The 144,179-nt window shown below is 40.8% G+C and overlaps 1 protein-coding gene across 1 annotated transcript; it reads left to right on the top strand.

Annotated features, from left to right (window-relative positions):
- Positions 1–32,861: 32,861 nt before the first annotated feature.
- Positions 32,862–93,902, top strand: ajap1 (adherens junctions associated protein 1). Its single transcript, XM_033629535.2, has 6 exons — positions 32,862–33,704; positions 69,323–70,086; positions 89,885–89,972; positions 90,119–90,361; positions 92,316–92,448; positions 93,327–93,902. Exons 1-5 carry the CDS (start codon positions 33,676–33,678, stop codon positions 92,386–92,388), a joined length of 1,197 nt encoding a protein of 398 aa, XP_033485426.2. The 5' UTR covers positions 32,862–33,675; the 3' UTR covers positions 92,389–92,448; positions 93,327–93,902.
- Positions 93,903–144,179: the final 50,277 nt, after the last annotated feature.

Below are 144,179 nucleotides of genomic sequence, written 5' to 3'. Positions count from 1 at the left end.
ATGTATGAAATGTGCAAATGTAATGTAATGGTGGTTTGTGGTAATGTTCAACACAATCATTTTCCTTTGGACACTGGGCTGTAATTTAATGCACTGCAGGAACAAAAACTCCATGCAAATACAGAAACATGGAAAGTTTGACACAACAGGAGTTTCCGGGCAAGACTAATAACTCATAAACTGCATGTACCTTGTGATTTGAAGCCAGCCGTTGCATGTCTCCTGCGGGTTATAAAAGTTTGTAGAGTTTAATTGAACTGATTAATGGTCTGCATTACATCACTTAAATGTTAATGCCTCCTACAAATAATCACATTCCACTGTAAAAGTGCCTTATTTGAATGTTAAGGAACAATAAAAAATGTTTTGGGTGTTTTGTGCTGCATATTGAAATATATTTGTAACTAATCTAGTGAACTGTGTGGACGTCTGTCTGCTGTGTTGACTAATTATGTAAATGACATTTTAGTGCATCAGAAGTTCAGGGAGAGTTGGCAGAGCAGGATGAGATAATTTGAGAAATCATTAATTTTATCAACCATTTGAATTTCATTTAAAGTCTCCAACATGACCCGCTCACTTCCCCATCACTGAGATGAAACATGATTCACTCGTGATGCCAGGATAAATACCCCTGCTTTCAGATCAGTCTCATTTTTGATTGATTTTTGTTTGTCACTTGCCACATTACAGACATTTTCAGCAAAATAATCTACATCTGCTGGCATGAATGCTCAGCTATGTGCAGCACCTATGTGTTACATAAACAGTATTTTATAATCCTGGGAGTTATCATTGTTTGACCATAATTGTGACTGATTTTCCCGAAGAGTAACAGTATCATTTCCAGCAGGTGACATGTTTATTGTCGTTATGTTTCAGAGTGTGACCACAGATTCACATTTCATTCGTAAAGTAGGCATACATGTCTGTGCCATGTCAGTTGACTCTAAATTTAGGTTCAGTGCCACCGTGTAATTTACACAAATGGTACAAGGCGTCATCAATTGAGCATCATGGGGGCTTGAAAAGTCATGTATTTACTCTAATATTTCACTTTTCTGCTGCACTCAATCAACCTGCTCCCAGCGCTGTGGGAGAAAGAGTGAGTGAGGAAATTGAAGGCAAAGGCTGTTATATGTAAGAATCCCCACTCCACACTTCCTGATTTATTTTGTTTGCTCTCCCTCGACTCTTTCCCCTCGCTTACCTCTCCTTTCCCGCTCACTCATTCTCCCTCTCTCAATGTCTTTCTCGCTCTCCCTTCACAATTATCTCTTATAGCCTGTGAGGTGATTAATGGGTTTCATTTGACGTCCTCTCCCACCCTTCGCCGAGCACCAACAAATAAAACCAGGGCCCAACACACAAATTGTCCCTCAGAAGAGCCGTAAAACTGGGGGATATACGGGGGCTGCAAAGACAATGAAGCAGAGAGATCTGGCCTTTGGAAAGAAAAACATTTGCTGAGGAACGGCCTGGAACGATTTCCTCTGTAGCCTCTCTCCCCTGAGAAATCCCCCTACTGCTAATCTACAGTTATTGCTACTGCCGACGGCAGTCTCCAAATTAAAGAAGGGAGGGGGATAAAAAACACTTAGACCTTATCGTCCCTCCACTACTGGTTGTTCTAAACACCTTTCCTTTCCTGTGTTACCGAGAACCCTCGCAGGTGGCGTTTTTTGGCTCGTCATTGGCTTGAAATTTCTGAATGAGAAAAGGTAGAGCTTATGACTCAGAGACAAAGAAGGCTCTCATTTGATTTTTGGTTAATGGTCACTGGAGGGGCATTTCGAAGCTTGTATAGCACCACCTCAGCCAGTTACTGTCTGAGGCCGACAACATCTAAATGTTCACAAAGAGAAGGTTCAAATTTCAAATGTCCGCCCACCAGACGTGCAGACTTGTCCCTCGCAGAGTTTAGTCATACACACTGTGATGTACCTGAAGTCTGCGAGAGCAAGCAGCTTGAGGGGATCGAATGCATTAAAAGGACTTAAGACCTCAATCGTTGCCAGGGATATAGCTGATGCTGAGATCCTGAACCTGTTCCACCACAGAGTATTTGTTTTTTAACTTTTCTGAAAGGAAATTTCCCTCCCTGCATAAATAGACATGAAAAATATATATAACATCAGTTAATGTGCAAAATGAATATGACACATCTGTGTAATATGTCTCTGAAATGCTAGCTTTGTCTGGGGGCTTCCAACTGCATCCCACAATCTTCTTTAGCATCTTGAGCCCATCGTTGTACAGAGACAAGGGTTACTACTCCCCCCAATACAGCACCACCAATTATCACATGACCTAAATTCCTCATAGTAGGTCGCCCGATGACAGCTGAGCTAACTCCATGTGCTCAAAGAGATCAAGACATTCAGTCAAAAGTTCTAGAGAGGCTAGTAAATTAACTTTGAGTTTAGATTCATGACAATGTGTCAGTCGGTCGGACAATGACTCAATTCCTGGAGAAATACATATGAGAAGGAGCGAGCGCACGTAAAGATGCCATGTCGGTGCTGTAGGAATATACAGGACAAAACACAGCTAAATATAAACACTGTCAGAAACCAGTGGAGTGTATCTTTGCCTCTACAGAATCGTTCAGTGCTCTGGGTGTGTGTGCCAAATGAGGAGAGAGAGACAGTGTGTGTGCACCCTGGACAGGCAGATGAGCTGGACATCAGGTTGGCAGCTAACCATGAATGTAGCAATATAACCAGTGGTGTAAGGAAGTTAACGGGCCCCAGTGCATACTATTATGACGGGCCCTTGTGCACACTATTGTGCATGTGCTGTTACGACACAAATAGAGATTTGACATTGGACTACACCAATGTACATCATACCCAACAATCATCATTGCATAGTTTTATAGTTTATTTGTAGATTTATAGCTCGTGTAGACAAAGCATAAAATTCTGTTTTCGATAGCTACTTCAGTGTGAGCTTAAGTATTTCAGAACTGCCAGACCAATGAAACTATTTTAGTGGCATTCACAGAAAATGTCTTATATGTTTTGCGTCATCTGATCGGCCTTCAAACTATTTAGAATGAATATCTGCTGATATTCATCCTTGTCTAGGGGCACTTTATTTATTGTCCCTGCTTGTTTCAAACTCTGGCTGCTGAAAGTAGAGATAGATATTTAATAACATTTTTATAGCAGCAGCCTTCATTATTTAGCAGTGGCACAGCACCGCTACTACATGCATGTAGGGTAAACACTGTTTACGTGACTCAGGCAGAAATCAGAAATAGCGAAATGTTAACTTGCTAACTCACCAATAGCATTATATGAGTTACCATACAGTACCTAAAGTAGCTAATGTTATTTGGAGGATTCAATGGTGGGGTAGCCTGTTATCCTTGATCAAAACAGTCATACTTATGAGCATTGTTGGAACGTTATAACATTACCGTATGCATTAGCTTGGTGACAGTTAGCTTTGGCGTCTGGTCTCGTCTTCTTCCTCTGTTTAATGGCAGGTGGCTACTGGCATTTAAGTTGTATTAGCAGCCCTCTCTTCCAATGTTTGTGTGGTTTAATTATATTGAACATTTAGAAAAGAATAAAATAGAATAGAAAGAACTTTATTCATCCCCGAAGGGAAATTCAGCTGTCCAGCAACTCATAAAAGACAAAAACAACAACCACATTTCCCCTCATCAACAACAACACAGTGGTATTAAAATAGGCATAAAATAAAATAAGTTGAAAAATAAGTGAGTAAATAGAAATTAAATTAAAATAAAATTGCCCGTTCCACGGTCCAGTCCAGTTGTGGCTAATGTGATGTGTGTAAGTGTGTGTGTGTATGAGACTGGATTCAGGAGGTGTTAAACGTTTATTAATCACTTGTTACATTGCTGACTAAAAAATTATGTTGTCATTATTATCTTTATCGTTTTACTGCCTAGCCCTAAGACATCATGGTGTCCAGATGATGTACCCTACTGACTTAAGTGATGCCTTGACTTTTCCTCAAGCGCCACCATGAGGTTCACATTTGCCTTGAGTAAAATGTCTCAACAATTATTAGATGGAATGCCATGAAGTCTGGGACACACATTCATGTCCCCTTCAGGATAATCACTGTGATGATCCTGTCACTTCCTCTTTCGAGCCATCACTAAGTCTAATTTTAACTGGTCCAATCATTTAATTATCTACTTAACATCAGCAGGTTAACTAGCATGTCTTTGTGAGCATCCTAGCATGCTGGCATTAGCATTAAACCAAAGTACAGCTTAACAAAACCACTAGCGTGGTAAAAGCAAACTTTCATGACAGGTTGCAGGAGGTCGGCATGGGGCCACTTTAGGGACTTTATAAACTGTGGATTTGGAAAGCCCATGGCACTCTGGACATCACAGATAGGCACGCCTCAAGTCCATAAATCTGCAAGTGCAGGACAAGTCAGCACATTGGATTTAGCCGAGGAAGCCCCTGTGAATTTGGGGGTAGCAACAACCACCACAGCTGACTCTGATCAAATAACCTACAGTGTATACTGAAATATACTTTATTTCCATGTGAACAGCACAGACAGCCATCACGCCAATTGTAGCCAATTGTAGTAATTTATAGTCAAATTAAATAGATATTTATACAAGCAGCCTTTCTTCTCGAACACATCCAACAGCTTTATTCCAAAGTTTTTTTTCCATAGGAATGCATGACCAGTGTCTTACATAACTGATATAATTTCCAAGCATCTGATCATAACCCTAAGCATTTCTTTTCCTGTACATTGTTAGTCAAAGGTGGACCTTTCCTTCTTGCTCTAGGCCATTTTCAGCAGTCTTATCCATGAGGCATGGTGGGAAATGCCAGCCAATGACATTCAGCTCAGTAAAGGGTACATCAGTCCATCTGCTTTGCAGTTCGCAGCTGTCTGACCACTTACCAAACCCTGTCTGGGCATCATTACCGTATGTTTGCTGTCCTTCCGACAAGTGGACCCTATGTGAGATAAATACAAAGGGAGCCCCGAGGTCATCCAGGAGTGGAAGTACCAGAGAGATAAAGGACAAAACTAATATTACAGTATGCGACGCTCACTGCTACCGAACTACTGTGGTGATGTAAGTGTCCTAGCATGCCATATCCTCATCAGTATATATGCAGCATGACATTTGAATCATAACCAAAGGCTTTTTATAATCCCATGTCTTTTTTCCCTGGGAGGATGATCAAATGCTTTTATCGTGCAAATGGGGCACAGGCAGAGTCACGCAGTCCCTAAAAGTTTACAGATATTCAGTGACCAATTAGTAAATGGTAAAATGTAACCCCCACACCCGGCCTCAGCAGAGGTATTCAGCAGAAGTGGATCTCCAATCAGCAAAGTGCCAGGGCACACCACAGTGTTTTACATTAACAAGGAAACTAAAGCTATGTGTAAGTAAGGGGAGATATAAATCATTCAAATCACCTGTCTTGAAACCTAGGAGGAATTTAACGCCGAGTGTGGAATGGGAAGGTGGTGGCGGCGTGGTGGCAGCAGCAGCAGCAGAGCTGTCTGACTGAGCTTTACAAGCCTCTCAATAAACATATGAATAATTTTGGGAGAGTCGTCAGGAGCCGCCCGCACTCTTGATCTTAAATCGATGCATTGAGGATAAATTAAATGCCACAGAGAGGGGAATGAGTAAGCGGAGAAAGAAGGAGCTGAACTGAGGCAATATTACAAGGTGATTAAAACAGTGTCTCTTTGAATTGCTACGCTGGGAGGCTGGTGAACAACGAGGAGCAGGGGTGTAAAAGAAAAAGGCAGGAGGCTATCTTTTAGCCCTGATTTGTTGAGGAAGCTCTCTTTTTTTTCCTCAGAATGTGCCGATTTCAGCTTTTACATTTTAGTATTTGTAAAGCATCTGGTAAAAAGTGTTCTACATGCTGGTGCGCTCATGCGTCAGCACAATCGTGACTCTAACTGGTTCCTTTGAACATAATACTCAAACACTTTTTAGGCGTTTATCCAAATTTCCCAGCCCCTTGACAAGAGGCAGCACACAGCTTAGTGATAAGTGAAGTGAGAATTAATGTTAAATGGTGCCTTAAAGACAGAGCATACATTGCTTCTATGCTTGTATACTGTATATGCTCGGGCTTAACCATAACATTAAGTGCTGTCATTGTTCTGTCAGGATTCTGATGCTTCATATTGAGAGGAAGTACGTTTGGCTCCTGCTTTACACTGGATTAAACTAATCTGATTTGAGCCTGTGATGAATCTTATTGGATTTGTGCAGCAATGCCATAACCCGCTGAGGCAGGGAAGCACTAAAGAGGAAAATAGGTGTTGAGATGAGGGGCAAGACGAGATCAAACAAATAACACTACCTTAAATGCCCCCCTTGAAATCCAGAATGACTGAATGTGCGTCAAATCTGCATTTACTCATGAGACAGAACGGGGGCATTAGGACAGAAAAAGCAAATTATTATGTTCATACAGCAAAATCCTTTGAATTGCAGATGAAAGCAAGTAAAACCTATTAACTGCCTCATAATACGCTGGTGGCACACAGGCTCTTATCAAAACACACTATTATTCAGCCCCTGGCAGACAATGGTAGTGGTATGGTATGGCCGGATATGTTACAAGGATGATTGCTGCTTTTGCTTCAAGGGTCCTGTTCTTTCCAAATGTCATATTTGCGTAGCTTGAGAAGAGAAAAGAAAAGTTCATAGCCCGAGTGTCTTTAATCCATTGGCTGACATTTTTTTTTATTGCTCAGCAGCGAAGTGATTTACACCATCCTGGTAGTTCAGCCTGAGTAGTAATACCATCAATTTGCCCCAATTCAGTTTCAGTGACAAACCTCTCACACTGGGTAAACCCATTCCCTCTGATCACCAGTAGTTCAGAGTGTGAGGTTGCAGCACAAAGCCCACTGTCCCAAAGTGGCATAACAGCTGGTCTTAAAGTCAATTTACTGTCAGAACCGACACAATCCCAACAACAAGCAGGTACAATATCTGGTACCAATACATGTCCAGAGCTATGAAATCTTGTAATTTTTTGTTATCAGTGAAATGAATTTAGTTAAAGCACCACGGTGGTGCAGTGGTTAGCGTTATCATCTCACAGCAGAAGGGTTTCTGGTTCAAACCCAGAGTGGGGGGTTTAAATCCTGGGGTGGGGGAGCGTGGGTTTTCTCTGGGTACTCCAGCTTCCTCCCACAGTCCAAAGACATGCGTGTTAGGTTAAGTGGTGACTCTAAATTGCCCATAGGTGTGAATGTGAGCGTGAATGATTGTCTGTCTCTATGTGTCATCCCTGTGAGTCTGGTGAACCTGTCCAGGGTGTACCCCACCTCTCACCCAATGCCAGCCCCCCCCCGCGACCCCTAACAGGATAAGTGGTTATGGAAATGAATGACATAAGGGAGCTCTACGCAAAATGCAGAGCATATGACTTGTCTGGACATGGTTCTCAGCTAGCATGAGTTTGAGTGAGCTTTGAGTTTGAACATGCTGCACTTTAGCCAATCACAATGGAGTGGGCGTGGCCGAGATGCGCAGGTGTCCCCAGGAAATGTGTACCTACCAAAACAGCAAGCTCCGCATCCATAGCGACCGCTCCACCCAAAACGCCGTCTCATCAACGTGAAAAAAATATTTTTTTCCAGCGGATGTCTTAGTTACAACATGATTGAGCTAACTGGAGTAGTTTCGTGCCGTATCCGACAACGGGAGGCTTTTAACAGATGACGTCCTGATGTTAGCTTTGCTAACTGTCCCTGTCAGCTGTAGCCACTGCTGCTTTCTAGACATTGTGATTTCCCATAACTGAATAAATACCACACATAGCAACACAAAACTGCTTTGCTAGTTCAATCATGTTGTAACTAAGATATCCGCTGGAAAAAATATTTTATTCATGGACCATTTATTGAGTTATTACCTTATTTTCATACAGTCTATGGTTATTACAGACACCGCTAACGGCTAACGTTAACAGCTAACGGTTAGCCCAGCTAATCTACAATAACCATGTTAATTAGCCTACAAAACACACAGAAATAGTAACGTTTGTTCAATCATTGTGTTTATAGACTTAACAAACATCAGAGATGTCTACACGGTGATATAGTGACGTGAAAAATGTGATATATAGCTAAACTCTGCTGGTTTTCTACCCTAAGTATTTGTAAACAACACGGCGATTCCCTGGGGGCACCGCTGGAAGTGAAGGGCGTGAGTGATCGCCGAGGCCCCTGCACTTCTGTTAGTCGAAAAACTCAGGGCTGTGCCTCCAGAGGTAAAGGAAGAAAAAAATTTTTTTTTCTTTTTTTTACCGATGGATTTCCAGATTGCTTATACAGTGAATCAAACCTTTGTATATAATGAATAAAGTCAATGAATAAAGTGGATTGTTGCTGCATTTGGCCTCATATTTATTCACTACAATATTGCGCTGTAGCAAGGTTCAAATTACTGTTGTGTTGCTGGGTTTATCTTGTACTGGCAGTTTGTAGGGGTATGTCGTGTAGGCTTCAACCGTAATGTGGCTGCAGGTATACATGCCTCGGCCATCGACTAACCATGCTTATTCCATCAACAGTGCTAAACAACAGCAACAGTGCTGACACAGCTAACAGTGTTAACCAGGGGCAAGCCAGAGTGTGAGCTCTATGCTTCTGTGGTAATGCTGCAGACAGAAAATGTCACGTCACCCACCTGGAGAACGTTGTTATGTCACAGACAATGCCAAATATTGTTGCACAATGTGATTGGCAGTGTTACTTTTGTTGCCATGGAGATATCCGTTTTCAGTGCACACAGACTCTGACCTGCATTCTTCCTGCATCTCTGTCCACAGAAGCAGTTGTCCATCAGCAGCAGCTTCTAATGAGGTGAGAGGACAGTGGCTGGCCAAACTGCCTTCACCAGGCTGACTGATAGCAGTCATTATTGGACCAAACTATTTTTCATACCAGCACCACAGGAGGAACTCAACACTGTTTATATTTATTTACTGATTGATTTTATTTCCTAACCCACCGTAACGAGTTAGGGGAATCTTCTGCTCACAGACAGACTGGGAGCTGATCGATCGATGTAGACAAGGTTAATAAGATAAAGACACATATACAGTGTGATATTTGTGTGACTGAAATAGCTGTCTGTGCATATTATGCTTCACGAAATGTGACAGAGGCAGACTCGGACTGTAAAAAAAAATGCAGGGGGTCCCTGGTTACCACGGAGATGACTGAAACATTTTGCCAAATAAAACTGAAAATATCCTGCTGCTTTTTAATTGCTTTAGACCGACACTTATTAAAAGTGTAGAGCGCCCTAATATAAATCAGACTTTACCACAACGAACCACACAGAAGTTTGGATTTCAACACAGACAGAGATAGCAAGATTTTTATTCACTGCTCAGGATGCCATTTTTCCAGTATATGTTACTAGTCCATACCCACTGAGTACAGCATACCATACCATCTTAATCATACCAAAAATTAGAAAAAAACAACATTCAGCCACAGGGGGAGCCACAGTGATCAGTCGCATTTTAGCCAGTTTTAAGCATTTTTCTGTTGTTATAGCGCCACCCAGTTGCCAATTAGAGTTAAATTTCTCCAGTCACCTTGAGGCGTCCTGTTCTACATATCTACCAAGTTTAGTAAAAATCGATATGGCGGTTAGGCCTAGATAAGAAATTAGCTCTTTAGCGCCCCCATTTTGTTTGATGGGGTCAGTAATGGAGGGGTCCCCTCAGATTATGTGTGGTCATATGCCTACAAAGTTGCGTGGTGATGGGTGAAACCCTTGTGATGTTATACACCTTTATGTGATGAGCCACGCCCTCCACAATATTCATTGCCTTATAGAAGCTCAGTTTTAGTAAGTTTTCCAACTTTTGCCAAGAGGGAACTTTAGATATTGGTCCCTAGATTATGTTCACTGAGTTTCATGCAGATCGGTCAAACTTCCTAGGAAGAGATCGATTTGAAGTGTTTTTCAAAAAATTCAAAATGGTGGAAAATGTATATAACCAGAAGTTATGGGTTCTTGAGGCAAATGTGTTCCTCATGAGAAGAGGCATGTCTGTGCAAAGTTTCATGTCTCTATGACATGCAGGTCATGAGATATGCCCATTCAAAGTTTGCAATTTCAGTCGGTTGCTATAGCGCCCCCCTTTGGCCAATTGATGTAATATTGCTTCATTCACATCCTCCCATGACCCTCTACCACTGTGCCAAATTTCACATGGATTGACCAAGTCAGTGAGGAGAAAAACATGGAACAGACACACACACACAGACAGAGTTTTCGTCATTATAAGATAGTGGAGCTGCTATATTAATGTTCTGAATGTTGCATGCCGAACCTTTAAAACTGGAAGTTCAAAGTTCATTCTCGACCTCAGAAACAGCAGCTGGGGAAAGAAACACCACGTTCAATTTACTGGCTGTTCTGGAGCTTTCATTCAAATAATACGATCTTTGACAGCAGTTAGAAATGTCCAATTCCATGATAACTGCTGATGAAGATCATGTGAAATAAAGGAAAGCTCGAGAACAGCTAATAAATGCACCTTCTGTTTAGATTATCTTCAATTTATGATACAAATTTGAACCTCGCTTTAGAAATCTTTTGACTGATACAACTGTAAGTGATGGGTGAGCCAATGGCCATTTAAGTTGTCAGTAGAACGAAGAAACACAAGGAACACTTAGAGAAAAAGGAGGATAACATGTGATTAACGTCCTCATCTGCAAACCAGGGATGCTGGTACAATGTGACTGTTTGTCTACAATGATGCTCAAGTACCTTTTTACATACAAATTATTCCCAGTGGAGCTTTAAAGATCCATTTCTAAGATATGGAACTACCTCCTTCAATAACTTCTTAAAGCTTTAGTAGCTACAAATGTATTTCCCTTAATGTTGGTAATATCTCTCTATAGTCTGGAGCGTTTTCTGTAAGTTAAAGCCAGTCCTTTATCGGCTTTCCTCCCAGAATGCCAACTACTGGCACTCTGTGGTCTGTTCACTTCTGCTCCCTCCCTCCCTCTCCATAGATATCTCATCCTACTTAATACCAAAGCCAACCATGTGTGATATTGGCTGTGCTGGCTTTCCAATGGCCACGATCCATCCACTGCACTCCAGCAGTATTTTGCTTCACCAATAGTCAGGAAACCGTGGTTATTCTGGCTCAAATTTTCTCACAAGAGGACAGCATTATTCTAGCTGACAGGGGGCACAGGAGTGACTTCAAATAAATCAAATTACCCTGCTGGTGATCATGCCCTGTCTCTCAAGATGGAGGTGAGGAGCTTGTCTTCCTGACCGGTGTTCTGCCTCACCAGATTCTCGAGAAATAAAATCAAGATGCTTGTGGATCCTGCTGTACTTTATTAAAGAGGACAGATGTGTCTTTCTAATATCTTTTTAGTCTTTCTCTCAACAAGGAGCAATAAGGAATCTGAGCTCCAGGTAAAGGCTGTTGTTATATTCTTAGAAATGTTTCTCACTCCTCCAGGTAAAATAACAGGATCAATTAAATGAGAGACCCTTCTGTCTGGGCTGAATTCACTCTGGGCAGCCAGATTCCAGCTTGAAACTACTGTGCAGACACTGCCCCTCCCTCCAGGCTTTTATCCATTGTTTCTGTGCAGCAGTGTTGCCATTTGTTACAACAACTTTTTTTTCCTATTCCGCCTAGACACGGGGAAAAATGCGCTGCACATGTGCGACCTGGGAAAATGGAACAAGGTATTTCTCTGCACTTCCGTCAGAGCTATCGACCAATCAATTAGAGCATTCTTTCCTCCGCGACGCAGTTTCTGCTTTTAAAATATGCCCTGTGTATGCCTCTTTTCTATCAGTGTTATGCTTGTTTCCATAGCAATGACTCCCGTGCTCCCACACTCTCTACTTCCAGGTAGGCACTGCCGGGGTGACAATGCTTCACTGAAGAATTTCTCATCATTACAGCTCCTCTGCTCGACTAAAGAGAGATATTCTAGCAGTAAGTCAACTGTCCTTGAGTGTGCTCCAATAAATTTTCATTGATATCTCATTGGAAGGCTCAGGCGTTAACATTCGACATACTAGAGTGGCTTTATACTTATGTCTCTCTGTGTTAAGCGGAACAAAAAAGGGTTACAGAAGAGGAAACAGACTGGGGCGGATTCTTTTACTCTACACGTGATAAATATCAAGGGGAAATGAGAAAGATCTAATCGGGCACAGCATTAGATTTCTATAAATAGTAATGCTATTGTGTCATGATCATGCCTCATTCTTATGTCAAAGATTTTAACATTATGCTTTTTTTTTTTTTGCATCCTCTGAGCTCAGAGAATACGCTGTTAAGCCAGAATTTAGCCCCCACTGCTAACACAAATTGAACATTTCTTCAAGGTCAGCTCCCCCACATTTCACATCACTGCACCCCCCTTCCACCGGCTCTGCTGACGTTGCTCAAATTCTAACTGATTTATCAGGCTGCCTTTGTATGATTCAACAAAATGACAAAATATGAGAGGCAGCGCAGAGCTGGAGCAGGAGAGACGTGCTGCTACATATAACAGCCTCTAAAGCCACGCATTACAACAATAAGCTCTTGATAGGGTTTTTGGCAATGTGCCTCATTTTATTTTGGACAATCATTTTCGTTTATGCATGGCGAACGCTTGCAGCCAGAATGCACAGGGATAAGGGTCTTGCAGAATGTCAATTAGCAAATCGAGCTTGATTTAATGTTCCCTCCGCCATCTAATCATGCAAAACACTCAAGCACTGTGATGATTTATCACGTGCCAATCTTTCCCACTTCCAGCGAGGACCGCACAGTGTGTGAAATGGATCGAGTCACTTTGTTGTTTTCATTTCTTCGCTTATTCCAGGCATATGTCTGTGGCCATCCATAGATGCCAAAGGAAAGAACCCCAGTCTGTTTTCTTTGGAGAGCATATGTGGCTCAAAGACAAAAATGGTTCATCATTGTATACTCAATTTCACAGTCTCCTCAGTCTCAACTTTTCCCTTGCCCTTGTTTGGCTTTTTTAAAAAACCTATTATAATTAGCTTAATTCCCTTTGAGGAGCCACCTTGCTAAAAATTTTGCTTGCATCATCAAATTTGCGACTCGAGGGTGTCAATCTGATCTTGCTTGCCTGCCTCGTTGGCATGTGAATGTGTGTGACTTCACCGCAGCTGTGTGAAAGCACATGAGAGAGCTGAAAGTAGTGTATCAAGTAGACAGTAGTTGTTCCAGACAGACAGAGCAGGTGAACAGGTACATTTTGTAAGTGTGCAATTCCTCTCCTCCTCCTTCAACATTCATCTTCCTGCTATCTGTCAAGACATAAACTGCCAGTTCTCTTTCAGGCATCTCCTCCTGCACCATGAAAATACATTTTGTTTCCTCTTTCCATGCCAAATACTACATGTAAAACTAAGGTGAATGTGAGTTGAAAATCTGCTAGTTGTCTTTGAATTGAGAAGATGTGACATTTCCCTGAAAATAGCCGAACTGTGCTGGCCAACGGCCCAGTGTGCTGACAGGGAGCCTTTGTCTGTTTGTGTGTGAGTGTGTGTGTGTGAGTGTGAGTGTGTGTGTGGGCCTGTATTTAATAAGAGACAGAATAAGTGCATGTCCAGCTTGTTGGGGAGTGTCGAGTATCACAGCTCTGGATGGCAGGAGATCAATGGAGGTGGCTCATCCACACACTCTAACGGCCGCCCTGCTCACACTTTGTTGATCCTTTTATCTCCTCACTCGCAGACCCTGTGAGCAAATAACGTCACAGAAATAATGTCAAGTAAATCATACTCAATGCCTAAATGAACGTAGACAATTGAAAACGATTTGCACATTCAATAACATTTTAAATGACAGTTAAAATTAAGTCAAACATGTCATATTCTGCTCGAAATTTAGTCTGATGTCAACTGAAATTATCATTGCCATCTTTTCTTCATTATGGCCGTGTAGAAAGGACTGCATGGGCCAATTTTTTACAGTAAAGGGCTGCTACAGAAAATTACTATCACAGTTCCTGAATGTTCAAAGTATTGCAAGAGACAAATGAAAAAGAAAAAGATCAAAATTGGTGCATCAAGGGCCAAGATATCCAGACTTTTGGGTTAAGATAAAAAAAAAAAAAAATAAAAATAAACTTGCTTATGCACTTCTCGTTACTCACCTTTCATTCAAGCTCCCAGGAATTGGAACTGCATTCATGTAGTGTCGGAGTAATAGAGTGTGCCAATAAACCTGGAACTCTGTTAGCGCTTTTAGCACTTCCGGTTCACTTGTCTAAAAGTCAATACGTTTTTTGAATGGGATTTCGGTAAAATGCCTCAAATAAGGTCTGTGGTTAACAAAAGCTTAAGCGAGTTTTAGGTTTTGTTCTACGACATAAAACACGTCAGTAAATACCCTACTTCTGAATTTTGAAGCTTTTACGTGTTGTAATTTTTTTTTTTTTTTTTTTTCTCTTCTACTTGTCTGCATTGGTCTTCATAGCTTAGCGCCACAAAAGGGTGTAAGCTTCTTGTGAAGATTGATGCATTGTTAATCTTGCAGTCAAGTATTTTATACCCATAATGCGTGGTTGTTGTAAAAAAGGCGGTTGCTAACAAGTTGCTCAATACGACTACAAACCCTGTCGGGGACATTAAACGTCATCACACCAGAACAGTCGAGAGTGCTGGCAGTCCGCCATTACAGCTTCTTATTTAGCTTAAACAGTCCGATTTCCCCATTATACAATGTTTTTAAAATAAAGCGGCCGAAATCAGTTGAAAGCTTAGTGGCGGTGGCGTCAAGAGTCATGCGACTGTGGAGTAGTCATGTAGTCCGTTAAAGCCTAACATTAGCTTTTTACTTCTGGCGATCGCATTGAAGCTTCAAATGCAGTATGAAAGGTGTTCATATGTGAAGATTATCTCGCTGAACAAAACCTGTAAGTATCATAAACTTGTGTTAGCCACGGAGCTTATTTTCTGACATAATCTAAAACGCAATGTAAAAATCACATTCACTTTCTCTTCCGGGAACCAGCGCGATGCTAAACTTCCAGGTTTTGACGTCAGCCCTGGCACACTCTATTGACCTATGGCTAAGTCCCACCCTCAAACTCAATGAGCCAATCACAGTGCGTATAGCCATTCCCATACACTTAGACATTCTCTGCCTGGACGTTCATTGAAATGCATTACAGAAACTCAGTTTTGTTCGGTTTTATGAGCTTTTTCGGAGATTTGAAGTTTAAAAATGGTCAAACAGTGTGCATGGGGTACATGCAACTCTGACACAAGGTATCCTGAGAGGCTGGGCGACGAGGTGTATTTTTTACACTTTAAACCACATCTCAACCGAGAAAAGTGTCTCCTTTGGATAAAGTTGTGTGGTAACATTAGACCACAACATCAACTCAACGTGAATAAAATTAACAATGATGTTTACATCTGTTTTAAGGTAAGTCAACATCGTGTTTGAGGCAACATATTGTCACTTTGCTGGAAAGAAATATAAAGTTATCTTTAACATCTCTAGCTAATGTTAGCTCAAGTTAGCCTAACGTTAGCTCCTAGCTGCGTTGTTCATCATGTCACCTATTTTGTTCTAGTTTTGTACTTTGGTAATCGTACATCATTGTTAGCTGTTGTCCAAAGGGCTCTAGTTAAGCTAACATTAACTTCTGGAGCTTAGCTTCATTAACTTATCTGTAATCGCAGAGATAACAAAGGTTGGCAAACGTTATGCTGAATGATTCAGTGTAAATACTGTGGCACCAAACTAATGGAGAGACACTCTTGGTAAAGATGGTAAAAAGGCCGTTATCCTTTTCTCATATTCTGAGCCAAAAACCTGAACTTCAGTGGCACTTTAACTTGTTGTCTTTGAGATGCGGTTCACAAGCGTACACTGTGACCTGTAAACTTTGGCTTGTAATTTAAGCTTTTCATCGACCTTCTCAACAATAAAATGATGAATATATCCCTCCAATGCGTAGTTTAGGCCCTTTTGGTTACTTCTCAATGACATCTGATCGTTATGTCCCCAAAAATCATCAATTGCCTCCGGCGAAATGTCGTGTACTGTGACACCTGCCATAGCACTGGTCACTGAATGTTGATAGTTTGTCCGAGTGAGTGGAGGGGGTGAGAGGGTGATGGGTGATGCCCCTCCCATACCGCATTTAATGTTACAAGCATTTCTGTGGAAAGCGAAACTTATCTCTGCGCATTCAGCACCAGTAGCCTGGTCTAAAATCTTACACCAATAATATTTTCAGTAGTTTTGGAGGGAGGGGAGAGATAAAGGAATGTTAAATGTTAAATTCTTTATCTTAAACTATTTTTTTTAAATATATAAGTTATTTTTATTTATTTTATCTTGAAGTGAAGCATTTTTTGTATATTTAGAGGGAAGGGATGAAGGAATGTTAAATGTTAAAATCTTTATCTTAAACCAATTTTAAAAAATAAAAATAAAAAAAGTGTTTTATTGCTTCTTAGAATTGTGTCTAAATTCCAAGATGTCTTCCAAATCTCGGTATTATGATATGACATCAACTATATTAAAGGGCCAGTCAGTGGTTTCTGGCAGCATCTGCTGGTCAACCAGTGTATTGCAACTCTTCCCATAGGGTTTCAATAGGGATTCTGGAACAACATGGCGGCATCCACGAAATTCAACCTGTGCTTCTAGGTATATAAAATGACTCATTCTAAGATTAAGAAGAATGCAGAAAAGATCACTTCTGATGTATTATGCACTATTTTATTATACTTACGAATATTGTATTCTGTTGCCACAGAAAAAACATTATATTTAATGTTATATTAAGAGCATTTTCATTTTTCATTTCAATTTATATTACATACTGTATTGTGCTAGATCCAGTGCCCTTTTCTGTCTTTGAGCCCCTGCCCCTCTATTAGCCTGTGCACGGCCCTGATGTAGAGTGACCTAGATTACTTAGTGTTTAGTTAGTTGGTGTTTTAGCTTCAAACTCTTTCACAATACTTGTTGAGCAACATGAATCTTCACCGGGACAACACATCTTCTTTGTAGGATCTGTGTTATTTCACACTGAGACGTAAAAGCTAATGAACACACCAATGTCACAAGAACAGCTTTCCAACTTGGGAGAGGGGGCCATGGTCACAGATGCTAAAGCAGGCGAGTGACCATCTCCTGCCAAGGCCATATATGTGCTGCATAAGGGCAGTGCCTAATGTGACTGACACAGAAAGCTAGCTTGCTTGCGAATGTTTGCTAGCTTACTAATGAAAATGGCAAAATGTTATTGGTACATGTTCCATTTTCTTATGTTCCATGCCTGTCTCCCAACTCTCTGTCAGCCAGGCAGCATCTTTAATGTGGGGCAGTTTATAGTTTTCATGGCGAATATCATACAATATCAGCTGGTTAAACACGACAACCATCAATATCTCCTCCACACGTACTCCTTTGCTATTGGTTGATGATGCAACTTCATCTTTCAAAGTTCACCAAAATTAAACTCCATGCAAATTTTCTTTGCCGCCAGAAGTGAATGTTTTATTTGCCCCTCTGCTTGCATTGAATGGAAGTGAACGGGAGGTGAATATTCAAATATTGTTTACTTCACTTATGTGTGACCCTCAGACTGTGAGGCAATTTAGATGTAGTGGCGCCTGTCGGTATTAGTGACTCATGACACACTGGAGCATCACAAACAACCCAAAACTACTCTCAGAATTTTATCCATTGGTACAATAAAAAAAAAGTCCCTAAGAGCTGTATCAATAGTTATTCAGTTTATATGTGCTGGCAGGAATTAAACTCCGTCAGCCTGAGTAAGAACTAGTAAGCATGCTGTATAATACCAAAAATGTGGAAGCCAGAGGAAGCCAAAAGAGACCTTTTTCAGCACACAGCATCAAGTTCTCTTAATAAAGCCATGCTTTTGCCAGCCACTTTGTGTCTGGTAAAATCCCACATTCTCCAAACTCCTCAGCACAGTTTGTAACACAAGCTCTCCCTTAAATATTCTTCAGTTTTCTCAAAACTGACAAAACTCCTCCAGAGCCACTGTAGACATTTCCTTTTCAAAGGCTGAGTAGTACTGTACTCCTCATGACTAGAGAATTAATCTTCTCTTATCATCATCAACATTTTATGACAAATCTCTATCTTCTTCCCGTGCCCACTCTTCTGCTTCCTCATCTCTCTCTTTATCTCATCTGTGTGTTTGAGTGTGTTTTCCAGACCCTGCCGTACCACACCTGTCCACTACAGATTCACCTGACTGCACTTGTCATCAGCCAAGTCCCTGCACAGCTGTTCGTCGTTTGCTCGTTAGCTCCTCAGTAGATCCAGACACAGTCTCCCTCATGCACTGGCCTGATTGTGTGTGTTGTGTAACTAATGTTGCACTTGAATTATCCCTGTTTAGCAAATAAGACTTGCTGTCTGACAATCATCCTACACCTTGTTTGCCCCACTGACTCCTTATAATAATCCATATAAGACCAGTAAGTAAAGAGCCTAAACAACCCAGCTTTCTAAAAATGGATATTTTACCCCTTTACAATGAAATGCAATCAGCATATAACACAGGCATTTCTGTGTTAGAGAGGTATTGATTCATCTGAACAGGCTGTAACTTCGTGGTGTTGTAATTGATTGCAGGCTACGACATTGTAGGGTGTATCATATTTGCCCCCTTCCACACACAGTGTATGACATTGTACTCCAGTGGGATGAATCCCATTGACACCTGCCCATGCCACCTGGCTTCATGTTGGCAGTGTCACAAATATGGAAGTTTTAAAATGCTTAAACTAAGGCAAACCAAACAAAGAAACGAAGCTAAGCACGGTACACGTTGTGACGTGTATTTACCCACAGCTCCTCCAATCACAGCTTGGGGGTTGTCTGCAGGGAGCCCTGTCTCACTCACATGTTGTCAAAATCCAACGCTTGAGGCATGACGCATCAGAAATGAACGAAAAAAAGGCTTCTTTAAGGTTGGCGTGATACTTGGCTGATTGCCGTTATAGTTAAACAGCGCAGGGGGTAACATGGCGGGACGAGGACGAAAGTTGAGGTGGCGAAATTCCAAGTGGGGTGGGTGGGAGGAGTAATGGATGGGTCCAACAGCCACTGACTTTCACCTGAGACAGTAGTGTTTGTATCGAAAAAGATTCTAGAGCCGTACCCTGTTTTTTTCTCCTGAACCTAACCGCTCTTTTTGTTGCTTAAACCCAACCGTGTTTTTGTTGCCTAAACCTAACCACATGTTTTTGTAGCTTAAACCCAACCATGTGGGTTTGTTGTTGAAGAAAAAGAAATGTCAATAGAGTGTGCCAGGGCTGACATCAAAACCCACAAGTTTAGCATCGCTCTGGTTCCGGGAAGAGAAAGTGAATGTGATTTTTGCATTGCAGTTTGGATTATGTCAGAAAATAAGCTCTGTGGCTAACACAAGTTTATGATACTTACAGATTTTGTTCAGCGAGATAATATTCACATATGAACACCTTTCATACCGCTAACTTTAGGCTCTAACGGACTACATGACTACTCCACAGTCGCATGGCTCTTGACGTCACAGCCACTAAGCTTTCAACTGATTTCGGCCACTTTATTTTAAAAACATTGTATAATGGGGAAATCAGACTGTTTAAGCTAAATAAGAAGCTGTAATGGCGGACTGCCAGCACTCTCGCCTGTTCGGGGGTGATGACGTTTAATGTCCCCAACAGGGTTTATAGTTGTATTGAGCAACTTGTTAGCAACCGCCATTTTTACGACACGTAAAAGCTTCAAAATTCACAAGTAGGGTATTTACTGATGTGTTTTGTCGTAGAACAAAACCTGAAACTCGCTTCAGCTTTTGTTAACCACAGACCTTATTTGAGGCATTTTACCGAAATCTCATTCAAAAAACGTATTGACTTTTAGACGAGAGAACCGGAAGTGCTAAAAGCGCTAACGGAGTTCCGGGTACACTCTATTTGCGGTGTTGTACCAGCGTAGTGCGTTCATTTTGAAAAAGACTGTATGTAAATGTTAAATTTCTTCTGAAAACGGACATGTATCGCGAAACGAGAGATCTTGACATGGTGTCCCAGAACGTCAACAACCAACGCACTTAGGGTACCTTGCATGTCATATGTGGCCCATGACCAAAACGTCAATATGCGACGAGGTCAGAGTGAGAATGTGTTGCTGCAGGAAACTGTGTCGGTATTAAAGGTTATGGAAGTTTTTATTGGACTCTAATAGTTGTAATCCACCGAAGACAATCCACAAATGGGTACAATGATCCACAAACATCTTCTATCCACAAACATGGATTTCTTTATTTGTGTTGTGTCACATCCACATACCCACAAAAATACAGTGCGATTTGCAAATATGCAATATATATATGCTTTGATTTTAATGTGTCATGAAAAACGATTCATTCAGCTAGGCTCAATAACTCTCCTTTGTTGTAGAATTATGTAAACATAAATGCCCACATAAAAAGGAAATACATTTCACACCAGTCTTGTAATCCACTTTATTTTCTTTATCTCTGTGGTTTGTTTAGTTAAGTTATTTTAAGTCTTCCATACACAAAGGGTCTACTGGTCAGTTATAATGTGGCTCCTGTGTAAAGAAGACATTTGTGGCTTTAAGTGTATTTGATTTGACGGTGTTAACCAAGAGGGAGCTGTTTCTTAAATTGTCTATCTGACAGGACTGTAGAAGCGAGTGAGAATATATGAGTGAATAGGAGCCAAGAGGCATTGCTTAGAGGGAGTATTAGAAGGAAAATATTCAACATGAAGTAGTCTCCCTGACTAGACTGTCAGTAAGCTCCATTTAGTCTCTCTTGCAGAACAGTGAGTGGGCAGTAGACAATGCGGGTAATGCCTCCTGTCAGCTGATGTAAAGGTAGAAGTCCTGCCTTCATGTTTAAGCACTTGAAAGCTGCTTTCATGTCAAATATCCGCATTTACTAATTAGCTAACAGATAACTCACTGGATGAAAAAGTGGAGTAGACAGATCCTTTGTTTGCCCTGCTCAGTTGAATTCCCTCAGTCATGGCTAAGAGCCAGCCCTGATTCCCAAAATTTTCACAAGCTCTTCACTTTGTAGGGCTCAACCCCCTCATTAATAACTAGGAGATGAAGACCTACAGGACAGTATGAGTGTCTCTATAAATACCTCAGCCATCGACCTGATTCATACAGTCACAGCCCAGTGCTGAAGCTGTAATTTATCTAACAACATCTCAACAATTTGAATCCGTTTCTAACACTGTCTCTTTCCAAAACACAGCTTTTTTTGTACAAATGTCATGTGTTGAAAGGAAAAAAATCATGATCCCTAGAAAGTTAGACTGTTCATCGCAGCTGCCACTGAAATGTTCATCCAAATGATGTTGCCATAGTAACACATCAGCTTTCTCAGTCAGATGCTCCACATCTTTTGGTGCATGAGATACAGTGATTATGTCAGATTTCCATGTCATGCTGTATGGTTGCCATGGTAAATATCACAAGTTTAGCTGTGGGTAAATATTGACACTATTATATTAATATAAGTTAGGGTGTATTTTATCTAAACAGGCCTGGCTGCTGCCCTGCTTATCCTCTCCCCCTTAAACACTAAAGGTGTGCAACTCAACACAAATCAATAAGAGGCCATTATTCAGTGTGACACCTCCAACAAAATAATATAGTAAATCAAATTAAATGGAAACCTAGAAAGGTCATCTGTTATACTTGCACCAACTTTCTTTCTTGATGTATTTGTTTTCATCAGCACTTTAGAGAAATTGAGGGGTAAGCATAAATTTCTAAGGAATTATACAAGCCAGCCTCCACCAGAACCACAATAACACACAACAGACCCACAACAAACTTCTAAGCTCGTCTGTTTTAAAGTAGCTGTAAAATAAATCATCTACACAGAATACATTATAGTCAGACTGAATTTGAACTTCTACCCACAATAGGGACCGGTGTGTTACAAACCAAACCTACAGCAAAATTAAAGTGCTACTCTGTAACTTAGGCAAGAATCAAGCAAAAGATTTGCACACTGTTAAGAGCTCCCAGCAATTTCAATTGTTCAACATTTTGAACAGCTATCTTCATCAAGCATTGTTAAATCACCACCACAAAAAGAAAAAGGCAATATAGACCGAATCACAATGTTTGTTTCCCATAACTTTCAAGTAGACACCTAGCCTGGAAATCCAGACTCAAATCTAGAAAGATCTTGAGTCTGGTCCTCACAGATACATCCTTCCTACCCTTAATATGCCACTAACTGAGGCATATTAAATGCCGCCGCACACTATTGATAGCACGTTAGCCAATCAGAGCAAAAACAAGGTGATGTATTCACTGCAGTTAGCCCCATTGGTTTGTCGACCAGTGGGGCTAATTGATATATTATGCTTTTGCTGTATCCCATTGGCAAAACGGCAAAAACGTCCTTCCTGGAAGCGAAGGCTTCTAGGGCAGTCTTCTGTTCCTCTCTCCAGGAAAAAGATAGATGTAGTTTGCTTAGCGTTTCTTCCAAAGCTAAATACAATGGACACGGTCCTTCGGCAGCTGCCATCTTGGCTGTTTACTTTTCGACTCCTACAGCGCAGCGCTGTCTTCATCATGTTACGCCTGCCCAGCTGTCAGATAGACTGATCTGATTGGTCCGATGGTAATTCACCGAGCTCTGCTCGTCGGGGCCAGATCCCTGTGCAGAGCAAATTCGAATAAGCTGGGGGTGGGGCATCTGGATTTCCAGGTTAGTAGACACCCTAACATCATGTATATAAAATGAAACGGTGCTGAGCAAAATTGCCTCCATTGGTTAGTTTTTAGCCACCTTAAAAAAGGCCCATCAATAGAAAAAGTCTATATCATTTTAAGTGTATATCATTTCACTGCTTTACCTTGCCATCAAACGGCGATTTCCAAAAGGGAACTGAAGCCAGTATCTCGAAGCAACCAGACTCAATTGACAAACACAATAATTTTACCTGATAGAACACGCAAGTTGCTGGTCTACTGCTGCCTAGATTGGTTAGTGTGCGAGGTAAAGCGGTGAAAATATTCAGAATACAGTACTTCAACTGATATTGATATTTTTAGGCAACCTTTGCTAAAATCCACAGCAGTAATTTTTTTAGCTTCTGTGCCACTAGATTTGGTCTATCAAGGATGCAAGCAAAGCAACACAGTAGGCTACATTAAATAAGCCCAGCAGAAATGTCAGCTAGCTTGAACCACCATGTTTAACAATAAAAATCACAGTTACAGCTGAAATTGACAACAGAAACAAGTTTGCTAGTTTTACATATTTCCACAATTTAAATCAACTGCCAGAAGTAGTTGTTCGTGTTAGTCTGATCTCATGGTGGTTTGGTCTATATGTATATAGACAGAAACACATTCATGACACAGGTGATTGTCGGCAGGGTTGCGAGGCAATCTACCCTTAAGTTTGACCAATCAGAACAGAGCTGAAGAACACTGTCTAAAGCCCAGTTCAGACCAAAGAGTCACAATGAGATGAGTTGAAATAGACAACTACTCTGCAATGTTCTACAAACCTGCTGGTTCACACCAGTGCAACAAGATGAGACAGTGAATCATCTCTACGCAACAACTTTCTGTACTTCTGTTCCTGCTTTTCAAGCTTATTTTGTGGCTAAATATAATTAGTAGCTTCCTAAAATATGAATGAGGATAGTGATACTGAGATACTGACTACAGTTGCCACAATAATTTAAGAATGAGTGTGTGTGTGAGGGGGCATAAGCACATACAGCGAGCAGCAGCAGTGACCCACCGTCTGATACAGGCACACCATGAGGACGGAAATAGAGGGCTCGGTGGGGATGATGCAGCAGGCGAACACGCTGCCTGCGGTCATTTTGACTTGGCCACCAGACTTGACTACAAGCCTACTTGCTGTACAAATAGATGATGTGCTTTATGTTCTAAAACCAGCCACCAGCGATTTGACCAGTGAAGTTGCAGGTGACACTATCAGCTGGCTTTAGCTGAACTCAGACGGCCAGTTCACACCGCTGCAACTTTTCTCTGCAACGTTCTTAAGCGGTTTCATCTCATTGCAAATCATTGGTCTGAACTAGGCTTAATACCCCCCAAATGGAGGAACCCAGAACAACTGTTTATGTAACTTCTCAAAAAGGAAACAGCACCTTGTCTTTCCTTTTTTTATGTACAAAAAGTTCACATTGTAATTGACTTTACTGAGTCATTTTCCTGAATTGACCTGTGGCTGTTTTACAAGGGTAAATGAAATTCCACAGTTGTAAATGTTTTATTTGATCCAAATATATTTTATCTCCATAATACAACTTTGACTTTAGAAACTTTTTAGGACAGAAACAGAAAATCCGCATGAATAGGATGTTTTTCTCTTTCAACTTGTGGTCTCACACTGCATTTTGAGATTGAACAAAGACAAGAACAACTTTCTGGCGGTGTGAAGAGTTGCTCGCAAAAACACAAAGACTCCCATGATAGTAACCATTTTCTTCGCATTATTTTTGGACTTCAGGGAGAGATATCTGCCAGCCTGTTCTGATTGGCTCTACTTTACCAACCACTAGCATGAACCTCAAACTAACAAATGCCCATATTGCAGCCTTTGCAATATATTTTGTCTGTGCTTGGGATTTTAGTTTTAAATTCCCAATAGCAATGACTTTGAAATCTGGAAGCTTGAGAATAAATTCTCTGAGTCAGTGCTTCATAACTTTTGGCAAGAGACCCATCACAGGAGGAATAATAACTCTGGTGTGTTGCAAGAGGGTTTATGGGATATGCTGTATGTAGTTATTTTGTTTATATTTTTCTAATAATAATTTTCAAACTAATAAAGTCCCACTAATTTAAACCCTTACTAAAACATGAAGCTGCCTTAGATTTCATATACAATTGTATTTGTGTTGATAAGTTTTAAACCAGTTTCCTTTTATATCTATCTACCTCTGCACTTTTAAATATAATTAATTTAACCAACTATATTGTTTAAATGATTGGCTGTCTTGCTTTAAGAGTTAAATGTACAGAAATACAGGCTAACGTGTCCATATTAACAACTGGAGTTCCCCTTTAAAGCTTGAGCACTCTGCAAAGTGATATTATAAATGTGTAACTAAACCATGTATTAATAGGTGGTTAAATGGGTCTCTGCATACATAAACAGTGTAGATTGCTCCTGTGTAATCAAGCAAAGGCAAAACGGAAAAGCTGCCAAAACACTGGATTAAGTGATTTTTATAATGGAAGCATATGGACAGACCTGTGATAGTGCTATCACTCGACAAGAATTAACTCAATTACAATAAAATTTTATATTCTGAGTATGCTCAATTAACCCACTGATGTAGCAGCAGACTGCATAGTCTAGCATGAAATTTGAAAAGCTCCCCGCTTATTCCTACTCATTCTTGGTAAAAAAACAACAACCATACGGTAATATCCAAACAATATAGTAATCCACATGTGAGAATTTACCCACTGACAACATATTAAAATGGATTGTGTTTGATGTACAACATATGTACCTTTTAGGCAAAATCAGTGCTTTCACTCATATTTTAGTCGCATTGATGAAATGTGGTCACTCAGATCAAAATCATATATGTTTAAATTATGATAACATCATGCAGTATGATAGTGCTGCAGCAGCTCAATAACGAGATTAGAAAAATGAGCACTGCTTTGTGAATGTACTGTAATTACATTTTAATCATTTAGACATCTCTTAATGTATCTGTTAATAATGGAGCTGTTGGGTCAAATTTCAATAACATCTTCCAGATGCTCTGCGTTAAGGGTGATGTATGTCTGTAGATAAATGATATGATATACCATTTATGATCAACACAGTCTCCATTTAGGACGTTGTATTTATTATTTGTCTGGTAGTCAGCTAAGAGAATACCCAGTGTAGCTCACTGATCCCTACAGTTATTCCTCTTTTTTATTTTCTTTCTCCTCTGTATCGTCATGGACTTCAGACAGTGTAAGAGTAAAAGTAAAATTAAGTATTGTAATTAAATTTGTATTTATTGAAGTTCCTGTTGCGATTACTGTTATTATTAAATAAATAAATAAATAAATAAATAAATAAATAAATAACAAAACAATTAACTAAATAAATAAGAGGTTGTCTTGTTTTCTCCCCCTGGGCTGTGATCAATATTTTTCTATTAACAATGGATTAAATGACTATGTGTAATGTGATTAATGTCAGTCAAAGTGACAAATCCAAAGACGATTATCACCTGACTGAGATTCCCTCAGTTCTACAGAGCTTTTTAGCCTCTTTTCAATCAGCCTGGATTCATTCCCAGAGCGTATGAAATAAGGCAACTGAGGCAGTGGCCCTTGGTTTCAGATACGGGCAGACAATGCACACTTTAACGACTTTATGAGATGAACCGGGCTGTCAGCCAACTCCAGTGTAAACTTATCCACATCATTATTAGATGTTCAGAGCAACAGACGTAGCATAAAGAGTGAGAAAGTTCAATTAGGGCAGGCAGGAGGGTAGGTGGATGGGTCCAACAAGCACAGGACTTTGACCCAGGAGACTGGTGTTTGTGTCCTGTTTAAAACTAAAAGTCAACATTGAGTTGTTTTGTCACATCAGTAGTTAATCATGTGAGTCGACTGACGTGACTAATGTCAAGCATGACCTCTTCCAAACCCTAACAAAAGCCCTGTTTCCACCAAACACTTTCGGTATGTTACCTTTGGAACCAAAAGTAACCCTTCAGACATGGTACCTAGACCCTAGGTCAGTTTAGTTTGGCATTTTCACTGCAAGCAGTACTCTTTCATGTAGTTCGCTGTACTTCCTCCTTTATCAGTCTGCACCTAATTTATCATCCACAAACTGGGATTGCATGCTGATATTTTCAGAACAAAATAAGACAGGCTGGATTGAGAGTCTCTGTCGATGGGATATTTAAAAATAGTCAGTGAGGATTGGGATGTATGCAGTTCACATAATATGGTCAAAATTAATAGGCCCGTTTCCACTGAAGAAGTGGTACTATCTGGGGGGCAGGAACTACTACAGAAACGTCCTCTCACTCAGCCCTCTCAACAGCCGTGTCTCCACTGAGAGAGTGGAGTAGGAGGAAGGTTCCTGTAAAGTTACCGGGCTCTGGATTTGACGTAATCCTTGCGCGACCATTTTGACCGGTCTGTGAAAATTTTGTTTTTTTCCAGCGGATGTCTTAGTTACAACATGATTGAGCTAACTGGAGTAGTTTCATGTCGTATCCGACAACGGGAGGCTTTTAACAGATGACGTCCTGATGTTAGCTTTGCTGCTGCTGTTAGCTGTCCCTGTCAGCTGATGCTTTCTAGACATCGTGATTTCCCAAAACTGAATAAATACCACACATAGCAACACAAAACTGCTTTGCTAGCTCAATCGTGTTGTAACTAAGATATCCGCTGGAAACAATATTTTTTTATTTTTTTAATTGAGTTATTACAGACACCGCTAACAGCTAACGGTTAGCCCAGCTAATCTACGATAACCATGTTGTTATTTACAAAACGTCACATCCCGCCTTGAGTATATCCACTCAGCACCAAGTAATCCCCAAGCCCCAGCCAGGAGTTTCTCGGGGCCGTTCTGAGTACCTACTCCGAGGCAGGGACTTGTTTATTCCCTGTAAAAGTTCCGGAACTCTGTCCTTGGGGGTGGTTCCTGCGGTGGAGACTCACACCAACGGCCCCGGCCCCGTAAAATTACCCCGAAGTTCCTGCGGTGGAAACGGGCCTAATATCTTTAATCGCTTGAAGATCCACTTGTTACTAAAAGTGTATGTCATCCAGGAAAGACGATAAAAACTAAAGTAATGGTCAAAGTTGTCACAGTGAAACTTAAGGTATGCCGATAGATTCATGTCCTCATCTCATGCATTGACTAACATTACAAGTAAATGTTCCATCTTAGAAGACTGCTGTGTTCACAGCTCCACCTTTTAGTGCAAGATCTGTGTGCTCGGTACCCCAACAGAAGGGGTGACCAAAAATGGGGACGGTACAGAATGGTTCCATTGGTACCATCCACAACTTTTCACAATGGAAATGTAAAAAAGAGTTGAACTGAACTGAACTGTACCATACTGCTCGGTGGAAATGGGGCTAAAGTGGCTTGGTCGCCTAAAGCTATCTGCCAAACCCCTTGTATCTAGATCAAAATATTAGCGATGAGTACATCTTCTTTCAATATAATACATATAATATATTAATAAAATACATTTAGAAATTAAATATAAGACAATATTGCGAAAAAACTATTATCATCTCAACAACAGATGGATGTCACAGTTAACATTTTAGCTTATCATGGCACATGCACATCACATTGATGTTAATTCTGCACTGGAAATAACAGACCGAACTGTCGCTCAGTGAGAACCATGTAAAGTCACTACTGTACATCGACTGTCTGTAACCCCTCGAAGACCACAGCCATAAACCCCCTCTGCAGCATCCAATTCACCCTGCACACTTAAACTGTACCCACAACTGCTGTTCAGAGTGACTCAATCCAGCTTAGCAGATACACAGCAATACTCAAATCCCTCTTCCTTTTAATTCACACTCTCATGGCGGGGTGTTAATGGCTTACACAACAGATGTTTAGTATGCTGCGTTTAGGTCCATGTGAGCTGAAGCCACCCACAGTCTTAGACATGCATGACAACCTGTGACTCCGTCTCTGAGGCAAAATAAGCCTGCTCACACTGTATCACACTTATGTTGCATGCATGAAGACAACAGAAACAAACGTGTGCGTGTGCACGCACAAACATGCAACACGGGAAGACAACATGCAAAACAGTGCGTGTGGGAGAGTGAGTGTGAATATGAAGGGAAGAGACGGAGGAAGTGACAGAGAGAGAGCGTGATGACAGCTTCCATCTGCTGGGGAGCTACTGATGGTTTCCACAGACAGAGGTATTCTCTTGGATCAGTATGTATGTATAAACACTAATGCAGTAATGAGGGTATTTGACAGAAGTGTGCTTTATGGCAACAATTAGTAGGGAAGGAAAGTTGCCTCATTATGTGTGGAGCATTCAATTTCATAAACAGCTGCAATTCATCTGATTGGGAGGAGAGCGTCTCTGTTCATTACTACAATATACGCTGATCAAGGCAATCCTGGAGAGTCTGAGCAAAAGCCAGACAGAGCTACAGATCCACACCTGAGCCAATTTTCGCAGATTCAAAATATTAATCTCTCTAGTGCACATTGAGAATTGCTGCACAAAACAAGTCCAAATACAGCATAAGCAGTTCAGCCCTGTAATGCTTTTTTCCAGGAAAGGCTAGAGCAGTCGCAAAGGCTAAAACAGGTGTGATGGGTTCATCAGTTTGACACTTTGACCCCGAGGTGTACAAGAAAGGCCGCCACATTCTCTATTTTTCTCACGCAAGAGTTGATCTTGTCATAGGTAATATTTTCACCTATCTCCCTGTGCGGTCACATCAGCACATTGATTCTAATGTAACAGGATTTTGCCTACCACTGACATCTTGTAGTACAGGTGTGCAAAAAGCCTCCAGGATGACAGTTTAATGCTGTATTCGTGTCATATGGGAAAGATGGTAGATATATACCCCCCCCCCCCCAACACACACACACACACACACACACACACTAGAGAGTACCTTTCACTTCAGCACTGAGATGGTAAATATTACGTGAAAACACAGTTAACCTCTGCTTAGGGAGTTATGACTACTCTGAAGCTCTACTCTGATGTGATGGATCCTGTCTTGGGAGACTTTCTGAATTCTGACACACATTCATCTATATACACTGTATATATACACTGTACATACAATATGCCCCTTTTCCATCCCACTGCAAATTTAATGGACACAGCTGTTGGCAGGGCATGGTTTTTTTTTAGGATAAGGAGCAGCCTAAATCTGTGCAAAGTAAAGATCTTCAAGGCTTCAAGCAAAATCACAGTCTGCAAATTTTTGTTTTTAAATTTTAAAACCATTTTTTGTCACCCTAATGGTGTTAGGGTTATTTAATGATTTATGAATTTTTGTATAAAATGTCATGGTCCCTTGAAGATGAATCTTGATGAACTCAGTTATCTCCCGACTTTCCGTCTAGCTTCACAGTGAGGTTGAATTTTTTGATTTTGAGAGAAATGTCTTTGTAACTACTCAAGTCAATTTTATTCATATAGTCTAATATTACAACTACCAAATTTGATGCAAGAGGCTTTACAATCTGTACAGAATATGACACCCTCCTTAAACCCTTGATTTGGATATGATAAAACTCGCCCCCAGGGAAAAAATGTTAGAAACCTTGACAGACCAAGACCAAGAAACCAAGATAGACATGCGCACAGAATGGACTAACAAGTAAAAATTACTGTACTGACAATCAGCATGACAAAATTATTATTCTAAAATGGATGGTTACACTATAAGACAAATACTGGAACTATCCCAAACTATACTAATAATTTAAACACACAGCTGTGATTGTATCACAACTTCAGTATTACAGTGCCGCCAACTGAAGCCAACTGGACCCCAAATCATTTATCATCTGACAGGACGAATAGTCAAGAATACGCAACCCTATCATTCATTGAATGCATAAAAACCCACAAAGGTTGTGGGGAAAGAAACAAGAGCCTACAGGGATTTATGTTTCAGCAGCCACTGTGTCATTGGCTCTGCTTCATACCTAACAATGCCCCTTAGCTGTTCTAATATCACTGTAAACCACAGCTTCTTGATGCTTATTGCTTAATTACAACTATTGGATTGATGCGATAATCCTGGTAGCTATGCTTTGGTGATCTCTTAACTTTTTCTGAAGTGTCATCATCAGGTCAAATTATAATTTTTCCAGTCGTTTGGTTTATGACTTAATACCTAACTAATGATATTTTCATTTGTCTCAACTATACTTTGTGTTTGGTGCCAAGAAGCAAATGTTTAGATAGTTACATGGCAAACATTATACCTCCTACACATCTGCAGGTTGGCATTGTTATTCACATATATTAGCATACTAATGTTAGCATTTAGCTCAAAGCACTGATGTAGAGCCTCAGATAGCCACTAGCATGGCTGCAGACTTTCTGCCAGGTGAAGATAAGCAACGGGCAACACTGGGGATCAGACCAACTGGGAAAGGGTGGGAGATGCATTGTAAATTGTAAATAGAAGGAGAGACTTAATTAAGTCTTTGTTAATAAATTTGAGTTAGTGTAAAATATCTGCAATGAGAGAGGTTTTGCAAAGTACCAATCATTTCATCATTTCACCTAACTCTGAAAACAATCAGGATTACAAACACCAGGATTTATCTGATCCCACTAACATATTTTAGCACTTATTTAAACAAAATTGAAGTAATAATTAACTAAATTACTTTAAAATTAAAATGCACCATCATATGACTTAAATCACATGATTTGTGTAAGCTGATGCTGAACAAAGTCAGCCAAAGTACCACAGGTAGCTAAAATGACCTTGCCCACAGTCGGCCTGAGCTCAGCATGCCGGATGAAATAAGCCGGGCTAGGTCCAATTGCCAGACTCGGCTGAGACTCGACATGAATGACGCAGAATCGGGCCAAATCAGCTGGCCTGATTTCGGCTGGCAACACCGCCATCACTGGGTCATTATCAGAAATGACCTGGCCCTGCATCGGCCTGAGCTCAGCATGCCGGATGAAATTAGCAGGGTCGTATCCGGTTGCTTGACTTGGCTGAGACTCGGTATGAATGACGCAGAATCGGGCGGAATCAGCTGCCATGATTCCGGCTGCCGACACTGCCATCACTGGGCAGTTATCAGAAATGACCTGGCCCTGCATTGGTCTGAACTCGGCATGCCGAATGAAATTACCAGGGTCACATCCGGTTGCTTGACTTGGCTGAGACTCGGTATGAATGACGCAGAATCGGGCGGAATCAGCTGGCCCAATCACTGGGACAACATTTGTATCAACATGTCGGACCTGCTGACATTGAATTACACGAGTTGAATATATCCCATACACTGCACCAATTTTCACATAGACTGTCAATTTTTCTGGAAACAAAACACGATGCCATCAGGAGAATTTTAATCATTTAATTGCTTTAAAATATAAACTCATTGTCCCTTTAATTAACCTTGTTTCAGTGATTTTAATACATTTTTGTTCTGCACATTTCCTGCTAGTTCTTAAAGTGGCAGCACATTTTAAATGTCTTTTATGCTGTTTGTTTTGTCATCCGTTGCTAATGTGGAATTATTTGCCAGTATCAATTATATTTTAATTAAGCTGTTCTCATTTACGTTTTTTTTTTTTTTTTTATCAGTGCAAGAGTCATATTCTGCTTCTTATGGTAATGAATGAATTCAAATTTGACTTTAGGTGTAAGGGAGAGCAAAGATCATGCCCCAAATCTCAGGACACAAAAGATTGCATCATACATTATTAGTCCAAGGATCTATAAGATGGTCCTGGCTACCAGCTGATGTGACTATATGTTGTTTACATAGTGCTGTAACTTATTTCCAGCAGTTTCTATGCAGTTCTCTCTCCTGGCTCTCACAGCCACCCATGCATGCTGCTCTCTGCTGTACTGGCCAGTGCTGCTCCTTGTCAAACCTAATCTGACACTCCTGAGTGTGAGATTGACGGGCCGTGAGACACTCCACCCATGTGACGTGAGACACTCAAGCACATGACATATTTGGCTTTAAAATGACGTCACGGCAGCGTGGGGCTCAGCAGGCAGGTCGTTCGTCAGTCTGAGAGAAGAGAAGAAGCAGGAGACGGATCAGCCTCCCCTCCTCTCTGATGACAAACTCTCATTTCCCCTCTGTCCAACTCCTCGGAAACAACTCTCAACCTCCAGGATCCTCCTTCGTCGTTTCCCCTCTTCCTTTTTTCAGTTGCACCTGTTTTTTATTTTATTTTTTATTTATTAATTTTTAATGTTTTTTTTTTTTTACAAAGTCTAACCCCTCCGCACTGCTCAACACCCCCCCAGAGACGTGAGTAGATAATGAGGACCCCCTGCCAGCGGTGACTTGTCTCCTCCGTGCTTCAGAGACACCGAGCATCCTCATCTTCCGCCCCCCAATTTTTTTGGACGTTCATCTGCCTTTCAACAATGTAGGAGAAGGTGCGCTGTCATTTCAGCGACGAGGATGCCAACTACATGCCTTGTTTTTGCTCTCCGCACCTTACATCTTTGTCTCTACAGCCGAGGGGGGATATGAAAGATTTCCGTGAAGGCAAAGTTTGAGGGTACCTCTGTCGGTTTTCCCGCTCACCTGTCAGCCTGCACGCGCGAGCCCCCCTCTCTCCGTTTACCTGATAAGGAGGAAGATTAAAGAACAATTGACGTGCAACTTGAAAGACACCTGACTATTGTTCTGGTATTTTGAGTGGGATTTGGCAGCGCTGTTGAAGGAATTTGATGTGCGCAACGTTGAAGGATATGGCTTAAATAATGGTTGCGTTACTGACAGCCGGAGTAAGGTCCGTCACTTGAGTGCTTTTATCAGCTATTGTCGACTTTGGAGGAAACCCATCTAAATGGGAGGATACCTGGAGGACTGAGTCGGATTCGGCAGTCGAGAAAAATGTGGATAAAACGGAGTGTTGCGCGCAGGTAAGACACTAACATTTTTATATCATTGTATATTAAATACTCAGGAATTTGCAAATGCTTTGTGGCACCGAAAAATGTAGACGTTGTTTCATGTTGTTTCACATTTGACGCCGCTGTTCGACAACATGTTGTCTCTTTTTTAATCTACGCCACTGCAAGTTATGAGAGTCTGCTGGAATTGATGAGTGGGTTAGGTTATATGTAGGCTATCTATAGGGCTGTAAAAACACAAACGTAGGTCCTCGTGCACTAAACTTCTTCAAATACACCGACTATTTCCCGTCGTGGTGTTGATACTGAGATATAATAAGGCAGAGGCTTCATGTGGATATGTTTTGTGATGTTTGAAGCAAGAAATATGATCGAAAAATCTCACATCTGTACGCTGGGGGTCGCCAACAGCACGGCGCTAGCGACACACATACACTCACAGGCGCGCGCGCGCGATCAAAAACACACGTGTACAGACGCACGCGCATAGACAGCCTCAAGGTTAGGTCTGTCAGCTCCTCCTCACTTGTGAGAACAAACACATGCACACGCTCAAACAGGAACACATCATTAATAGTATAAGGTAATTAGTCGGTGGAATTGTAGGTGAAGAAAGATAAAAGATATATAACTCCCCCACCATCACCACCACCACCCCAAAAAGGAAGCAGTGGGTGTATGTACTGAGAACTGCTTATCCAAAGCAGAGGAGAGGATGGTATGTAGACTGCATGGATGGAGAGGTAAGCTCATTCATCCCCAACGTCACCTCACTTTCCTCTCTCCTTCTCCTTTATATCACAGCGAAACATTTCAAGTCAGAGAACATCACAAATGGATCCTCTCCTTGTTTTCATGATGAATAAAATTATGCCTCTAAACTGAATCACTGTGAAGACCAGTCCACCGACTTTGACTCAGTTTGGGAGTCTGCAAACAAAAGCTAAAATTGAGCTCATTCATTTGCCGTAAAATAGGTTTAGAGGTAATGACACGCTGTGAAATGAGACCGAACCTGCCAGCGGTGAGATTCTCTTGCCACCTGCTGGATCTCATTCCCACCGGTGGCTCTAATTCCTGCCCATTTGCAGCCACTCATTTATTATGCATGACACACACTGTACATCTTAGGGCTGACCTCGCAGGGTAATGGCTATACACGCCGTAGACAGAGCAGTTGTATAAGATGATGAAATGAAATGCATTTATGTCCTGTATCTTTAGATGGATCGGTCACTGGCACAGAGAAACCAATTTCCATCCTCAGAAATTTCCCTGTCGCTTGCTGACACGATGTGGAATGTCAAAATGGGTTGTGGGATGAACGGGCACCGCTGTTAGGACTTCTTATTTGTAGTAATTCACTATGTTCCAGATTGTTGTTTGTCATCACAGGCTAAAAGCCTGTATTGTCTGCCTTTGCTATTTATTATCAGATAGTGATGGCAGTGTTAGATTTCGTAAACATTTAGTGAGTAGGATAAAGTCTTGCTTTCCAGTACGGCCTGTGTTTGACATTATTAGTTTGTTTTTCTGAATAAGCACCAGAAGAAATAGGCAGCGAGCATGTGCAGAGAAGGTTTCTGTACCTGTTGGAACAGACAAAGAACAGACCACCTACAGAAACTTGATATGTGGGCGTAAATGCAACAGCTCTGACTTTAGCAGACCTAGAGAGAAGGATGGATGGATGGATTCCTCATGAGATTTAAACCAAGGATTTAGAAGACAACCACTGTAGATACTCTTTATGTAATCTGCGCAAACTGTATCATTAAGACGCTCTTTGGACTTGGGCTGGGGGGTAATTTTGTATCATCGCTTATCGACTTTAAGTGGAGTGATATGATGGTATCATGATATCATTTCACAAAATTAAGTCATTCAAACTGGGCGGCACGGTGGTGTGGTGGTTAGCACTGTCGCCTCACAGCAAGAGGTTTGCTGGTTCGATCCCGGGTGTGGGAGCCCTTCTGTGTGGAGTTTGCATGTTCTCCCCGTGTCAGCGTGGGTTTTCTCCGGGCACTCCAGCTTCCTCCCACAGTCCAAAGACATGCAGATTGGGGACTAGGTTAATTGATAACTCTAAATTGTCCGTAGGTGTGAATGTGAGCGTGAATGGTTGTTTGTCTCTATGTGTCAGCCCTGCGATAGTCTGGCGACCTGCCTCTCGCCCGATGTCAGCTGGGATAGGCTCCAGCCCCCCCGCGACCCCCAAGAGGATGAAGCGGTTAGAAGATGAATGAATGAATGAATGAATGAAGTCATTCAAACTAGTTATTTCAAGCAAATTGTTATACATGCACAATTTAAAGTTGACATCCTCAAATGCTCTTTTTTTTTGCCAAGCGGAAGTCCAAAGATATCCGGTTTGCAAATTATATAAAAAAAGAGAAAAGGTACAAATCCTCATATTTGTGAAGCTGGAATCAATAAATGAAGGTTTGTTAATTGGCTTAAATGATGTGCGATGGTAAATTCTCCCTGTAGCATTAAGTACTGAACCATAGAACTGTTACATAGGATGCTAATGAAAATAAGAAAAAAAAAGTGCCAATTGGAAGATACAGTACACCAGTATCAAACATCCTGTACGACCTAAATGCAACATAATGGCTTTCTGAAGTTTCATAAATGTATCTCAAAGAAGATGAATTTAGTTTTGATCTGAGATGCGAGTGCCTGTGATGGTACAGAATTATAACAAGCTCTAAACCAGAGAATGTCTCACTAGAGGGTTAACCAGTAGGGATTCATCTCTCTCAGGCTTGGCATCTCCGGGCTCAATCTTTCATGAACGTCACACAGTTTTAGGTTCCCCACGGTGAGCTCTCATACCGCTGAGGCACTGGAGATGCTATCAGGCCTCGGCACACTGCAGCTGCGGAATATTACTGCCAGAGACACCAGTTGCCTCTAAGAAGGGCTTCATTTGTCAGTTTCCACTCGCCTGCGACAGATCTGTTAAGCGCAGGTGACTGTTCTTGCACGTGTCCAGCTTTTTCTGGCCTGGATACCTTCTTGTCATTAATGGGGATAGGGTTACTGTGATAATGTCAAGTGGTATGAGTGTTAGTTCAGACGGACTCTACATATAGAATATACAGTGAGAAAAAGACATAAGGTGGCTTTAATGAATCATGAGCTACAAGAACGCAGGAATTCTGTGCACTACAGTATGTGGTATTCCTGGTGATCACGTGTTAGTATTCTGTGTCTTATTCCTGCTTAACAAAGAAAACCGATTTGTATTTGACAGTCTTATTCTGATTAATATGGCTGGCTTAATGAAACAGGGTTCCTAATACATTATACTCCACACTGAGGTGTTTTCTCTGGGAAGAAACAATTGCTCTTCCACAACCTCATCAGTCTAAAGCTGCTTAGGGTGTATGACCAGTCGCCGTCCTCACTAGCTCTACCAGAACTGCCAGGCTAAACGTGGCATTACTGTGAAAGGGTCCATCAGATATTCAGATATTCCTGTGATTTAGGTGCCATCCTAATAGCCTCTATGAGGGTTATTAACTGGGCCTCTCTGGAGCGTGATTAACCTAATTTGCAGTGAAATAGGCTGTGTTGCTTCTCTGAGATCCTATCCTCTGGAGATGTGTGTGTCTCCGAGTGTGTGTGTGCATGTGCGTCGTAAACACCCTGTGCTCAGCAGTCTGTTAAATCCAGAAGGACCGGAACAGGTTGTCCCAGTGAAATAGTGTAAGAGACAAAACAGACATGGATGCCGGTTCATCTATAAGAAGAAGAAGGAGAGAAAAACTTGCTGTTTGTAAGGACAGGGGTGAACCATAAATGTCTCGTCATTGACCGGCAAAGCAGTTAGGAGAGAAGAGACATACTGTCGGCAAAATTGGACAGTAACGGCCATTGTAAAGTTAATTTTCCCACCATGACACATAACTGCATTGAATGCTTAAAATACTTTAATCAATCTCTATTGGCCAAGGTTGTTTTTCTAAATATTGAAGAAGTAATTTAAAGGATTTAATTGCATCTAGCAGTGAGGATTGCAGATGGCAACCAGTTGAAACTTCTCCTGTCTGCCAAGCATGAACTTCCACCTTCAGTGTTCATTGTTCAGGAGGTTTTAGCTGGAGCCACATTGTCCATAGAGGTCTCTTCCTCTCCAAAACAAATGTACCAGGTGATTAAAAGCGGTAAAACACTGAATAAAGAAGTTTCATGTAAAAAAAAAAAAAAAAAGTTTTTCTGATGCCTTTGGCAAGGGGGGGCTGCTAACTATGGAGACCGACGTGAAAACGCAGATGGCCCTATCTAGAGCCAGTGTTTGGTTTGTCCATTCTGGGCATTGGTCACGCTGGTCATTCCAAGGTAACAAAAACACAATGATTCTCATTATCAGGAGATTGTTATACAATAAAGTTATGATATTCCCTTTCTGCCAATATATCCCCTAAATCCTACACACTGGAACTTTAAATAATAAGGATTATAAGTATATTACTTTTCTTTTTGGACTTGAAAACCCTGTGAAACAGGATTTAGACCATCATGGGACCATAAAGCTCTCCACTAAAACCCGTACAAAACTAATTGTTGTACAGAGGTGGGCTAACAGCTTCTTAAGGCAGATTTCCATGCAGGTTTAAATGGGTGACAGTTTAAGGAATTGGTCTAACCTTAATGAAGATCATTTAAGAATTGGAAAAAGGGTTAAATATGTCAATGTATCTTGCAGTATTTTGCTCACTTTACTTCAAACTCACATATTATCTATGAGCTATTTGAGCTAACCATGACACGGATTTCTTCCTAAACTAAAATCCCAACATTCAAGTCCAAGTTGCCACTGATGTGCTAGCAGCCCTCAGCCTGATTGGCTTTAATGACCAGCTTGTCCAGTTTGGGTTACATGAGAAAGTGTGTGTTTCTATTGCACCAAGGCACATCCATCTTGCAGAGTGAAGGAACTAACAGCACAGAGCTCATACTTGATTCATGTAGTGAGCTTTTGCTGGATCAATACTGCCTCTACAAAGGATCAGATTTATCCGTCATGGCCCTTCCCACTAACTGGCCCTCTCTAGGCGCTGGGGGGGTGGGTGGGGGGGGGGGCACTCTCAGTGGACCACTTTTCACTAAAATACTTCATAAATGAAAAAAAAGACCCCCCCCACCCCCCCCACTTTATTTTGTTCCCAGCAACTCAGTGGTAATTGATGTGGATCGAGACATAGGCTGAAATAAAAACTTTGACAGTGAGGGGCTGAGTTGATTGGAGCATTGTCCTGATCGTCTGATCCCTTTTCCCCCCCCTTTTCACCCTATTCCCATGCTCTTTACAGCCCCGCTTATCTTTCTGAGCATGTGGGTCATGTAGGCTGTAGTGGAGGATATTGTGCAGTGGGAGTAATTAATGGGATGATGCAACACCCTTGGCTGTTGCATCTTAGACCCCCTCAAACCACACATACACACTCCATCCACCCCGCCCATTTTATTTTTTGTTTGTTTTCCTCTATGAATTATGTTCCGAATTCAGCAATGCTACAGTATTTCTTACGCTACAACCATAGTAGCAGCTGCCGCAGCTCAGCCTTACAGGCATGGATGGAGTCTGTCTGTCTCTCTCTATGTGTGCATGTGTGTGTGCGTGTGTGTGTGTGTTGCACAGTACCAAAACATTTGGAAGATTTCATAGAATATTTGCTTCCCAGAGGCCTGCTGCACAGAAGCAATCCATAAATCTGTGCAACTCTTTGGAGAGCCAACTGTGGTATTTATCTCCCTAATACAGGATATCTACAGAGGAGAGCTCAACTCCTACACCTCAGAGCCTGTATTTTTCAAAGCTACACAACCACATGCAGCTGATAGTCTAAAAAAACACAACCAACGCACGGAGATAATTCCAAACAGTGCATTTTTAAAATGGAGAAAATATATTATAGAAGTCCAGTGGAAGACAGGTACTGTACTGCAGCACACTGGCATTCTCCAAAAGAAAAGGTCAAAACAGGAGATTGTGTATCTAAAAAGATGATTCTCAGCATCCCCCACCAACGTTTTAGATCTCTAGAGAAGTTACTTATTTTGTTTGCATGTTCAAAGGATCCTAGATAAGATCATGCTCATCATCCTACTAAAGGTTATACATGTTGCTTATAGATAACTAAATATTTTAATGCCTCTGCCCGAGGGATAGAAGTATGTTTAATTCTGTTTTCACAGAGTCAAAATAAGAGTTAAATGGGTTATCGAAATGGAGATCTTGTTTATTTAAGTCAACCTAAAGGTGCAGTTTGTTGGATTTAAGGGAGATACATTGGTAGAAATGGAATATATTAAAATAAGTATGTTTTCTTAAGTGTATAAACACCTGAAAATAAGAATCGTCATGGTTTCTTTGCCTAAGAATGAGCTTTTTATATCTACAAAGTGAGCAGATTCTTGTCTACAGAGTTCACCATGTTTCTACAGTAGCCCAGAACAAAAAACCAAACACCGGCTCTAAATAGGGCCATTCATGTTTTTGTGTTTTCGGGTCGAACACAGTAGTTAGCAGCCCCTCCACAACCTGCTGCACAGCATCAGAAAAACACTAAATTTATAAGTGGAACTGCTTTTGTTTGTGTTTTTACTGGTTAGTCCATTTGCAGCATCCAAAATTTACACCCACCAAGTGCCAAATGTGGGTAGATTTTCCATTTAGTGAGTAAATCTTGGAAGGCTATGTGCCACACTGGTGGGTAAATGTTTGTACCAAAATAGTTATGTAATAAAAAAAGAACTATGCTGAGAGTCTCTACCACGTTTTGGTGTCATTTAGGGATGCACTGCTCTGTTGCTGCTAGGCTGCCCTTGTGCTGTCTGTTACACACACACACACACACCTGCACACACACTCCCAGTTTTGCCATATGGAACATCAGCCGATCTGCTAAATGATCACTTGCAGCCAGTCTGCTGCTAGTGATTGTTGGGCCCATACTTAGGTAATAAAATGATAACACAGAGGCTCCTTAGTTTGAACCAAGATGGCAAACTCTTTATTGCCTCCCACACTGCCGCAGTGCATTAGCTTCACTCCCTCCATTCTTATCTTTCACAATAAAAGCCCCAGACATACACACTGCATCACAGCTCACCTTAGGGAACTTATTCACATTGAGTTGTCCAATACATTAAAATCATTTTGCTTCATTTGCTCTGGCCTTTGGTATTCAACATAATGCCTTATCTCAATCAAATGCAATGAAACAATTGTAAATGTGACACAAAAAGGCAATTTATTTTTTTGGCTGGTGTAAAATATGCTTGGCTGGGGGATTTTTTCATCTCCTTGGTAGATCAGTCAAAAAGTTCAGACACTGTCTGCTTGTTTTGGAGAAGAAGAGGAAGAAGCTCCTGATAAAAACCTCATAACTGTCTGGATCTTAAGTTATCAGGGAGAAAGGTGAGCACACATTAGCAGGTGCTGTGGGAGTGGCACGTCTTCAGCATACCAAACTGCATTTTAGAAACACTGAGTTGTAGCATGAAACTACTCCATTCGAGCTCCATACCAGTTTTAATCACCTAGTCTGTTTGTTTTGGAGAGGAAAAGACCTCTTCAGATAATTCAGCTCTTGCTAAAACAAGCCTCCTGAACAATTGAATATTAAAGGAATCCTAACCTGGAGTTCATGCTTAGCACATGGGAGAAGCTTCAGCAGGTTGCAGTCTACATGTCTGTATGTGTTGTGTGTTTTCTGTGATCATTTTACCTCATGTTAAGTGTCTTTGAGTATCCTGAAAAGTGCTTTATAAATGAAATGTATAATTATTATGATTAGAATACCTGAGTGACATGTCTGTTGTGGTTGATTGTTGGAAGATGAGAGCAGCACTTGTGAACACCTGGCCAGTCTCAATGCTTATCACACGCATGTCACATAGTTGGAGCAGGATCTAGGAGGATTTAGCCACCGTAATCGACAAATTAGAAACACAACATAGTGGGAAAAAGCGATGTGGTTTCTGTGTATCTTGGCAATAGAGTTTGCCACCATTGAGCTGTTTGTGCACGTGTGTGTGTGTGTGTGTGTGTGTGCATGCTGGGCTATATTTGCCCTGTCGTTTAGTCTGAGAGCTTGAGCACACAGCCCTTCTTCAGCTCCAACAAAGGCATTGCATATTCAACAGGCTGAAAACGGAGACTCAAAGGTATCACAGCTCCAAATTTTAGTAGACGGAGGATGAACCCCTTCAGCGGGAAATGCAAATACTTCCATAACTGCAGTGCAAATACAGCCAACAGCTAGGGACAAATTGCTGTTTGCTTAAAGGGCCAGTGTGTAATATTTGGCATGGTTTATTGTCAATCTGAATCTGAATCTGAATATTCTACCCATTAATATGTTTATACAAGTGTATAATCGCTATAAAATAAAATTCGTTTGGTTTTCGTAGCCTTATAATTATGTTTATATATATATATATATATATATATATATATATATATATATCAAGGGCCTTGCTTTAGAGAGGTCGCTATCTTGCGCCGCCATGTATGTACGGCAGACCGAGCGGACAATCCAGCCAGCCAGAGAACGCGTTTTGCGTGTATAAATAAACCAATGAAGACAGCGGAAGGAAGGAAGAAGGAGGAGGAAACAGCAGAGAGTGTTAGTAGTTCGTCGATAGAGAGTAGTGAAAAGATTTTTTTTAGTTATAAAGTTTGCGAATGGACCACACTTACCACGCAACAGGAGAGAATGAACCCGAACCGTCATCTGCAAGGAAAAGCAGACGCAACTTCACTCCTTGTGATGCACTCTCTGCGGCGCTTTTCTTCCTGATGATATATCTCCCCAACGATGGTAGCAGTAGCGCCGAATCCCATTCTGTGCATTCAGCCTCTCTTCTCGCCCGCTCAGCATCAAACACATGGAGTTCCTCATCTGTATGCTCCGGCTCAAACAGGTATGGCTCTGGGTCTGTGTCCGCAACAAGAAACTCTTCAAAATTGCGTTCAAAGTCGTCCATTGCAGCTACTATAGTCCGGAGATATTGCTAGGCTAAATAAACAGCTGAGCTCTGTTTACCTGCTACGCTGTCAGTCAGTGTGCGGACTGGAGACTGGCGGAGCAGAGAGGGGAGGGGGGTCCCCACTCGGTATGGTAAACGAGTATGTGTGTATGAAGTGTGTCTGTTACGCTAGAAGAGTCAGAGTTTGGGACGGAGTCTTTTACCCCCTGGAGTGTTACTGGAGTTTTTGGAGTGCTCAAATAAACTAGCCTTTTTCCCCAAACGCTCCTCTGGTCTCCTGCTCGTGAGGGATTCATTACAATATCGTAACATGGTTTAGATTTCTAAATAAATATTCACCTCGTCGCTAGATAGACCTACTCCTGAAAAACTCATGCGCAAGGCTTTTTGTCCCTACGAGGCCACCGTCATTTACCCGATGGGAGGGGTGAGCGAGTGAGCCCTGCAATCTAGAATTTTAGGTTCTTAGGTTCTTTATTTTGCACAATTAAAAAATACACATGAAACACAACAAATGATAACAAGACGGTGCAGGGAGAGGCAAAAAACCACGATGGGCTTATTAGAAGCCTCCACCTTATAATAATATTACAACAGAAACACAAAACATCAAAACATGAAAAATTAGTAAGAATTAATAGTGACTAACAACAATAATATGAAAATAAAAACAACCACTGATGTCACTGTTTTCAACCCATTTTACACACTGGCCCTTTAAGTGTCTGGTGCATGCATGTGACTGATTAGAAAAAAATGCAGAAATGTTGGTCATAAAGCTATAAATCACCATGAGATAATATAATCATAGGATAATGATCATCATAATTATATCATAAAATGTCATGAGCTTTTTTCCAGGAGTTACACAGTCGAAGTATTTGGTATTTATTCTTGCAGACCCTGCTCATGACATTTAAATGTCTTATGAGCGCTGGAATTTAGACTAAGTCCTTACAAGTGATGTATGAGCTCAGTAAAGTAAAGTAGCTCATAAAAACCCTTCAAATTGTCTTTTACACTCTCTTACATCTTGTCTACAATGACCATGTCCTTACGATAACTAACGAACTAACTAAATTACATGACTGTTGCATTTCATAATCACAAGACATAGAGTTCGGTGATATGACAGTAGGAATGTGTCCACAGTTAGAGATTTGGCAATACTGTTTCTACTGTGGGAGTAGAAACAATTTGCCAATATTGTTTTTCCTTTAATAGCAAATACATGATCCACCCTACTCTCACTCTGATGGGTTTGTGCTCATTGCCCTCATTGGTTGTTTAGGTTAGGCTTTTTTGGTTGGTTAGGTTTAGGCATAAGGAGTGAGATTGGTAAGGTTAGGTTAAGAATATCAGCGGAAGCCAATCAGACAGTCAGGCAGAGGTGAGTGTGTCATTCCGTCACCTCCCTGGGGTTAAAAAAAAGGCATTTGGGACATGCTTTGTAGCAAATTAGGGCTGGATTCTCATGTGATCTTTTGATTCATGAGTGATCTTATGAATCCAGCTGCCAAGGGAAGACAGGGAAGAAGAGAGTGAAGTTGTAAATGCAGGAAATTATTGTTCTCAGCAACCTTAAAGCCTCCATTTTGAAAGAATTTTAGTTTTACAGTTTGGAGTCTTTTAATTTTAACTCGAGTTGTCGAATATACGTGTGTGTGTGTGTGTGTGTGTGTGTATGTGTGTGTGTGTGTGTGTACAAATACATTTCTAGTATTAAGTATTAGGGTTTCTAGTACTAAGTATTAGGGTTAGTGTTAGGTCAGTGCCCCAATGTCTAACCCTAACCCTAACCCTGATCTTAATCTTGCCACTTTATCATGTGCTATGTATACTACATATTTAGTATTCTTCTCCTGTAAATACTCACACTGGGCCTCCTGTGCTAATTTTGTGCATAGAAACGTTCTTACTCTGCACATAAAATAAGTGTGCACACAAAACCTGTCGGATTCACGTGTGCACCAGCTGATTTTGTTCTTACCACTGTGTCTAAATTGACAAACACGTGCCCACTATCTGCAGTCAGCACACTGCCACGCCCCCATTTTTGTACTGTTTGTTTGCCTATTCTGTGAGAAAGCGATGAAGTTGTTTCGATGCACACAAGGCTAGTCACTTTCCTCAAACATGTTCAAACATCTCTTGAAGGCACAAACTGTAATATCTTCCAGCAAGGTTAGATAGACCATCTTGAAACGTGCTTGGAGGTAGATCGGAGTATTTTATATACCCTGCATGCATGTAGGCTACCAATTAACCAGTTGGCTACAAATGAACATATGCACAATTTCTATAAAATAAAAACTGGCACACTCCGATTTCATAGTTTAATTTCTAAATTAATAATTAATGAGGATGAAAGAGTGTCAGTTTCATAGTTATCTGAAACAATTGACCAATGCATTAGTAATTTAACAGTTTTAAATACTGTCCATTAGAGACTTTTTAGATGATTATGGTTTTCATATGTTGTGATGCATTTAGTTAAAAGGTGTGTTTAGATTTTCTGAGACAGCTGGGCCTTCATCATTTGTGTGTATGTATGGTATGAGTTGATTCTAAATTTGTTCACGGAGTAGGAATAAAGTCAGGAAAGAAAATATTGATGAATCCAAGATTTCTACTAAAACCTTTGAATGCACACTTCAAGAACAGATTTACATGTATGCACTGTTTGTGAATGAGGTTGATTGTTTTCAAATCATCTTTTGATACATTAGAAATGCAAGAACATCACTTATAGCAGCTTTCAATAATTATGTGTGTGATGGGATTTAATAACCATAAAATGCATTCTCATCCATGTCTGAAGTGGTGCCAGACTAACATCTGGTTTTGAAAAATATGCACACAGTACAAAACAAAAGGTTTATCAGCAGTGAGTTTCAGGAATCAGGACCCAAACCTCCGCAATCTGCCACCCCCATGATCTTCTCTCAGAAATAAAAAGGCTGTTGGAGCCTCATCCCTGAAAAGTGCTTTGCACAATGGGAGAAGAGCGAGTGGAAAAAAGTGCCAAGCAAAGGAAAAAATGAGCAGAACTGGATTAAAATAACAATAGAGCATTTTGCTAATGGTCCATTTTGAGCTGCTGCCACAATATGATACTGTCTGAGAATTATGGTGGATAAGAAAGGTGCTGATGTCTCTACAGAAGTCCTAATGCTTTGCATGCTGTATTGAGTGAAAATGTCATTTGATAGCGGAAGTATTCTGACTGTCATTCTTTCTCTCAAACACGTTACCTTGTTAACACACATTAAGGCCTGCAGACAATTGTGATAAATTAGGCTTAGTGCTTCGCTTTAGTGGAGAATTTACCTTTGAGTCGGAAAATATGTGAAGCACTACTTCAACAATGTGCTAAAGTTTGCCTTCAGTGTCATAACAGATTCTATTGTGTCCAGGACTGTGGGCCAGGTGCCAGTTAAATGAGTTTTAAATGGAATAATGGAAGAAGCCATGTAGCCTCATAAATATCCAATATGCAGCACCATTCATCAAGGTTGGAGAGAATTCCTTTCAGCATTCTGTATACCTTCTGACATTTTCAATTTGCTTTATCATTAACAGTTTATTGAGTTTATTGGACTGGAAAGGCAGCCCTGCCATATTTTTCATATGAATAACACATTTCTCTGAAAAGTTCAGCCTTTATAATGGCTGTATATTTTCCCTAAATGACAGTTGGGTGTTTCTTTCAAACTCTATGCATGACTACGCCGTCTTGTGTGGATTTACTCTCTTGTGTGGATTTTATTTCCTTGTGTGGATTTTATTTCCCTGTGAAAGTGGAGCTGATTGGAGTCAATTTAGGACTTATCTCTCCAGAGACACTGAGATGACACTGTACTGTAGTTCTGATCTGCCTGTCAGGTTTCAGTGAACAATGCATTACAGTGTGGAAGGGTAATGAGGTGAGATCAGGATAGCTTTCTGTCACACTGTAGCAAGAGTAAATACTAGGGCTGGGGTGATATGCTTACTTCTTAATTCAATTTAGCATGATACTCAGGTCCTGATTTAATATGTATTGCAATTTTCAAGACCAAGACCATGCAAAAAAAGTTGAATTACACACTTCTAGAAATTGTGTATATTGTGGCATATTTCAACTCAGGTCAGTCAGTCTGTCTTTTATTTTAGTATCATGTACTGCATAGAAAAGTGGTGAATTAACTAATATTTTTTATGGTCTTATTTTTAACAGTTTTATTCCAGTGGAGCACTTTGTGACTCTGTGACATGTTCTTCATTAAATAAATTTGACTTACTTACTAAATGTACACATACAATAGAATGTATAAAAAAATCTATACTTTTAAGGTGTACTTAAACTGCTACATTTAACTGTCCTTACAGTGATTCCCATACATTGATTTATTTGTGGCAGCCACCACAAAATCAACACTGACCAAAATCAGTTATTTTAGTATTTAAAATGAATAAATCTTATTCCATTGTTGAGCTGCGTGCAGGAAATTGCTCAGCCCCTCAGCCCACTTTCGCTCTCTCTCTCTGTTTATCAAACCACAAATAAGATGAGTTAGCTAGCTCACGCACCCCCAAGTCCCTCTGCCTCACTTTCAACCATTAGGAGACCACACACAGGCACTGGGGTTCACAGGGGCCTGGGTTTAATCATTGTCACAGCAGCAACAGAAAGTTTGCTGATCCAGTAGGGAGTTTGTGCTGGACTGGCTGAAATGAGATGCTATTTAAGCAGCTGTTGGTTCATGTCATTGGACTGTCCACCATTTTCTGCTCTCTGGCTTTGGCTTTGTTTTGACGTCACACAATACTCTATCCTAACCCACTTAAAAATGATTTTAAAAATCGCCAAAAATAAAGGGATACAAATGTGAATCATTTTTTTCCATAGTAAATACCTTTGTCCTCAAATGATTACTTGCAGAGACGTAACATAGATATTTATTTGATCCATGCACTTTCTTTAGCGTGTGGAAATCATTAGTTCTCATAACCCAAGGTTAAATGAATTACTTTATAAGAACATATTATGTCTCGATTGCATTTGTTTTATGTTGTAATGATGTAATTCAAATGACGAAGTACTGTTAACCTTAATGCAGAGAAACAGCTTTTGACACCTGTCTTATTTTTTGTATAGTGTGAGGTGGGACTGCCCTACTGAAAGTGCTAAATGAAAGGTAAACAATCACAAAAGTTTACAGGATTTATCCTCTAGGGGCCTTTAAAGTTTGTACCAAATTTCATGACAGTCCATCCAATAGTTGTCCTCACACTTCAGTATGGACCAGAGTACTTGGTAAAATATTCGAGATACAAATTTAGATGCAGTGATCAGGTTTGTTACAAACACTGTAGGTCTCAGCAGAAGTCAGTTCCCACAGGTAATCAGACAAGAGAATAACAGGTTATGAAACTTGCAAACAACTGGTAAAAAAAAGTCATTAATATTGTGTTTATGCTATAAATAATCCATCAACACCTGTGCTATTCATTCTTTAAATAATGCAGAGGTTTTTTTTTTTTTCTTTTTTTTTTCTTTTTAAATCTCCACCCACGGTGTCATTTGTTTGTTGTCCCCAGTGTAGAAAACAATGTAAAAGAGGAAGAACACCTGAGAGACAGGTGTATTAAGGAGAGCAGAATGGTCAGGGAGTGTGTGTGTGAGTAAGTGTGTTTCTGGAGCTTGTAGAATTGAAGCTCCCACATATTCTCTTACTCCCCTCGAGAGTTTTGCTCTATGCAAGCGTCGCTCAACATAAGAGCCTTGCTTTTGCTCTATAATCTAGACGTCTCAAAAGTCCTCAGCCCCACCATCTGCTATACCCCACACATACTCACAGAAGAACTGCAGTGCAAAATTTCAACTGTATTATGTGAATAAATTCAGATTGTGACAAACAAGAAAGAAATGTATTGCCATGTGCGTTAAAAGACCTCCAGTGTATTCCAAAACGATGCCTTGGTGATTCAGTCAACATGTTCACAATATACAGTCATGCTGTCACACACGGTGTTACACACAGTATGAACAAGAACACACGAAAACAAAAATGTATTGTTTTTATTTTATTTTGCAGTAGTTTGGAGTGCTATATAATGACCTGTGAGTGAGAACAGGTAGTGATACCATGCAGCCTTTGAATTTGCAAATCTTAATGACAGTTGTTGGTGCATGAAACCAATAATCTGTTAAATTGTACTAATCAACTGTCAGTAATCTAACAATGGCATAGACTTCAGTGCTGGAAAAAAAAAGTTTAAATTGAAAATGGAATCAAATCGTGACCTTAACATTCAGAGTCTAATTGACTCATGGATTTGGAGAATCATGACATACCGTTTATTTGTGCATTAACAGCAGGCTGTGTTTACATCAGACCCACTGTCCCTCTTATACTCCCACACACACACACACACACACACACACACCAGGTTAAATAAAGGACATAGTGTATATATTAAAGCCCAACATATTTACCATCATTCTACTAATGGTCTAGTTGTTGATACTCACTTTAGGCCATTGCCATTTTACTGATGCGCTGATATGTCTTTTTAATATCACACTTCCTTTAAAAGGAAAAAACAGCTGCACTCAAGAAATCTAACAGTCAATTACCAATATATGCCACCATGTTCTTAACAAACACATAATTAAGAGTCCCATTTCTGTCCTCTAACAGAAAACAGAAAACTTAACAAACTACTCACGACACATTAGTCCAGCACTAGACAGGCTTGAGGGCCCTCCTCTTGCTATAAGACTCTCAGCCCCGACAGAATGTGCATCACAGCTGATCAGACAGCAGAGCAGAGTCAAGTGGTGTCCTCACAGTTAGTTGCAAACTAGTTTGTAAAGTACATTACTGGAAAGTTAATAAACAATTACCCCTCCTTTTTTACTTTATAGTAAAAGTCCAGTTCCTTCACTGACAATCGTCATGTCACTTATGCTTATCCTATCTGTTTGCTATGTTAACGAGGTAACTAGCCAGCGATAGCATGTCAGTACACAGTCAGTAATGTAGCAGAGTGAACTGCGGTTAAGCCACCAGTCATTCACATTTCTGTGACCAAATGCTGACATTAATATGTGTTGCTTTGAATAATGCCTTCAAACAGCCCAGATCGAGCTGACAGGGAGAGCTAGTGACAGACTTGGCAAAGTAAGTGGGAGGATACATGTGAGACTATGTCCGGTTTTCAAAATAAGAAGTAAGCAAATACATTTAACAGTATGGAAATATAACTAGTGGTTTTATAATTAGAAGTATAAAACAAGTTTCCCATTCCTGATGATGGCTGATAAATTTGAGTTGAGGACATCTCAGACTACATACAGACAGAAAAATTGAGCATTTTTACTGCATCAATTTAGAATTATTTCAAAGTAAATGTTCCACATTTCTACATTGAAATAACTTAAAATCTGACACTTTAGTTGCCATGAAAAAAATATTGCTCCATAATTCGTGACAATAACTGACAGGACATCTCACATTATGTATCTTTGTCACAATAACAATATCGAACAGTATATTGGTTCAGAAGATTGTACTCCCTCATATTGGAATTGGCATCGGCCCCTAAAATACAGTATAGGTAACTACCACCTGCAAACTGTTTTTCAAAACAATTTGAATTTCAACTGTGGCAATAATGAGTCAAACTTAATAATAAAGAATTTCTTAAATCCAGTCTGGCTTAAGAATCATATTATACCACCTCACAGTGTCACTCAGACAACATCAGGACATTCTGATGTGAAAGTTAGAAAAGAAAGCCACCTGAAATGTCATATATTTGCTGTGCTCCTACTAAACTCAGAGCAGTCACTAGAATGATTAAACTGGTATAATTATACACATCAAACAGTTATGCATTTGTAGATAGATTATTACATTTCAAGATATATATCATATATCATGGCATAGCATAAAATGTCAAGATATTATTTATAAAGCATATCATCCAGCGCTAAGATCATTATAAAGTCCTGTTGCTAATGCCTGTTTAATTCCACTCATCTTACTCACTGTCTCTATAATGTTATGAGGTTGGTGGCAGTCCTTGACATTCTGACTTATAAAAACAGGACGTAATGATCCATAATAACCTTGTTGCTATCAGTAAATGCAAGACTGTTGTTAATCTCAGTACCTACATATTTAAAGGCTTTTACCTAGCCCCCCATTAATTTCAGCTAATGGCATTACAGACTACTCTTTAAATCAGTCACCATGTCCTGAGACAATTTATTGACTGACAGCTCAAAACACGAACTTAGGAGTTAAGCTGTATGGTTGCCTCGTAAACATAAGATGCACATGGCTACAAAATGGGTCTATGTTGTTTACAGGTTACCCATGACATTCATATTGTGCCCATATAACAGGTATTTGAAGGCTGGGATTACCATTTGAAATAGGACTAAGGATTGGGAAAGGCAGTCACACTCAACACTCTTCTGCCTCTTGAACTGCAGGTTGTAGCCACCTTTTTTTCTGTAAAGGTGTATAACAGAAGTGTGACAAGGCACCATTGTGACCCTGGTCCTCAGTACTCAGTCGTTGTGATTCTGCTCAGAATCTGTCTGAGGCTCTTTAATAAGTCTAAGAGGCGAGGGTTTTGGGAGAGAAACCTGTCTCAGAGGGAGAATTGAACGCAACTTGTTCACTTTTTCAGCGAGCGATTGTAACCCTTTATTTCAGTTACTTACTTTTGAAAGTAACCGAAATAACTACTTGCTATTGTGATGGTGTGTTGTATCTTTGCTTGTACTGCATATTTTTTTTTACAAAGAGTGCCATAGTTAATTTTAATTGTTTGGAGCTTCTCTACTTGAGGCTGTCTCAGCTTTACAGTGCATCTCTGCTGACCTCCCCTTGAAAACAGTGATTATTCTGGGTCAGACTCTCTTAAAGCTACATGCTGGAATTAATGGAACTGGGAAGGGCAGAGAAGGACTGTTATCATGCCCTCTTTTCTCAATATGCTGCAGCATGAAAAAAAAACCTGTTCCCATACTAATCCCAAAGGGGTCAGAGTCATTTCCATATGATGTCAATTTATGTTTTTTTATAATACAGCAAGGCAATTACCAGTATACTGGAGGCGTTTCCAATAAGTGAGAGTGATGCAATTATTTATTGTGCGTCAGCGTTGTGGTCCATGTGTTCTTTAGAGGTCAGTTCAGTCTTTGGGGAGATTAAGTGGCATTTTCAGCTCCCCAAGGCCTCATGCGCTCGTGATTTTACAGTGATGCTAATACGGCATGAACCCTCCTCTATTGTTGAGAGCTCAGATCTGTTATCACAGTGTGACAGTGCATGATGTCATTTATGTATTGTACATTCATCAGTCTCAGCTGACCAAGCAGTGATCTGTGGAGCAGAAGATGGATGTGTTTCCTGGACAGCGGAGAGGTGCACTTACTGTAGACATGGTGGGTTCACTCAGATATTATTTCCAGGGCTCAGCAATAATATGTCAGGTTGTGAAATCTCTCTGAGCTGCTGATGCACCAAAACGATCGCATCATCATGTTGTCATAACCACATGTAGAGGGTTTGGGTGAATTGGACAAGAATACAGTGTGATAGTGACATACACTTTTATGGTTTTTGTTCTACATTTGTAAAGAGTTTGTTACAATGAACAACATTAAAACACGGGGCATTGCATCAAACAGCCAGTTGATTAGAGCCAGTGTAAAATCAGAACTTTAGGGTTGCGTTCCAAAAGTAAAACAACCTCGTTCAAAATCACACTGACATTTGTAATGACACTGCTTACTAAATCCAGTACTGGAACATATTACAAAACAGTAGGTGGTGCAGTTCATTCAATTTGTCAAGACAGGGATAATAGTTTTTACAAAGGAGATTAATTTCATTCATTCATCTCTTTTTACATGCAGCAGCCTCTAACAAACAACCCCTAAACCATCATGAGTCAACAATGGAATAATAGCAGTAATATTTTGTCACTTAATAACAGCTAAAATAGTTGAAAAAGTGAAATTAAAAGAGGACTTCATAATACAGACCATTTGCAAATCCATACCGTGTTACCGTATATCCATTAAAACAAATTGTTTTTCTTGCATGCCTCCATGGGAAAAGGCAAACATATTGATCGACTGGGGACCATCTCTAACAACAGTATCAGTTTGCAAACTCTCACACAACTCATGCAGTTTAATCCAAGTCATATTTATCCAGTTGTATGCTCACTACTTCCCAAACACATTCATTTTCTCTAAAACCTTACTGTTGTAAACTGAACTGAAAGTGAAACTCACTCCCTTGAAAGCCAGACTCATAGAATAATTTGCTTTATTAGTTAAACTGCATGTGTTTGGGAGGTATTGAGCAAATGACTGGTGAAAGACTTTTTGAGAGAGAGTTTTTGAACAGATGTTTTGATGAAGTTTTACTGTTGTTGAACATGATCCCTGAGTCAATCAAAAAATCAATATGTCGACCATTTTCCGTGGAGGAATGCGAGAAAAAGAAGGTTTTCTTAAGGAATTTAAGGTAACACTGCATGACTAATTTATTTACCAGTGGTCATCCTGTGAGTGAGTCATTCCTTTAAAATAGAGCATTCTTGGATATCATGATATGAAAGATGGCAAGTTGCAATGATGTAAGTACACGTGCTGTTGGACCTCAAGCTGTTTTTTATGTTTTTTTATGCTTTTTTATTTTTGGTATGCTATAAAATTATTGATTGTTGAACTCTGTAAAGCTCACAAAGGTTCCAAACAGCAGCAAGCTCTGCAGTAGATAATGATTTGTGTTAGATTAGAACAGTAATCCCCAGGAACGGGTGTGACTTTTCAGAGAGGCCGATAAAAAAGAATCAGTAACACTTTGCTTTGAGTCCTCGAATTAAGCATTTATAAGCAGTAAAAAACTTTGATAAATGGTTTATAACACACAGAAAGACTCAATTAGAGATGGCATTGAGTTACTGAAACTAGTGGAGCTGCAGCTGGCCTTGAGGTGACGTTCAAACTCCAGCTTTCTATTACATGTGATTTTGCATACATTTTACATTAGAAAAATATTCCTGTATTGATTCCAGTTATATACAGTTTATATATGCAGTATATACCTCTCTCTGTCTTTCTGTCTCTCCCTCTTTCTCTCTATCTCTCTCCCCCTCTCTTTCTCCCGCTAACACTCGAGGGGCCATTGTAGTAATTTGATGAAGCAGTCAAATGCAGCTTGCTTTGCCAGTGGGGTCCAATCTGCACTCCTGTCTGCGCTGCCCTCACAGTGAGTCATCTGAAAGGAGAAGTGTCCTTGTTCTATGGCCTGGATGTTATCAGAGAGTTTTTGCCCCCAGAGGGGTAAGACTGCCACACAGCTCCTTCCCTGTTCTCCCTTTTCTTTCTCCATCTCTGTCGCTCTCTTAGGGTAATGCAAATGCATACTCCATATCCCCCCCACGTCTATTTTAAGAGCCTTCTCCCCAGTGTGAACGGGCTGCGCTCGGGGCTGGCAGAATCAGGGAAGGTGGAATGAATGGAAACACATTGTAGGAGCGCTCACCAGCATGCCACTGTCTTTACTGTATTCTTAATCCATAATCCTTTAACATTGTTCAACGTAGCAAAAGTACTGGAGCTACTAAATAGAATGGCCTCAGAGTGTAAGGTTTTAGAGGAAGACATAACCAATCCACACACACCCTGGGGGCTTTTGAGGAAAGCCATGACAGTGTCATGTTTTTCAGACCACTTTGCTATAAATAACACAGAAAACAATGATCCACACAGGCACTGAATGCCAGAGTGAATATTTCAAACTGGAAACATCTGATTGGTCAGACACTTTCAAAGAAAAGATCATATTCTTTCAGATTTTCCACCATAGTGCGCAAGAAGTATGTGGTGTTGCTGGCATATTAGCTGTTCAGTGAAAGCTGGAATCTATCTTATTTTAAGTGGTATATTTAATGTAAAAAGGTAAACCCACAGTTACCCACATCTAAACCTGAGTAAGAGTATTACCAGTGTAAACATAGCCACTGTCTGCACACTGGAGATGCTGACTAGGTAATCCTTATTGTGCTTAAATCAGCAGTAGAATCTGTTTTGTTCAGTTCAAGTGTTTGGTTAAGCCCAGAGGCCTCAGCAGCTGAAAGTGGTTATGATACAACAGTTCAACACAAAAGCATGAATCACAGGTGGAGAAGTTCCTTTATAGTTTGTTCTTAAAAAGAGTTTTTCTTGAGAAGTCATAGACAGGAAATCCTCCCCTTTCCTCAAAGAAAATATTTAACATGACCACTGGCAACCTACCAACATATGTGACCAAGCATTTTTATCAAGTATATTTGGACTGACAGCTGCAGCTAAATAGTACAGTACAACTGCAGTATCACTAAAGCGCACACAGACACTCTGAGTTCCTGTCTCTGTGCCTGGTGGCAGTAATCTGCAGCAGTGAATAGATTTTCTAACTTCAAACTTACTTAAGTTGCTCCTCATAAGGACATTCATTCCACCTCTGTGGGTATTTTCAATGGCTGGACCTCAGCTGAATTTGATACAAGAGCGCTAACCAGATAACATTCATACCAGTCCTCCACTGCAAAGTATCCCTTTAGAATCATTTGTTTTGACAGTCACTTGCAGTTACAGTGAAACACACCAAAAATATTCCACAATTTGGAAGTAAATGGTGTGACTTTACCTTTTAAAAAGAGAGTTGTTATTTCTCATTAGAGAGATTGCATTCTGACCTTATTGAACATGTTTGCACTCTCATCCGTTGTATTCTGTTAAGTAGACAGGGATATTAACATTGTTATTGTGCATAAATTCTCCTCTAACAAAGGCAAAGCAAGTTTTTGGGGAATCAAATAATTCATCATAACATAGTAAGATTGGTTTTCTGTTGTCAAATATATTAAAAATACGCCTGCTGGGATCAAATGAAGTAACACATTAGTATTTAATGCATGTGTCTGTTAACTTCATTGTATCAATTGAAAAATAAATAAGGATGTGTTCACACAGCTAAAGAGTACATCAACTAGGACAGTGTTCAGTCTGTCTCTGCCAGAAATCAGTGTCTGTAAAAGCATAAAATTGGTTGTGATGAAAAAAAAAAACAGGTCAGCTGTGTTGAGGCAAAATCTAATTTACTAGTCTTAGAGATTATCATCGTTGAATATTTACTGCATATCCTTTATCACACTGCAAAGCAAGGAATCTCTGTCTGTTTGTATTTCTGTTTGTCTGTCCGTCACATATCTCAGGAACCGTTCTTCGATCTGCTTCACATTCAGCGGGCATATTGCTGAGGACCCCAAGACATGCAGTGTTGAATTTGGTGCACTTGGACATGTGACATGCAAGATATTAATAAACTTTGAATAAACAAGTGAACAGTTTGTGCAGCAGTGGAGACAGGGGCTCCAGGGCTCTGTGGACTGAGTCGAGCATGTCGTTCGCAGCAGGCCTTTACAGGCTCATTGACTGCAGTTCACTTTTGCTGCTGGATGATGGATATACTAACTTTAGAACCAAACTCTTCTTTACTTCCCTGGAGACGACAAGCACGAGCACTGCGATTCCAAACTGTGTCAGTTTGCCACAGTAACTGAACTACTACCACTAAATCATCTAACCTTACAACCAACACAATATTTCCACTAAATAAATCCATGCTCTACTTTGAAACCGCATTGGTTATGTCTAAGCAAGCAACTAATGCGCCTATCTGCTTAGTGTATTTCCACTGTGTTTCTGGCCATGGAGGGTGTGTTTCTCAGGGACGGATTTAGTGATTGAGGGGCCCCATGCACCCAATGTTAACTTGCCTTACTTATTACCCCCTCTCTATTTGGACATGTTGGTGTTGGCAGTGGTAACAGAAGTACTTTTTTTTCTGAAGTAAAACTATTAACCATTAACTGTTAAATTATTTATATCACATAATTAAAGTCCGACATTAGAATTAACGCTTAAAATCAAGAGTGAAAGAGCATTATCAGCATAATATACTTAAATTTACGCAATATCTGTTCAAAGTGGAGCTTGCCAGATAGCCTAATGTTGATTAGTTTAATGTTTAATAATGCAGCATATTTTTAATGTTAGATTTTGTGAGTACCTGAATGTGTGATGTTACCACTAACATGTCTCTGTCAGGTGAATGTTTGCCTCTGAAGTAGAAGTACACATTAAGTAACTAGTATACAGTTGAGTTGTATGCATTTATGTGCTTTGGGGGCCTTTTTGTAAGGCACTGTGAGTAAGAATAGTAACAGTCAGTATTTTCCATATCTTAACATCACAATAAATCTATAGCTGTTTGGGACCCTTTTAGTTTGTGGCCCCAGGCAGTTGCCTACCTTGCCTAATGGTAAAGTCTGCCCCTGGTGTTTTTCCTGTGGACCAAAGTGCATTTCATCTATGTTTCTGCCCATGAGGGGCCACGACTTTCGTGTGTGATGCAACTATGTCATGGCAGGTGTCAGATGTATTGCTCAGGACCCAGAGAAGCACAGTGTCGAATGTGAAGTTGTTTTTGAGCTGTTCTCAAGAAAGCTGGAAAGCAGCAATACCATGGGCCAGGCAGTCGGCTCGTTCTGAACATGAACGAACCGAACTAGTTACAAGAATTCCATAACACTGATGCATTTTCTCGTTTTCCTGAAGTCCACATGACACCGAACACATCAAATGTTAAAAAGAAAAAGTCAAGTTAGTGAAAACTAGTTTGCTGTTGAGCCGCAGTCCTCCTGTGCACTATATGCACTATAGGTCTCATTTTAACCTCTTGCTGTGTCTGTTTGGACCCACCAGAGAAAACCACCCACTGCAGCTTGAAACTTCATGAACTGTAGCTGGTGAACCTTTTCCCCTGTGGATCTTTTTTTTCCTTCCAAGTGCTGTTTTTAGATGTGTGTGGGAGAGACGTGGATACCATAGTTCATCGTGTACATGCTCTATCAATTGCCAGTGCTACCCCTGAATAAAAACAATGGTTATTTTTTGTACTCTGAAATTGTTAACACAAGGGTGAATAGCAGCATCTTTCCCCAGGGCAGGAAAAACCCCCACTGAGAGGTTAAAAAAAAATGAAGCAAACCACTGATTCAGTCTAAATCCTGCCTGGAAGATAGCGCCTGCCATCACACCCAGCTTTTCATCAGAGGTGGAGTCACCTTCAATGAGCCACCTTTCAATGGCTGTGTTGGCCAGAAAATTATGTGTACTCAGTGGCAGGGCTGTCGAGACCATGCTGATAAAATTCCTATTGATGGCAGCCTGGGGACGCAGGGCGAAGGGATTGGAGAAGGCATGCCTTTTTCACCTCCCTCAGGTGGGAAGCCCATCTGCCGAGGCCTCACTTCTGCAAACTCCCAAGAAGTTCTAATTAAGACCTACTTTGCACAAGTGATCACAGTGTGATGGTGACACAAGAAGTGGGCCAGAGATACAGTGCAGAACACAATAATTAGGTGCAATATCTGATTAGCTGCAAAGATAATAGTTTTTAGTTTTTTTTACTGGGTCTAACATGACGCAAAGGATGAGTTCAAAGAGTCAGATAATCCTTCATTAGCCCCTTGTACTCTCATGACAATAATTTATATACACAATAAGGAAGGAAGGACGGCTCCAAATTTAGACTCTTTTAATAGCCCCTATGTGTAGTGCTACTTTAATCTTTAATGTATTCTGTACTGTTTTGCCACTTTTTGTTAAGCTTGACTTCTTATGATTACTAAAACATCGAGGCTCTGTGAAGCATTTTAAAAAGGCTTCAGAAGATCCTTTAAAGTTGGCCTCATTCACAGAGACTATATCCTGCCCTTTGTTTCTTTGCTTATCTATGCCCCACTGGCACATGGTTTGCAGAATCGCTGCACATAATAGCCTACACAGCACTCAACTACTTTGATCTTTTCTGGGGGAAGAGCAGAATCATCAAGCACCGGGCCCAGCTCTCCTTTCTCAAGATGCTTGACATGTTGCAAGCCTTAAGTATGTGATGAGCTTCCTGTCCTTGCAGATAAGATGGTGACAGTCACTGGTTAAATGTGGCACATACTGTTTGATGAGATGATACACTTCATTTAGATAATACTGATTTCATCTGTTTTTACTGCTGATCAATATTGTACTCAGCTTCCTCTCTGCACTAACAATGTTTTAACCAAATTCATTAACAGTAGGGGTGTAACAAAACACAAATTTGTATTGAACCGTTCTGTAACAGGCTTTCCATTCCTTACAATACAAACTGAACTTTTGAACTAATCCTTTCACGTTTGGAGGATAAAATACACAGCTTAAACTGTATGAAACGAAGTGTTCTCAGTGCTACTGCACTCAACAAGGCAGCCCACACGACGTATCAGGAAACTTACCTCCCGCCCTTCCCATTCCCAAACCTAAACATTCTACAAAATAAATGAAGAGCAGTGAGACATGCTGGGAGGCAAACTACACTACTCTAGCTAATTGCAATATGGTTAGTACAGCCATTACCAGACCAGATAGTCTATAGAAGATCCTCTGATAACCTAATAATTAATCATAATTATAATTATGAGGGCAATGGCGAGGGAGTGGGGGATTAAAAAAATGATTTGCTGCATCTGTTACATGACAGTCAGTTAGTTTTGAAGCATTACACAGCTAATTAAGAATATTAATAACAAAAGCTGGAAAATATGTGCAACAACATGATCTCCTAAGCTCGCCTTAGTAGGCTTGCCGTGGTTGTTGGTGTTACTAGTGTAACAGGCTGTTCGGGTATACACCGATTACATTACTTGCCTCCCATTCCCCACCATTGTTTTGCATTTTTGATTAATTATTCAGATGACAGACGCTCAATTTTAAACAGAAATGTCTGCTTTGTAGGGTGGTATGGCGGTGTAGTGGTTAGCACTGTTGCCTCACAGCAAGAGGGTTCCTGGTTCGTCAGCGTGGGTTTCCTCTGGGTACTCCGGCTTCCTCCCACAATCCAAAGACATGCAGGTTAATTGGTGACTCTAAATTGGCCGTAGGTGTGAATGTGAGCATGAATGGTTGTCTGTCTCTATGTGTCAGCCCTGTGATAGTCTGGTGACCTGTCCAGGGTGTACCCTGCCTCTCACCCAGTGTCAGCTGGGATAGGCTCCAGGCCCCCCGCAACCTTCACGAGGATAAGCGGTTACGGAAAATGAATGAATGAATGTCTGCTTTGTACAGCAGCCTCAGAAGAGTCGCTAAGAAGATGGAGGTGTTCAGCCTGTTGCCTGCAGCTCTTCATTTAACAGCTGCTCCTCCTCCTTCCTACATTACTCCCTGCAATATTTTTAACTGATCCACTGTCAAATACCCTCCAAAAATGATCATTGTCTCATTTTATAGACCCAGTTTAGATGAATGATAGCGGTAGCGCTAATCTCACTGACAAACACATTGCATTTCCGTAACAACTAAATAATAAAGGTCCACTTGTGTTTTGCTAGTTGAATGCTTTTAATGTGAAGCTGAAGGGGTAGGAAATGTTCGGTCTGCATTAGCAGTCACTTTAATACAGCCCTCTACAAATATTGAGCATCATCAACAAATACCTTTTTGTTCATAAAATGTCTGTTATAATAACACCAGTGATGTCACAAGTTTACCAACCAGTTCTTTGAACAGAGACAGGTGTTATGATCCATATGACCAACTTGTCTTCTATTAAACACATGGATCACATAATGACATAGTTCAGAGCTCTGAAAAAGGTCTCTTGTTTGAATACCTATTGTAACTACATTGGTGTTTAACATTCAGTTTGTGTGTCTGTGTTCATGAATGGTCAATATCTATGAGTAAATGCCTCTACATGTATGAATCTGCTTAAATTAGCACTTGCACACATGAAGATGAGCCAGCTCTGCATCATATCACTGCTGACCTCACACATGATATGAGTCATGCAGTGATGTTTATACGCAGATGATGCATTTCTATTAGTACAACATGACATACAGAGCACAGTGCTGACTGTGAACTATGAGTGAACTGTGAGTGTGTTTTTGTATAAGGCTTGTGTCAGCTAGCAGCTTGGTTGTAACTCTTGACCAGGCCTGATTTTATACCCTGAACCTATCCGTGCCCTCCTTGGCATTTCAGCTGTTGGTGATGCACAGTATTTGTGCTGTATCTGTCAAATCTAACATTCACATAAGTTCACTTTGCACAGACCCAGCCGTCCTCCAACTGCACAGTATCCACAGCCTGGTGCAGCCACTGAGGTACATTCAAATCCCTTTCAGCATCTCTATATCAGACCCTTGAGCTGATGTTACATATGAAGCAGTGGGAGAGAAAATGTAATTACTTCATCCAGAGTGTCTAAGTTACTGCGCTGCGGAGAACGAGAACCCTCAAATGTGCTCTGGCTGAATTCACAGATCATGAAAGAGTGGAAAAACAATGGACTTGGAAATTCAGCAATCATAAAACAGCGCAAACCACAGTAGAGCACTTCACATGTCAACAATCTGACATGTGGGACGTAGGCAACATCCTCTTATGCAAAGCGACCTGTATCTTCAAGGCATAGCAGCCTGTGTGAATGGCCTTTTTTATTAACCGCTCTCACCCTTTGCTCAAGCATTTCATTCAGGATTATGCTGTGAATCTTTTTCACAGACTTCAAAGGCTGCTCTTCATTCATTTTGGTCTTTTGATGGCATTATGTTGGTTATGTGAGGTTTCCAGTTTCAAGGGCAGGTAAATTGCATTAAGTACTGTGTGCAATGGATTACTCAGTCTAATGTTTTCCCTGTTTGCACAGCAGTACAAGCGTGGGTTTGAAGAGGAAAGTGACAGGAAATCATAAAAATGTCCACTTTGGTTCCAGCATTAGCGAGACAGATGCCGTGTGCTTCAACTCTGCTGGCAAAGTCTTCAGTTTGACTTTGTAAACCTTATTTCAGGGTTTGTTTTATTTTTTTATTTGCAAGTCTGCACTTTTTGGACAGTCTTTTTGGTCATAGGCACGTTGTAAATATAGTTACAGAATGTTAGTTATTCATGACTAACTCTATAATGCAATTTAGCTGTAGAAATAAGAGCTTGAGTCATATGCCAATGATATTTTCATATAATGGGAAACCCTAATTATATGTTGCAGACTGTGGTTCTCAAACATGAAGATCATGTGTTTAATTTGGAGTGCCTGTCAGGGCCTAATCCTTACCCCCATGACAGTTGCATTTGTAGGAAGCTGCAGAATAAGTTGGAAGTAGATTTGCTCAATATAGTACAGCTTAAACTGGCACTGAGGAGAGAGAGAGAAGTGAAGCTTGGTGAACCCTCCTCCAGCGCTTTTTCGTATTTGGGTTGAGAAGCATAATCCAAATATATTGCTCCGAAATATCATATCTCACATACACTGTTACATCACTTGCTTTCTGTTGAAATTCTGCATTGCTGAGGTTGATGAAGGACAGCCGAGGTTGGGATCACACACACACTCCCTCAGCTCTGGCTATAATTGCCCTGTATATAATTGCACATATGGGAGCCATAATGGCTCCTGGATCAATAGATACAAGAGACAATGAGGAATAACAGCAAACATGGCATATACAAAAAATACCGTGTTTGTGTCTGTGTATTTTGACGGTAAATACTCCAGGAGTGTGTGTACGTGCGATGCACAGAGATTTTGTTTTGCCTGCCGTGTCTCTGAGCAGAAAGCCCAGGCTGCCTCTTTCATCTGCTGTCTGTCAAGTCCTGGTTAAAATCATCATTCCAGCAAGTCTTTTGCTGACCTTCAAACCCGAGTCCTCCAGGCCAACAGACACGCTAATTAACGGTTCGCTCCATAACCTACAAAGTAATTTCATTCCCTGTATGTCTGGCTCTAGAATGGACTCAGCATACTGAGATCCAGGACTTGAAAGTAGCCTGTTGGGTCAATGAATACCATCCGAATAATGCATATAAAGTAGCTTAAAGTCAACTTAAACTTTCCCTAGTCTTCCAATAAACATGTGCATAGGAATGCACCCTCCTCCAACAATGTATCACTTTTTCAATTTTTCAGTTAAATGTGGAAAATCCATCTGCCTGCGTGCCCTGCAGGGACTGCATGTACAATCACCACAATGCTTTGTGATGATGTAAGTGTGAGGCGGGGACAGTACAAGCTCAGAATCAGGAGATGTCACAATCTCCACTAAAGGGATTTCCTGCCATATTGTTGAGGCTTAACTATATACTGAAGTTAGTAATGACGGCATGATGAAGCATGTGCTTATAAAATAGGATACCAGTCACACATTCCCACCAGAAAGCAATCTGGTATGTTCACGCTGTGAATACTGCACTTTATCTGCCATCTGTGCAGTGTACTTCCAAATTATATTTTCATTTTGTGGGATGTCAAAGAATATTAGAGGATCACTCTTAAATTAAAAAAACTGCAGGTCTTATTTTCATCTCATTTTATCTGTTGCACGTGCTGTTCATGCAGGAATTCAGTCATTTGTTTGTGTGTGTGTTTAGAACTGTACTCCCTGTCAACTTTATGGAAGTACCGAGAAAGTACTTTACTTTGTTAAAGGACGTATGTGTAAGAAATATGAAGCAAATAGTCATAAAATCATCCTAATATGTCACAGAGACTAAGGAATAATGTTCATATAACATACTGATCTCACCGACAACAATAGTACAGCCAGAATATTCGCATTTAAAAAAATATTTTACGGTCTGCAAATCATGTTTATGTTTTGAATTTGTGTTTTGGCCTGTTGCACCACCCACCGCCGTCTACCAGTCACGCAGTCAGTAGAGTCTCAGCATCAGTTACAGTTACGACTGAGCTACAGCAGCACGGCAAGCAGCATTAGCAGTGTCCCAGTACATAGCATTAGCAGCCGGCTCCTCAGCTGTATCCCAGCAGCAGCGTTAGCAGCAGAGAAGCCGGACTTGCTCGAACGGTCTGCTGGAAAACCAAAGATCAAGGACGCGGCGACGCAGCCCTGCCACGGCAGCTGCCTGTGGTCAAACAAATCAGTCTCCAGCGTCCAGCAACCTCGAATCTGTAGGGGAGGGGGGGGGGGGCGGACACGACTCGCGGCAGTATTTTGAATTTGAGTGCAGTAACCGTTTTGGCCACATTCTTACATACAGCGCCTTTAACTATGCCCCATATGTGTTGTATCAGTGTACCATAATGAATGCTCTGCACCTTTTTTTAAGTTAATATTAAATTAATTTTTAAAAATTAATTTGAGAAACAACACTAATAATTGTTGCTAATCTATGGAAGCTGAGATTGGCCGTGCTTCCCATTATTTTTTTCATGCAGTGATCTTGCGATCATTAATCAACTATTTTGTCATCTTGAGAAAACAGGCTTTGTTATCTCAAGATAATGAGTTGATGATTTCATTATCTCAAGAGAGCAAGCTTTGTTATGTTGTGATAACGAGATTGTCAAACCTGTACCGCGAGAAAACAAAATTATGTTTTATATCATTATCTCGAGAAAACGAGTTTCGTTATCTTGAGATAATGAGATAATTACAAAGAGGTTGTTTACTCTTGTTAGGCTACTTTATCAGAGATAAGGAGTACCAATGCCAGCATGCACAGGTAGCATCTTGACGACTGTAGCAACTGATTAAAGCTGAAAATGTCACATCAGAGAATAGTATTGATATTATAGATTGCATCAGATGGTATTAGTAATGAAGTGGTAATCGGGTGTCCTCTTGTGCACATAGAGGTTAATTATCTCATTATTATGAGATAAAGAAATGAAACAACATTTTGTTTTCTTGATAACAGGTTGATTATCACATAATCTTGAGATAAGAAAACTAGTTTTCCTGAGATAACAAAATAATTAACTGGTGATCTTGATAACAACATAAAAAAAATAAATAAATAAATAATTGGCAGCACAGCCGCTCTCAGCTTCCATACTCATCAATGATTCATTGCTGTGTGTATAACAATTTTTAACAAAAGTAAAGGATTATTCATGATATTTATTAGAAACAAAGTAGTTGCAACATGTTTCATTTCCATGTGCTTCAGTCTCTAATAACCCATTTTATTTTGGTTGGTTAAATGTGTCAGAGCTACAACAGTGGGTATATAGTGTCAGATGGACAGTTAATAGGATAATTCATTAATAAATAATAACTGACAAGTAAGTAAATGCTGCTTTAAAAACATTTTTATTAATCTTTGTATAATTTCTCTACTTATTAAAGACACAATGTTTGAAAGTAAATATTACCTGAATCATTTGAAGGACAAATTAAGAAACCATCAGTTTTATTAGGAGTTGTATTAATTTTGTAATTCAAATGTCATATTAATTAATCACCTCAACTGTGTCCGTGCTCATTAATTACCAAATAATCAAAGACAAAGCCAGACTTTAACAATTAGGGGGCACACAACAGCCACCATAGGACAGAATATAAAAAGCAGATAAAAAGAGGTATTTCCATTTAGGTTAACTGATGAATAGGAAACCTTACTCGCCATGTCGTAAATATAAATGTACAGTTTGACTGATCAGGCATTAAACACGGATTATGTTCAACCTAAAGAACAAACCATCTGTCGTTATAGCAAAGTAGTACATCAAGTGGGTTTATCAGAAATCGGCCACTGCTGAGTATGCTATGTCCTGGCCAGCAGTTTTAACATTTTTGGACACATTATTCATCTTTTGATAGTGGGCTACTTAAGAAAGCTGGTCTTGATTGATTGTGATACTAAAGATGATGTTGGTGCAGCTGTAAAAACTACCGTAATTAACATTTTATATCCCTGCTTACGGTTGGAGAAAGAAATCATACACCAAAGCTCCTCTCTCTGATGTGTTCAAGGGACACTGTTTTCAAATGTTACTTTTAGATTGAGTTTGATCACTGCAGTGTTACACCTAATGTAGTTTTTTTTAATGAGAAAATGCACCCATTTTCCAGAAAATCAGTACCCAGCTTGAATGTCAGTGATCTGTGGTAGTCATTCTGCTATTTGCTGCTCATTCATGAGTAAAGCAGCTCTGCTTCTGTTTATACTACCACAGAGCAGACCCAATCATCTTACAGAAACCTTATAATCAACCCAACTACCTCACACCAGGATTCACCTTAATTTTGTATTATTATGGATTTTCTCTCAGGTCAGACAAATGTTGTTACCATGGCTGCTCTTCCAGACTGCTCCGAGCTCTTTCTCATTGTTGTGGCCATGTTTGAGCCCAGCACGGTTAGAGGCAAAGTGCTTAACAAACATGGTCATTAAACATTTTACAGCTCTTCTTTTCACCCTGCTGCAGATCATATTATTCATGATGAGTAACACCACTTTCCTTATCAGATATTGCATTAATGTGGCCTGGGGAGTTAAACTTGAGTGACCTCGAGTGTGTTGATTGGGGAGGTGCCAGGATCTCAGTCTGAGGTCACAGCCAAAACACTCACACTACAAATTATTACCCATATTTTTAACTGTCAATAATACACTGACCTTGTCACTGCTCTTTAATGACCACATCAGTCACCATTTATGACTCAATCAAAATGCCATTCTAAATTATTTATCAGTCAGTGCTTTGCTGGTCCCTCACAAGTCCTATGAAAGGTATGGTGAATAATAAAAACACCGTTCAGAATCACTCCTCATAGTCAGTGTTAAGTGTCTTCGAAAATGTTGACTGAACATCGCTTGAATTGTTCGTCTAAAGTCCTATTGTTCTTTTACTGGTATGCCGAATTATGCCTGAATTTGAATGTAGCTGCTGTCAATGATGGATGAGAGCACAATTCAGTTTTAACTTGTCAAAAATGTCAAACTATGTTTCGTAACTACTCACTACACCATCAAACTCAGTGCTGTGACACTGACATAAAAATATCGTGTGCAGACAAAAAGACACATCAAGTAGGAGGGCTTGAAAAAAAAATCAAGTTTGAATGAATGAGAACCAGGGTTGGAAATTAGCACAGCCATGGATTTGCTTCACTCACCATCCAAAAAACACAAGGGTAATCTGGTGGATGTTGGAGTCTAGCAGCCACAGTGGCAGGTGGACAAAAAGTTAATTTCCAACCCTGACAAACAACTTATTTATTCAAATTAATTAAAATACAACCTTTGAATCATAATGCTAACTTTGTTGTTGAGCTAGAGTCTGCCACTTAACTTAAAGGGACAGTTCAGATCTTTTTAAGTGGGGTTGTGTGTGGTTCTTATCCATAGTCAGTGTATTACATACAGTAGATGTCTGTCGGCAAGCCCCCAGTTTAGCAGGCAGAGGCACCGACATGGAGGCTTAGCAATGTACTGCTGTATAGGGGTCAGCAAGAAAACATATTTTAGCCACCTATAAAAATCAACATCAGTTTAGGTGTACACTATATTTGGAATATTTTCACTGCTTTACCTTGCCGTCAGACAGCAACTTCCCACAGAGAGCATAAGCTGCTCTCTTCAAAGCCAGACTCAGTTAAGGAAAAAAGCAGAAGTTGCTGGTTTACTGCTGCCTCGATCATTTAGTTTGTTTGTGTTACTGTGTGACTTAGGTGTTTAAAAGTGTTGGTTCAGAATCACCAAAGTGCTTTGGGGTTGCATTTGATGTATGAAAGGCGCTATATAAATAAAGCTTGATTGATTGATTGATTGATTGATTGATTGAAAGTCACACAGTAACGCCAACTAAACAACTGCAGCAGTAGACCAACAGCCTCCAGGTGGAGCGAGCTAAGATGACTTTTGTTGTCAATGGAGTCTGGTGGCTTTAACAAGAGTATAGATGGGGAACTGAAGCCATTCACGGCTTCCCTGTTGGAAAGGACTTTCTGCGGCAAAGTAAAGCAGTGAAAATATTGCCAGTGTAGGGTATACTTAATCTGACAATGATTTTTTTGCTGCATTTTGCTGCTGCCCCCCTATCCACAGCGTTACATCGCTTCCAGTCAGTACTCTTGTCTGCTTCTCCAAATTGGGAGCATGCCCAATGCCATCTACTGTAGGTAATACAATGAGTATGGATAAGTACCTCTTACAACCCCACTTCAAAAGATCCAAAATATCTCTTTAAGTGACAGGCTAACATTACTGCCAGACAGTTATTTACAAACTCTCCAAACAGCCTTACCTTTATCTTTGTTCCACATCAAATCAAAAATCACATTTTCTCCCATTTCATGCAAGCAAAGAGAACAAAAATAAGCCTGTTTACTGACAGGATAACAGGCATGCAAGAGGACAGACAGATTGAATGTCTGATTAAAATTGACATCTAACAATATTTTAAATCAATAGCAGAGCAGTTATAATCCATCAAATCACTTGGTGTGAGCTTTCACTGGGTTTAGTGCAATCTCTAGTGTCATCGTCCTATTTGCTGAACATTTGCATTTGAACACAATAATGTAGATTTTGTGTGAGAAGAATTATTTATGACCTGCACTGTACTATAATTGTAACATTCCCACAATCCTAACAGAAGTCCATTTTGCCCTGTAACTGTCACTACAGTACAACTAGATGATAGTTAGAGACTTGTAAAAACAGAACTTGGTGATTATATGAACGATGGACACCTTTGTGTCGCCTCAGACAGTCACAAAGGTCACTACAGTACAACTAGATGATAGTTAGAGACTTGTAAAAACAGAACTTGGTGATTATATGAACGATGGACACCTTTGTGTCGCCTCAGACAGTCGATGAACCCATTCACACTTTTCCATCTATCATCACCTCTGTGATGCTTCCAGAATGAGTCCTCCATGTGGGCTTAAATTGGCCAAGGACAGCAGAGATGAAAGATAGCCCATAATGAGGTTTCTCCCTTAGGAATCAATGTGTAGCTTTGTCCCAGGGGCCACTGAAGGTTGTCTGTAAAATCAGTCTACTGCAGGGTCCTGGCCTGAACAGCTAGCCGATCTATCACCTTGCCATCTTGTTGATGAGCAGAAGGGAGGTTTACAGAGTAACAAAGGACGTTTTCGGACATACTTTGGCTGTGAATACATTAGTGCCGTAGCTGTGTAGGTGAACATTTCTGCGATATACTTGTCATGCTGTGTCATCTGCTGGCATTGCGTGTTACCTCCCTGATCATTGCACTGCATAATCAAATTGCCCTTTGGGAATCAGATGACTTTGTGTCTGAGGCAGATAATGCAGAATATGATGATCAGCTAAACCAGGCCTTACCTTGTGTGTCGGTGTAATCATCCCTGGATTGATATGAATCTGTAACATCAAGGATAAGTCCTCCCTGTGTTTGACAGCTGAGAGCAAAGAGTGCAAATCCATAATCTTTCACATGTTCTACAACATTTACTTTGTGTCTGACCTTTAGACTGTAATTCAAGAGGCGCTCTGCGAAGCTAATTATTATCGAAGCTTAATTGAGTAGGAGTTTAAGAAGTTGCGGAGTAGAACTTTGCCGAGACAGCAAATGGGGGGTGAATACAGATGTGAATCTTTACAACAGGTTGTGAACTTGAAGGTGGGAGATGGAGGGAGCCTGATTTGTATGGTGTGAACATGTAGTGAACTGGGTCTGAATCTAAAACGCTCTCTCATTTACTTTCTCTGTTCTCTGCAGTCCGTCTGCTTTGAGGCCAGGCAGCTGTGTGGGGCACCGGGTGTGGATCCTGCTGGCCATGACCCACCTCACCTTGGACTTCTCTGTGTGCAGCCCCCTCAGTCAGGGCATGGGGGTCAAACTCACGCCTAAATCGGTGCCTCGCTCTCGACCTCGCTGGCAGCCACTCTGGGACACACCCAACAAGCTTCACTGGAGAACAGTCAGCCCGTTGGCCCGCCGGCTCCTCAACCCTGTCCCTCCACCCCAAGACAACAGGGCAGGGCTAGGGCCAAAGGTCAAGGGTCAAAAGCATCGGAAGCCAGTGCATAAAGGACAAGCAGCGTGTAAGGAGTGCCGGTTGAGATACTCTCAAAAGGAGACAGGTGATCCTTTGGCTGTAATAGCCGAAGCTCCAGCAGCTTTACCCAGCGGGAGCAGAGGAGACACAGTGAGGTTGTTACTTAGAGTTAGGAGGCAGCTCAAATGGGACAGCTATGACAAGTCTCAGGAGGGCCGAACTACCACAGTGGCTGGATTTATCGACTGGGGACCCACAGGGACAGATAGTATAGATGAAGATGGCAAACCGGAGCTCAACGTGACGTTGTCCACCAAGGTCTCAACTACCACAGTGGCCACAACCACTAGCACTACACCCAGGCTAGCCCAAAGGACGTTCACTGTGGTGACCACACCAGAGCCCAAGAGGCTCAGCACCACCAAGGCCACTGTCAGCTTCGGGGAGACTGTCAAACCACCAAAGCCATATGGGGACACACCAGGTAAGACACATTAAACAGCTCATCATCGAGTGTGAATTTCATTTTTAATATCGAAGAGTAATCTAAAGAAATTATTGTTTGAGTTGATTTTGTTGCATCTTTTGTCTCAGTCACACTTTACAGACTCACCCAATATCTTCAATACAAAGATGTTTCCAAATGTGCTCAAAGCCAGCAGTGTCCAACCCTATGCTCTCAGTTTTGTTCTGCAGGTTGTCATTTTAACAAAACAATTGCTCAGTTAGTCAGTTAGTCAGTCAGCCTTTAATCAGAGACATTTACCAAATTGATGAAATCAGTGCTGAAAACAAATAGGAAACCTGCATAGCCCAGAAATGAACACTGTAGATTGAGTATTGTTTCAAGTGTATGGTATCCAGATAAACAGACTCTTCCTCTGCAAGTTTATTACTCCTTGCAAACAGTAATTTCTTACACTACTTACATAACTATTATGTTACACCCCACAAAATTGGTAACTGTGTCCTTTCTCATCAAAATTCACATTTCACATGTGCACCTCAGTAGATGTCAAGGTAATTGCCTGTAAGGGCAGCTAGGCTGGATAGCTCACAAATTATTTTGTTAACTGGAGGTCCTCCGTTTCCTGTGACCAGTATTTTCCCAAGGATCTATTTAAAAGATGAAGAGTCAATCGTGGTGATAGGCAACATTTCATCCACCACATATCCAGCCACAAGCTTCATTAGTTCTTTGTGGCTTGTAGCCTGCAGCTGTCCACAATTAAAATCCAGTCTGGGTTGTTTAGCCAGTGTTAAGGCACAGCCATCGTCCATGGCTGACGAGGGCTCAGTTTCGGTGGGGTGGGGTGTATTTCCTGGAGCTTCATGTTGTTGTGCTGTCAGTCTTAGAAGGTGTTTCAGGAGGTTTGAGGTTGTGCTTTTCACAGTGGAAAGAATCTTAGTATCACTACTTGCAACAATTATGGTCTTGTCATCTTTCTTCCTGACAAAGTCTAAGTAATGGGAATATTTCCAGTTACTAAATGTAACTGTTTCCATCCTCAAAGCTAGCTTGCTGCTTTGTGACATGCATGCAGGACAGTTATGAAAGTGAATACGGGAATGTGATTGATGTTTGGACTTAAAAATGTATTAGTAATTCATTACACTACGCATCGCTGGGGAAAGTAGTATTATTATTACTGTAATGCTTCACTAATAATGTATTACTGCCCAACACGGGACCTTAGTTTGTCATGTGCTGAGGTATTTCCACAACTAATTCAGAAATTGGCCTTTTACCTGTGTATACCAGTGTACACACAATGTGAAGAGATCAAGACAAAATGACTGAATCAGAAATGTTCAGGGCATCAACTGAATACGTGACGGACAAATGAAGCAGTCCTATAATTCTGAAAAGTCGATATGAAAGAGGAAACTTGAATAAAGTAGTATCAGTTTAAAGTGCACACTCTTGGCACAGGGGCCAACATTCTCACCCTCACAGAGCCCCAGGTACTCCCAACTTGGTTGTGCAGTCCAACAAACACAGTTGGTGTACGCTCACATGTGGGACGCCAGTGTGTGTGATCACATTCCTATCGTTGCACTGTACTTCTACTTGATTTTTGGGGGTGCCTTTATGAGTGTGTGATCTGGGGGGGGATGGTGTGAAAAATGACTTGCTGGCAGGTTAAAGAAGCATTTGGCAACATTATGTGTCATGCAGGTAGCACTTGGCTGTTAACTCTCTCCCCAGGTCAACAGGGACAAAGGCCCTTCCAAAGGAATTTGGCAAATAAATTGCAAAGAATAAATCAAGTATGAAACAGTCATGCGGCATTTTCTCACACTTGTTTTTTCTAATAATATTGTAAACTCTTTTTACCTTTTCACTGTAGCGCATGACTAATGATCCAGAGTAATGATCTGCTTTTCATATAATATAATATTTCAGCTTGGGGAACTAGCACCTGATTTACAGACTGTGACTGTGATGTCCTTGACCATACTGTGGCCCTCATGCCTGAAACACTGTAGTTGAGCATATGTGATTTTATGGACAGTCCCTCTGTGCTGTGAACACACAAACCTCCCGGCCAGGCATATTAGATTTACCATTTCATTAAGTCCACGAGGAACACGGCTTTTTAAATGGACCATACAGGTACTCATAAAACATAAGTCATGTTTAACAACTTATGAAGCAAGCACTATGCTAATTGAAGCTTTCCCATTTGGTGCATTAATATAAATGTCATAAAATTAGGCAGCTAACAGTAAGGGTGATCAAAAGTCCTTGGCCACCTCCTACTCAATTACAGTAAAAAAATGTCTTAAAACACGGATGTGAATGTGAAAATTGCATACAGCAGAAGTCCTGCTGACAGAACATAGCCTTCACTGCGACAAAATCACAAAACATCTATTTTATGAGGTCAAAATGAATTCAAAAGCCAATTCATGTGTGCTGTTTTAGGACTTGTGTTTTCTATTAAGTCACTCCAAACACTTGAGTTAAATGCTGTTTAGGGAAATGTGGTAAATAATTTTTGGGTTTTGTGGAGATGTCCCGAGACGACGTTATCAATCTTTATAGTTCTGCTTTGTTGTTTAGTTTTTGGAATCTTAATTGTGTCCATAGGGCCTGTCAAGCTGTGCATGTGGTGGTCCTATGTACGTTTTTATTTGGAACTGTAATAATGTGCTCAGTAACGATATTATACCATAATTCCAATATTCAGATGATAAATATAAACTGCTTGTAAGGTCCTGAACTTGGACCTCAAGCAAACCTAGATCTCATTGTTGGTATTAGTGTACTCACTAGGCCTGCAACTAAAATGATTTTCTGTTGATTGTTTTGTCTCAATTAATCAATCAGTCTTTGGTGTATTAAATGTCAGAAAATGGTGACAAATGTCAGTCAGTGTTTCCCAAAGCCAAAAACGATGTCATAAAATATCTCGTTTTGTCCATAGCCCAAAGATATTCAGGTCACTGTCACAAGAACATGCAGGTGGTACGGTCTATTGATACTGCAGAAAAAAAAATGAGAAATGAGAATCGAAACAGTTTCAAATATTCAGAATTGATATGTATCGATAATCTTTTTTTTTTTCACAACATAAGCTGATATTACTGTAGCCTCTCCCTACCATTCATGCTAAAAAAAATAGCATCACTTAGCTTTTATGTGGGGGAAAAAATGACTATCAAAGTATGTGGTATAAATATATGTTGTACTGTGGTGACTGATGTGTACGTAGTGAATGAGCAATGAAATGGCAGTATGTAATCGTCTTGTCAGCGTTGTTGTGATATCTTCATTTTCTCTTGATTGGGAGGTGAGTGTGAGACCAGCAGTGATTCAAGATGATGGCTTGATATTGTATCCTGGAGGAAATCAGTCTTCACAGTTAACTGAAAGCTGATGAGGAGGGAGAAAAAAAGTCTGCTCTTTCTGACTAGATGCACATTACTGTATCAATAAGCAGGCTGTGTCTCATCACAGCAGATGAATAGAATCACTTTTCAAAACCCAGGTGCTTAAATGCTGCAGAAAACTTTCCTTTTGCTTTCACAACACATTAACCCATGTCTGTCTCATATTGGCCCCAAGGCAAGACATAATTACCACACCGACAGCGCAGCATTGAGTCGCTGAAGAAATGAAACTGTTAGCGAAGGAGAGGCGCTTTGTCTCTGCATCTTACTCTTACCTTTCCTGCTTTGTCTTTGAAGGTGTTTATAGATACATTTCATTCAGTCTTAGTCTGACTAATTCAAACTCAGACAGGAAAACATCAAGCATCTTAAAGTGATGATCTTAATCAGAGCAGGTGATAATCAGAGCTTACTTAACAGTTTAAATGACTTAGATTTCTGCCTGTGTCTTGTGATGTATTACAGCATGTATTTAAATACTCTGTCCCTTGTGGAATAACTCAAGGGAAGTGGTTTTCCACACAATTGACGAAATGGGACACAAGCACATTGTACACAACTCATACTTATATAAGAGAGATACACTTGCAGATCTGGATGATCAAATGTAATATATTTGTCTGTCTTACACTGGTGAAAGGATATATCTTGTTCATTACAGTTTGGGTCTTATTTTTAAAGATTTGGCCGTCACTTCTGTCAGATACGAAAACATTGTATTTATCAGTGTAATAACATGGCTACATTTTGATCAATGGATTTATATGTCTCAAATGCATCTTGGTTGCTTAGCTTTTTTGATATTGGACGGCTATCTGATGCATTCAAGAGGCATGAATTGGCTAAGTGTAAGTAAAATGTTATTTTAAACCTCAGGGTTATATAGTAGCGTGTGAGCTGCATATTAAAAATTCGATGTAAACATCCTTTTAAGAAGCATATTTTTAGTGGGTAGACGAGTTGACATATTCATCCAAATTATACAGTAAATTCAAAGCATAAATAAAAAAGCTGCCTCTGCCTCAGTAAGACTGCTGCATTACAGCATGTCATATGTCAGTGCTGAAGACAAAGGGCTGCTTTGGCAGTGCTGAAAGAGGTTTTCTGGTTCTTGCTCAAACAGATTCAAACTGTGGCGTGTCAACTCCCATTTAAGGCGGATTTTGCGAGTAGGAGTTAGGCTGGTGCTCTTGCACACAGTGTCATGATAATTGAGATGTATTTCACTGAAAAATGCATAACTGGTTCATGCATTTTCTATGTCTGCTTTCATGCATGCGCTGATTTTATTCCTGAATCTACAGTATGTTGGGGTAAAGATTGTGTGCATTTGGCACCCAGCTGTTTGGTGTTGACTGTGTGGTTCCTTCCATTGTAGTGTCGTGTTGTCTTCCAGGCTTAGACTCACTGTGCCAACTTAACCGTGACAACTGTCCCAGGTGAATGACGTAAGATCTACTTATGGCAAGGCCGACACATTTCAGTATAAGTGTGGCAGTGTGCAAAACATGCATATCCATGAACCCTTTGTGTGGGGGAAATGATCATCATGTCCTGAATGCTGTCTCAATTCCTCACTTTTTGATTAGTCCTAGTAAACAGAGCATGTGTGTGTGTGCATGTGAGATGCTCTGTGTCTCGTCTCTGTCTTTCTCATCCAGCGTCTCAAACAGTAACGCTTCAGCTCAGACTAAACCTCTGAGAGAAACACACCCAGTCACCCTGACATCACAGCTAATTGTAGGCTTAAAGCGTTGATGTAGAAATGACAAGTGGCTCATGAAATGTCTGTATTATGTGGAGAACTTTGACCAACAATTACCATATTTATATACAATGTTTTTGTTTTTTCCCATTGGCCATTTCATTGGCAGCATTTTTTTTCTATATGTGGGGTTTGTGTTTATGCCAGCTACATTAACTGGATAGGAACTGTCTATGTGTCCTGTTTGTATTTTCCTAAAATATTTCAGTTTTGGAAAAAATAACATCTTCACATAAATGCTTAAGCCACTGCAGCTTTGAAAATTCATATATATCATTGCTAGTCAGGCTCCCAGGAACTGTGAGATTACAGCATGCGCATTCACCCCTGCAATAAACGGTCTGCATGAACTAATTCACTATGACTCATGAATACTGTAGGCAACCAGCATAAATTCAAGCCATTAGTGCACTTTGTCTCAGCCACGTAAGGCATGTGTGTATCATGACCATAATCATCTCATGATGTGTGTGTGTGGGGGTGTGTGTGCGTGCACATCACTGTCAAACATGGATGCAAGTGGTAGTTTGTGGAAGGCGGCAGTGAGCAGAGGGAGGATATGATTCCAAAAAGCCTTTCTCACATACAAGTGCTGTACACACTGAACAATCTGAATCTTCTAGTTTCTAGATCAACAGTGGTCCAGTCATAGACTGTATAAGGGTCCGATGTAATCATTAATACATGCATCAGTTTCACCTTGATGACAGCAAAGAAATACAGTAGGTTTCAGAGCCAACCGGAAAAGTTACCAGTTTCCTGAATCCTAAAATGCCTCCTCACATTAAGTCAAACGTTTCACAGTAAACACACACACTTTGGACTAACAGGCAGAGTCTGATCATTCTGAGTCACTTCATTGAATTACCAGTTTGTACCACTGTGTGTGATACCAGCTAAGGACAGTATAGCAAATATAGTATGTGTTGTAGTTTTGTTGAAACTTTAGCCAGGCATTTTTAATCTGTAACTCTGTGGTTTGAAGCTTTCTATGCCCTCAGATTTGGAAATGTATTTGCTTCCAGAGTGCAGATAAAAAATACTTTTTGTTTGGTAAAATGGTGACAGATTATTTAGATGGCAAATCTGCCATATGACTTGACTGTCAAATATTCAGTTTTGTTTGTATCAGTAAGTGTGAACTAGGTCAGCCAGTGCATTTTTTTTTTTTTTGAGAATAAGGCAACATTAGAACAAATATGCTAAACCTGTCATCAATGCACATATATTTATCACACAAGCAACAACATGTTGTCATTTTTTTATTTATTTATAATGCCTGATGAAGGTCCAGCGAGGATTACAACACTGACTACATTTATACGCACTAAATGTTCCAGTTCTAAAAAAAGACAATATTCCTGCTGAGCTGTTTACATAGCTAATGAAAATGAATATATATTTTACACACAGCCGTGCATACTCTAATTAACATGCCCTAACATGTCAATGATCACATTAGAATATGGAAGAGTGGAATGGCTGGAGCTGCTTGTGATATGTTGCTTATTTTTGTCAAAATAGTTTTCCACCAGTAGCTGACTTGTTCAACTGTATGAACACAGCCTCCCTCTTTCATTCCTTCAACCGCCTTCTTGAAAAGGTCACCATTTTGATATTCGTGCATACCTAAAAAGCTGCAGATATCCAAGTCTTTTATAACATTTAAAAGTAGGTGTATTTCTCTGTCCGACCTGAAATGTGGGATTTTCTTTTGGGCATACATCTCTACTCCAGCCTTGCAAAATGTTGGTTGGTTGAGTTCTGTACACACACGTCTTCACTGGAAAATACATTGGGGTAAAAAAGCCTTACTTATATATCTAAACACGATGTGTTGTTTTTTCAAAACCTGTATCACAGTGGAAATTTTGTGTGCATGTTAATGTAGTTAATGTTTGAGTAAACTAACGTGTGTAGCAGTCAGTCAGTGTGTAGAAATGAGCCATGGACTTTTTATCCACATGGACAAGCTCTGTGCTTGTTCCATTAGTGTTTCTTGTGTGACAATTTGCCAACCGGTTTGATTTGGTTGGAGACCAACTACGTAATGACACAGAAAGTACATGACAGCTCGCCACAGCTTGTCTGTGTTGCACTTATTGACTGCAGGCTATGTGTCTCCACTCCCACTCACTGTTGGCATTGATAGTGCAGGACAACAAAAGGGACAACTCTTTCTGTTAGTGCAGAACATCCAACAAGTGCACGCTCTTCCCCAGGACGAAGACGCTAATGTTGCTTATAATCGGTTAAAAGGCTTTAAGCAAATACATTGTGCCTGCTTCCTGTCTAATTTAATTAGTTTGATTCCCTTTTGCACTATTTTCATGCACAAGTCTTAGTCAGGCTTTGGTGGTATTTATTTTTTCATACCTTCCTGACATTTCACCGGAGTATGCAATATATGACAGTATTTGTGGGAAAAAAAGAAATAGATAGACAATCCAGCCTCGGTGGTTAATAACTTAAATGTCATGTGTAATTTCCTGTGTAGAGATCATGTGACACCGGTGTGAATTCTCAGCATCAGAACGTATCTTGTGCAAAGCTCAATCAATTTGGATACGAGTTTGTCTGGATGCTGTGACTTAGTTGATGCCTCCTGTTGATCCTGCTCTCACAGCACTCTGGCCATCATGCAGGAGGTGGGAGGAGAAGGAGGAGGAGGAGGAGGTGGTGGTGATGGGGGGTTATAGCTGTGGTGCCTCCAGATGCTCACTGATTGTTCCCGGTGATTGTGCTGCTCGTAACTGCGACCCCCCTCTACTCCACGCAGATGGAGCTGTCAGCTCCATTATGGATATGAGATGATTAAAACTGCAGTCAGTAAAGCCACTACTGATAACTTAGGTCTTGTTAGACGGTCTGAGAGTCGCAAGGTTAAATGTTACAGGCTCGTGCGGAGCAAGCGCAAGGTACTGTGTGTTCCTGATAGAGTCTTCCAGTTGTAGCTTTCTGAAACAGACACATTCAGTGCATGTTTAGGGTGAAAGATGGTATCCAGTGTTGGAGCCAGCAGGTATTTAAAATAAATAGATCCATCTGGCAACAGTTCACGTCACGTTATCAAGTTTGTGAAGGGGTTGGAGGGTTAAATGAATGAAGTAAGTCTACATCCACTGTAGAGCAAAGTGAGCACATGTAAAATGTATGTTAAGTGTCTTGGCGATCTATTTTTAAAGAAGCGAGCTCAGTAAACATTGTAATGCAGCATTTTGACCTGTGGTAGACCTGTAGAGGCGTACAATACAGCCTCTTCAGCAGTGAGAGACACACAGAGAGACAGAGAGAAACCACTTTTCCCAACGGTTACCATGGCAATCCAATAAATTTGCCATTACTCTCTGTATTGACTCTGAATAAAGTGGGTAAAAATGAATCTCCTTTTCTCAAGCGTTAAATCTGGACTTAAATGCTGATGCCCGGTGACAGGCGTGCAGAGTCAAACCCCCTTTCCCTGATTTACAGGAAACCGAGCCAAGAGGAGATGAAGGGGCCAGACTGAGCAGATGCTGCTTCACTTTCTGTTTCTCCGCTGCTCAGACTCTTTCTTCATGGCTTGACACATCTGCCTAAAGGAAAAGACATGCAGATGTTGACTGAGACACTATTTTGGATACAGGAGATTGTTTCCGTCAATCAGAGGAGATAGGGTAGAATCTTAATATGACACGATTTGTTTTTCTATTTTGGCTTTATTTATTTTAGCTTTTGAGTAGAGATACTCCGATTGCATTTTAATGGCAGATTCTGATTTCCGATTTTTTTAAAGCTGATTCCGAGATTGCCTGATTTTGATTTAGTTATTTGTTTGTTTGTTTGTTTTTTCTAAGAGCTACATTTGACAGAGAAAAAACATGTTATTTTAAAGCCCTGTATGTGCAGAGTGCAGAACTCCTAGGAAGTCCTCATAGGCCCCTCCCCAACTGCCGCATACGTCACTATGCCCACTTCAAATTTCTGACCAATCACACAATAGTTCTCGGACACCACACGAGAAAAAAGTTCTGCCCAGATGATGTGTCAAGAACAAGCTACAAGAACTCCCAAACCAGAGCTGCAAGAAAAAAATGACATCATTCTTTTCTTGCAACCCTGCGAGAGAGAATAAATTTCTCTGTTCTTGCAGAGTATGTAAAGGCCTTAAGTCACTGGAAACTTAGCTTGAAATTGTAAAAATGCATATGATATCAAAGATGATTGTCTCATTAAGCATCGACAAAAATGTTATTATATAAATGTTATATTATATAATTAGAAAACGTAGTTCAAAAACAGCTCATTTGGCTGGTCAAACCATTTCTCAGGATGGTGGGGGTGTGATAAGTTGACGCTTTATTGATAGCTTCCTTCAGCTAAAGAAACGTTACCTAGCGTTTTAACATTTTGCCGCCACACAATAAACTGCATCAAATGAACCTTCCTTAGTTAGAAAGCTAAATAGATTAACTAGCAAACTAGGTAGGACTACCCAAATCTGTGTTTTTAATTGACTAGCTATACCTGAAATATGGCCTAATGATATTAGCCTAATCATTTTAGCAGTTTCCATGCACTTACATGAAGTGGTTAGCATTAGCTTTTCTCTGTGAAACTTTTGAACCTATCTAGTCTAATTGGTTAACTACTAGACTGGAGTAGTCCACCATATTTGTGTTTTTATAGAGCTATACCTCCCAGACTTAGAAGCAGTTAGCATGGAAAAGTTAGCATTACCTTGCTTGAGCTACTTATCAACTCTGTGATGACTACAGATTTAAGTGGTGTACAGAAGCCTGCTAGTCAGCAATTCAAGATAACTAGCATACTACAGGGGTAGCTGATAATAACCTTAAAAGTTTCACAGAGAAAAGCCAAAGCTAACCACCACATATAGGTGAAAGGAAAATGCTAAATTGATTAGCAATTCATCAATTAAAAACACAGATTTGGGTGGCCTTACCTACAGTAGTTTGCTAGTTAGCACAAGCTTAACAGTAGCTTTTAAATCATGTGCATTCCCAACATGCATGGGAATGAATTACAACTTTTGTGAATGGGTTGCGGTTGGCAATTGTTGGTTACCGTACACTGTTCACACAACATGAACCATCGTACAGAGCATGCGTGTAAATTTGATTGGCACAGGATCAGCTATATCTGAGACTGATTGGCTGGTCACCAGATGTGGCTGATCACGGTGAAAATTGTGCAGTTTTGGTCACCAAGTGATCAGTTGGTGCAGATGTACTTTTGAGGTACTTCAGTGTTGTTGAAAAATGACAGGGTGTTGTTTGACAGGAAAGAGAGGGGATGACAGAGCATGCAGAGGGATTGGAAATCAAAGCTAAAATATTGCAGGTGCATGGTATGTTTACCACTCCATTCACCTGCTAACAATCCAGCAAAGCTTTGTTTGGTAAAAAATGCCTCCTGTCTCTGACATGACAGCTCACAGATTTCCGGATGGTTGATCGAAGCTGCCTCAGTAGCAATGCCATTTTACACCCACCTGAAAATTGCAGTCATTTCCATTTGTCTGTTGTTAACAGGAAGAGCTACTGTGTGTTCTGTGCTGTTCCTAATACTGGCAGGCACACAATACAAGTGTATCTTCCTTTAAAGGATGCCATCATCGAAGCAATATACTTCAGCGACCCTCTTTTATTTCGGCCAGTCTACCATTTACCATCCAGCCTGACTGGATTATGCAGTGATGCCTTTGACACTGAGAGAAAAGGCATGTAAGAGTAATTGTTTCTGATCTCTTCGTCTTCAACTTTCCCCTCCCCTCTCTCTCTGTCCCACTCTTTCTCTCTCAGCACCTTCTTTTTCAATAAGTGTTTTAGATTGCTTGGTGACTCAGTGGAAATCAGCCCAGATTGACACTTTGACACCAATGTTAATTGGCAATTCCTAACTATCAGCACACTGCCTTTGACGGAAGTCTTCCCCCAACCTGTCCTGCTCAGGTGCATGGCTGTAGGGGAGGCGATCTTGGAGGGGTCATGCAGGGTATTAGCGTGTATTGAATATGCTGTACAAATGTGCTTTGTGGTGTGTGGGAGTGAGGTAGCTCAACCTCTGTAAGCTGCAACTCTGTTTTACAAATGAGGGGCCTTTCCCACATTTTTCAGGAGCTTTTAAGCCAACACTGCGTGGGTGTAAGCACCATTAGCCCTAAATGGCTCTTTGCAGTGGATGCCTAATAGGGCTTACTGCTACATACAGACGGTCCAACTTACACACACACAAGTAAAGACTGACAATAACTCATACATACATGCAAAATGATTACATAGAAATTCTATTTTCCTTTTCATTCGTCCAGTAGTGCCTTGTTATGGCACTGTTACTCAGAGGACAAACTGCCTGCAGTATATAAGATGTCACTTAATTCACCATGGAAATTGGAGATAGATAAGTCAGGAATTCAGCAAGGTCAAAAACTGCCATATAAATGCTTGCACGCAGAGGCTGAATCGTTTTTGTTTACTTAAAGGAGCAGTGAGTAGTATTTAGCAGCCAGCTGAAACTTCTCCTGTATGCCAAGTGTGAACTTCTGGTTAGGATTCCTTCATTGTTTAGGAGGTTTTAACTGGGAGCCAGATTATCCACAGAGATCTCTTCCTCTCCAAAACAGCCTGACCTGGTGATTAAAACAGGTAACAACACCAAATAAAGCTGTTTCAAGTTACAAATTGATGTTTCTCTTAGGCTGTTTGGCTCATTGCAGACAGTTTGCTAGCCCAGCACCTGCTAATGTCCGCTCACCTTTTTTCCCCTAGTAACTAAAGATGCAGATGTTCAGGGTTTTTTTTACCAGGCGCCAAATTATCTGCAGAGGTGTCTTCCTCTCCAAAACAAATGGACCCAGTGATTTATAAACACTGAATAAAGTGGTTTTACATTGAAAATCTGCATTTTTCCTCTATTCGTCACAGAGGGGCTGCTAGCTACAGTAGCTGACGTGAAAATGCGAATGGCCCTGTTTAGAGCCAGTGGTTGGTTTGTCTGTTCTGGGCAACTGTAGAAGCATGGCAATGCAACTTGGCGGACTCAGTGGAAGAGGACCTGCTCCCTATGTACATATAAAGGGCTCATTCTAAGCCTTAGAATCTAAGGTAATGAAAACACAACCATTCTTATTTTCAGTGATTATACACTAAAGAAAACATACCTATTATATTATGTTCCATGTCTGCCAATATATCCCCCTAAATCCTACACACTTTCCTGATGTTATGGCTGGCTTTAATAATATGCACTCATATGAACATATTTCTTTAAGTACAGTACATCATTTTAATGTTATTATTGCAGGATGCTGTGAAAGTACATATCTGTACATATTCAGGCAGTGTAAGAAAATATATTACTGTAATTGTCTTCTACTTGCTGTATATTTGAAAAATAGGAAGAGACATTTTGAAATGCCACAGTAGGAAAAGCACAGTTGTAAATCATAAAATTAATAATGGCTGAATCCCATTCAGTTTCATGGCCCTGGTATTGTGCATGTTGGCTCACTGTCACGCTGTCATGACTTACTGGGACACTTGAATAGAACAGAGCCGTCGTTAGTGTTAATTAGTGACACCTGTGCTTTTCAGAATGTCCGCGGTGAAAAATGCATTATTGTCCTTCATTCAAAATGTTAAAATGCTCTTCATGACTAATTATTTAATGGAAAGGGAAATCACATATTGTGCATATGGCAAGCATTGTGTGTAGAAATAAGAGTCTAAGCTATTGCTGACCTTTCAGGTTAGTACCCGAGAGTTACTGTCTAGACACAGCTCTGTGTTCCTCACATTGAAATGACATTTCGGGATTATCTTGTTTCAGTAAAGCAGCTGTCAATACTTTTTTGTTGTTTGCAAGAGCAAATTACCTCCCTGATAAGGACCAGTTCTATCAACATCACAGCAGTGTGATGTATGTCATATACACAGCCTTAAATACCACCTTACAACTCCAGAAATGTGTTCAGTTTTGAATATAATACACACTCCTCTGACTAGAGCTATGAAGCCTCAGGTTTGAGCTTAAAGCAGCACTAAGAGATTTTTTAGCCACTTGGGGGCAGCGGAACAAACTGCAAACAAATCATTGACATTTTATCACCTTTTAAAGTTGTTATGGCAAAAGTGTTACACATCCAGACTCCTATATTCATTCTCCTTTTAGCTCTGTTTTGATGTCCTCCTACTCTGAGGGTAATATATGGCTCTTTAGCAGCTGGTCACTAACTTTGTCTGCTGTTTGATGCTTGCCAGGTAGCATGCAGTGGCTTTATCTGAGATTTATCAGTAAAAACAGCTGCCCACCACATTTGAAAACAAGCTTGATGAGAGAGATAGTGCTGGGCGATTTTAATTTCAATTACGATTTTGGCCTCTTCAATTTTGAAAACGAGATAATTGTGATAAACGATTATTGCGCTCAGAATGGTGCTCTTGTTTTGTCCTGTGTTATTAATCCAGCGCACCCCTTCTCTTTCCAGTGGTGTGCTTCTGCAGCTCCCTAAAAGCATAAATTCACTCCCAGACAGGCTGTGGCATGTTTGGTTCACCTCAAGTCTCTTTTTTAGTTGAATAGTTTTTAATTTGAAGAAAATCCACTGTAAAAAAGACAAGTTTTATGTAGGTTAATAAATGGATGATGTTTCCAAAGTCAGTGAGTAATTGTGTACGCTACTCAAGATCTCACACACACGATCTCAATCTTGACCAACATAATCATGATTGTTGTTTTAACCATAATTGTGCAGCCCTTGAGATCAGTGAGGCGCAACCATTCATTTATTTACAGTTAAGTTAAAGGTCTTAAAACTAAAACAATAAGCTGAAAAACTCTGTACAGCTGACGGGCACTGCAGAGGCTGGTTATAGTTCTTTGGGTTTGCCACTGTGAGCAACACCTCTTTGATTACACATCGTCATGTAATATGTTAAACTTTACTGAGACAAATATTGTATCACTAAAGATTAATACACACACTTTTAATGCACTCAGCCTGAAAATACTGAGATAATATGATGTGACAATGGTACAAATAATATTGAGGAGTTATCAAAGGTGCTACAAACCAGACATTACCTACAAGGCACATTTATTGACCCCACACTGCGTATTTGTGTCTAAGATGGGGTTCTTTTATTAAAAGTAGGTAACAAGGAGAGATTTCATTTAACCACCATGCCTTTCTTTGACATGTTCATCAAACTGTCATGGCCGTGAAGGCAAACAATCTCATTTATTTCTTGCTGGGAGCCTGGATGGGGGCTCAAATCCTGCTGCCACAGAGGTCACAAGGTAGCTGTCCTCTCTTCTCTGTATCTGTCCGTTCCCTCTCCATCCATCTCCCTCTCAGCCTCTCTTTGTTTGGCAGTGATTTGACCAAACAAAACCTAACTGGGTATCTCTAAAGCAAGGTGACTGCCAAAGGTGATATTTCAGCCTGACTGCCAGCACGCAATGAGTTTCAGATAGCCAGGCCAAATTTCCCTCCCTCTAACTGGCAGCCCTGGATGAAAATAGAACCGGCCTCTGCACTCAGATTTGTCACTCGTGTCATTATCTGCTCTATCATCCCTGCACCCTTAAACATACTGCCCAGCAAATGAGGTTATAATAGACTTAATGTTGGTGTTTGTGCTGCTGGACCTCATGTTCTTGGGTCCATTTGTTTCATTAAAGTGTTGTACCAGGAGCGTATACATATTTTTGGCTTCGGCTGACAGCCTGAAGTAACTCTTAATGAGCTATTTGGACTTTAATACCCTGAAAACATGTAACATAGCATCAGCAAACTACACACAGCAGGCTTGTGTTTACCAGCTGAGCCAATCGGATTCCTCTGGTATAAAATCACAGACTGGCAGGGCTGCCAAACATGCGTGCGTTGTATTCACTGACATCACATTCGCCAATCGATGGCTGCATGCACTTTATGACAGTTTGTATTATACTCTAATGTTTCCCTCGCGTGGGCAGAGGAGTGTCTATTAGACGCAGGGACAGAGCACAGCCTGATGCAGTGCCATAATGTGATTTAATCAGTTGTGGATTTACAGGAAGAATCTGCCAAGTACAGCTTTTAATTTGAAATTTCCGGACTGGGGAGTGCCCCCTTTCACTCTAACATCAATGTAAAATGAAACAATTCTCAGTGGAGACCTCAGCTATTGATCAAGGTCAGGGGCAAGCTCTATTATGCCTGAACTCGGACAGATGTTAATTTATAACCGAACACTTTCAACTTAACAGCCTTGACGTCAGCCGGAGACAGGCAGAGAGGGATAGAGGGAGGATGGAGAGGGGATATGAGGGAAATGCAAATGACTTGCCAGATAAGTTAATGTGCCTTTGCCGTGGCAAGGGACTCTGATTGCGCTGGGAAGGTAAGGCTTCCCTGAGCCAGCCGGAGATATCATTAATCCAAGGTTGACCTGGCCTGACTTTTGCACGGCCCTGCCCGCAGAAGTTTATTATCCAAGAGGAGGCTGTCCGGGCAGCAGGCAGGCAGAGGAGAGGCCGTGTGCTTTTCCAGAATGACCGAGCAGGCACTTCCTTTTGAGCCTTCCCGAAGACAAATTGGCTTGGATCAGCAGCTAGGCAGCTGGCTGATGGAGAGGTGAGATGTATAAGGCCCACGTGGGCATTTTCATCATGACGGCTTTTCTTTTTTGTTTTTTGTTTTTTTTCCTTCCTGCAGCATGTCACCTGCTGCAGTGTGTCATTGTGTCCTAGACGGTCTCATGCTCTATCACTCACCCACACACGTACGCAACGCACTAACCATACAGTACAGTTGAATAGGCTCACACTAATCCTCACTTTAGACATGTACCACACAGTTTTGTTTGTGGATTACTGTCCTCTGGCAAAAGTGAGAGATCAGCACACACAGGAGTCTTAAGAGTTTAAATAAGAACAATGCTTTTAGCCATACTGAACAAAGGGAGCAAGCAGAGAACCTTAGGTCTGCATTCATATCTGCAAGCTGGTTCAGATGCAAAAGGCTGCATAGTTTCTCATTTAAATACATAATTTTAGGGCTTTGCATTGTCCAAACAGCTAAACAAAACAAGACTATACACCATAAAAATGTCACAAAATTGTGTATGATGATGTGGTTTTCTCTGCTCTGGCAGGTTTATAATCCTTCTCAAATCAACCAACATCAGTGAAAGTCACCAGTCCTTACAAGGGTTTGTAAAGAGGATCCAGTCCATAAAAGTTGTCATTTTATCAACCAGTGTCTCTGCTGTCCTTTCAATTGCACGATAATTGAGGTTTAATTTGTCCAATAATGATTTTCTATAATGGGGCAGACAAGTTCAAGTAGATCTTAAACAGCCCGCATTACGAACATTAACAGTTGGTTTGTAAGCGCTTGAAGAGAAGAAAGCTTGCGACCTGTGGAGAAGACCTGGCTGCTGTTACTATTTCCCATTGTCACTTATTATCGGTGGTTCAAAACCTCAGTACAGAACATGACATTATCACAGAAATGCTGAAATCAATAAGCTCTCCTAGGCTGTAGCAGGGTGTCTATGGTTCCTCAAAGCAGGAATATTCAATTTTGTTATATTGCAATGGATCAAATGATGTGATGTGTGTAATGTGATAAGAATTACTTGTAATGACAAAACGACAGAATTATCACCACCCTATCAGTTCCCCTCAGCTCTATGAAGCATTTTAGCCTCTTTTAGCTTATTATTTTGGGTTACTGGTCTGCAAATTCCTGTAGGTCACCTGCTAACCCTGTCTCTTCGAAGTTTTGTTTGTATATTACTAAGCTTTTTTCACTGTTACGTTGTGGTGACGGTGTAGTAGCTGTGTGGGTTTTGCTCAAAGGCAGTTCTTTGAGCTAATAAAAGACAACATTTACAGTATGTACTGCCCTGGATTCGCAGGAAGGTGGTTGGGATTGACAGGACGTACAAAGTGCATGACCGTTATACCACAATCCCAGTTCATGTCTAGACTTCTGTTGGTGGTTATGCAGGACTCTACGCTAACTTTTTTCACTAGGAGCACAGTGGCCCCTAACTGAAAATTTTTCTAAGCAGAAAATTTAGGGGTGCAAACCGTAAATGGACTTGCAATGCACATTCCCTATCATTTTCATTGTATTACTAATAAATAATTTGACAACAAATGCAGAAATGACTATTTGCTTTCAGTTCACAGTGACACATCTTATTGTACATTTTTAAAAAAGCAACATTAACAACATAGCTGCAAGCAGCAACAATGGGGGGCAAACAACACGGCAGGGCAGATTCTGTAACCATACCTTAGCCATGTAAATTTGTGGTACGGCGTTCCAGAATCGCATCCAGTAGGTGAAGGTACGCGCCAACTTGAGAGTTGAACTTACCATTCACTCCCAAAAGTCCTGCAATTTCACACCACGTCTTCTCCTTTTGGTTTGTATCCTTGTAAAAAAAGATGTGTGGTGTCATACAAAATACTTTGGTTTTCCATTTCAGCTATGAGTTTCTCCTCGTCCATCTTTCCTCGAACCCTCGCACTGACTGACAACTTGTGCGACAGGATGTGACATGATTTTTAAAAAAATTGAGAGTTTACAGTCCATACCTTACAATTTTGGTCGCAAAATCAAACCAGTTGGCCGCAGTCTCGAGCCAGAAAGATTGTGATTTCAGTTCAATGTTAATAAAAGAGGTTGTAAGTGAGTGTGTGAGTGGATAGTGAAATGCAAGATTGCCTATTTTGGCAGAGAAAAATTTAATATGTTGTCAGTGAACATTCTGATGTTCAGTATCAACATTTTTTTGACTCGCCAGGTATGTTAATCACCTTGTTACGTTAACAGAAAATGTAATTTGCTTTGCATTACATTTTCCCTCAAAAACGTATTTGCTGTTTCAAATTAGTTGTATATGGGGCTGTACTTGTCCAGCACCAGACAACAGGTATAGTTTATGACTAGCTGGTGAAACTTGTGATGCATGCAGCAGCTTAAGAGCCAGACATTTTGCTCAGGAATAGGTAGAGACCAAAACAGAACCAAAAAGAGAGTGAATGTTGGGCTCAATCCAAAGCCAATGACCAGAGACACTACTCCAAATAAATTATATGTTTTTCTATTGTGGGATGTTTGAATAGGCAACTGTTTTCTTGCACATACGATAGGACATTTCACCATGTTTCGGGTAATAATACCTGTTAGATGATGCGTTTTCAATCAGTGTTCAGTCAGTGCAGCTTTAAGTAGCCTGAAAAAGAAAAAAGAAAAATTGATTTTCATGTCAGGTGTAAAGAACTTTCAAAACATTGTTTCTGAATTATGTGCTTCCAAAGTATTAGTTTGATTCAGTGTAAAATCAGGTTGACACATTGTACAGTTGGTATCAATCCACAACTGAAAAACACAGTGTAAGATACATTCTGTGAATGGTGTAGTTTGGCAACGTGTGAATTGTGCAAGCATTGCTGTTGCTTTAATTTTATCAGAATTTTGCACTTCAAGACGGTTACATTAAGTTTGATTTACATTCAAATATTCATGCATTGTTCTGCATGTCTTACTGCTTTAATCTATTTTAAAACACCTTTTAATTCAATGCTTAATAAACACTAACAGTGTCTTAAATGTGTCTCTTTGAAGCTCTCAAAAGTAGCATTAACAGCTAATTTACTCTCTATCAAACCAGTTTTAATGCTTGTGTATGTGTGTATCCTCAGTCCTCTACATCCTGCATTAACATGGCTCCCTTTTCAAAGCACTCAGGCTACTTATCAGGACCACCTTTTGATCAAACATTTTATTTGATATACCATATCAAACAATTTGCTCCCACTTAATGTTTAAATAAAAAGCCTTCAGGCAAAATCTACCGAGATACGTTCAGGTGAGAAAAGGTTATAAAAAGTACACCAGCTCTGAAAGCGGTGATGCTCAACTCATGACCCCACGCGATAGGGTGTCGGGTGGCCCGCCGACCATTTTCTAATTCAAAATGAAAAGAAATTGAATCACACTGGGAATTTTTTTGTACTTTGAATGTAAATAAGGCGTCAGAGTGCGTAAAGGAGCACGAAAATAGAGCTTTTTTTTTTAAGTGCCAGGGGGGAATCCCCTAACAGAGGTCCAGACTAATTATGTATATTTTAATTATTTATGTTTGTTTACTAACTGGCCCCTGGCCTCTTGTCATTTTGCAAAAGTGGCTCCTGGGCAAAGCAAATTGAGTGTCCCTGTTTTAGTGTATAGGTCTGCTGTTGTAGGATTCATTTGAAAAATACAAATAAAACTGAAAATAATGACATAAGAATAATAACTTTTATAAGTACTTTGAGAAAACTTGGACTTGGTTATCTATTACAGTTGGCTGTACTGTAATGGAATAATTCATATTACTCTTGAATTATAAATAGCAGTGGATGACAGTGTCATCAATACTTAGGGAAGAGCAAAATTGTTCTGGGTTGTCATCCTCTACTTATCAAGTGAGCTGCCCTTGATAGTTTGTGGAGTGCAGTGGGTTTGTACAGTACAGAAAACAAAAGACAAGTGAAGTGCATGTGCCATCAGCAACAGGAGCAAAAACATTTCCTCCGCAATTGTAAATCTCTGTTGTTTCTTTTCTTTTTGCAGGTTTGGCAGTTCACCAGATAATCACAATCACTGTGTCTCTCATTATGGTTATCGCAGCCTTGATCACAACACTCGTCCTTAAAAACTGGTAGGAAAGATTCCTTTACTTTTTACTCATAACGACATTAACTGTAAAAGCACACTCACATTTTGCCACAAGTACTCGCAGACGATGAGAAGGGTACAAGGTATGATTTTATGTTTGTTTCTTGTCTTTGGTGCGTGTTTTTGTAGCTGTGCGCAGTCGGGAAATGGCCGCCACAATAGCCATCAGCGCAAGATCCACCAGCAGGAAGAAAGCTGCCAAAACCTGACAGACTTCACCCCGGCCCGGGTGCCCAGCAAGGTGGATATATTCACTGCCTACAATGACAGCCTGCAGTGCTCACATGAGTGCGTTCGGACTGCCGTGCCCATCTACACTGATGAGATGATCCAGCAGACGCCTGTCTACAAGACTGCTTACAACGGAAACAGGTACGCCAGCCCAGGACTGTTTATAGCACAAGATGGATGCACGCTGGAGCATTTGTTCAGTCAGCCAGCACTGGAAATCCACAGGCTTTTTCAAAGTGATGTCTCTGTCCTCTACAGATATTATCATTAATAATATTACAGTTAAACGGCCAAAATATTATGAAACCCCATGCTGAATAGCAGAGCCAAATCAATTTAAATCTGGTAAAGAAATCAATGTCTTTTTCCTGGTGATAATGGTTTTATGAGGGGGTAAATGTTCTAAAAACTTGCACATGAACTTATGAAGCATTGAAAGGGATGACAAGTGAATGAGAGAATACACTGATATAGCAATTGTGGTGAATCAGCTTTTTCTTCATAAAATGCTCTGATTCCTCACCCTGTTTCCCTTGCGTGTGCTCTTCCTCTCAACCACAGTCAGCTTCAGTCAGAGGTTTGTTTCCCAGCAAAGCCACACATTAATTGGTTGCTTTAACGTCTGTCGTCCATTGCCTCATCCTTCGTCCATCTGCCCGACACCTGGCCACGCAGTGTGCCTCGGCACTCTCAAGCAGCACACGAAAAAATCTAAACCTACCAGCGATTTATGTTGTTGTGCAGTGAGTCAATTTATAGATGTAGGGCAACGGGATGTGAAGTCTTTACTGTGCCATTTTGTGACTAACTGATCTTTCGACAGCATTTCAGATGGCAGGCAGGTGCGTACGAACACTTTGAAAACTGAACTTCAGTACCTACAAGTCATGCAATGTGGTATCAGCAAACTGCACACAACACAGTCATGTTTACCAACCCAGCTAATATGTGCTGCTCCCAAAAGGGAGGCAGAAGATGTAACACTGGTGAGTCATTGGTGTGTTTTGCATTTCGCTCTGAGTTTAAATCCTCTCTGTGGGTGAAGATGTGTCTCTCTTTGTGATATAACCTGACAAGGCAGGTGTGTTTTGCATAGAAATCAGGCATATTATACCTGAAACTTTTATTTATACGTGATGTGACAATAAGCTCGGTGGAGTTTTGACAGTGTTTACTGTCTGAGTGGATAACAGCAACAGTCATCTAAAGCTGCAGGGCCAGCAAAGATGGTCACACTTACTCTGTGTATCCAAACCTTGTAACAGATTCATTATGCTGGCAGTGAGGGTAAGATCATTCATCTGGTGTAAACAGTCCGAAGTGTCTGCATTTATCTATTAAGAAAGTCACAGAAGGACGGACAGATTTTTAGCAACAACAGAATGCGAAGATCTCTGTTGTTAGCCAACGGTACAATGTTGACAGTGGCACTAAAAGTTTATTGAGTAAGATCCAGATCCCATCTTTCTGCCTAAACTGTTCATATACATAGAGAGAGTTGTGGGTGTAGCTGGGAAAGAAGTCAGGAGTGGTTTCACGGAGGAACGGCTCTTCCAAAACTTTACAATGTCCAGGGCTACATCCCATTATCTCTGTCAATGCTTCACAAGGCTGTCGCTGTAGGTGAGCAGCCTTTTGTAGTTTTAATGGACTGCTCCAACACTGCATGACGAGTGATCTGCGCTGCAAAAGTATTCGTAGAATGACGTGGATAAAAAGGTGTATGAGAAAAACAGGCATTATTTCAATGTGACAGTTCTCACAGTCACCTGGCCAGTGATCAAATATGTATCAGATTCAGGGCCACCTGTGAAAGTGGCCCAGATTTCTGTGTCTGTGCTACTCTGAAAAAAATCAGATCTTTGTCACATGAGAGCAAAAAAAATTCAGATTTGGGCCACATTTGCTTGAAATGTGAACATAGCCGTAGAGAATGTTTGAAGTTTGTGTTCTGAGGAAACCTGTCAGGCAGTAATGTCACCTTAGAATCAATTCAGGCTAAAAGTTAATGGTGACAAATACTATGTAATTATGTAGGCTAACCAATCAAATTGCCCCCCATTAAAATTCATGCTCTCACCTCTTTATCCTACAGGCCCTCCCCCACTGAAAGACAACTGATTCCTGTGGCCTTTGTGTCAGAGAAATGGTTCGAGATCTCTTGTTGACAAGCTGAAGGCCTTGTTCACTTCCTGTGGGTGGAAGAGACTTCCTGAATTCACGCTCTGGTGGGTACCGTGCTACTTTGTCCCCCTTGCAAATCATCATCTGAGCCTTAGCCACATCGATCCCTGTGGTGATGCTGCCCCACTTTGGGAATAGAAGGCAACTTGGCATATGTCTGTTATTTGTGACATGATTATGCTCCTTTCTATCTTCTGCGCTGTGATGAAAAAGGGTTGAGGGATCCAGTTCAGTGCAGCATCAGAGGTTGTGATAAGAAACTAATTATGTATATAACAGTATTAATGAGCTATATGCTCGCAATTAATGATTTCACTGCTCATATCTCAAACACTTGCATTAATATTAATGTCACGGCTCTCATTGGTACACCAATAACATATTATTTGGAACATTTTGAACAGAGTGTAGGAGCACTTTCACTTGACTTGTGACATATTTTTTATGCATGGCTAATGTACGCCAGAATGGCCTGCATTTGAAATTCAAAGCGTGAAAGTTAAACACATGCTCTGGCCCCACAGTGTTGCTGGAAGCCCGGGGGGAAGTGTAACGTCTGCTATTGACCCAGATTTTAAAAGGAATAGATTCCCTGCAGGTAGCGTAGTGAGAGGACAGCGCCTCGCCGATGTCTGGACACACATTAGTCTCAGTCAGCTCAGCTCTACGCAGCATTTCCCCGATGCTGCAGCCTTAAAAGACACAAGATCCCACACACCTAATTATTTCTTAAGTTTAAAAACAGCATTGCCCTTTCATCTGGTTCGAGGAAGGCATTGGGTTGCATGTTTTCCAGGTCAGAGCGAGATACCAATTCCCCCTAACATATAATTAGGAAGTTGGCCTGTTTCTGTGTTACAGTGACTGTGTTACTTTGTGCTGGACTCATAATGAGGGATAATTGTGATTTTGTTCTCCACAGGATCCAGTTGGAAACAAGAAACACACAAAACAGCTTCTTTTGTAAAATAGTGTGATCACTCTTTGGACACTGGTGAAGATATTTATTTTTCTAGAGATGACAAGCAGAGCAGCCACAACGCTGCCACTCCATATTTCCAGGAACGTACAGTCATTTAGATATAGATTATATATAGGTATATTTACAGGATGCGTGGGACAAGACTGTGAACGTCACAAATGTCTCAAGGAAAACATTTGACATTTGGGGGGAACAAAAGGAACCCAAGGAGCTGCTGTGGGTGGAAGATGAACTGTATTTCTGAACAATGTGCCAATAATGCCACTATGTGCCACAACCTGGATAGAAGGAAGTTTCAACAACAACTGATGGACTAAACAAAGAGCGCTATATTAACCCTGTATCGACTCCAACTACATTTTTTTTCCTTTGTTTTGTTTTATTTTTTTTTTAAGAAATGTGAAACATAAAAAAAATGCTACAAATGTATTTGAATATGTTTTGAAATAGTTTTAAGAAATGTGTTGCAAAAGAATCTAAAAGATATTTATATGAAGCACTATTCTATTAGTTTGGAAGAAGAGAGGACGGAAAAAAAAAAAGAACCGGTATATGCTTTAGTGAACAGTTGATTTTAAAACATTGTTTCTATAGGTCCCATTTTAAAAACAGAATAGTTATGTCTATTTTTTTACACAGTAGAGTCTGCCACAGCCCTAACAGTGAAGGTCCGAAGCACCTGGGATTCAGCGCTGTTAATTAAATACTCCCACCCCAGCTGAGATGATAACAAAGAAACCATCTAAATACACCCAATTCAACGCCTTCTCCAACTGGTTATTATGAAAGATTTGTACCTGATTTGGTTTAATGGACAAAACGAACAAAAGGTTTCTGTGGTGCAGGATCTCTGCTGCAACGAATCCCTTAGCAGCGCATTCATGAATAGATTGCGTAAGGACAGCCACAACAGACTGCACGGAGCTGGACAGGACATTCATACTGCCTCAGGTCTGTCTAGCTCTCTTGCACACTTTATGTTGGTCTCAGTTTCAGCAGCTGTTTGGATACTTTTCAATGATTGGTTATGATTTAGATCTGAGCTGCAAAGCTAAAAGGGTGGAATAGATTCAATTTGAGCTTCAAATTCAAGTCATTCATGTGATAATTTGGATAAATAGGAAAGAGATTGAAAAATTAATCCCTCCACAGATAGTAAATGAATATCCCCACACAACTCCCAAGATTCACTTTTGATAAATTATTTTTGAAACCTAAAAAGTCTGAATTACAGTCAGAAAGTCAAAAAGAACATGAACCGATTTGTTGAAGATGGAACATGAAAATGATCCTCAGTTTTCCAGCTAAGAATGAAGAAGAAGCTGTGAAAGAGGTGTCCCTCAGGATCCAGAATGATCCGCATCATGTGTTTTAAATGAAAGCAAAGGGGGGAATTCCCTCGCCGAATGTGTGGTGGGGGGTTAGTTAGCTCTCTCCGGAGCCAGATCCACTCAATACTTGAGGACAATATTTCTAGCATATCAGAATTTCAGCTATCACAGCCAGGAAGTTGTGGGTTGTGCACAAATAGATTGCTTTAATTCACGCCGAAGGAAGCAGAGCGAAAATACGATACAGACTTATGAGAAAAAAAAGAGTTTAATTTTGTTCTTTCAAAGACCCAAAACACTCCGTCAGTGCATTGTTGAAGTAAGGGGATTATGACAAGCCAATCAGCCGCTGCCAAATTGCTTTAAAACTATCTCTTAAGTCAAGGTGAGGGAACTCCATGGTCAGGAAAGACAGTAAAGCTCTCCTGAGAGCTTTCTAGCCCCAATAATTTTATTATCAACCTCAAGCTCTCAAAGACAGATTACCTTTGTGCTACCAAGCTCTTGAGGAAGCCGCCTATGAATCTACCTTTTATTGTGCTGTGGGTTTGTACAAAGCACAAATACAATTCTGTAATTGTAAACGTTTTTCTTGGCTGCAGACAGCAATATGTACAGATTTAAAAGGTTGGTTTTATTGCGTGTCGACAGTGGATCTCTGGTAATTCGCTTAGATTGTTTTCAGGCTTGTACTCACTCCCTTAAAGGATTCAAGGAAACAGGTCGTCCCAGTGTGATCAGTATCTGTATATGTGAGCCATTCGGGAGGTGCCGAGACAGCCTGGGATAAACACTGTGGTGCAAAACTCTTGCTTTTGCCCATTCACAACATGAAAATCACTCTCATGAATGACCCATACCAATTCAGCCTCACGTGTGTGTCAGGCTGCCGAGTTGCTTCTTTGACATAACATATATTTTTTTGAATGAAGAGTGTTATCTTACTAGTCAGAGGGTTACGAAAACTTACTGTATATTATACACGTGTAAATGTATTTTCTATATATTTGCTTCTATTTGTGTACAGGTGTGTTCTATTTTTCAGGACCTCCCCCAGTTTTTGGGAAGGTTTCAGCTAGGTCGGGGATAGTGTCTTTGTTTACATGTGTAACTACAGTATTTCTTTTAAAACACAAAACTAACCTTGTGCCAAGCTTCCTACCTGCACTTTCAAGCAGTACTTGTATTATATCTTTAGCTAACCAGTATAATACTTCAGTAGACGCTGCAATAGTTCAGAGACGTGGGGAGTGACTTCCAGGTGGAATGTCTCAAAGTACTGAGTGCTTCAAAGAGGTGTTGTGATCATATCTTGGGTTCTGCTGTGTTCATGGTTGGCTGGGAAACCAATGACTTTCTGTTCTTTAGCATTATTTCTACATGAATTCTAATATTGAGTGTTTCATCACATGATAAAAAAAAACAGTGTAAATCCAACAGTAGCTGCCAAGAAACCAACTAAACTTGATCGAGACTGGGTTGCATTCATTTGTCATATTTTGTATATACATATTGCTACAACTGCCCCGATTTGCCACATATGTATTGTAATGACTGCGAAAACTAACCTATATTAGCATTTATGAGCATATGGAATCATCAGGGAAAGATTTCTAAAGAAAGCATTGTGAAAGGAAGATGGTGTACTTGTTTGGATTTCACTTTTTGATGCAACTACAAAAATTGATCTGGTTAAAAAAGATCAGAGTTGCGCACAATGATGTGGGAAGCTATTCACTTTTTACATTTATCAACATCTTTAAAGGATAATTCTGGTGTTTTACAACTTGGGCCTTATTTCTGTTGGTTGGTCAGTCCACCACTGCTTTGGTGCAGACTGAAATGTATTGATTTGGTGGAGATATTCATGGTGCTCACAGGATGAGCCCTACTTGGTGAACTCTCTGGCATGCTAACACGCTAAAAAACGACTGTTTACACGGTAAACATTACACTAGCTAAACATCAGCATGGTAGCATTGTACTACTGTGTATTGTACAAGTGTATTAGCATGCTGACGTTAGCATGTGGCTCAAAGCACCACCGGTGCGAGCAGCTGCTAGCATAGGTGTTGTCTTTTAGGAATGTTGGCCAAAGTAACAACCAGGCTAGCAGATGTTTTACACACTAAATGTGCAGGAATCTTGGAAGACAGTGACACAGCTAACACCATACACTGCATATAAAGATGGGTGACACTTCTCAGCTTCCTCCCACTGTGTAAAAAAGTCAAAATATTTAGCAGAGGATCATTGCAATCTTGCGCTGGTGAAGTCATTTCGAGTCAAAGTCTGTGCAGTAGTGGTTAGGGGAGGGGCCGCGGTATCAAGGTCCCACCTCTACGCCCATGTGTAAAGATTGTGGAAAAATGTATTTGATGTGTAATTTGAATTTGTAGTTTGGCCCATATCCAATCCCCTAATTAGGAGGGGGCGGGTTTTATGACCTATTCTGCAGCCAGCCATCAGGGGGCAATCGAGATGTTTTAGCCTTACGTTTTGGGAGCTGTCATCTTAAACATCTTTATATACAGTCTATCGGTAAAACACAAGCCCAAGAAATAATCCTTGAAGTCTGTAAACTGTGGTGGATTCATTGACAGACTGCCTTTATTTTATCTTTCAAATAAGTTTGACTAACCGAGGAGTTTGTTTACAACCCAACTGCTCATGCCGTGCCGACTTATTTTGCTTCTTTATTTTTTTTTTTAGCAATGTAGCTGTGTTCCAAGATCTCAACACTGAAGTTGGTTGAGTAAAATGTTTTTATTACTCACAGCAGTGACGCCAAAGAGTTAAGAAAATAAGGCTCAAGTTGCACTGATAATGAATTATCCTTCAAGCTTACATACTGAAGACAGTAAGAGGTTTGTGCTGAAGTATCATGAAGTAGTTCCCTATTACACCCACAACTTTTTTAAAATTTGGGCTGATGATCATTTGTGACCATGCTAGTTCTATCAACTGCTGCAAACAGTTTCTTTAAAGAAGGTTGCTAAGTTTCAGTACTACTAACACTGTACCTGATAGTTGTTAAATGTCAGTGTGACCCGACTGAAAATTGTCATAATTTGATACCAAGTTAGTAATGAGTGTGTGGGACTGATTTCTCATTCTTCAAAAAATCTACAAGATCAGATTATTGTTAAGGGAAACTTTGACATCTAGACTTTCTGTGTGGAAAAAGAGTTTTACTTCAGTTAGCCTTGAAATACTTGTTTGCACTGATAGCATCTCTCATTACAACCACAGGGAGCTGCTGGCTAAACGCAATTCGCTTTGCATTCCTGAAGGACATTTAGACGAGGACAGAGGTAACTTGCAGCTATGATATATATTTGAAACAGGATATTTGGAGACATCGGCATACATCACCCCTCCTCCTTTTACCTCTGTCTGAAATCAAACTGATATGTAAGGAAATGCCTTACTGCTTTCTTGCCTTTTCAGTTTATATTTCAGGATAGCTGATGAGCGTGGTGTATTATAGCTAAGAGGGAGGAAAATGATTCCACTTCGCTGGTCAGATTTGATTTAGGAAACATTATCTGAGAGCAGCGCAGGCAAAGGCATGGGGGGAGGGGACATAGGGTGGGGTGGGAGAAAAGTAGAAAAGTCTTAAACAGACACCAAAGACTTGACATGCCTTTTTCACAACGAATGAATATTTTGCGGCTCCCGTTTCTGTCTCTCCAGCAGCCCACGAAACCTACGCTCCCTTCAGCACAAACAAGCTATCAATCAACCAGGGTTTTCCTGTCAAGATGAAGGATGTGCCGTGTACTCACAGGCAGGGACTGTGATTCCTGTTTGCATGTCAGACATACAGATTGCAACCTATTGACATATGTGTTTGAATTAGATGTTGGTTGGACATCTCCAAGGCCAAGGCTTGTTTTTCTTGCCTACATCACCGGAAGCTTTCACGAGAGGAGAGGAATCAATGTATTGACTATGTTCAATCAGAGTCTTTGGGTGTATGGTTAGTGTAGAAACATGTTTCAGAGCCGGTGTTGATGGTGACGTGGTGCTGGTTTTTATTTAAAACAAAAGTCGATAGCAGGTTGCTCAAACATCAAGGTGAGACTCAGCAGGAAGGAGAAACTATTTGATCTGACAACAAAAAGTTAAACTCAGAGGAAAGGACAAAGTTTATCTTCATAGGCTGATGTGTATCTTTACTAAATCCATTTTTTAGCCTGTCAGAAACTGTAGCTCCTCACTCCGCTTCTCCTCATCGTTTCAGAAAAATCACGTACTGTGCGCTTACTATATCTAAAGTGGAGGGCTCCGACTCTCCTCTCGGGTCATGTTTTTACTTTTCTATTCACAAGAGCTAAGGCACTGTCACTGTAGTGCGTATCAATACAGTCAAAGACTTGAAGAAAAAAAAAACACTTTGTTTGCAACATCTCAATTCTCCCTTAATCCCCCTGCTAGATGGAGATGAGCTGCATGACCCAAATCTGCCGTTGCGGCATTTGATTTGCATAGAAGGCCTCCGACGCTGTACAATGCCTTCAGTATAAAGTTTAGGGCTGGAACAAGTGACACAGTGAGGAACATGTGGAAAATATAGATCCATCGCTTGTTCCCTGAGAGTTGATCAAAATCAGAGGGGATGGGGTGTCCAAAAAAATCCATAAATATAAGAACAGCTTCAATTTCTAGGGGTTTGGAAGGTGTATAGGATTTTTTTGTCTTTTTCTTTTTTGTTTGTTTTTCAGGGGGGGTCTTTTCACATGTGGGCACACAGTGGTCTGTTCATCGAAGCTGACTTACAATCACAATCCATACCTACCATGAAGGAACCTGATTCGAGTTGTGTTGTCGCCATAAAAATGAAGAGTTTGTACTTTGTGACTCTTAAAACTTTTTATATTTGTGTTTAATATATCAATGAGTACCTCTGTTAACTTTTGTATAAGACCTATGACTATAGTATATACAAACCAAACATACACACACACACACACACACACACACACACACAACACACACAACACACCTCCACAAAAGGGACTCCAGTCTGTCTCTGTGACGGCTAAATGTTGTATAACTTTTATTTTGTGTCTTATGAACCACATCTCTTCCTTTTGTAGTTATTGGTAAACGTTTCGATTTCCAGGTGACTTTGATTTGGTTACTCTTGTACTACTAAGCTCTGTATTTGCAAGCACTGTAAATGCGATTCTCATTGGATTCGTCCTCTGTACATTTAGTACTCTGATGTTGCTATTAATAAAATGTAAAACAACATGGGCTTGTGCTATAGGGAGTTTCTTGGAATGAGTCTGAGGGGAGGGCAGCCATCAGGGCAAACAGCACAAAATAAAAAAGATTTGAATATGAATTCAAGCTGGGTCCTGTATACGTTTGTCAAATCAAATGACGTGCCAATTTCAAAGGTGCTATGCTTCGTTAGCATTTTAATCAATAAATAATTACCTTGTTAAATTTGCTACACTAGTATTATTACTGACAGCAAATGAGGCCAGCACCAAGGAGAGCTTCGTCTTGTGCCGGCCTTTACGCTGTGTGACTGTGTGAATCAGGGTTCGTCTGACATCAAGAGAGTGGAAAGTCAATGCAAGAGGAATATTTACTGTTTTTAATTTAAAAAAGACACCATGGGCAAAATAAACAAAACTTTACCATTATTGAAAATGGAGCTATAACGTTATCTCCAGATATCAAATTGAGCTTGTCTCCTCTAATGGAAACTCATTGATCTGAGCATGGAGGACAAAGCATGGATGCCAGAATAAAAAAGCAAGCAGACCCAATATTACATTTATGACAATAAATTGTTATGAAGTCAGTTGATAATAAAGTTGATATCACAAGAAAATTTAAAACTGTTATCTTAGACAAACGGCACTAAAAAATAAATATGGGACTCTTGTAATCTAAATTCATCCATTCCTTTTCTGTAGCCGCTTATCTTGTTCGGGGTAGCGATTGGGCTGGTGCCATTGGGCAAGGGGCAGGGTACACCCTGGACAGGTCACCAGACTATCACAGGGCTAACATACAGAAACAGACAACCATTCACGCTCACATTCACACCTATGGGCAATTTATGGGTTAGGGTTATGTACATGACTTTAAGCTAATGTGTGTTTGAGTGTGTCTTATAAAACATAAGAGTACCCCAGGATATTAATCATCAAATCATTACATAATAAATATCATCAAGGGTATAAGCTGCTGTGCTTCTCTGCCTAAGGTTTGCATTGCTCAGATGCTGTAAGTGTAATATCACTTCAGTTTAAATTCTCTCAGTCTGACAGTATTTCATTTACTAATTTGTGATTGGCTATTTTAAATCTAAGATTATCTCTTCATGGGTCTAAATGTGATCATCTGGGAGTCTATATGAGGTCACTGACACTGGAGCATTTGTTGACATTTAAAAAGAAATTAGTGCAAAACATCTGATAAAATGATATCATGCTGTATAACTGTCAATAGTATTGTGGCTATTATGATCTAATTATTGGCTCTAACGCACTATTTATTTCTTAGCAGACAAGAATAACTCTGGCACCAAGGACCGTCTGGATAAAAAGCTCCGAAATGAGCAGTGACATGTTTGTAGGGAGAACCATAAGCGCTGCGATAGCTATTTTTCTACCTGATTAAGGTGTGAAATGTCTTCTCAGCTGGCTTTTCTTCCTATCTAAAGCAGTCAACCATTAATAATAGCATCGATTAAAGCTTTGTCTGCACAGCCCCTGTTTGTTTAGTATTCACTTCACAATGGTTTTTTGCAGGCTGGGTGGAGAATACTGTTTAACATTCGCTCAAAGTTACAAGCTGATCCCACCAGCTCACATGAAAAAACCACTGGCATCGCTAGCACCTAGTGGATTTCTTTCACACTGAGTTTCGCTACTTTATTTCTCTTATTTATGATTTATATTTAGCCACTCCAGCTCTAGGGGTGGTAATGCTGGTCTGTGGTCTCACCATTTTGATCCAGACTAAATTAACTTAAGAACTAATGGATGAATTGCTATTCATTTTTTGTTCAGGCATTCATGGTCCCCTGAGGATGAACCTTACTGACTTGGGTGATCTCTTCACTTTTCCCAGGCACCACCATAACATTGACATCATGGTTTTACCTGAAATTTCTCAACAACAGATTGCCATGAAATCTGATAGACAGTCATTATCCCCACAGGATGATCTGTAATTACCTCGGATATTCATTGGCTTCTTATCTAGAGCTGCTGTAAGATCAAGAGTTCAATGCATCCTTGGCATTTTGCTCAAAAGTAGGTACTAAGTACAGCTCCAAGCACAACCTCAAATACTTCACTACTGGATGGATTGCCATTAGTTTTTGTAAAGACATTTGTGCTCCCCAGAGGATGAATCCTACTGACTTTAGTGATTCATTGACTTTTCCTCCAGCAACACCATGAGGGTGACATTTGTAATGTAGACTTAAATATCTTGACAACTTTTTAATGGATTTATGTGAAATTTAAGAGATATTGAAGGTCCCTAGAGGATAAATTATAATAACTGTTGATCCCCTGACTTTTCATCGGGTCAAAGTGTGAATATGTTCCATTATTTTGTTAATGTCTAAATACCTGCAAAGCTAATGACTTTCCCATCATCATCAGCTGTACTTTGTGTTCAATAAAAATTAAGAAATGTTAGCATCATGCTCAAGAAGAACTGTTTAGCCTAAATATGAAATGCATTGTCAATGTCCTAATTTATTCTCATATCCTAAAACGTGTTTTAACTCAGTTTGTTGGGTTAAATCCAGTTTGTTTCCCAGTTTACCCATCATGCTTTAACCGTAAACAAACTTGGTTTTGATTAATCAGCGTGGTAATATCTGAAAGGATAACTGCAGTGTATTACAACTTTAATTATATTTTTGTAGATTTGGGCAATGTCTCTATTGGTAACAATGTTGGAACCCATTGTCTGACAGTGATAAAGCCTCTTGGGGTGGGGGCCAATATTTTAGGGTGATTTGGTGTAGCCAGCAAATGTCAAGACCAAGACTTTCTCTCATGTACTGGCCATTTTGGTTAATCTCCATAAGCAGATAGCTGCATATAAATTAAGTCAAAAGGCTAATATAAAGCTAACTCATCATCAGACGATAGCCAATGGGTTCCGAGACTGCATTTCGGCCGATGTGTTCTGCTTCTCCACACAGACTGTTTACCTGATGTTCATATGTGACTTGTCAGTACTACTCGGACTAAAAAATGGAAACCAGAATGCTTCAGATACCAAATTCTTGGCCCCTTCCCTATAGATTCTGCATACACATGTAGATATCTGTTTATCAGGTTATATCTGTGTTAATAGCATTGTTTTTACCAAAGCAGTTGCTGATATATGGGAACATGGCAACACGGCTAAAAAGAAATTGGTCAGGGCAAGTAACTCCAGAAATTGGACAATCTGAAGATCCAAATCTATAAAAACAAGGTTCAATGAGTTGTACAGGAATTTCAGTGTCATATACTATGGACTAACTTTGCTATGGATTTGCTAACCCTGCAAATGGGTGTTCCAGAAGATACAAGTATTTTGATACTGGCAATGTAAATAGTGGTCAGAACTTACAAGAACTGTTTAATGTTTCATCCACCTTCAGCTAGGGTTTCATGTGAAAGTATCATGTAAAAGAGCTGGAGTGGGTTTTCAGTCGACTGCTTTAGTGCTTTGAAGGATTAATATTTCATTTTGACTCAACAGTAGCCTAATTCTTGTTCTACATGAAAGATGCAGTTTCACTTTGTTTTGATTGTTTTGACCTGGAATTATAACATCATACCTTTTTTACACTTAATACTTACTTCTTTAATTGTGAAGTGCTGGAATATAGGCGTTTGATACATTTCCCCAGGTTTTAGCAAAATGCTATAACAACAAACAAACTAATGGACATAGACAGTTCCTAAATCCTTACACACACATACACGCACTCAGCTGATTCCATCAATGAGACAATAAATGTTAATTTCCCCAAGCAGCCAGTTAGTGTTTTTCCATTTAACAACCTATCTTCTGATCAGAGGCATCTCTCTCATTCTCTTGTGCCTTTTCTCTCTGTCTCTGGGTCGTCGTATTCTTTCTGTCTCGCCCTCACTTTCTCTCTCATGCTGTCTGGGTGTTTTTGGGATCACCTGGAGATACAGTTCTCCTCTCCTGTTTGATGAATCGGCATGGGCAGAATGAGTCCTCCTCTGTGCTCCCTCAAGCCAGGCTCTGTCCTCGGGGAGACCTGGCAGGCCGCATTAGCATGAGGCCAGTTGGATCGGTCCGCACTGACTGTGACAGGCCTGGAGCCCCCCTCGCTCCTCATACATTAAATAGAATTATGCAGCCCTGCCTGCACAGACGGGCCCGATCAATGGGATGGACGACACATGCCAACAGCTGCCAGGGAGATACTTTAGTGCAGTGAGATTAATCCCTGCTGCGAACCTGCACCTGTCAAAGACTCTGCCACCACCAAGTTCAGACAGCACAGTCAAAGTTGATTAGCTCCTTGGTTGTCTGCTGTGGAGTGGAGGGACCACTTCTGACTGGCAGCTGAAACAGGTGTAGGCAGAGCTGAGAGGACTACCAAACTAGCCCTACTCAAAGTTCTGTCTCTTTTGTGAAATCATACAGATTGATGGAGCTGATTAGCAGTCTCTATCCAGGTCAAGGAATGGCTAATGCTTGCTAAATTAAGATCACGTTTTCCCCCAAAATCTGCTGTATTCATTTGCGCAATACTTTTCCTGCAACTCTGGCTTCTAGCTGGTTTAGGCTGCACAAGGACCTGACAGACTAAAACACAAAGCCTCCTCAGACTTCTTCCTCAGATCACAACTGATCAGGATTCAACCCAAAGCATGCCTGGAAGTTCAGTTTAGTTCAACAGCTTGGAATTTACAATGTTATGACTCAGACAGCTTAATAAGTCATAGCTTGGTCATGCCTTTACCTAAAGTTATTGCTGGAGTGCTGGAGAGCCAGAGGATGGAATTGTCAATATACTGTTGTGATTGTCCTTCTCTAACAGCGTCATGCAGGGTCTCTGCTTGGTAAGCTTTAAGAATTCACATAATCCAGGTCCAAGAATTGGGTTAGCTGCGGGGAACACGGGTAGTGCACGCCCACCATAAAGAAGTCAAAAGATAGACGGCTTGTGTCTCACAGCTGTATACTAATGCAGGAGGGAATAATTCCTTGCTCTCCTCCTCCTTCTTTTTGCATCCTCCTCCTCGGAGAAGTCATTCAAAGAGGCAAGAAATATGTCATCAGTAAGACACTGCTAACTGTAATTGTGCAACAGATAGGGTAAAGTTGGTCAGCTGGCTCTGTAGGGAGAATATCATCTGCCCTTTCACCTCATGACAGTGCTTTCTTAACATCATTATCCTGGCCTCAAGTTCCATGACGGGCTTCAGAGACGGCTGTAGACTGTACGCCTATGCTGGGTAATTCTTTAAAGATTTTTTTTCTGTGTCTACTCAGGTTTCTATTTGGTTGCTCCAGTTTTCTCAGAAATCAGATCGTTCTTATTTCCAGGTCGCTACATACCTACGCCTTGTCCAACCCTCGGCGTGTGATATCAGTGCCAAAGGCAGCCTTTGCTGGATTGGTTAAACAAAACGGGACTTTAACCCAGGAGACAGCAGTTTTTGTCCAGTGTGAAAACAAAAGTAATTGTTGTTTTAATGTAACGTTACATAATTCAGGTACCCTCATCCTGTATTAAACCAAAAGTCAGCAATGTTTTAACATAAGGTTACACAATTTACATGAAGTCGTTCTGCACTTACATTACATCTCATTACGTTACATAAGAAGCATACTTATTTTAAGCATAAAAACATGATCTTTTTTACAAATCCCACCGAGTACTTTTGTTCCCTAAAAGTAACCATGACCATTTCACAGCATTAACCATGTGTTACAATGTGTTTCAGCTGTGCATCACATAGATATGCTAAAGGGTGCCCTGTACATTGCTATGAGATGCAAAGGGGCGTGACAAAGTGTCGGTATTGGACAGCCCCAGAATGTGAACTGGTTGCAGTAATTGAAAACTCAAAAACTGCCTGTATGTATTGGTTGTCTGTCTATATGTGTGAGCCCTTTGATAAGCTGACGTCCTGTACATGGTGAATCTTGTTCAGTGTGAGCTGGGGTGGGGGTCGGAAGCTGAAATCATATTTTCTACTTTACTATCAATAAAGCTCATAAAAAAACCTGACGACAGCATCAATAACTAGCTGCTGTGCGTGGATGAACTTCAAAGGCGAGGGCTGAACATTGTTGCATCAGCATCAAGGCTGCACCTCAGCTCTTCCCCCGTTTACAGATCTCACACCAAAACAGATGCAATAGTGGGACTGAAGGTCAATGGTTATGGTGTGTGGCACACTGATGATCACCCAGATAAAACTCTGCCTCAACCTCACAAGCTTCCCCTCAAAATACATATGTACAATAGTTTTCCTTTGCAGTGTAAAAAGACAAGTAGACACAGAGGGTTCCTGAGCACATAATAATCAACCTCCAGTAAATACATTTATATACTACTCATTTGTAAATTCAATTGTGAGGAAACATTACTGCTGCCAGGATTATGTTCAGTGGCAACATTATTTCCAGGATACAACACAAAGAAAAAGGAGGGGAGCTGTCAAATGCGGAAAAGTGAGAAAAATTGAATATGCTAATTACAGACTGTCCACTCAAGAAGAACGAGAGCATCAGTTGTTTCAGCAAATGACCCAAAATTACATTTACCCAAGCTCAAGTAACAAAGCCCTCTAGCAGCCGTAGTAATTATGGCTCAGAGACCCATAATGTCCACTGAGGATGGATTGATGGGACAACAAAACACATACTTTAACACAGGAGACCGCTGTTTGTTTCCTGTTTCCTACTAACAATCAATGTAAGTGTCTTTAACCATGACCGCCGCAATCTAACCTTAACCAAGTGCTTATTATTGCAACCATGATGACAAAAATCCCCTTACCTTAACTATGTCGTTATTCTAACCCAAACCAAGACTTTTCTCAAACACTAACCGAGATGGTTCTGTGCCTAAACCTAACCAAACCTTAGCAAAAGAGGTGTCAATTTAATTTTTGAAATGGCATTGCTATTCTGCCGAAAGCAGCGTCAGATCAAAAAACTCTAACAACACTAATTTTGTCCTTTAATGTTGTGGGCTTGTTGGTTGAATATGTGACCCAATACAGTACAGGCACTTGACAGCATGAGGGATCAGCTAGTCTGGATTTTTCTTAAAGTTATTACCAATATAGTAAGTATAACAATCTCTGCATAGGGTGGGGGTATCAAGGTGGGTGGCTGGGCATACAAAACATGGGACATTGGGTGCGGTTACATGATGGCTTCTCATTCAGAATGAAATAAATCTGAATGAAATCATTCGGAATTAAAGTCTTTCCAGGTAGTTTACATGGGAAATATTCATTCCAAACAAGGGTTTACACAGGAGGTCAGTTTAATCGCCTGTATTTGGGTCCGCGCAAGGTTTGGGGCAGGGAAGGTTTCTGATTGGATAGGGGGTGGGATGGATGTTGCGTGTTTACGTTTACCGGAAGAAAACACTCTAGTCCTCGCTCCGGATAACAAGATGCTTGACGACGCCGTTCTTAGTGCCTTTTTCGGGCTTGTTTTGCTTATATTCTTGAAGCAGCAGTACGACAACAACCTTGTTCTGCTAATGCTTCATCTGTTGAGGAGGAGAAGGGAGGTAGAAGGTCAAAGAAGGGAGATAGAAGACCGTGCTGTGGCGTATGGAAACCGGTGAGTGCAACGAGTCCGACTGCTCTATCTCAGCCCGTTGCTATGCGCTATAAACGTCATCGCACCAGAAGGGCAAGGAAACAAGCATGCGCAGAAAGACTGGAATGAACTTAAAGAGGAATGAGTGTATACAAGTGCGAGAAATTCTTTCATTCGGAATTAGAATTCCTTCAGTGTTCTTTGTTGTGAAGGTTGTTTGGTTTGTCCGATCAAGGCTACCGTAGAAACATGGTGATAGAACATGTTCGACTCCATGGACGAGGATCTGCTACCTATGTAGATATAAACGGCTCATTCTAAGGTAACGAAAACACAATTATTATGTTCAGGTGATTATACACTAAAGAAAACATATCTCCCTAAATCCTTCACAGTGGACCTTTAAGATTAGGCAAGGTCTTCCTGTTTTGGGTAAACATTAGTCATATAATAGCATACTTGGATGTTACAAACAGTTATGCGCTTTGCTACTTACAGTAAGAGTATAAACTCATGAACGATTGACCGGCTGATTGACATTGTATAATATACATTGGCTGCAAAGTAGCACTATGATTGTTAAACTTTCACAGTCAGCCAGGTGGCTGCTGTTTGCCCATCCAGGCTCCGCTTTTTGGCCAGTTTTGGATTTTCTGGCTTTGTAAAATGCAAAGACGGTGACAGACCGGTTAACCCAAATCCGAGCTTTGAACTGCTCCTTGAAAAACCTAGAGGTGACATCACGGTTGCTACTTTCATCTTTTTCCAAAATCTGTGATTAAAGCTTAATCCTCCAGCTGAGACCAAAAAGATATTTTATAGCCCTGATAATGAGCTAAAAAAGGACAAGGAGCCCCAGAATATTACACAGCGCTTATGGTCAAATGCCATGCAGTAAAAACACACTCATCCTTAGCGCCTCCAGTAATGCATTGTTAAGTCTGCAAATGGCAAAACATTTTCGGGTGACAGACTAACTTAATATGTCACTTAGAGGAGCTGTGAGATGCCAAAGGGTGAGAGAGAGCAGAGAGGAAGCAGAGAGGGGAGAGAGAGCCTCGCACAGATTTGAGAGTTAGGACTTTCACCATTCCTTCAACAAACTTGAAACCAGAGGCAGCCCCAGGAAAGCATAAAAATGACAATTTAATTCCTCTTGCAACTGGAGGAAACTCTCCAAAACAGGTTAAAACCCAGAGCCTGGAGTCGCTTGAGGTGATTTGTGGTGATGTCATCCAGCTAAAATAGCTCCTCATTAGCACCTCTGAAGCAGGTCGTATGATTAATCGTCACCAAAGATTTACAATCCAATTAGAGAGTGTCTGGGTGTGGAACAAATGACTCACCTTTGAGGGAAACACATCAATGAAAGGGCTTTTTTGGGGCAATTTTTGTGCCTCTGGCTGATTGATGCTGAGGCGGATGGGCGATGTCTCTGGGATGATGTTTGTCAGATGCAGAGGCCATCACTCACCATGCTGGGTGGCTTGTCATTGAAACATGGCAAGTCAGTAGATTCGCAGTTTATTCCTGACATCAAACACTTTGTTGAAGTGATTTTACATTACATTCTGTCAGAGACCAGCCACAAAAAAATTGGGTCTCAGTCAGAGCACGTTTGTGAGCGTGCGTGCACTCCATGTGCCTGCGAAAAGCATTTCTGTGGGAATGACTAATTTAGCAGCAAGCGCATCTCCGCTCTCCAGCCTTGCCTGAAGTTTTAATCCCCACATTTGCATGGCTAAACATAGATCAGCCTCCACACATCCACACACTGGATATCGACTCGAGGAATATAAATGCTTGTTTTGACTGCACGTTGAAAATGTTGATTAAACATGCATGAGCTCGCTCCTTCTCTGTCTCTGCAGCGGGCTCGAAAACACTACCTGTATATGATACAGCGAGACACTACATGCACAAGTTCCAAACAGAAGTGAAACAACTTTTTTTTTTCCTATCCTTGCCGGGGCCAGGCCACTCTGTGTTCCAAAGAGTGATTCAATTCCTTGCAAATGGGCTTCTCCAAGAGCTTCTTTGCAGAGTTTAAGGAGAGAGCTCACAGATGCGGAACGGATGCAATAACCGCCGACTCGCTGGCTGATAGAATAGCTTTATCACACACTACTTGCACTGTTGAGCTGCGGTATTCTATCTTGCTGGTGTTTTCACATACACTGAAATGTACAAACACACACACAAAAGCACTAAATAAGAGATGGTGATATACATGACAATGAAAATGCTGTTAGTTTTGCAGCAAAACACATTGAATTTAATTTAATTAAGCAGAAATAACATTGTATGTGTGTGTGTGTGTGTGTGTGTGTTTGTTATGTGGCTGGTAATAGTAGCTGACAGTGAACACATCTCAGCAGCTGCCCCGTCCTCCTGTTTGGCAGAGCTTCCGGAGTCATTTGTCAAATAACTTGATGTGTGGATCAATAAATGTTTGAATCAATGCATTCTTTTTTTGTCATGAAAGGAAAACACCAAGTGGGTGAACATGCAGGGTGTGGCTCAACAAAATAAAAGCAACTCCATCCAAAAATGACTGGTTGTCACATAGAGAAGCAACATCCAGCAGAGTGGTAAATGCAGACAGATGGAAACTAAACAGGGTCCATCGTCATCTGTTAAGGCGACTCACCTGCCACAGAAACAAATGGCTCAGAGGTTGAGGAATAAAGACACACCTGCTCACTGATGTTCATGGATATGAATAATCACTGTGTCAAAAAGATGTTTGTTCAACTGGGTTTGCAACACTCTCTCATACCATAGCAACAGAACAGGTCTATTTCCACTTATTTCCAAAGCAACTTTTATTTCAAGCCCCAAAATGACATATAGGCATATTACTGTTCTAACGGTTGCAGTTTTAAATACGTCCATAACATAATGGAATGGTCCCAGTTCCACTCCAAAACTAAGACATGTATAGCTGCAACCACATTCCATTTGAAGCCGCCAAACCACACCCACCACCAGTACAAGAAACCCACCGACAGTTCTTTGAACCCTGCTACAGCACGACACAAATAAATATGAGGCCAAATGTAGCAGCATTCCATTTTGTTCATTTACATTATTCATTATACATGAAGCAGATTTCACCTTCTAAGTAAGGAGATGTAACCCTTACCCTAACCACTCATATAAGGTAGCACTTCATTGCTAGCTAAAAGCTATATTTGCATTCTCTCAGGGCTACTGATTCTGGGCCAAGGAGTTAAGGGGTCTGATTGTGCAGGTATGGTGGACGGGTCACGTAGCTGCTCCAGCCTCAGCTATTCCTACACACCACAAGTACCTTGTTAGGTTTAGGCAACAAAATTACATGCTTCAGTTTAGGAAAACATCATGGTTAGGCATTAAATAGGTACTTGTGTCACTGAGGTAACGTCACGTATGTCATGTGACATACAATACATGTGTCATTAGTATAGCATGCTACAAATAGGGTAAAGTCAAGTAAAATGGGAGATCAGGTAAAATGGGACAAACACAGTTATACATCTTGGGTTCTGTAGGGGTTACACACATGCTGCATCTTTCACCGCCTGGAAAACATGAAGTCAGGCGCTGGGTGCTTGTCTTGTGCCTTTTCTGTGACAGATTTCAAGAGTGCGGCAGCAGGTTGCATCTGAGGTTGCTAGGCAACCTTAACAAGCACCGTCTCGTAGCCTATTTACCTGAAATCCTGAGTGCAGAGCTGATCTTCTTCCAGGTGTTGTTTATAAGTGTGCAGGCCTATGGGACAGATGTAAAGCTCTGAGTAGCCCTGCACTAATGATCAACTTCTTCTCCATATTTATCACAGATTGATATTCACGGAAGAAGGGAAAAATATCTTTTGGCTGTGATTGGTTGTGTTTCGTCCCATGACATGCGGTGCGCATTGCTGTGTTGCAAAAGTTGAACTCTGTTTATCTCAGGGTGCAACTGTTGCGCCCTAAAAAATAGGTGCTTGGTAACGTGTGCACACCGCTCTGGTGTTTGAGTGCACCTGGCACCTGCCACGCATCTAAATTAAAAACAATGAATTTGAGGGCGCTAAAAATGCGGCACGCCCCTTAAATATTAACAGCCAGTCACTGACCATGTTATTGCATTATTACTACAAATGTGCTTTACATGAAAGAATCATTTTATTGGTCTGAGATAATTTGTATGGGCAAATCAAAGAGTCAAAAAATTTAAATGGTTGTAGGATGTTGCATTTTTAAAATGTTTGATTTATAATCAAAATATTTTCACAATACACTTTGCTTTTTACAGGAAAGGTTTTGAGTGAATAATAAATGCATTCAGGTAAAATGGGACAAAAATTATGCTAAAATTTGACATTTTTCTGAAGTGAAACCAGCATATTTTTTTCATGGGTTATGCTATTGTGCGCATATTATGCTACACTGCTAGCATACTAGGCTACGTTATTATTAAAAGCAGTCAGCATTGACTTTTGGATGTGAACAATGGTCTCTTAAGTGAGAGTCCTGTGCTTGTTTGACCCATCCACCACTGCTCCAGCCCACTCTATAAGGTTTTCTTTGATATTTGTATAACATTAAACGAACTTTGTCTCTTTTTTTGCTCACCTCACTTCCTCCTCTACTTCTGTAATAATTACTACAGCCAATGGAGGGCACTGCCTCACATAAATGTTAAGTATGGGTTGTAATCAATCAATCAATCAATCAAACTTTATTTGTATAGCACTTTTCATACATTAAAAATGCAGCACAAAGTGCTTCACAGAATAAAAACAAACAAAAATAATACATACATATTGAAAACCCGCCCCTCCCACCCCCACATATAAACACACACACACACACACACACACACACTGAGTCAATATAGTCAATAACATGGCTGGGCACTGAGGAACCAGGTGAGGAAAGAAACACCTATGGGGAGCCATCCACACTGAGAGGCGCTACAGCCCACAGCCACAGGGAGCGCCGCCACAGAGACCACCCCGACCAGACAGACTGGGGTGGACTCCACACATGGTGTGGAGATTAGGAAAAATTAAAGAGTTAAAGATTAAAATAATATTAATAATAATAATAATAAATAAATAAATAAATTAAGATTTAGAGACTAAAATGCATAAAGATTTAAAAATAAATAATTTAAAAGCATTAGAAAGTAAAAAGAACATATAATAGAAGAATTAAAAGAGTAAAAGAAATCAGTTAAAAGCTAAATTAAAAAGGTGAGTCTTGAGCCTCCTTTTAAAAACATCAACGGTCTCTGCAGTCCTGATGCTCTCCGGCAGGCTGTTCCATAAGTGAGGGCCATAATGGCTGAATGCAGCCTCCCCGTGGGTTTTTGTTCTAACTCTTGGAACAATTAAAAGGCCGGTTTCTTTAATAAGCTGCTTGCACATTCTATGTGGTTGTTTTTTCAGTGAGTGTGGGCTGGGGTTTGAGGCCCGGGTTTGTGAGGGTGTTGGAGTATATTATATTGCAGGGTGGTCTCATTATTTTATCCACCCCCTGTATCAGAGTACATGATGTACATATGGCCATTAGGACAATTTTCTTTCAGATGTACAGTGAATAGATTTCAGTATTTTATGCTCTGTGTCACACATTTCATTCACGAAACAAAGAAAAGTAATGACTTGTCAAGGCAAACACCACTTCCTCTACAGCTGACTGAGCTTCCACATACTGTATAACACCAGTTTTATTGGTTTATCTGCTAGCTCAGCCAGTAAAGACCTACTTTTAGCCTCAGGATGTTTTAGTGAATATGACCCCAGACCTCTAAGTATTGACCCTGCTCTGAAGGTCCACTTAGAAGTGCTCTAAACAGCATATCTAATCCTGCGCTTGTGTAAACGCCCACTGACGTTCAATACCACTCTCAAAATGTTGACCCTGCTCTGAGGGTCCACAGAGATTTAGAAGTGGTCTTAACAACCTGTTCGCTACCCTTCACTGACACTCAAAATTGGTCTTAAAAAGATGAACTGTGTTCTGAGTGACCATAAACAATCAGGAAAGGTACTGGCTGGATGTCTGCATATTAAACCTGTCTGGATATCCAAAAGCAGGCATGGACTATCAACGTGACTGTGAGACTCTGCACAAAAGAAGGACAAATACAGTTTTGGATTTTGAGGATTAAAAAATCTTAAGCTGCCAATTGCAAATATGCTATGATTCATTTACACTGAAATGACAAACCTCTCTTCACCATACCCGCTATGTCCACATTGTATCATACAAAAAGCTAAATCTTTGTTTTCTTTACTGAGAGAGAGCTGCAGCTTGACTCAAAACTGCTCTGACTACTTGATCATCCCAGACACCTCCCCACTGAGCCTGTTGTCCCACCTCAGTCAGGTTTAGTCGCATTCATGGTGAGTCACCAAAATACCAAAAGAGCACAGGCAAGGAAAAAATGAGATTTTGTCAGGATGCACTTGACAAGAATGCCACATTTTATCCCACTTCCCAAGCGCAAAGCCCCAGTATGCTTCATACATACCACAACAAAACAGAGCCCTTTATGTTCATGTGCACAGGCAACATACTGTTATCACACAAAATCAGTCAGATGTGATGGTGGTGTAAAAAATCAGCCATTTAGAATGAGTGTCTGAATTTCCAGCTGCTGAACCATGCAGACTGAAAAGTTGATTACAGTAAATAACAGGGACAGATAGAATGGAACAAACATGTGACATGAAATCTGTAACTGTCTGTGAACACTGAATGTCCACAACAAATTTCACCTTAAATATACATCTAAAAAACAAACAAATAATTAAAATAGTAATGTTAAATTCAAAAGTCCCATAAACTGATCTCTAAAAGGCATGAAGTAAAAGATGAAACATACTTTTTAACATTTTAAGTAAGATTATCTTACTATATAATGATGAAAACTCTGTCTGTCTGTCTGTGGGTGTGGGTGTGTGTTTGGCACAGTGGTAGAGGATCATGGGAGGATGCAAATGAGGCAATATTACATCAATTGGCCAAAGGGGGGCGCTATAGCAACCAATTGAAATTGCAAACTTTGAATGGGCATATCTCATGCCCTGTATGTCATAGAGACATGAAACTTTGCACAGACATGCCTCTCCTCATGAGCAACAAATTTGCCTCAAGAAACCATAACTTCCGGTTATATAGATTTTCTGCCATTTTGAATTTTTTGAAAAACACTTCAAATTGAGTTCCTAGGAAGTTTGGCCGATCTCCATGAAACTCGGTGAACATAATCTAGGGACCAATATCTAAAGTTCCCTCTTGGCAAAAGTTGGAAAACTTACTAAAACTGAGCTTCTATAAAGCAATGAATATTGCGGAGGGCGTGGCTCATCACATGAAGGTGTATAACATCTCAAGGGTTTCACCGATCACCACGCAACTTTGTAGGCATATGACCACACATAATCTGAGGGGACCCCTCCATTATTGACCCCATCAAACAAAATGGGGGCCCTAGGGAGCTAATTTCTTATCTAGGCCTAAAAATGCTTAAAAATGGCTAAAATGCAACCGATCACTGTGGCTCCCCCTGTGGCTGAATGTTTGGGGGTTTTTTTTTCTAATTTTTGGTATGACTAAGTCATGGTATGGTATGCTGTACATAATCACGGAAACTGTCAGTGTGTCATTCTGTCAGTCAGTCATTCTGTCTGTCCCACATTTTTCTTCTCACTGAAGTGGTCAATCTATGTGAAACTGCACATAGGCATTGAGGATTGGCGTAGGTAGAAGGTGACAAAGCTACCAGTGGGTATGGACTAGTTATATTAATTTTTGTTTCATGCCATTTTTGAATTAGAAAAACAGAGAAAGCACTATGGAAAAGTTTGGGCACTCAAAGAAAGTTGAGCTGTCAGTCAACTTTCCCCAGGGTCTCAGAACTTAATTATCTTGTTAGGTCTATGGCTTGTTCACAATCATCATCAGCAAAGGCCAGGTGATGCAAATTTCAAAGCTTTAAAAATACTGAAACCTTGTTCCAACAGTCAGCAGCCATGGGCTCCTCTTAACAGCTGCCCAGCGCTCTGAAAACTAAAATAACTGATGCCCACAAAGCAGTGTTTACAGGTGGCTGTTTTCTCAGTTCGTAATGTCATTAAGAAATGATAGTTTACAGGAACTGTGGAGGTCAAGTTGAGACCAAGAACACTTTTTGAGAGAGCTGCTCATATGATTGATAGAAAGGCAAATCACAACTCCTGTTTGACTGCAAAAGACCTGCAGGAAGATTAAGCAGACTCTGGAGTGGTGGTGCACTGTTCCGCTGCGCAGTGACAGACCTGCATGGAAAAGTTATCAGAAGAAAAGCTTTTCTGTATCCTCACCACAAAATTTAGTACCAGAAGTTTGCAAAGGAATATCTGAACACACCTGATCGTTTTTTAAAACAAGTCCTGCGGAGTGATGAAGTTAAAATCTTCAGAAACTCTGAAAAGAACATCTATCCAACTGTTAAACATGGGGTGGGTCGATCATGCTTTGAGCTTGTGTTGCAGCCAGTGGCACAGGGAACATTTCACAGTCAGAGGGAAGAATGGAATTAATTAAATTTCCATCAATTTCCGGAAGCAAACATCACAGCATCTGTAAAGAAGCAGAAGATGAAGAGAGGACGGTCCTACAACAGGACAGTGATCCAAAACACACCTCAAAATCCACAATGGACTACCTTAAGAGGCGCAAGCTGAAGGTATTTGCCATGGCCCTCACAGTCCCCTGACCTAAACACCATTAAAAATATGTGGACAGACCTCAAAAGAGCAGTGCATGCAAGATGGCCTGAGAATCTCACAGAGCTAGAAGCCTTTTGTGGGAAGAATGGGTAAAATCCCAGAAAAAAATAATTGAAAGACTCTTAGCTGGACACGAAAAAGCGTTTAGAAGCTGTGATACTTGCCAAAGGGGGAACTACTCAGTAGTGACCACACAGGATGCCCAAACTTTTGCTTCAGGCCCTTTTCATTTTATGTTATTTTGAAACTGTAAAAGATTGAAATAAGTAATCTTGCTTAAATTATTGTAGAAATGTGTAATTTTGAACTTTATTCGCTTTTGGAGATCAGTTCATCTTTTACTTGCTTAGCTACCCATGTCACTGGACCTATGCTGCAGCCAGCCACCAGGGGGAGATTAAAATGTTTTGGCTACACTTCTGGGGAGCTGTCATGTCCTCTGACTTTATTAGTCCATGGTTGGGGCACTTCTACAGCTTGGATTGACATGCTACCCCTCTGGTTTAATCATCAGTCTGAAAAATTAACAACCAGGTTTAAAAATATGTGGTTCTTCGGAAAAAAAATTCGAAGGTACAACCCTGAGCATATCCAAACTTCAAGGCAGAAGTTACCTACGACTCCCAAGGTCTATTTTGCTGAGAAATATTCAGTCACCTAAAATCCTCTCTTTTCTGCATCTTAAATAATTTCACTTTTCGTGCCATGTTTTCTTAAACAACTGCAACCAAGGTTTTGAATGTGGTACATTTCAAATCAGTGACTCTCCAAAACAAGGGTGCCCAAGGCTCACTGTAGAAGTTAGGGGTGTCCACCATGCTAAAATGACAGGCAAAATAAAATTCCTTAGAAATAAAGTTTAAATAATTGACAATGGTCATTACATAAATCTGTAAGGTCCAAATTTTCCAGGAGACTTTTCTGAATGCTGAGTGACACTGAGGATGTCACTGAAAGAAACATTTCATATAGTAATACAGAATAGATAAAAACAGCTGCGCCTCCCACTTCGCAGCTCTATAGAGATATCATGTGACGTCATAATCCTCTAGCCCCTTCATTAGTGGAACAGCACAAAGAGCACAGAATAGGACCCTCACTTCTCCATCATGGTGGGAGGTTTATGAATGCCAGTTGAACAATGCAATCAGCTGTTTTCAACTGTTGTTGCCTGAGGCAACATCCAATATGGCTGCCAGAGGATGTGTTTGTCACCTGCATGAATAGAGTCGGCTCTTTTTTCAGAATGCATAAACATGAGAGTACAGCATAAAGCTGTCTTTCTTTAGCACATAGAAGGCGAGTAGTGTGTATATGTTGTGATAAATCTGTACTTTATGTGATTTGAATATATTTCCTTTGTCAGCTGAACATTCCCACACTGCTTCCACTAACATGTTCTCCTGCCAGTAGCAGGAACTCATGGGAACACAAGAAGTCACCTCTTGAGGGTATTGATTTATCTCCCTGTGAATGTTAAATGTTTATTAAAAGAGTTCAGCAGCGGCAGAAAAGGCGGGGTACCCAGAGGCGATATCCTCATCTCTCTCTGCTCCCCCACTCTCTTCCCCACCCTCCTCCACCCCCACACCACTTCATTCTCTCCCTTTGAGTGAACACAGATTGACTTAAGGACAGCCCAGATCCGCCTTTTCCCATCTATCTCCGGGGCACGGCCCGCTTTCCTCATCGGCCCCATGTCCCTCTTCTCTCGTCCACCCAGAACTTTGATTACCTTTTCTCAGCCCACTGGCTCTGAATGGCCAGACCGGCAGGTCAGGAGTCTAGCTAACAATGCAGGGAGTGGGGAAGAATGGGGCCGACTGAGAGCGCTCCTGCTAGATTCACTGTTCACCATCTGCGGCTTGTTTTCTTTCAGCTGATGGAAGATGACTTCTTTCTCTCTGGCTGAGTTCTCTTTCAGCCAGGCGGGAGAAGATCAAAGAGGCAGTAGTGACAGCGAGAGTGAAACTCATTTTTGGATTTGATTTAAAAGAGTTTATACAGCACCTACTTTATACATGTTTCTTTTTTTATTTTCTCTGTCATTATTTAAGCAGACAGGTAAGGGCAGCAGATTTATCATCTATCTAATTGTGTTTTCTTAACATAAATCCACAAATTGAAATGGACCTTTTAGCACTGATCAGGGCAGATGTAAGATGCACAAGTATACTGTTTATCTGACATTTTAAATGTCCTTACAGAAACGTAAATGCACTCTCAAAGGGATCGACTTCTAAAATCAACAAAACGTAATTCGTATCTAACAAAGTCTACAGGTCACTCATAAAAAAACATAGCTGACCCCTGTTTCAACTTAAGGGGGTAAACGAGATCAAAGCTGGTTCTGATGTTAATATTTTATAGAGCGGGGAAGAGACATTGCACTTTGCTATGAGCCGAAAGCTTTCCTGTCGGTTTTGTTCATTGTAACGCTTGCTCCTGATCCTGGGGGATGATAGAATTAAGCAAACTGAACTTGCGCACTTTGATGCAACAAATCCTTAACATTGCATGTGTGTGTAAGCATTGTAAGACTATGGAAGGCATTAAGAGAATGACTGGAGTGAAAAGGATAAAGTAAAGATGCAAATACTGAAAGTGTCTTCAGATCAAATTGAATATTACAGCTCAGTCAAAAGAGTTTTTTTTAATGATCACTGATGCTGATGTGTTTTATGCAGCTTTACACGCATAAGTATAATGTGCAGTTAACAGACAAAACAAGATACACAGTTTTCTCTGTCAGTCTACTGCACGTCTCTGTTTCACCATGTATCATGTTCCATTATGAAATTAATTTGCTCCATCTGACATATTCCCATCCAGATGCTAATTGCCTGCAGGCAACAGATGAGGTGGCACACTGTGATTATAATCACAGATAAGTTGGAGATTTTAATATTTTGCAGACAGCGTCCCGCCGGCTTGACCTTTCAGCTGTTTTCATGGGACTGCCCTGCTTATGATCAATACAGCAGCTGCCCTGCTGAGGGTTGGGCCCTGTGCTCAGAATCCTTTTTTTCTTTCCCAGCCTCGTACTTCTGCTGTCATTACAGCATCATCATCATCATCATCCTGAGACTGAGCATTACACTCAGGTTTGTGTCGAAAAGGCTCTGTGATGTTGGAAGTAAGCTGTCAGAGCTTTGTTTCATGTCGTATGAGAGCTATTGTTTTGCCTAAACAAGCACACAGATAATGTACTGCGAATGCTCTGATTGGCTGGACACCAACAGTGATCAGCTGATCATTACAAAAGACTTGACTGTGGCATACTTGTGAAACACCATCACACACCTCACACAGTGTTTCCACTGCCCAATTCAACATGGCTGCTTCATCTCCACAACACAGGTGCCTGGTCGGAGGCAGTTTGTGTCCCAGTCTACTTCCATTAGTGAAGAGGCTGTTTCAGAGTTTCACAGTCCCATTACTGTGGTCCATAACGTCACAGTAAAGTCCATTACAATGATATTCATTCAGTCCCTGATATATGGACTGCACTTGTTTAGTGCTTTTCTAGTCTACTGGTCATTCTTTTTAAGCGCTTTCACACTACAAGTTACATTCACTCATTCACACACACATTCACACACTGGTGGCCGAGCCTACCACTTGGTGCCACCTGCTTCTCAGTAACCATTCACATGCACTCACACACCAATGGAACAGATGGAACAGCCATCAGGAGCAATTTGTGGTTCAGTATCTTGCCCAAGGATACTTTGACATGCGGATGGAGGAGCCGGGGATTGAACTGCCTTCCAATTAGTGGAGGAACCACTCTACCTTCTGAGCCACAGCTGCCCCAAATTGGCAATGTGACCAATTGGCATTTGTGATCCACCATTGGAGGGCCGTTGTTTGGGATGCCGGCCGCGACGCCTCGTCTGCCCCAGCTGATGGAGCCTGCTGCTGGGTCACAGTTTGTCTTCCCTGGCGAACTTACCCCGCATGGGGGACGGAGCTCCAGCAAACACGATGTCTCTCAAACCCTGATGTGTCAAGGCCCACAATACCCGATGCACAGTTTCCTTGCCCCGCTTTGGTGACTCTAGATAACCTCGAGCCGATGGTGGCGACGTCTCATTCGAATGTCTGCCCTGTCCACATTTGTCAACTCTCTGTGCGTACTGTGGTGACCACGGGTAATGAGGAGTTAGGTTTTGATTCTGGAGAGGGAGCCTGACAAATGGCTACCACATCCAAGAAGGCAGCAGGCGCGCAAACTACCCACTCCTGGCTTAGGGAGGTAGTGACGAAATATAACAATACAGGACAGGCAGATAGTGTCCTTGGGCTCTCAGTCAGATCCAACCTTTGCTCATCCACTTCTCCATCCTCTCATCCAAATATGGTCAGTTGTGGCCACCAAAAAACCAAGATGGCAACGGCCAGCATGCTGAACTCGAGGCTTCAAAACTGAATCCATTATCTTTTTGTAAACCATGTAAACCAAAGTCTTGGGAGCTACTTCTTACCAAATGGTGTCCTAAAAGTTTTGCAACGACAAAAATGGCAAAGCCAGATAGGTTCAAGAGGCAACAAGTGAGAGAGTTTTAGGTTCGCAGGTACAAGGACATCATGTGTAGATCACCTGGTAGAGCGTGTGCCCTGTAACGGCTGAGTTCTTGGCAATTGTCTGTCTTCAGTTCTGACCTTGTGGCTCTTTGCTACTCCATCCCATTTTCTCTCTTCCACTTTTCCTGTCTATCCATACTATCTAATAAAGGCCAAAAGATAATCATTAAGAAAAAATGAGGAGAAGAAGAGGAAGCTGGAATGACTCACTGTTCTCAACAAATTAGCCTATTATATTTTGAATGAGCAGTAAAGAAGGATAAATGCTTTAATTGGCGCAGTAAGTCCAACTTAGAGAGAGAACATGAGTAACACTTGACATGACACAAAGTCACTTTGCAGGGACTCTTATGGAGGAACTTTATGTAAAAATGAAGAAGAATAAGAAACCAATCTGTGTCTTATGATGATGCGTTCACGATGGGAGCATCATTAACACATACAGTGCAGAACAGTACTCTCCGTGTACTAGAAGAGCTCCAGTGTCAGTATTGTTGGAAAGTTTGAGCTTTCAAAGTCATTTCGGCAGGTTTCATCAGTGGCAGCTGGTGAGAACATTAATTGCCAATCAGTTGATCCTAGCAGTTTGCTGGGGTTAGGACCATCTCATCTACTTAATGTCATCCACTGCCTCTCCCTCCTCACATTGATCGAATGTTGTTTAATTACCAGCCAACTGTAGAGACTCAATGAACTATTAAATAACTTAATGATTTGGCACTTTCCCCCAATAGTTCGGATCCAGCGAAGCGGCTCCCTGCACATATTATACAAATGACTGCCGGCGGAGGCGTATCAGCCCCGTGCTCCTGTACTCACACCAAACACATTGTAATTTAGTTGCTGCGAACCACAGAGGCTATGTAAGCACCTCAGAGATCATAAACACTACAGAGAAAATTGTTATCCTAGATTTGCTCTTTAAAGGGCTTTAAAAACACATATAAGTCATTTATTTCTGCAGTCTTGACTCCATGCCCGGAGCTTGTAACACTCTGAGCCTTTTTAAATTCACCTGTATTGCCGCCCCCTCCCCAGTGGTGCTGTATCACCAAATTGAACAGGAGCGTTGCAGGCTTTATGGATTGGTGATGAGATGACTGCCTTCGAGCCTGCCATGACCCGCTGTGTCAACACTTACAGCGGGTCTCGCAGCTACTGTTTCAAGCTGCTGCTACCTGATTTTTTCTAACAGCTTAAGTGGAAATGTGAAAGTTGTGGATTATTTAATGCAGCTAAAAGGCAGCTGTAGTAAGCCGGTGCCACTGGAGAGATGTCAACCCAATCCACACGTTGGCCGAAGGCAGCTTTCATCTTACTAAAGATTCTTTTTAGTGCTTATCAGCCTGGAACCTAGAGAGTTCATATGGTATACAGTTCACCAGCTACCCTGCCTGCCTGCATCACCACTAACAGCCGCTCAATGCAAATGTTTGAATGTCTCACCATAAATCATTCAAACATCTCTCTGATCTTACTCTGGACTGAAAGGGAATGCAGAATGTACACACTTGATTAAAAGGATCATACTGGTGGTTTCCTATATTTCCCATAAATACTAATCATGCATAATAACGTCACTGCTGACAACTATCTGAAGCAAAACATTCTCTCATTTTACAGAAATTAAGTTTTTTGTTTGTTTGTTTGTTTGTATACTTTTCGTAAAGGACACATTGCTTCTTGAGTTGGATTTTCCAAGACTATTGCACAGACAGTAAAAACAAAGCTTTGCTAAGTCACAACTTGGATGTGAGTGTCCCTGAATGCACCACCAGGACAGTCATATGATTATGCTTTTGCTCCTCTTTGCTGGTATGGCACTTTGGCTATTTTAAAATAGTTTCTTATTGTACATATACTATTTTCTTTTCATAAATCAGATTAAAAACATTAAAGGCAGTTTCAGTTTCAAAAATTCAAGAGTGAACAAATTAATCATAGATAAATTATTCATAAATAATGAAACAGAATTACTGAACTCAAACCAATTCATTGCTACAATCAGAGTAATTTATACCACTAAGTTCATTTCAGTGTTTAAATGAAAGGAGGTCATTTATCTCTTGCTCATAGTTCCCCAGATTGGTCCATTTAAAGGAAAAGTTTATCATTTTGGGAAATTTGCTTATTTGCGTTTTTTCCAAGAGTTAGATAAGGAGATTAATGACACTCTCACATCTGTACAGTAAAAAATCAGACTAGAACCAGCAGCTTGCTAACTTAGCATAGTGTAAAGAATGTAAAGAGGGGAAACTGGTTGCCTGGCTTTGTCTAACAGGCAATAAAACCCAGTAGCCCCTCTAAAGCTTGCTGCTACTCATTTGCATCGTTCAGTTTGTGATGCGTACCAAAACAAAAGCCTTGTGCTGAACGGTTCAATACAAATACGTGTATTGTTACTTCCCTACTTAACAGCAGACATGGGGTAAAGTCACACCTGTGCAAGTCACAAGCAAGTCTCAAGTCTTTACCTTCAAGTCTCAAGCAAGTCCCAAGTTAGTTGTGGTGAGAATCAAGCAAGTCAAGTCAAGTCCCTGCTATAAGTCAAGCAAGTCAAGTTGAGTCATTGCTCAGGTCAAGTAAGTCACAAGAACAAGTCATATGTCACATACAGCAAACATCTCCTCACGATCCGCTAGCTACATGTCCAGACCGGAGAAAGCAAGTCATGAATACAAAGTCAAAGTCAAGTCGAGTCTTTTATCAACATTAGTCAAGCAAATCTCAAGTCATCATATTTGTGACTCAAGTCTGATTCAAATCAAGTCATGTGACTCGAGTCCCCCTTCTTTGCTAAACAGTAACCTTCTGGAGTCGCTGTCGGTTGCCTGTAAATAAAGAAAGAAAAGGTCCCTGTAAAATGGTGTTTTGCACTTTGATATTGTTTGTACAGATTAAACAAACAAACTTTAACATGTTATTTACTGTAATGAGCTTTAGAGGTTTTGCTACCTTTGCATTGGACAGAACTAGGCTAGCTGTTTTGCTGTTTCCAGGCTTTATGCTAAGCTAAGTTAGCTAGCTGATGGAAGATTTGCATTGTATAAACAGAAATGACATTGATATTGATCCAGTCATCTAAATGTCAGTAACAAAGCTAATACTTGTATGTCCCAAAATATAGAAAATTTCTGTGAAGTGTACATATTTGTCTTTATCGTAGGCTATACCCTCTTTGACCGCATATGAAGTCGTCCACACTCACATATTAACAAGTGATATTTGTAAGTGCTGACAGGTTCATTTGCTATTCTGTGATGGTTAGGTTGGCACCCATTATACTCACAAGACGTTTGAGTTGAGCACACCACTTCATTTGTTTATGGCATATTTGATTGCGTTTTAGACAACAGGATTGTGATAATTATGATACAAGAGCTTGATGATTTCTACGCAACCATGTTTTTTATTTATTATATTATACATCATGTCAACATTTCTCTCTTGATGCCTCTAAAAAAAGACTCATATCTGAAATACCTTTTTATACTGTGTAGGGGTTCACTTTCAAAAAATCTTGGTTATAATCTATCAAATCACACGTATGCTGCATTTCAGCAAGTTTAGGGTTCAGGACCTGTTGCTCTGACAACTTAGCTTGCACGACAGCTGGATTCTCACAAAATCATGAGATCATATGAGAATTGCAAAATTACTCTGTCACACAAAAATCCATCTTGTCAGGCTTCAAATAATGCAATTGTGTCAGCAGCCTGTGAGGAGCTATTAGCAGCTACAGGCGTGGTTTAGATGTGTTTGATGACACAGAGAGGCACTGTTCAAAACAACAATTGCAGCTGCTACGGAGGTTTGCATAAATGCTGCAATAGCATCAGTTACATCAGAACTTGAGAGTAAGAAGAGCAAACATCTGCACTGTAGTCTTTTCTCAGACAGAAATCCTGCCTCTTCTGACTGGTTTTGACAAAAGTTTAATTTAGCTCGGCTGGTAGGCTTGTTGATCTGACTGGGTAGAGTTATCCTGTGGTAGACTGTAACAGACAGATGGTTCATTCAATCACCTTTAAAGGAATTTTTGAAAGTGCCTGCTCTTTTTCAAAAAGTTTCCGATGATGGCTCCTCAGATGGTTCTGTGTAACAAACCATCTGGTGCGTCAGGTCATCTGCCAACAGCTTCAGATACATTTTAAGCCAGCTTTGCATCTCTAAAATAAATCTGGCTTTGTAAAATCAAGCTAACACATTAATCAATGTGTTAAACTTTTCTAACCCTGCTATTAGACTCAGAATTTAAAAGTTTAACACAACCACATTCTGTTTTTCACGAAATTGCCTTGCCTCATTTTTTAATCTGTTTCTGATCTTGTATAGTGCTTTCTTTACAGTGTAACGTATCTCACCGATTCTTTCAGAGTCTGCTTACTTTGACTTTTTGTACAATAGAGAAATGAGCAGAAGCCAACAAGGGACAGAACATGATTTCTGAGCTGACCGGCCAAAGAGTGAGAACAATATGCACATGGCTGCAGGTGACAAAGCTTAGTTTAAAATAGTTGTCACATACTAAAGGTGCCAGTCTTTTGGATCTAAATATGTTTGTCCTGTCTGTCCTAAAGTCCACAAAGACAGAGAAGGTGAGTCATCCATCCTCAGCCCTTTCCTTGATGCCGTGACACAGTCTGACCATCCATCCCTTCTCTCGGCACCACAGAAAACCATCCATTCATCCTCACTATGCTTCAGCATGACCATCCATCCATCTTCAGCAGGTTGCAACAAAACATTTGCATCAGTGCACCATACATCTTTGATGGGCTAAGAATACAAAGCAGCACGTATTGTTTCCAAGAATATCATCGCACTTACTCAATCAATTATATTTCAAGACCAGAGTATGATAAAGAATGATGAAGTTGCTCTTTGAATTCCTGGAAACCTTAAGAAAATTGTGAAAAGTAAAGTATCTCTCCCAACTTTAAGAGATCTTTAGTGTCAGAGATAGATAGTTCTCTGAGGTTTGGAAAAAATGTGAAGGAACTCGTGCCCCAGGCAGTGTTTCCAGGTGCTCAACCCTCGCACTACTGTTGGAGATTTTCAAATGTCAGGATCTAAGGTTTCATTTGTCGCCTCCAGTGTTTCAAGAATATCTGTGACCTAATCCCGCAACAGAGCTTTTAGCTCCCACTAAATAAGACACTACAGAGTTGCACTCACTTTTTATGCACACAGATACGTGTGTTTACATAATGCTTGTATGTGCAGTGTACAGCGGCCTCCAAGCTGCAGCTGTGTTGTCACACCCTCAGCTCTGTAATAACATACTTTGCATCTGCAGGGCAACAAAGAGTAGAGCACATGTAGTTATTACACATATTAGGCGTTTTGTGTAAGACAGATATGACTAAGAGACTAAGAGGAAGAGAATTAAATATTACCCTAAATGTTGGGTTTTCAGCAGTAACACTCTTTACTGATGTTCCTAATTATTCCATAGTATCCATAATATGTTAGTTAGTTAGTCTGGGCTACCATCCATGATAGCAGTTGCATCCTCAGTGATGTGAAGAGCTCGTAAAGGTAGTGGTAATAATTCCACCCAGAGAAAGTGAGGACTAAAAAAAGCATTCCAATTCAAACCTGCTCTATTTGAAAAGATGAAGACTAAATGTATATAGAAATTGTGGAATTTGGGGGGGTTATGGCTGTTTTATATCGAGTCTGACATTTACAGAGTGTGATGAAAAACCTGGCTGATTGGGAGAAATGTAATCCTGGTCTAGGACCATGAAATGAGAGCGATCACAAAACATGGACATTTGAGTCACTCGGGGATTCATAAAATTAACTACATGAAAAATGCTGAAAATATCTCACTAGATGATGAGACATATTTGAAATATACCGAAATAAGACTTGAATCAGGAGCACTGATGCATTATATTGTCAGGCCACCTGTACTGTAGCCGAGCAGCTCTTCAGTCAGCGAGAGAGAGGAAGTAATCCTGTGCCTTCTTTGATTTTTACATGGCTTATATGGATTTCAATGGAAGAGACCTCTCTCAGTCAGAGCAAATCATGGTCTTTGTTACTTTACACCCACCCAACACTGTAGCTATGCAACTCTATGGACAGCAATGGTGGTCTGTCAGCTGGTTTCGCACGTTGGTCCAGACTGAAATATCTCAACAGCTATTGAATTAATTGCCTTGAGCATTCATGGTCGCTGAGGATGATCCCTAAATACTTTGGTGAGAGCCTGACTGTTCCTCTAGCACCACTAGTAAGTTGACATTTTGGGGTTTCAGACAAATATCTTTACATATACTGAGTGGATTACCACAGAATCTTGTACAGACAAATACAATGCTTAGATGATGTATCCTAATGACTGGTGATACACTGACTTTTCTACCAGGGCCATCATCAGCTTCTCATTTGTGGTTCTGAGTGAAATGTTTAAAAAACTATCAAATATATTGCTGTGAAATGTGGTACACACATTCATCTTTCCCTAAGAATGAATTTTAAGGACTCTAATAGACTCTAAACTTTTCCTCTGTCAGAATTGCATTTGTCTAGTACTATGACCACATACCACATAAGACTATTGACATTCCCATTAGCCTCAGAGTTGTGTTTAGTGCTAATTAGCAAATGTTAGCATGCTAACATGCATGGGCGTGGAAAGGTGGATGCTGAGAATGCTGCAGCACCCCCTATTGACAAGGAGTGCAACAACACAGACTGGGTGTAGTTGGTTATTTTACCAAAGCTCTTGGGCTATCTGAACATTTGTTTTAAATGTTCAAAGTGCAGGGGCTGGGGTCAGTTCATGGGGCAGTTAACGTTAAACTTGGAGAGAGATTTGATGTAGCAGGAACTAATCAACAGTGCAGACAGGCTGTACATGGTGAGAAAGACCAGGAATTTGCCAGGACAGTTTTGGAGCTGCTTTTTAGATCCATAAAATATCCCTGATGCCAGGGGCTTCCACTGCGGGGGCATATCCATCAGGATGGAGTTTCATAGCATCTAATGATGGAGCAGACAATGAGCGGATGTAACGTTACGCCAAGTGGATGTGAGTGGCTTAAGTAAACAGACAACTGGACATCTGCCACTATTCAAAAGGAAATTTTAGAAATTTTGGCACATGCAGTCCAGAGACAAATTGTGTCTGAGGCAAGAGAGTACATATTGTTTGGCTAACATTAATGGAATATCCAATTTAAATACATCTGAGAAGGTTTCCTGTAGCTCCTCATCCCGATCACAAGAATAAGTGTTTGAAATGAAGGATTCTGCAAACATTTTTTTACCTTATAATCTAGCTCATCTAGTGCTGTGGTTAATATGTGGTTAGGTTGAGGCACAAGAAGCATTTGGTTATGGTTAGGAAAAGATCATATTTTGACTTATAATACCTGGTTTTGGTGGCACAATCAGGGCTAGAAAAGCCGCCGATGTCTTATTAATAAACAACTAGCTTTGTCGTTTATTGGTCTTGAATAATGATTTGCAGCTCGCAGTCATGCGTGACTTAGTCTTATGTCCATGGACAGAAGATGGCTAAGAATTTTGTCTCAAATGAGGTGAATGCATAATCCATAGTGTGACTGAAAGGTGTGAGTCCCTTGAGATGGTTCAGATTGATTTTTAGGGGGGTATTAGCATTGCCAATTACTTGATGTCATGTCAAATATCTATATTTTGTACAAAAATGTAGCATTAATTTGTCAATATACTATATGTCTCATTCTGCGGTGATCAATTAAGACAATGGTGGAATATAAATCTTGCTGAGACGTATGAAGAGATCAATGAGATAAACAGAATTTAGAAACATGCTCAGTAAATTTTGAATAAACTTAAGGCACCTCATCAACATTTCTAGATCTGATCCAGTGATGAATGACAGTCAGCACTTATCAAAATGTCAAAGTTATAATTGTTATTGCTAAAAATTTGGTTCATGTTCAACACCAGTGTTGAAAGTAAAGCCTTGGCTTTTTCTCCAAAGTGAAATATTTGAACTAGGTCACTCATAGTGTGACAAGCGAGGGGCAAAATGACCATGCAGCATGATGAAGAACACTTGAAATCGCCCCAGAGGGCAGGACCATCAGGTGCATCTATGGAGGATTTATCCCACGATTCTGTTTCCTAGCCTGTAGAGATTGGCAAAAAGCCAATAACATGCGGTTTTGTGCACCAACCAAATGAACAAATTGCTTGAAGGGAGGAAAGCAACTTTGTCTTTGTCCTAGATTACTAATATGTGTATCCTTTGAAAAGCCTCACTCTCGGTTTTTATGTCGTCTCCACTTCGAGTGCTACTTTTGACAAGACCAGACAAGACCTTTTGCCTCTGAGTGACACAAACAGGATCAACTAATTTAAAACTTGCATCAGGTACCTTGGCGCATACAAGTTTGGGCTTACCAAAGCAGCATTTTCCCCCCGACATCATTCTCTAAAGGTGTCCTGGTACTACCTGTATACCCTCCTCGATCCTGCTCTTCCCCTGACTCCCAGCCTTTTGCTATTGTAATGCAGGGAGGGAGAGTAGAACGTATTGAAAGCCTTGTTTTCAGCAGCTGCTGTGTGTGTCTCTGTTGAGTTTTTCCTAATTACCTCCCAAAGGAGCCCCACTGCTGTCAGACAAAAAGGGAGGAGGGTGAGAGGGAGCGAGATAGAAGAGGGGAGACAATGTAGCGGATAAGATGGGAAGAAAGACAGAATGTCGACAGGAACAGGAAGACAGCAATACACAGTGAAAACAGACCGAGTGAGGAGAAATAAAGTAGAGGCAAAAAGAAGAAGCTTGCATGCGATCTTCCATTTAGCCCCAGTCTGCCATGTTGACTGTCACTTCAGCTCTGGGAAACAGGTAGAACGCCTCCATCTCCAGTATGGGATTTTTAAAAATGCATGGAGTCACAGACATATCCACAGGCTAAGCACTAAAAAGCTGTAGAAAGGACTATATGCGGCCCTCATCTGCACTGAGAGTGCTGCTTTCACATCCTATTTACTGTACACACACTTTAACTGGGACTATGCAAAAATGTGCTTAACAGCTGCTGCTGTGGCCACAAGTAGCAACTACAGTTTCATGGCACATTGAATTCTCCTTCATTTCCCAACATTCTCCAGAGCTCTGAATAGAGCTTAGATCCTCTGCCCGAGCCCGAGCCCGGCTCGACTCGGCCCGCGGGCCAAGCTGGGAGAGAGAGAGAGAGAGAGAGAGAGAGAGAGAGAGAGAGAGAGAGAGTCAGATATGAGAGAAAGAGAAATGGCTACAGGTTGGGGGTTGCAATTCACACATACAGAAAGAGAGAGAGAGTGGGGTGGTAGAGATAAGTGGGAGGGGCAGCGGCTTTTCGTGCCTCCAAAAAATATGCCCTATTCATTCAGTGTTTACCCAACACGTTAAATACATGGACATGCAATGACAAATTGTCATTAACTTATTACGTTATAAAAAACGATGAAAATATGGCCTTACCCATGATTAAAATGACCTGTTGAAGTGAAAAAACGAGTACTGACGGGAACAGACGAGTGGAGTCAATGTTTAACCGGCACAGAGAGCGCAGGAGAAATGCGCTGCCTGTGTGGACAGTCAAGCGCCTGCGAGTACACTCGCAGGACTTCCACGGCACTAACGCGCTCAGTGTGTCCTTAGCGTTAATTATAACAGCCAACTTATTGAAAAATGTCGGGTTTAAATCGAGCTCGGGCCCATAATTACAGTTAATTGGACGGGCCGGGCCGGTCCCAGACATGACGTGCACGGGCTCAGGCCGGGTCGGGCTGAATTTTTTGGGCCCGATCTAAGCTCTATTTCTGAATCACCTTGTGTCATTTCCACAAATCTAACTGATGGCTCATACAATCATCAAGCCTATTCACCCCAAACAGCAGAAGTAGCCTAATGACGGTGAAGACAATAGCTGTAAGCTTACTAGCAATGAAGACACCAGTGAGCACAATGGAGCTGTGCATATGCCAGTTCACTATACAACTTCAGCCCTGATTTTCAACTTGACGACAGTTTTTGGAGCTCCCTGACAAAAGCCCACGATTAGAGGCAAATCAGCATTGGTGCAGTGCTCGTAAATCGATGCTCAAGTGCTCTCTGTGAACCAGGGGTGTAGTGCCAATTGATTGGTACGGCAGTGCATCTATGACCAATGTGCATGCATGTGTACAGTTAAGTTGTGGCTTGTCTCAAATGTAATGTAACCGCTGTTCCCTACAGCAGCAAGCTCACATATATTATTCAACTTTAACTATAAAATGAAGAGATATTTTGCAACATTTCCATCTTCACTAGTCAGCAGTTAGCCAACAATAAAAAAATTAACTTAATTCTCTGTGCCGTTTAGAGTCTACCACTGGGAGTTACTGGCATCTTTAAGGTGGAATGTTTTCTCACATGTTGCCTAACACATGAGTTGATGTTATGAATCAATGTACATCTCAAATATCAATGTAACAACTCTGACCATTCCATTTTGTCTTATGGTCTCTTGCATGACATCTGCCACAGTGATGATTGTGTCTTCAAGATTACGTGAACTGTGAATATTCTGTTTCCTCACTGGGAGAAGAAAAATTGTGGAGCGTCGTTCTGGTGCACTCCTGCAGCACGACACCACTGGTGTGAACTGTTCAAGGACCCTAGCTGAAAGGTTTGCCTATGCATTGCAAATGCTCCCCAGACATCTAACAGGTTGGATATCTAGACCTGTCAGAGACCTGTCGGCGAACCAATGAGCGCGCAAGACAGAGACGACCGATGCTGCCGCGCTTTCCAAGGTGTGTGTCTGTGCAAGTTTGAGGGAGGGACAGAGTATCAGAGAGAGGGGAAAACAAGGTGGAAGGTGGACTATTGCACGCAACGTTTTTGTAAGTTACTAGCTTACTAGGAATGCAGCTTTGTCACTTACTTTGATATTATTAGTAAGCACCCACCCAACTCCAAGTTGTTGGTGGACCCATGCATCACATGACTTAACAGGGACTCCTCTTGTTGTGTGTGACCCCCTGTTGCCCGTTAGTCATAAGGTTAAAATCAAAACGACTTCAACACCCCAGATTACAAGGCAGCAAGTTGTGTGGTGTGAACAGAACAGCAATCTGAAGACTTAGCATTAGTCATTCTCTTGCTAGATATGGCAACTATTAAGACTCCCTTGAAGGGAGAGACCAATATTTCTTCATGACTGTGCTTTCATATGGCTGTGGCTCTCTGGACTGATTGTGTTCAGAGTGTGGGAGGGCAGCAGCAGGTTCTGTCGACCAATCAACCGCATGTCAGAAAGGCAAATGAGCTGTGAATATGCATACCTAACGACCAATCACTAATCCATGTTTGGCCTAGAAAACCCTTTTTTCTTGTCTTTTTTTTTTTTTCTAAATGATTTAACTCGACTATTTAAGTTTTCTTTCGTCTCAAAAAGAACAAGTTTACTCCAGTGTCTGGGTCCTCACTATTCATGACACCTCAGTTCCACAGTCTAAACAGCCTAATGAAAAGATTTTGAAATTAAGAGTTAAATGATGACAACAACTTAAAAAACATAATTAAAGCTAATGCTAAAGCTAGTTAAGTTTGCTTGACTTGATTTTTTTAACATTGAGTTACACAAACTGGTTGAAGGGCAGCAAGCCTGGAGGTGATGTCAGGCCTCTAGCTCTCGTAGTGAGTTAGGGTATGTTAACTTACTGTTTTACTTTTGTGATAAAACTAGAAATTAAATCTGTCTGTGACATGCTTAGAAGCACAAGTCTTGTACAACCATAAAGTCAGTAAGGTGTACAACCAATCAAACTATTATCTCAGCAGGGAGGAGCGATGCCTTGGCAACAAGTAGGCAGGAAAAGCAGCAATTTCTCAGCAAAAAACGACTGGTTTTTGTGCCACTATCTCCACAGGAATAACAGCCATGTCACGTTAAAAAAACCAACCACTTCTGTGCCATTATCCTCGAGGGACAAGCAGCGATGTCTCATTATAACAAACTGCTTTTCTGCCTAAAAGCCACTGGAAACAGAGCAATGACTCGCTAAATCAAGACTGGTTTTGTTGTTTGTTGGTCCCAAACAGCAGCTTGGCAGTTGTTTCGCCAAGGTGACACGCCATCTACCGCCAAAGTGAGCTCATATGCTACTTCACTTTGGAAACGATGTGATATACATGAAACGTGCCAACGTAAAGTGTTATGCCTAATGATAACTAGCACTAGCCACCATAAAGTGGTCATACCAGACCAGTAAGGTTGTAGCTGCAAAATCGTATGATATATTTTTTTGAGTTACTTCTTTATCCAAAAGTTAGTGGTCATTTTAACAAGGCATATTATATATGCTACCTTTGGCTTGACCCTCTGACAATCTGTCACTAATGTAACTGAAAGGAAAATAGACAGCAAATGAAAGTAAGAGTTAGTGTTAGACAGATTTGAACATTCCAAGATTAGTGATATATTGGCAGCAGCAGGACGAACAGGAGGCACATCCTGCAATTCACACTCATCTACATTTTTATGAACAAAAAAGCTGTTTATTGTCTTCATTCTGATGAATTATTTCAAATCAAGCTTTTGAAGTTTCATGATGCTAATGTGAAGTCTTTCTTTTACAATAAATATACAAAAGAAGTATTTTAGCAGCATGGTTCTAATAAAAGAGGGTGATCTAATGTCCCGTGGATTGTTTCATTTTGATTTGGCACCTAGTGTTCGGCAATAAAAACAAAAGCAAACACCATTTCTGTGCCACAGAAGCAAATTTAATATGGAGGTAACCGTGTTTCTCATGTTCAGAGCATGAGACACTTTACCCAGGTTGCTCTAACCCACTTATTATTTCATGTGTTCACCCAAAACCAGGTTACTGGAGTAACCAGGTCAGGAATTTAGTTCTCTGTGAAGGGAACTGAGGCCACTCAAGAAGAGACACCACACTGTAGACAAAGCGCTCTATTTTGGGTCATTTTATGGTAATGCAGATACATTTCAACTTCCCGCTTCAATTAATTATCATTGGAGCAGCTCCAGGTTTTCAGTTTCATTATTAACTCCCTTTTTCATGACTGCAAGCTACAAACAACTTGCTAAAAATGACCGAGAGTTCACATTGTCGCCTGTTATATTAAGCAGCTTCTTCCTTCCTGAAAACAATATAGGATTTGGACGTGGATTCTGGCACACACTGCAGACTCACACAGGATTAAAAATCACAAAGCCTCTCTGGTTATCACAAATCAGGGGATATCCCAGGTAACATCAGTCCTGTGTAAATAGGGCCTCAGAGGGCTATATTAAAACACATTCCCATTGTGATAGACTTAACATGGTGGCCGTGAAAGTGAAGTGCTATCACTGAAGGGAATAAAGTGTAAATTATATTTCAGGCCGAGGAGGGATTTCTTTGCTCAAAAGTCAGACATCATTTGTGCTGACCAGGAAAGAAAATGCATATCATAACTTGCCGGAGGCATGGCTCCAGCTCAAATTTGTAATGTGTCTTTAAGAATAATATACTAATAATATTTTACAAATGTAAAAAAGAGCTTTAAATTCACAGTGTATTTCCCATATTGCACTGCTGTTACAAGGTGTCTTAATGTAGTTGTCAGTGGAGCTGCAGAGGTACAGTAGCTTACATATAAAGAATAAAAACATCACAATAGGAGCATTGTATCTGCTTAATTATCACACTGAGTACATGCTGGAAACATAGCCTACAGTCAGAGCCTCCAGCCTGCTGCCTTGTATATAAAATACAATCTTATTAAAATCTAGCAGTGACGGTTCTTGTAAGCTTCCCAGAGGAGACGTCTTGTCAGTGAATGCAGGTGCTGTCACCTTGTCCTCAACTTAACATTCTCATATACTGCTTCTGTTGGGAGCCGGAAGAAAATAAAGTGCATAGGCACAGCAGAACAAAAGGGACAAAGGCGAAGGAAGTTAAAAAAAAAAAAAAAAAAAAAGATGCAATTTAAGTTCCCTTAATTAATTTTTAAAAGAAAATCTCTTCCCTCCCTGTGCTACATTTCTTTTCAGTTAGCAGTCCAACTGCACTGGCCTCAAAAGGCCTTTTCACTGGGGACACTTTGACCTGTCACAGTATGAAAAGCAAAGGTGTTACTAACAACGTCAAGTCAAGTGTCCCAGTAAGCCATGACAGTGTGACAGCATGTACAATACCAGGACCCTGAAACTGAAGCAGCTAAATTGAATCTGTCCAAAATGTCTCTTTAAAAAACATCTATAGACGTTCATACCCAGTTACTGTATCTGGCAGGCTGAACACCTCCCAAAAAACACCAGCAGAGATCAGCTGTCACTGCAGTGCCTCACTGGATGCAGGTTTGAAACTGTAAATTATTGTACAAAAGCTATGATGTTTAGCTTTTTTAAAACACTTCAGCTACCCAAAGGAATAATGGAAGACATTTTGTACTACCTGTTGTAGCTGTGACCTTAAAGGATACACACGGCTTGCAGACATGAGCTGAAGACAGATTTACCCTCCAGGCTATATAAATGTTGAGAGTATAATTTGTGTTCTACTGCACAGACTGGCCTCTGAAATATCTTTACATTAATATGCATGGAAATTTCAGTGTCCGTCAAAAAGTAAGCACATATTAATATCTGGGGTACTGTACATTCAGATGTTGTATATTAATATGTGGGGTGCTCACTGGTGCTTTTAAAGCGGATGAGAGAAGATGATTTGATTGGCACTTATTGAAGTCCTGTTTCCATTTGCAGACATTCATCCTGCTCCAGCCACTTTGCAAAGTTTGCACCGAGATACCTTGCGGTCTGACTTTATCAAACATCTCAATCACTCTTTGGAAGTGCACTAAAAAGGAACCCTGGACAAAAAACACCCTTACCTTAGGGTAGGACTTGAAGGTGATTAATAAAGCTTATTTTCAGCAAGGAGAAAGATTACTCCTAGACGATTACTCCTATGTTGCTGTTTAAATGACCCTCTCTGCAGCAAAGTAGAGTGCAGCATAAATCCATTATGAAAATGGATTGTAGTTTTTTGACGGTCACGGTTTTAGGTATCAAAATTATGATGCCAAAATTAATAAATGGCTTAAATCTCATAGTGATATTTACCAAGAAGCCATGTGCATGGTAGGGTGTAAGAAAACACAGGCAAACTTCTCATGTGGCTTAATCAGTAAATGTTTATACAGTTAAGAAAAGTGATTTCACATACCTGCATTACATATCGCTTACAGCTCTATCCAGTCACATCATTTTACAATACCTATAAACGCCTTGTGTGTGTTATGCAATATGTCACACTCAGCGATGGTGTTGCTACACTACACCTCCTGTTAACTTACATGCCTTTACAGGTGGGCATCATTTATCCCTGTCATGTAATGTGTTGAGAAATACACAGATGGTCTCATTCAGGAAATGTTTGTAAATCTGTGAGTACATTTGCACATAAAAACCTTGGTACTAAAAACCTTCACCGGATTCATAAACACCATGGAAACTCGGATCTGATCGTAGGCATGTGTGTATGTTCATGAATGCCAATCAACTGTAAACTGACAGCTCGCTTTCACTGGTCAGAAATTAGCTTACATCCCCAGCCACGAACACCACCATATATAGAGGTGATAATTACTATGGATAGGTGCATCCTGTCAACCTGTGAACATGGAGCGAGTGAGAAATAAAAACTTTTCCAATGCTGAGACTGAAGTTATTTTGGGTGACATGGAGTTAAATATATATATACAGTACAGGCCAAAAGTTTGGACACACCTTCTCATTCAATGCGTTTTCTTTATTTTCATGACTATTTACATTGTAGATTCTCACTGAAGGCATCAAAACTATGAATGAACACATGTGGAGTTATGTACTTAACAAAAAAAGGTGAAATAACTGAAAACATGTTTTATATTCTAGTTTCTTCAAAATAGCCACCCTTTGCTCTGATTACTGCTTTGCACACTCTTGGCATTCTCTCCATGAGCTTCAAGAGGTAGTCACCTGAAATGGTTTCCACTTCACAGGTGTGCCTTATCAGGGTTAATTAGTGGAATTTCTTGCTTTATCAATGGGGTTGGGACCATCAGTTGTGTTGTGCAGAAGTCAGGTTAATACACAGCCGACAGCCCTATTGGACAACTGTTAAAATTCATATTATGGCAAGAACCAATCAGCTAACTAAAGAAAAACGAGTGGCCATCATTACTTTAAGAAATGAAGGTCAGTCAGTCCGGAAAATTGCAAAAACTTTAAATGTGTCCCCAAGTGGAGTCGCAAAAACCATCAAGCGCTACAACGAAACTGGCACACATGAGGACCGACCCAGGAAAGGAAGACCAAGAGTCACCTCTGCTTCTGAGGATAAGTTCATCCGAGTCACCAGCCTCAGAAATGGCAAGTTAACAGCAGCTCAGATCAGAGACCAGATGAATGCCACACAGAGTTCTAGCAGCAGACCCATCTCTAGAACAACTGTTAAGAGGAGACTGCGCCAATCAGGCCTTCATGGTCAAATAGCTGCTAGGAAACCACTGCTAAGGAGAGGCAACAAGCAGAAGAGATTTGTTTGGGCCAAGAAACACAAGGAATGGACATTAGACCAGTGGAAATCTGTGCTTTGGTCTGATGAGTCCAAATTTGAGATCTTTGGTTCCAACCGCCGTGTCTTTGTGAGACGCAGAAAAGGTGAACGGATGGATTCCACATGCCTGGTTCCCACTGTGAAGCATGGAGGAGGAGGTGTGATGGTGTGGGGGTGTTTTGCTGGTGACACTGTTGGGGATTTATTCAAAATTGAAGGCACACTGAACCAGCATGGCTACCACAGCATCCTGCAGCGACATGCCATCCCATCCGGTTTGCGTTTAGTTGGACGATCATTTATTTTTCAACAGGACAATGACCCCAAACACACCTCCAGGCTGTGTAAGGGCTATTTGACCAAGAAGGAGAGTGATGGAGTGCTGCGGCAGATGACCTGGCCTCCACAGTCACCGGACCTGAACCCAATCCAGATGGTTTGGGGTGAGCTGGACCGCAGAGTGAAGGCAAAGGGGCCAACAAGTGCTAAACACCTCTGGGAACTCCTTCAAGACTGTTGGAAAACCATTTCAGGTGACTACCTCTTGAAGCTCATGGAGAGAATGCCAAGAGTGTGCAAAGCAGTAATCAGAGCAAAGGGTGGCTATTTTGAAGAAACTAGAATATAAAACATGTTTTCAGTTATTTCACCTTTTTTTGTTAAGTACATAACTCCACATGTGTTCATTCATAGTTTTGATGCCTTCAGTGAGAATCTACAATGTAAATAGTCATGAAAATAAAGAAAACGCATTGAATGAGAAGGTGTGTCCAAACTTTTGGCCTGTACTGTATATATATATATATTACTATTTTATTTCTTTATTGTTAATCTATATATATATATATACATATATATATATATATATATATATATATATATATATATATATATATATATATATTACTATTTTATTTCTTTATTGTTAATGATGTGACAGGGACAGGTAAATCACAGGCTTGTAGGAAGGTAACAGATGCTCCATGTCCTCTCCTGAAAAAACCATCCAAGAAAACGTTTCGATATAGGAGGAGGCTCCTCCATGTCACAGCTGCAGATGATCCCATTGTTTGCATCATCAGAGAGACCCCTCTGTCAGGAATTATTCCTGATGGCGACTTGCCTCCACTGGAGCAGTCAACGGCAAACTCAGAGGGTGAGGTGATGTACATGTTACATTAAGCATTAAATCACTTTACATTCTGACAGCCATTACTAATAGCTTAGCGTTTGGTCCATAACGTGGGTCTTGCAGTCTCCCCACTCAAACATAAGATACATTTGTGGAGTTCTCTCTCCTGATTGAATCATGGGAACAGGATGCGGGAAACGTAGAAAACACATGTATTAAGTTGATTTAAAGGCGCTGTATTTAAGAATGTGGCCAAAACAGTTACTGCACTCAAATTCAAAATACTGCCGCCAGTCGTGTTCGCCCCCCCTCCCCTACAGATTCGAGGTTGCTGGACAGCGGCACGCTGGAGACTGATTTGTTTGCCCACGGGCGGCTGCCGTGGCTGGGCCGCGTCGCCGCACCCCTGATCTTCGGTTTTCCAGCAGACCGTTCGAGCAAGTCCGGCTTCTCTGCTGCTAACGCTGCTGCCAGGATACAGCGGAGGAGAAGCCGGTTGCTAATGCTATGTACCGGGACACTGCTAACGCTGCTGCCGGGATACAGCTGAGGAGAAGCCGGCTGCTAATGCTATGTACCGGGACACTGCTAACGTTGCTCCCGGGATACAGCTGAGGAGGAGCCGGTTGCTAATGCTATGTACCGGGACACTGCTAACGCTGCTCCCGGGATACAGCTGAGGAGAAGCCGGCTGCTAATGCTATGTACTGGGACACTGCTAACGTTTCTCCCGGGATACAGCTGAGGAGGAGCCGGTTGCTAATGCTATGTACCTGGACACTGCTAACACTGCTCCCGGGATACAGCTGAGGAGAAGCCGGCTGCTAATGCTATGTACCGGGACACTGCTAACGCTGCTCCCGGGATACAGCTGAGGAGAAGCCGGCTGCTAATGCTATGTACCGGGACACTGCTAACGCTGCTCCCGGGATACAGCTGAGGAGAAGCCGGCTGCTAATGCTATGTACCGGGACACTGCTAACGCTGCTCCCGGGATACAGCTGAGGAGGAGCCGGCTGCTAATGCTATGTACCGGGACACTGCTAATGCTGCTCCCGGGATACAGCTCAGGAGAAGCCGGCTGCTAATGCTATGTACCGGGACACTGCTAACGCTGCTGCCAGGATACAGCTGAGGAGACTGCTAATGCTGCTTGCCATGCTGCTGTGTCTCAGTCGTAACTGTAACTGATGCTGAGACTCTACTGACTGCGTGACTGGTAGACGGCAGTGGGTGGCGCAACAGGCCAAAACACAAATTCAAAACATAAACATGATTTGCAGACCGTAAAATATTTTTTTAAATGCGAATATTCTGGCTGTACTATTGTTGTCGGTGAGATCAGTATGTTATATGAACATTATTCCTTAGTCTCTGTGACATATTAGGATGATTTTACGACTATTCGCTTTAGATTTCTTTAAAGAGACAACAGGGTTTTTTTTTTTGGCTTGGCACCACCTAGCGTCAGCGGTGTTGCTCGTACTGTCGCAACGACCAAATTGACCATGGGGATCAGAGATAATCAATAATATGACTCTCTAAATTAAAGAAAAAGTAGGCTGTAAAGCCACCAGTATACCTCTATGTATATGTAGAATGAGAAGGTGTGTGGACACTCTACTAAATAAATGAGTAAAGAGACTGAGCAACAATTATCAGATTTATCTGAAAAAAAACAAACAGTAATGCAAATAATTATACCAGAATGCACAGTACCAGTACAAACAACTCACAGTAAATTATACCAATATGTACAATATCAGTACAAACAACAGTAGACGTAGTGGAATTATACCAATATGCAAATGTAAACAGTCCCGATTCTAGAATAAACGGTACGGTATGGAAATGATGCAGCCAGTTGGAGCTCAAACTGAATGGGAAATTTCAGTATTCACTTAGCTGGGTGTAACTTAACTGGGTGATGCCCGTCGATAGCTGTCTCCGTGAGAAGAGAACAGAAGGAAGGGAGGGGGGTATCACTGTCCGAGAGCTGCCGCAGAATGGCAATGAAATACTGTACATGTATATTTCCTCTGCAAACAGTTTACACACAAATTAATTCTGCTCACGTTTCATGAAGTAGACCCAGCAGGAACACGTGCATAGGCTACATAGGTTAAATATAGCAATCCCATTTATTGTATGAATGCAGCTTGTTTTTTTTATAACCTATAAGCAAATTATCTGAGGAGCTGGACAAGCAATCAAAGTTTCTTACTGCCTAAACTGTTTGTCAGGACAGACCCAAATTAAAAGTGTTGCAAAGCTAAGTGATCACGTGGTCAGCTCGATGTCTGTCTGGTCATACCTGGCATTAGAATGTGTCTACACCAGGGGCGAAAATCCCATTTCATAGTTGGGGGGGACAATAAACAGTAAAATTTTAGAGAATAATTCCAGGGGGGGACAAGGAAAAAAGTTGTAGCCTGTCTTTTATACAGCATCTTTTACCGCAGTTTGACACTTTAAAGGGCCAGTGTGTAATATTTGGCATGGTTTATTGTCAAATCTGAATCTGAATCTGAATATTCTACCCATTAATATGTTTATACAAGTGTATAATCGCTATAAAATAAAATTCGTTTGGTTTTCGTAGCCTAATAATTATGCTTTTATATATATACAGTACAGGCCAAAAGTTTGGACACACCTTCTCATTCAATGCGTTTTCTTTATTTTCATGACTATTTACATTGTAGATTCTCACTGAAGGCATCAAAACTATGAATGAACACATGTGGAGTTATGTACTTAACAAAAAAAGGTGAAATAACTGAAAACATGTTTTATATTCTAGTTTCTTCAAAATAGCCACCCTTTGCTCTGATTACTGCTTTGCACACTCTTGGCATTCTCTCCATGAGCTTCAAGAGGTAGTCACCTGAAATGGTTTTCCAACACTCTTGAAGGAGTTCCCAGAGGTGTTTAGCACTTGTTGGCCCCTTTGCCTTCACTCTGCGGTCCAGCTCACCCCAAACCATCTCGATTGGGTTCAGGTCCGGTGACTGTGGAGGCCAGGTCATCTGCCGCAGCACTCCATCACTCTCCTTCTTGGTCAAATAGCCCTTACACAGCCTGGAGGTGTGTTTGGGGTCATTGTCCTGTTGAAAAATAAATGATCGTCCAACTAAACGCTAACCGGATGGGATGGCATGTCGCTGCAGGATGCTGTGGTAGCCATGCTGGTTCAGTGTGCCTTCAATTTTGAATAAATCCCCAACAGTGTCACCAGCAAAACACCCCCACACCATCACACCTCCTCCTCCATGCTTCACAGTGGGAACCAGGCATGTGGAATCCATCCATTCACCTTTTCTGCGTCTCACAAAGACACGGCGGTTGGAACCAAAGATCTCAAATTTGGACTCATCAGACCAAAGCACAGATTTCCACTGGTCTAATGTCCATTCCTTGTGTTTCTTGGCCCAAACAAATCTCTTCTGCTTGTTGCCTCTCCTTAGCAGTGGTTTCCTAGCAGCTATTTGACCATGAAGGCCTGATTGGCGCAGTCTCCTCTTAACAGTTGTTCTAGAGATGGGTCTGCTGCTAGAACTCTGTGTGGCATTCATCTGGTCTCTGATCTGAGCTGCTGTTAACTTGCCATTTCTGAGGCTGGTGACTCGGATGAACTTATCCTCAGAAGCAGAGGTGACTCTTGGTCTTCCTTTCCTGGGTCGGTCCTCATGTGTGCCAGTTTCGTTGTAGCGCTTGATGGTTTTTGCGACTCCACTTGGGGACACATTTAAAGTTTTTGCAATTTTCCGGACTGACTGACCTTCATTTCTTAAAGTAATGATGGCCACTCGTTTTTCTTTAGTTAACTGATTGGTTCTTGCCATAATATGAATTTTAACAGTTGTCCAATAGGGCTGTCGGCTGTGTATTAACCTGACTTCTGCACAACACAACTGATGGTCCCAACCCCATTGATAAAGCAAGAAATTCCACTAATTAACCCTGATAAGGCACACCTGTGAAGTGGAAACCATTTCAGGTGACTACCTCTTGAAGCTCATGGAGAGAATGCCAAGAGTGTGCAAAGCAGTAATCAGAGCAAAGGGTGGCTATTTTGAAGAAACTAGAATATAAAACATGTTTTCAGTTATTTCACCTTTTTTTGTTAAGTACATAACTCCACATGTGTTCATTCATAGTTTTGATGCCTTCAGTGAGAATCTACAATGTAAATAGTCATGAAAATAAAGAAAACGCATTGAATGAGAAGGTGTGTCCAAACTTTTGGCCTGTACTGTATATATATATATATATATATATATATATAGCAAGGGCCTTGCTTTAGAGAGGTCGCTATCTTGCGCCGCCATGTATGTACGGCAGACCGAGCGGACAATCCAGCCAGCCAGAGAATGCGTTTCGAGTGTATAAATAAACCAACGAAGACAGCGGAAGCAAGGAAGAAGGAGGAGGAAACAGCAGAGAGTTAGTAGTTCGTTGATAGAGAGTAGTGAAAAGTTTTTTTAGTCATAAAGTTTGCAAATGGACCACACTTACCACGCAACAGGAGAGAATGAACCCGAACCGTCATCTGCAAGGAAAAGAAGATGCAACTTCACTCTTGTGATGCACTCTCTGCGGCGCTGCAACGATGGTAGCACCGAATCCCATTCTGTGCAGCAAAATGGGAGCGGAGGATTCAGCCTCTCTTCTCGCCCGCTCAGTATCCAAGTTCCTCATCTGTATGCTCCGGCTCAAACAGGTATGGCTCTTGGTCTGTGTCCGCTACAAGAAACTCTTCAAAATCGCGTTCAGAGTCGTCCATTGCAGCTACTATAGTCCGGAGATATTGCTAGGCTAAATAAACAGCTGAGCTCTGTTTACAGGCTACGCTGTCAGTCAGTGTTTCCTGCAATTAAACTGGTGAACTGGTTTATAAACAGTGTGATGTGAGATCTGCCGCTCCGCCACAACTGTGCGTAATAGTCGCGCATAATGACTGCTCCTCAGTTAAACTGCACGTCTTGTCTCACTGACAGGTGGAGAGCCTACAGACAGGTACCCATTAGCTATGCTAAGCCACAACCGTGCGTAATAGTCGCGTGTAATGACTGCTCCTCATCAGTTAGACTGCACGTCATTCATGTTTGTCTCACTGACAGGTGGAGAGCCTACAGACAGGTACCCACAAGCCGCTCCACCACTGACTGCTCTTGTCCTGTCCTCTCCCTCTTCTTTCTCTCCTGTCCTCTCTGACTATCACTAAACTCTGAGCTTAATCATTAGCTTTTAGCTTAGCAGCACTTGTAATTGAGTAGGCTTTTGAACAATGCAGGAGAAATGTTGCAGGCAGTTTATATTATCAGCCTGGGCCTGGGGCTTGTTGTAACAGTAAATGGGATGTGTTGTAACTTGTGTAAGTTAAACTGTGTCTGTGTGAGTGAACATCTTACTCTGAGATGCACGATGTGGACAGCGGTTCCAGCCACACGCTGCTACTGCTGCCAAGTGCTAAGGCTGCTAGCCCTGCCCGTTGGAAAGAGTGTGGGATATACCACTACTAGGAATGGGAGGGGGGGACTAAATCTTTTAAGATTTAAATAGCACATTATTGCGCGATTATAATGAGCACCGCT

The sequence above is a fragment of the Epinephelus lanceolatus genome, chromosome 8, assembly GCF_041903045.1.
Source record: "Epinephelus lanceolatus isolate andai-2023 chromosome 8, ASM4190304v1, whole genome shotgun sequence".
Classification (NCBI taxonomy): domain Eukaryota; kingdom Metazoa; phylum Chordata; class Actinopteri; order Perciformes; family Serranidae; genus Epinephelus; species Epinephelus lanceolatus.
Note: the sequence above shows the minus strand (reverse complement) of the source record. Positions and strands in the feature narration are given on the sequence as shown.

What these genes read in the sequence shown, in the direction of transcription:
- ajap1 (XM_033629535.2), top strand. Translation starts at nt 33,676, where the DNA reads ATGTGGATAAAACGGAGTGTTGCGCGCAG. An exon ending in ACACTCGTCCTTAAAAACTG is followed by an intron (nt 89,973 to 90,118) that starts GTAGGAAAGATT and finishes GTGTTTTTGTAG; the next exon opens with CTGTGCGCAGTCGGGAAATG. An exon ending in ACTGCTTACAACGGAAACAG is followed by an intron (nt 90,362 to 92,315) that starts GTACGCCAGCCC and finishes TTTATCCTACAG; the next exon opens with GCCCTCCCCCACTGAAAGAC.